This window comes from Martes martes (assembly GCF_963455335.1).
Source record: "Martes martes genome assembly, chromosome: 6".
NCBI classification, from domain to species: Eukaryota; Metazoa; Chordata; class Mammalia; order Carnivora; family Mustelidae; genus Martes; species Martes martes.
The window spans coordinates 98,324,096-98,468,274 of NC_137893.1; the positions used below are offsets into that span (position 1 = coordinate 98,324,096).

The window sequence follows — 144,179 nt, forward strand, 5'->3', positions numbered from 1 at the left end:
TCCCAAAGGCCCCACCTCAGGTACCATCACACTGGGTGTTAGGCTTCAACAAAGGAATCTGGCAGGGGTGAGGGCGGGGAGAGGGGGACACACACATTCAGACCATGGCCCTGTCCCCGCCTGACTCCCTTCCAGGACACCTGACCCAACGGTGAATGCCCTCAGGGATCTGGAAGGCTGTGGGGAGAGCACTTCTACTTAGATCAGAAGAAAAACTTCTGTCTCCAGATCGATGCCCTTTCTATGGTTCACTTTGAATCCTTTTATCCAAACTGTGTGCTCTCTCCCAATCTTTGCCTGCCTCTGCTTCTTCAGCAATCTCCCTGCAAATCCCACCACAGGTCCTGGGACATAGTCGGTGCTCATTTAGATCTGGGGCTAGAGAGGTTGCCAAGTTCCCTGACCCCATTTCATAAAAAGCCACATTTAAATCACGGATTATTTTCAGTATTGTGGTAAATTTAAGACGTGCTGTGAAAGACAATTTTGCTATTGAATATCATTTTGCGATGCCACTAAATTTAAATGTCCAATTCATCCACTTTTTAAAGAAATTTGAGTTCCCTTACCAAAAGGTATTATTAACTGAGCTTCAACCAAGGATAACTAAGTACAAATAATTTGTATTGAATAGATTGAAGGTCTGATACAAAAGTGATCAGCATGCACCTTCTTCCTCATTTACTTACCTGTGGGGTCTTTCATCCTTGAGAATAAGTGACTGTTACTGTACAGCTCATATTTTATCTCTGCATTTCACCCCAGCCAGCTGTGCTAAGCATCTCCCTCTCTCTTTTCAGTGCAGGAAATGGGAGTTCAGAAGAATGAGGTAACTTGCTTGCAATCCCACACGAAATGGCAAAGCCTGGGTTCTAACACGTCCGCTGTGCCCCTTCCCAACCCACACAGACCCCTTCTAGCACAGGCAAGAGTGCCTTCTGTGCTGGAAGCATGTGTCCTAGTGCACCCAGTTCTAAAATGAGGGTGGAATTGAGGGCGTAGCTTGGGGCCACCACAATTTCCGCTTCCCAATCCCTTAGGAAAGCTTAAGATTTGGATCCTGGCTGCTCTCTTGAATAAGGGCATTGCATGACTTCCAGCCTTGGTCTTTTCATCTGTCTTACCCAGTGTCCTGAGAGCAGAGGGCACCCATGGGCAGGCAGGAGGGGCTCCGACAATGCCTGGTCACATAATCTTACAAAGGACTGCTGCTGACTGGAGCACCGTGAGAGGTTACAAGGAGGGCATGAAGTTGTGGGACACTGGTTTGGATGATTTGCTCCAAATAGGTACCTGTTTCACTGGGAACCCTGTCAAGAGGAGGGCATACAATCGCTGGAAAGTGCTAGCTTGGCTGAAGCATTGTCACATTCGTCAGTCATGGGAAACCCACACCTATGGCTTGTTATTTGAACATAGAATGCCAGTCATAGTATGTGTTGACATAATCACTTAAGCATTTGTTTCCAAGCCAACATGGATTCCTGCCTGTGAGCCAGTCCTTCAGGTGTCCCAAGTTTTCAGACTTCAAATGCTAGTTTCTTTGGCCGGAAGGAATTTTCACAAGGGCAGAGGCCCCCTTTGAATTTGCCCGACAGACCCCCATGGGTTTCTAACAGATGAGTTCCAAGTCTCCTTACAAGCACTTTGGGTCCCTCCTCAGTGCTGCTGATAAGGGAGAGCAGGAGGAGGGTATGCGGGTTATCTAAGGGATAACCTTAGAAGGTGTAATTACTACGTCCTCCTGGGAACTCTCAGCCACATCCTACACATGTCATCAATGGGAACACCCAAATTCCACACTCTTCCCACTTCACCTTCTTTAAAAAAATAAGCACTTTCTCTTACACAGCCAACGGTTCCAACAGATGTGTCATTTCACCATTCTCAGCTATGGGCTCCTATACTTTCCTAGAGCTGCCATGCTGTCTCCCAGATGACCCTCAGTCTCCACCTTCTGAAATCTCGAAGGTCCGCAAAGGCTCGGAAGAACCCCCACCCTCATGGAGCTCTTCTCGGGCACCTCACTGGGAGAGTTCTCTCTCCATGGACTACTACAGTCGTTGGATACATCCACCTCATGGAACCCACCACAGAGCACCTATGAAATCACCCATGCCCGTGTTTGATCCCAATCTAACACAGGCCCCTTTAGGAACTGAAAAGCCTTATCTCATAGATCCCTGTGTACCAAGCACTCTCCCAGCGAGCCAGGTAACACTCTTCCGAGGTCTGGTCAACATAAGAACATGAATGGGCCACTGAAGGGGCAGTAAGCACCGTTCCCAAGAGTCCGGACCAACTGAGAAAGGGGACAACCCCCAACAACCATGGGATTGGTTCTCTGCCATCACTACATTGTCAGCTGCTGGGTTCTACTCTGCTTGTTCCTACAACGCCCACCATGGAGCCTGAGCCACCTGCCACAACCTTACACCAAAAGCCGGGTCCAGGTATCCTATGAAAACGGGAGCAAAAATTGGTCCTGGGGAACTTTCTCCCTTGGGGTGTCATCCCTATGCTGGAAAAGAGAGGAAGTGAAACTCATAAAAATGTCAAAGATGACAAAAAATGAGCTTTAAAATGGTGTCTTGAATGAGAATTAGTCACTGATGGTATACGTAAGGGCAACCACTATTTTGCTTCTATTTTCTCCAATAAGCACAGCATCTTCCAAATGAAGACGGCAGAAAAACACCTGCTCAGTACTTCAAGTCTACGACTGATGTGGAGATAGTGGGAACACCTGTTTCAAAGAGGATCACACAGTAGAGCTGCTGTCGGAACTCTGGAGAATCCCTGAACGACCGAGGACCAGATCCTGAGCACTGCCCCTACCTTCCCAAGGGAAAATAAAGCAGCTTCTAGAAACCCCGGCATGGTGACTTTAATGTAAAATGCTGGTAAAATCTGGAACGATAGAGGTGATCAACATTCTGACTGCTAACGATTGCTGGTTTCTTTCCAGCTCTTGATTCAACACAGTGTCACACCAAAGTAACCTCCTTTTCTGTTTTTCTTGATAGGATTACGACAGAGGTCAACCCAGGAAATAGCAAAACAATAGTTGAGAGTTTTAAGAGACCAGTGGGGTGGATTGCACAGAACACAATCTTGAAGGGAATAGCTTACACAGAGGGTTTACTCTGTGCTTGATGTGGCTCCAAGGGCATCTGCACTGTATTTGCCTAAAAGTTACACAGGTGGAAGTCCAACCAGGCAATCAGGCCCCAAGCTGTGCTTCTCACATTAGGCTACACCGCCGTTCCGTATGCATGGCCAGGCTGCTAAAAAGAGGGGAGATGTGAATCCTCCCCTTTCCATCCTGGTGGGCAAACCTGCCCTTTTGCTTCCTGTGAGAGAGAGAAAAGGGGACACATCTGGCCTTGCTCTGCCCTCTGATCCACTTACTTCTCTGAGGGGAGGACGACAACCTTCCGGTTGCCAAGATGGGGAGATACGAGTGTATTTTCTTGGCGTGACAACGTCATCAGGACAGAATACAACACTGCAAAGGAGCATGTAGTTTACGGTGGGCCCATGACTGGGCTGATACTCAAAATATTTTAATAACCAGTTCATTCCTAGACTAACAAATGCCACCAAGCACTGCTGTGGGAGGGCCAGCCCTGGTAAGTTTGCATCAGTAGGGTTATCGGCCAGGGTAATAAATCCTGCTGTGGTTTGAGCATCACCAATCCGGTCTTTCCATTAAGAGATGAACTATTTTGATTCTTACTTATCTGATTTCTGGGTCCTGTTTTTCTTTCTTTCTTTTTTTTTAGGTCTTCTTTTTAAAATGTGTTCTGGACTTAGAGGGGAAGGGCAAGGATAGGACTATCACCACCAAAACCCTAGCAGTCCTCTGTATTTTTCAGACAGTACCCAAAAACTAAATGCAGTTTCACATGACATTTTTAAGGTGGTAATGACAAATTAGAAGGCACTCAAAAGCTAAGTGAGATCCAGCCTATGCTGGGGACCGTGTGTTATGCAGGAAATGGAAGGACAGCAGCCATTCAGGTCATGACTCCATGCGTACATGGTTGGACCTGTATGTCAGACTGTGGCAGGCTGGGGGTTGGGGGGGGTGCAGAAAACGGTCTTTGGCAAAGAAAGTGGTAGAGTTTTGGGAATAATGTGGGCTCTCATGACTCTAGAGAAGGGGTGAGCAAATTATGGCTGCAGACCTTCTGTTCTGCGAGTAAAGCTTTACTGGAACGCAGCCATGACCATCCATACACATATGGTCTGTATCTGCTTTTGCATGCCACAATGGTATAGTCTAAAGTGGGGCAGAGACTGTATGGACTGCAAAGCCTAAAACACGTACTATCTGGCTCTTTACAGAAAAAATTTGCAGACCTCTGGTATAAACCTAGGAAAGGAAAATAACTAACAGCCAAAAGCGTCGGGAGGAAGGGGTAAAGAAAAGTGGAAGAAGCAGCATGTTTGGAAAGCTGGGACCTTTGGGGGACCAGAGAAACCACCACCACACCTCACTATGTGGGAATCCTTCCTCATGTGAGCTGAGCTACAGAATAACCTTTCCATCTGAATTATCTACATTTATTGGGGTGAGTTCCTAGAAGGTGAAGACTGGATTTTCCTCCAGTCTGTCCGAATCAGCAGCATATAAACCATGTAACATGCGAGCACAGGTAATCAAAAAAGTTTTAATGATTAATGTTTAGACATTATTTAACAGTGTGGGTATATCCAGATGAGCTAAAGCACACTTTGACAGCACACTACTGAATGTTATAGTTTCTGTATTGAAATATGTAAAGACATTTGCAAACTAGTACCTAGGAAGACATACATTTACAAATATACACATTCTAGATTTGATAAGGTAAATGTAAACAGATGCTGTGACTCCTTCCAAACAGAAAACCCACAAGACTAATAAGAGAACCAATCGGCTCCCTATATAATATGAATGTGCAAAATTAAAGCATGATAAACTGATATTTACATAAATACCAAACCAACAATTAGTTTATACATTGTCGATGACCTTCTAAGATGTGTCACGAGTGGTTCAATGACTGTTTTTTCTCCCCATGGAGAAGGTATTCAGAGACTAAATTTCAACACGTTAAAATGACACGCAAATAGTCCTTATCTGTTTGACCACTGCCTCAAGGGTGACAGACACAATTTTATGATAAGCAGTCTCATTTTTAAATAAGCAGTTCTACACAAATCTTTAGATTCTAAGCAGAAAAAGAAAATTACAGGTACTATTAGATTTACATGAAACAAATTATCTCTACCCAATTTCCCAGTTCTCTTACGTAGTAGCTATCTGTTTAATTTTACCTTAAAATTTTTTTAAGGTCCCCTTTTCCCCCTTTATTCATTTTTATAAGCTAGGCACATTTTAAAAGAAGTTTGTGTCAAGACAGACAGCAGTACAGAAACCAATCCAAATTTGGACCCTGGCAACCAGTTCCCCATTGCTCATCTATGGGATTCTGTCAAATGGTATTCTATGATCTCTTTTGAAAAGTACATACCCTCTCTCTCGCAAGTGGAAAGCAAAGTGGGCATTGTTTCCTGTATAAAAACACTTAGCACTTCAGAAATTTTAAATGTCCTACTCATCCTACATACTTTCTAAAATCTTGAAGACAAAGAATATATATTTAGGTTTCATCAAGGCTCCTTTAGAGCCCCCCCTTTTTTACATTATCAATAGTGGCACTCAAAATAAAAAAATAAGATCTGTTAAAAAGTTAAACTGACCTTCCACTAGATTTGAGCCTGCCTGATTTAAAGCCAATATTACAAAACTGAAGGTGCCGTTTCTGATTTCACATGTACAAGTCACTTGAAATTATGTGTCACACGCTAGTTTCATAAATTACGGTCTTTGATTTTTTCCTAAACAGAGCTATTAAAAAATGAATAAAAACTTGAAACATATCCTAATTTAAATTAATAAGCTTTGGGCCCTGCTTTTTAAATTTTAAGGCATGTTGTGTTTCTCTACTGTAACAACATTGTACAAATTTACAATCACATGCATGATCTACAGTAAAAAAAAAAAGTTTGGATTACAGTGTTTTTAAATTGTGAATCACAATTCAGCACCTATCATGTTATAACTAATAAGGCAACAGCAGTGTCGTATACTACAATAATACGCCCTCCACAGTCTAGCGCAGGGGTCGGTGAGAGCCCAGAAATGTTAAATCTTATGCCTACGTGTATAATCTGTATACATTTTCAAGGGGTTTTGAACGATGAAGGAGGTCCTACATGAATCACGCTGTTGTAGGCCGGACAAGTTACAGCAGCTGTTAACGAGCATCGGGCACAACTCATACTGTGCTTACAATCAGACGATGGGTTTTGGAGGTTTCTCAACTCTTCGGTTTCAATCCTTCCGTTGCTTCCTTGGCTTCACATTGTTTTCCAGGGAAGAAAAGCTGTTGGTGTGTCCGTTCACAGCAGCCACGGACCCATTCTGGTGGTCCTTCGGGTGCTCTTTCCTCCGCGAGGCCCCCTTCTTGTAAGTCTGAAATGAATCAGGGCCGTGTGACAGGGTGCTCTGCTGGGGGGGTGGGGGCGCCCTGCTTTCCTAACTCTAAGCCTAGATTCCTGTTAGGACCCAGTGCCACTGAGATGTAAGGTCTGTGCTCAAGCAACCCTGGGAATGTTTTCTGCCACTGGTTTCAATCACTCCTCCCTTTCTGAGGCGTCGCCTGAGGTAAGTTCACAGGGGTCTGGGCTGCAATGTAAGGGCTATTCTAGAAATGAAGTAGAAAATTCAAAGTACACTTCCCCTGGCCGTGCCCTCTCTGTATCTGGATGGTGTTACAGAGTATCGGGGTCACATGGCCACACTGTTTTCCCCCACTCTGTGGTACCTCTCCTATCACTCCCATCTCTCACCTTCAGGATTTGCTCGGGACTTTGGCAATGGCTTTGGCCTGTATGTACACAGCGCTACGCTGCCATAAGCAGTTAGAATAGTGATTTCAGTTTTGTCAGCTCCCAGCCTTCGTCCTCCCTCATGTGGATGAATGTCCCACGTGGGTACACCCCCCCATGGGGCAGCTCCCTGGAATGTGCCTCCACGCCCAGAGGGTGGGATGAAAGGTGTGAGGGGGGCACAAGCATGGCCACGTGGGACGCCCCCAAGGAGCTGCTCAACCCCCCTGGACCTTACTGTCTCCATATCCGTGGCCTCTGCCTGGCCTCCCGACCTTTGGTGCCTGCCTGGAACTGGATGCTACCCATGGGGGCAGGAACACATCTCACCCAAGGGTAACAGGGAGCCACAAAGTAATCCAGTGGAGACAATCTGCCCTAACTGGACCCTTCTGTGAGTAAAACTGACCTTCCATCATGCACCTGGGAATGAATGGAGCCTCCAAACCTGAGCAGTGGAGGTGTGAGGAAACAGGGACGAAAGGGCAGATATCTGTCTGCAGCTGAGGGCTGTGATGGCCATTTCTTTAGACATTTTATGTAGTCCCAGAGTTCAGGGTGACGGGGCTGCGGGACTGCTGATGGAACTCTCCCGTCACATGCCTGCAGTCGGCTGTGAGCAAAGCAACACAGAGCTTGCCGAACAGCGCGGCGTTCCCACGTGAATCCCCAGCTCCTCTGCCAAAGATCTAGAACTCTGGAGGTTTGGGACAGATACCAGCATCTCCTGTGTTGGCAGTAGTCCCCCCCCCAAAGGCAGGGGCTGCCCTGTCACTGTGACTGAACCAGAGCCTGCTGTCTGGCACGCAGGAGGGGTTCTACAGGTCATCCTCCTTAAATGAACAGAGGAGGGTCTTTGCCGAAAAGGCCACAAGTCCCAACTGCCACGGAAGAGCAAGACTTACCTGAATGTAGAAGTTTGTGAAGAGAGCAATCAGAGAGATCATGTATCCAATCTGGAAGTACAGCCACCCAAGGGGGAACGTACACGGCCAGATGACCCCGCAGCTGGTCTGGATGATTGTCAGCACAAACTGCAGCTGGCGGGAGAGAGGGGACACAGCTGAGCAGCACAGCCATGGCGCACCGACAAGGTGCCACGCCAGATGGGCTCTCCACCCAGCACGCCGAGTCCATGGAAAGACACTCACAGGCCTTTCTGGAGGTGAAGTCCCTTCATAGACACTAAGCGTACATTCATGCATAAATTTCTCCTAAATTATATATGTGCCTTTGTCATATACATTCTCCTCCCCTTCCTTCTACTTAAACCACCTTCTCTAAAATTTGGAGAATAGTTAACAATATTATATAGTATACATGGAAGTTGCTAAGAGTAGATAATAAAAGTTCTTGTCGCAAGAAAAAACCCCATAGCTATGCAGAGTGACTGTGGGTGTGAACTGGGTGTTACTGTCCCAATCATTTCATAATCCACACATATACCCTATCAGTATACTGTATACTCCCCACAACATTACAGGTCTTGTACAGCTCAATGAAGCTGGGGAACAAAGGAAAACCTAACCCCCCCACCCCCGCCCCACACACAAACTTTAGGGACCCTGTATAGAGAGATGCAAAGTAATTTTTGCTTGCTTTATATTTTTAAGGGAGAAAGGAAGGGTGTGTGGGCTGTATGTTTAAAGAGAACCGGTGATGTTGCTGTGGGATGTGCAATTCCTATTTCTCTGTTTTTTTATTTTTTATTTTTTTTTAAAGATTTTATTTATTTATTTGACAGATCACAAGTAGGCAGAGAGGCAGGCAGAGAGAGGGGGGGAAGCAGGCTCCCCGCCGAGCAGAGAGCCTGATGCGGGGCTCGACCCCAGAACCCCGGGATCATGACCCGAGCCGAAGGCAGAGGCTTTAACCCACTGAGCCACCCAGGTGCCCCTTTCTCTGTTTTTTTTTAAAGATTTATTTGAGAGAGTGTGTGAGCAGGGAGGGGGGCAGAGGAAGAGGGAGAGAGTCCTCAAGCAGACTCCCTGCTGAGGATGCAGCCCAGTGCAGGGCTGGAGCTCACTGCCCTGAGATCACCACCTGAGCTGAAACCAAGAGCCCGACACTTAACCGACTGCACCGCCCACGTGCCCCAACACTTCCTATTTCTTACCCATGTACCTTTTTGGTTTGAAGAAGGCTGATCAACAGATTTAAACTTCTACCAAGATATAATGCTAAGTCCAGATTTTTCTGATGAATAAATCTCTTTTTTTCTTTTTTGATGAATAAATCTTGAACGGGAAAGGTTGCAATGAGGTGTGGCTACTGGAGGGTGACTCTTCAAGAGGAATACCACCACCAGGGGGCAGGGTTCTACCCACTGGATTTCTGGCCCCCCCCCAGGGTTTCTCTACAGAACTTACTTCCCTCCCCGCTTTCTTCTCTTTTTTAAGGTAAGTACTCCAGGCTAAGGAATAACTAGGAGCGGTGCTTAAAATAAATCTAGGCAAACTGGGTGCAATCTTCTACCTCAAAGGGCAGAGCTTAATGGGAGACCAATGTCCCCAGTCTGTTCTTTTAAATTCTGCTTTTGCCAGGCCACGGCTGTGTGGTATAAATCGATCTCCACATCACTTCTCAAGCGTAACGAGAAGGTTAAGGAACAATTATCCTTCCTCACAGGTGGGTGAAAAAAATTAACAAGGACTAGAGAGCAGCTGGCAAAGAGGTGATAATGAAATGTCAAACACGCAAGTAGCTCAGACGATCTCAGATTTTTTTTCCCAGACTGTTATTTTTAAATATTGAAAAATCACAATTGACTTGGGAAGACTGGAATCAGCATGATTCTTTAGAAAAATATGTTGATAAGGCAAGGCTGGGGCTGAAACTTTACTGTTTACACCCCTCAGTCAGCTGGGTTGGGCCTATTGTCTCAGTGTCCTCATCCACAGAATGGGATGCTACTGGACTAGTCCATGTAAACCTGCTTACTTAGCATGAGTGCCAGACACTCAACGAATGTCAGTGTTTCACATCAGTAGTAACAGTAATTAATTCATGAAAGAATTCACAAAGGGAGAGAAACAGGTGTCGTTCATACCCTGACAACTCAGGGAAGCTTCAGAAAGGACAGTAGGACATAATCACCAAGTGCCAACAATGGCTGGGTGGGCCCTCGTGGTCAACGTCAGGAAGGAGGCTGTCATCTGAAGTACAGCAGGTGCCATCCTCGCCAACAGGTGCTTCGCTGCACGGGGGCTGAGCGGTCACCGGGCACTGATCTTACCAACACCCTCACTGCCTAATGGCTACAAGCACTCAGGACTCCTGGGTCCTCCGAAAACTCCCAGGAACACAGGACACAGTGGTCACTTTGGGTTCTGGATTATAATCAGGAAACACACCCAGGCAACACATGCTTTGTGCACAAATTAAGGACAAAGGACTGAACTTGAAGTCAGGAAATTAGATTCCTGTCCTCATTCTATAGCCCAACTAGCTGCGTGCCCACAGATATAGTTTCCGCATCAGCTGGAAGTAAGAACATTCTCTGCTCCACGGGCTGCAGGTAGTTATGTTGGATCAAAGAGAAAAGGTGGGGAAGGCATACATTAGATACTATTAAGTAAGAGTGAATAAAGGCAGGGAGAGCGGTCTGCCAGGCAGCGAGTCCTGGAGAGAGGCGCTGAGTGACTTACCAGCTGCCCCTGAGTGATGTATTTCTTCCACCAGAGGTACGGGCGCATGGAGGGCACGGACGACAGACCGTAGTACGAGTACATGAGGACATGGATGAAGCTGTTAAGGGTGGCGCCAAAATACGCTGAAAAACAGGGGGGATTGGGAAGGAGAATGCATCAGTGTTCTACACGGAACAAGATTCCTTTCAAATCTGGAAAACAGACGCGTTCAAATAGGGGCTGGTAAGCACCGCATGGAGCAGTGCTCAGAACTCCCTCTCCACTGGGGCAGGCCGACTGGGGTGCTTTTAAGGCCAGGCTCAGCTGGGGCTGCCAGGCATGCATGTTAACACAGGAGTCAGGAGACCACCTCACAGCTTTGTTGCCAGAACCCCAATCAACTCCCAGAGCGAGCTGGTTTTCTTCACGGGCCGGGCACTTCAGGCTGCTGTGCTGAAGGCCTGGGGAAGGCAGCTGATGGGCAGGACGTTCAGAGCTGGCCGGCTGACACGCCTGCTGGAGCTGGAAGAGGCCTTGGCCTCCTCATTACTCCCCAGGACTGCACTGCTGAGACCACATATTTTTTTCAACAATACAATCCAGAGTCCAGTTCCTTAGAGATAAAAGACTCCTCTTTTATCGAATACTTTTGATTTCCAGTAGAAGCACCAGTTCTTTTTTTAGCCTCTCTGTCCTCCTCGCCCACAGCGGGCAACCCAACAGAGCTCGCCAGCTTTCCCACACAGTCAGAGGTGTACATGGCTAGGGGCTCAGGGAGGGAGTCTCTACTTCTGGCTATCACATAACTGGCTGGGTGACCTTGGACAAGTCACATTCAGGTCCTAGTTGTTTCTCTTGGGCCCAGTGGGGCCAGTTAAAATCTGCCACCCTGAGAGTTCTTTGAAAATGTAAAGAGACACTGTTCCTATTAGGAAGTTAAATCAGATAATCCAGAGCCATGAAGTGTGACGGTGGGAAAAACACATGGGGGGGATGGCGCACTGGAAACCGAGTTCTACCAAACCTTCTACTATGTCAGTTTCCTCCCAAACCACAGGGAGCTGGGTTTGGCGAGTCACCTTTCTAGTTCTAAAATTCTATGACTGTGGGAATCTTGGTGGGCTGGTTAATTCAGGGCAGTGCCATCCTAGGGAAAAAACACAATGAACAGACCCAAAAGTTCTCAAATTCACCAGTGCTGGATGGCAGAAATTTTGATCAGGACACCTGTTAGAACTCCTAAGCTAAACCTAAAGGAGACAACTTAATCTCTGAAAATTATGAGAGACCTCAGACCATAAGCTTTCTAAAAACTACAGATATGTCTTTGGGAATTTACTTCAAATTTTGGTGCTTGCCATTGAAGATGCCTTGCTAACATGCTTCAGCGAACAAGGCAGGCTCCTTATATCAGCATTATGTGCAGACCTCCTCCTGTGCTCTTTAGCTAAAGCTTGTTTCATCATTAGTCTTGTTCCCTGGGACTGCCTCAGTGGTGTGGTTCCATCTTTCTGGCCTGCCCCTCTCAGCCAAACAACTTCCAAATTGTAAGAAACAATGGCTAGAAATAACCTGGAACAGCTGTCCTCTGTGACAGAGGACACTGTCCCTATTTCCCTGTACGCCCCAGGCTGGGAATTTGGTATTTCCCTCACCTTGCCAAGTCAGCCAGAAAAAGGTTTTGTCAGCTTACTGAGTGCACAGGCCACACAAACTATCATGAATGCAACTGGGACACAAAGTTCCCGTGTTTGACCTAGAAATCCACAGAAATAGCACCTTCACTAAAAGCCTTGGTTTCAATTCAGCCTCTATGCTCACACATGTTCCCAGTGCTGCCCCCCCCGCCCCGCCCCACCGTGTAAGACTTACAGTGGCCACAGGGGACCCAGTTCATCACAAACCACCAGATGTTCAGCATGGTGGCATGGTGGTAGACGTGCAGGACTGTGATCTGGTGGTTGTTCTTCCGTAAGATGAAGAAGAAGGTGTCCATGAATTCAATGAGCTTGGAGAAATAGTACCACCAGAGGACGCGGATAATCTAAGAGGAAGAGACCATCACGGTTTTTCTGGAATATCACCCCTGACGTGTTTTACTAACATTCCAGACTCCCAGGTTCTCCTGAAGCCTGAGCACCCCACTGGCTCCTAGAGTCCTTCAGAGGCTGGGAGCTCTGGTCATTCTGAGTGTCATTAACAGAATATGGGGGTAGGGGGGGTGGGGGGAAGCTGGGGGAGGTCTGGAATGATGACAGGGGAAATTTTAAAAGTGGCACGGACGTCTTTCAAGACTGACAAAATCCAGAGGATCAAAGTTCAAAAATCCCTGAAGTCTGTCTATTCCCTCCAGAAGGACCTACAAAACCATCAGCACAGAAAAACCTCCTCAGTGGCGCTGCTATTTCAGGGACTGGCATGGGAGCAGGGGGCCAGGATATGAGGAAAAGAAGAAAAGGAATCAGAACTTTCCGTGTCAGGTCCCTGCCCAGTTAAATATGCCACACAGTTTTAAGGAAATGAATGCCCATCGGAATTTAAAGCAGCAGCCTTTCATTTAAAAGGAAACACTGGGGACACCTGGGTGGCTCAGTCTTAAGCGTCTGCCTTCAGCTCAGGTCATGGTCCCAGGGTCCTAGGATGGAGCCCCACATTGGGCTCCCTGTTCAGTGGGGAGCCTGCTTCTCCCTCTGCCTGCTGCTTTCCTCCTCGTGCTCTCTCTACCAAAACAAACGAAACAACAACAACAAAACCCACTCAGAGTGGAAGTAAGAATCAAAAGACCACCCTCAGAGAGCACTTTCAGGAATGATTACAGCATTTAAGACATTATTCTTATGATCCCGTTTATATAAGTGCTGAAAAATGCATGTAGTTATTTGTCCCCCCCCAAAATGTAAATAACAAACTTTTTTTCAAGATTTTATTTTTAAGTAATCTCTACCCAACGTGGGGCTCAAACTCACAACCCCAAGATCAAGAGTCGCATGCTCCACCAACTGAGCCCGCCAGGTGCCTCTTCCTGGAAACCATTAACAGGGCTTACTTTTATTAAATGAAACTTTAGTTTTCCTCTTACACCGTTCATGTTCAAATTTTCATGTGGAAATAGGGTTTTTAAAAATGTCAAAAGGAATTACCTTGGGTGGTGAGGATATAAGCCATTTTGTCTTTGCGCAATTTATTAAAAAAAAAAAAACTATTTAAAACAGAGAGAGACCATACCTTCATATCTGCTTCTCCCGCACTGCGAGTGCCTTGGCAGAAGAAGTTGTAGCTGCCTTCCCATACTCCTGTCACTAACTAAAACGAAAAAAGGAAGAAGTCCATCACCAACAATATCAGAAATCAGAAAAGCCCTACTCACTTAAACTTCATTTGTTTTGGAATCTGTGACAATTGACCTTGGACTGGCTGATGCAACTTTGGTCTTTGATCCTCAGCAAAAATCACGATGATGGGCAGTGTGAATACCGGAGAGTCTCCGTTTCACAAGGGGTTGACCAGAAGTCACTCCAGGGTGCTGCCCTACTGAGCTGGCCCTCAATTCTCAATGCCCTGGGCTGTCCCAAGGCCCTGACCAAGCTGACAGCAGGCTCAGTCCCGCAAGCAGTCTCAGGGGAGATCACCCCTTCACAAATTCAGCCCTTCCCTAAACCAGCACTTCCCAAACGTTGAGAGTATTGTACCAGAATCTCCTCATGGGCATGAGGATCACTGGGGAGTGTTTCTGATCCAGTAGGCCTGGGGTGGGGTCTAAGAATTCATATTTCTAACAAGTTTCCAGGTGATCCTGATGCTCCTGATCTAGAGACCGCACTCCAAGAACCACTGCTGTCAAACCTAGGATAATTTAGCCAGCCTTGCCTTCATTACCTCCTCTTGCTGTGTCATCCACTGGATCCACAAAGCAGAAATCTGCAGTGTCACAGAAAGGACCCCAGAATCAGGGGGCATGCCAGCTCTAGGTTACAGACCTGTATCACCAGCTCTCTTTGGTTTCCTCATTTGTCTACAGTGAGGACACCTGGCCTAGATGAGACTTAAGGACCCACTGTGACAGTCCAGAGGGAAGGTTTAATTTGAACACCTGTGCATGTCCACACTATGTCCTAGACAAACACCTAGGAGGTGCTATTCCTTGTCCATGTAAACCGTAGCTTCCTGCTTTCTCCTAAAGCCTACAGTGATCTTGAGTTTTCCTGGTGACTTTCTCTCTGGGGGCCAATTGGCATACTATAGATGGGGAGAAATCTGAGGTGGCCTGCCTTGTGCCTGATCTCATTTGGTATCCCACATAAAAAGACTGACCCTGGGTCTCATAGTGTGTTCCCCAGTGCAGCTGCATTAACATCACACGGGAACTTCCAAGACATGGAAATTTTTTTTTCCTTTCAGCGTAACAGTATTCATTGTTTTTGCACCACACCCAGTGCTCCATGCAATCTGTGCCCTCCCTAATACCCACCACCTGGTTCCCCCAACCTCCCACCCCCCCACTTCAAAACCCTCAGGTTGTTTTTCAGAGTCCATAGTCTCTCATAGTTCACTTCCCCTTCCAATTTCCCTCAATTCCCTTCTCCTCTCCATCTACCCTTGTCCTCTATATTATTTGTTATGCTCCACAAATAAGTGAAACCATATGATAACTGACTCTCTGCTTGACTTATTTCACTCAGCATAATCTCTTCCAGTCCTGTCCATGTTGCTACAAAAGTTGGGTATTCATCCTTTCTGATGGAGGCATAATACTCCATAGTGTATATGGACCACATCTTCCCTATCCATTTGTCCATTGAAGGGCATCTTGGTTCTTTCCAGTTTGGCGACCGTGGCCATTGCTGCTATGAACATTGGGGTACAGATGGCCCTTCTTTTCACTACATCTGTATCTTTGGGGTAAATACCCAGTAGTACAATTGCAGGGTCATAGGGAAGCTCTATTTTTAATTTCCTGAGGAATCTCCACACTGTTCTCCAAAGTGGCTGTACCAACTTGCATTCCCACCAACAGTGTAAGAGAGTTCCCCTTTCTCCACATCCTCTCCAACACACGTTGTTTCCTGTCTTGCTAATTTTGGCCATTCTAACTGGTGTAAGGTGGTATCTCAATGTGGTTTTAATTTGAATCTAAGACATGGAAATTCTTGAGCTCACCCCAGAATCAAGTCTGGGGGTGGGGCACCTGGGTGGCTCAGTGGGTTAGGTCTCTCCTTCGGCTCAAGTCATGATCTCAGGCCCTGATCCTCAGGGGTAATGATCTCATGACCTCAGTGTCCTCTATCAGCAGAGAGCTGCTTCCCCCCTTCTCTCTGCCTACCTGTGATTTCTCTGTCAAATAAATACATAACATCTTTAAAAACAAAAACAAACTCTGGGAGTACACCATCAAGGTAGGGCCTCTCAGTCATGATCACAGAGCCTTTGAGAACTGAATACTGTGGTTTACGAAGTGTAGTTCCCAACCCAGCAGCGTCACAATCACCCAAGAATTCGTTAGAAACACAAAAATCTCAAGCCCTACCCTAGACCTTCTGAATCAGAAATTTCTGGGTGTGAAGCCTGGTGGCATGGCAACAGGCTGTTTTATAGGTGACTTTAATGCAGCTAAAGCTTGTGAACCACGGGCTGAAAGCTGTGGTTCCCACTCTAGTTACATAACAGAACCACCTGGGGAGCTTCTAAACCTGCTACTGCCTGGCCTCTCCCCAGATCATTAAACCAGACTCTTTAGGGGCCTTCACAAAGCTCTTAAGGTACTTCCAACCTGCAACTAGGAGTGGGAACCACAGGTTTCCTGCTGGGTAAGCAGCAAAGGGATTACAAGGGCCCGTAGACAGACGGTTAAACTTCTTCTACCCGATCTGACCTCAGAAATGCCACAGCGGGTGTGGCTGTTGTACTCTCACTGAAAGCCCTTCTCAGAAACTGCTTTTTCTTCTATTAACTTCCTTTCTGTGGTCTGCCTTCTGGCTTTGTCATCTTCTATATGTAAAAAAGTATTAAGTGTTAACATGGTTTTCAAGACCAAAGACCGGCACAGGGGTTTGGAGGCATCATTTTGTGATGAAGAGTTCTCCTTAGGAAGCAAAAGACCAGACCAGGGAGCCAGGATGAGTTAGGCTGCCATCCACCGAGGCCCAAGACCTGAGGTGAGCCTGCTAAGTTCCTCAGGCCCTGGGTGTTTTTAGGTAAAAAGATGAGGTTGGACTAAATGATCTCTAAAGGTTGTAATTTTCTACAATTTCTACATTAGGACTTTTAACAAACAGATCATAAACTATGCTGTACTTCACTATCTTCACTATCTTTGAAAGATCAACAACAAGAGGGTAATTTATCAGAAGGTACATCATCCTTTTGGACAACATTGTGCTCTCAAGTCACAGCAGGTTAAGCATCCCAAATGCAGACGTACCCCGAGTTCCAAGAATCGAAATAAAAAGCCTGAACCCAACGTGGGGTGATGGCATATGAGAACAACAAAGAAAACCTAAACCCAGGGAGCCTGCTTCCCCCTCTCTCTGCCTACTTGTGATCTCCTCTCTGCCTACTTGTGATCTCTTTCTCTCTCTGTTAAATAAATAAATAAAATATTTAAAAAAAAAAAAAAAGATGCTCAGAGACTGAGAGTTGAGCCTTCACAGCAAAGAACTACTCCAGGAGAAGGAAACGGAGCCTCAGAGGGAGGAATGGATTTCACAGATCAGGAGTGAGCACAGCAAGGAGCAAGCCCTGACTGCAAAGATGATGACAGTGCAGGACATTCAACAAACGCTGGGACGAAACGCAACGGAGACACACAGGAGAGGGGGATCAGCAAGCGAACTTCCAGCGTCCTGTGTAACTCAGGAGGGTGGAAATAAGAATTCACTGTAGACTTCATGAAGTTGAGGAGGCATGTTAAAAACTTATGGGCAACACTAAAATACAAAATTAGAATGAATATTCAATCGGTAAATGAAAAAATAAATACAAAAATTCAACAGAAAATAGGAAAGAAGGGAAAAAAGGACACGGAAAACACATATACACAGCAAAAAAGGTGATAGAAATTATTCCAAAATAATCACTACACTAAATGAAAATGGGTTACATTTCCCCACTAAAAGAAAAGAGACTATCAGATTCAGTCATTAAAGTCCTGGTGTATCTAGTTAAAAAAAAAACAAAAAACAACACACTTGCACAAGGAGACCAAGAGTCCTCCATACAACACTATCAATGGAAATCTGTACGTTCATGCAAAGAAAACTTCCTAAAATGGTATACTAAATTCTAACACTGAAATAATACAGAAATTAACTAAATTAAAGCTCTATGATTCAACATGGAGTCATCTCACAATTTAATACTAAAAGAAAGCTATCTGAAAGAGTATAAACAGTAAACCATTAACATAAATTTTAAAAATTTCCCAGAATATACACATGTACTGAAAGTATAAAAACATATTTAGAGAAGAAACATAGGAACTTCAGAAGAAAGTTATATCTGGGAAGGGGCTGTATTTCAGATGCATTTTTATAATATTTTCTTTTTTTAATTTAAATTCTATTAGCCAACATATAGTATATCATCAGTTTCAGAGGTAATGTTCAATAATTTATCAGTTGTGTATAACACTCAGGGCTTATCACATGCATTTTAATATATTTTTTAAGATTTTATTTGTTTATGGGAGAGAGAGAGAAAGTGTCGGCAGGGGGAGCAGACAGAGAGGGAGAAGCAGATTCCCCGCTGAACAGTGAGCCCAACGTGGGGGTTTAACTGAGCCACCCAGGTACCCCTAATATTTTCTTTTTTAAACAAATAATCCAAACCAAGAATAAAAGGTCAATATTTGTGAGGCACATAGATATCATTTATGTGACTATACTTTCCATATGTTGAAGAAGTTCTGAAATTACAATTTAAAGTAAGAAATACAAAGGGGAAGAAAGAGGAAGTTTTGGTTCTATGCCAATCCAGATCCATCTATCCAGCTATCAATCACTGTTTTAAAATTGCATTTTAAATGTTCTGGATGTCTGAAGTCTCTCACCCTATTCACAACCGACAGTTCTAACTGCAAGGGAACAAACACAAACAAGTACTCAAAAAAACAATCTTATTTGTATTCTCTGATTTGGTTAAATAAAGTAAAACCACGGTTCAGGCATTTGCTTTTTTTCTACCCCAGTACTCATGAAACATTTGGTGGAGCCACATTAATAGAGGGAAGAAACACTGAGATCACAGCCATCTTCCAAGCCAGTGATCGGTGTGTGAGGGACAGGATGCTGAGGCCACACCCAGCGGAACACCTGAGTGGAAAGCTATGTATCATGTTCCTTGAGAACAGTGGGAAGGCTAGAGAGGCTTAAATCACAGAATCACTGCTCCATAGAGCTCAAGTCCTGACTCCGTGTGTTCCTGGCTTCCCAGGGGAACTGCATAGAATCCTTAAGGAGATGGAGATTGTCAGAGGAGGCCTAGGTCTGAAAGAAGAGGGTGTTTCTTGGGGGTAGAGACCAGAAGAATGAAGGAAACTGGTGTTGGGGGGTTTGAGTGGAACTATAAATAACGTGCAGGCTGGAAGCTCAAAGGTTCTCCTCCTGAGGAAAGGGGCCAGCAGTTCTTACAGTTCAAAACCTAGTGTCCTATTCAATACTGACCCTGCTTCCCCTGCAGCTACTGCTGAGTCCCAGGATCGGTGCACAAGACTCAGGCCCATCAACAGGGATGCTCCCTTTTGGATTGGAACAAACCAAGCAATTTGATCCTCCCAGCTGAAGGGGCACAAGAGGCGAGAGGTAGGAGGAGAGCAGACACACCCAAATGGATAGGAGGAGAGCAGACACACCCATCAGGATATACCAGCTGCCTATATACCAGGATATACCAGCATGGGAGTGGGACTCCCATGTTTGACATGTTTAAAAAGGAGTAAGAAGTAGGGGCCAATGGAAATGAGTCCAGCTTGGACATATACTGCATCATGAGGAAAAGCCACATCTGGCATTGTACAGTTGGGCATTCTCAATCTGGAGCTCAGGGACATACAGGTAGCTTGGGGAAACATGGGGGGCTTTGATAAAGATGAAATATGCCCTCCATCTCAAAGGGTAGAAAAGGCACACAAGAATTTTACATTTGCTACAAAGGGCACAGATTTACAATGCTGAGAAACTAACACAAACTAAGCTGTTTCTCTTCTATTACCTGAAATTTTATTTGAGCCTTCACCACTGATTGTGATTTAATTTTTTTTCAAGATTGTATTTATTTATTTGACAGAGAGAGAGCATAAGCAGGGGGAGTGGCAGGCAGAGGGAGAAGCAGGCTTCCTTTTGAGCAAGGAGCCCAATAAGGGGCTCTATCCCAGGACCTGAAGGCAGACGCTTAACTGACCGAGCCACCCAGGTGCCCCTTGACTGTGATTCATTAACACCTCATTTAGAAAGTAAAAGCCAAACGGCCTGTCATAGAGTCCTGCATTTTTAATCTAAAACACATCACTGTTCAAATATACTTCTAATCAGGGATCTATGATCATTTTCCTGAAAATAAACACCAAGTTTTTTGGAGAAAACTGTATATAATCCAAGTCTCTTTTACTCTTTTACAATCAACCACATTAACTATGAACAAGTGTAGACTTTTTCTAGATTTTAAACTCTGTTTTCACAGTTTTCAAACTGTCATTTAGTTATTTTCCTGCTTCTGGTCATTTTAAACTCATAGTGACTCTCCCCCTTTCATTTCCTTGTTATCTCCCTTATTTTAAGATTTCTCTTTGTCTCCTTTAAGTGACAGCTACTTTTGTTTGTATTAGCCCAGAACTTTGCCAAGGCAGCTGTGAATTCACACGGAATAAAATAAACAGAACTATCAATGACTACATATTTATTTTTTAAATTCCTTACAGACCCAAATATGTAGATAAGCAGAAGGGTAAATAAAGCCTAATAATCAAGACTCTGCCAACTGTGTGACCACAGGCAAATGGTTCCTGGGACACTTCGCTGAACTATGGGGCCCAACTGGGATCTATGACCTCCTCAGTTTGTTCTGTCATAAAACTCCATGACTGCCCTCCTAGGTTTTAACAGCCAATGGAATATAAATCCTAGTTAAAAGAAAAAAAAAAACAGGAGCTAAGAGGAAATGAAAAACTTGACAAAGGATATGTTATAAAGGTATTACTGATGGGTTTATGTACATACAGGGAAAAAAGTCACACAAAAATCAAATGCAAATACCTATAACAAGGAGTAAAATGTGGGGCTTCTTTTCAACTCAGGAACACCTAATCTGGACATATTTTAGAAACTGGATTTAAATTAAGGAATTACTGCCTCCTTAGGATTACTGTTGTGCGTACTCTAAATCGTCAGTTAGGACTGTTTTCCTCCACTGTATTATTTCTTACGTCTCTTCATCCAGTGCTCAGATGGCTCAATGTCACGTCTAGTTCTCAGCAAGCTGTCAGAGGAAAATCTGTATTTCCTACCACAGTGCTTCTGGACCATCCAAATTCAGTCTTATGCACACAGCAGCAATTTATACAGCACTGTTCTTCCCCTCTTTACACCAAGAATGATCTGTTTGAGAGGTTAATTACGACGTTCTGGCTCTATCTCCAGGGCTTGAGAAACCCATAAGGCAGATCCTTAATTTCTAGAAGATTTAATAATCTTAAATATTTTTTCTCTGAACACCACTATGCATAACAATAAACTCTACAAAAGCTTTCTTAAGGAAATGGCTGTATCATCTATCAATTATGGGAAAGTAAACGATTCACTCTGAAAAACCTGACACTTTGCTGGAGTTTTGTCCCTTGAACACAGAGAGATGTGCACAGTGCTGGGCCCAGGAGTCATTCCTATGCACTGCCCCTGCCTCCAGTCCTGCAATATCCATCTTGGAGGCTAATTAAACTGCCTTCATTCTAGAACAGGACAGAAAAAAGTGAAAAAGGGGGTTGTAAGCATTTCACAGAGTATCAAGCATAACCATAATGACAGTAGCATCTACCATTCTATTCCTAAACTCTTTAGCCAGCTTATGAAACACACATAGGCAAACAAGGCCCAGACCTCCCACAGGTGCAATCAATACCTCTCACGACCAGAGTGTTCTGCACTGGTGTAACCACTCAGACGCACTCTCGCACACAACTGCATGCACACAGACAGGGAGGCAGGATGGAGAGGGCTGAGGCAATGGAGAATTCGTTCTTTCCTCTCAACACCAATTTTAAGATTCATTTTGATTTCCCCCCTCCTTCCCTTATCATCTTCTTTACTACTCCTTGGAGAATTAAAGCCACAATAAAAGGTTAAAAATCTAAATGGGAGAGCTTGCAAATGTTTGTATGTGGCTAAATTCTCCACCCAGAGACAGAACAATAGTTTGGGGTTGCGAGACATTCGTACTGTAAGGTAGAGTCCCTCCCCTAAAACTGTATACAAACTGTGCTTACCCTCGGAGGGCGGCTTTCCTCCCCCCTCATTAGCCTTAAAGCCTGTATTACACAACAATGAAAAACAGGGAGGACCTAAGTTTTGATTCCAGTTTCTTTCATTTTCATTTCAGCTAGAATGTTTGCCTCTGAGATCATCAAATAATAGTTTTCAACATCCCAGTTATATAAAAAAAGTAATTTGGCTCAAACTTACAGACCATTCAAATCTTAAACGCAGATCTCACCATACACTCCTCTTAGCTTTTAAAAACTGAATTTGTCAAATCTCAAAGCTATTTACAGTTATCAGATCAAGCGAGAGGCCAACTTACCAAAAAACATACCAAACACAACTGCTACCCACTTCCTTCCTCCCCCACCTCCAAACGAAAATCCTGTATTTATTAAATGCTTAATAATAAAATGTTCACAGATCTGTTTTTCACATTTTGTTCATTTTCCACCCTGTATTCCGCCTGCATAAATGTATTTCTGGAACTACTTCTGAATATAATATGAAGCATCACAAAACAATCAATAGCAAAGGCTTCTATTTTAGATATTCTAGAAGGCATATTTATAAAAACAACTCTGGCATTTTAGAAAAATCAATTTTAAAACATACTCAAAATGGATTAATGTATTTGGTCTCCTAGTCCCTCACCCCACCCGGCAATACAGCTGCCCCTCCTCATTTAGGAACACCATTCAGGACGGTGATCAGAGCACATTTAAGGGGGAGACCTACCTCACAGAACATATAGAGAGACAGCAATGTGAGGCCAAGGTTATAGACCACTAAAATTCTCCGGCAAGAGAACGGCTGCCTATTCTTCATGTATTTTGGTCCCAGCCATACAATTAGTAAGTATATGACAGAGCAGATAAAAGTAGGTATGTAATTGTCCAGAAGAAACCATCCTTTTACTCTGGTATCTGGAAAGTAATAAAAGAAAAATATTTAGTGATTAATAAGGCAGATATAAAAACAACTACAACTTTTTTCCCCAAACATCAAAAATCTTCTCTCCCCATAATTTTATAATAGTCATCTAATACTCAAGTTCCTAATGCCAACGAAGCAACTGGAAGAGGAAGCAGGAGTTTTCAATATTTGTCATACAAGGTGAACTTGTATGACAACATACATGTTCTGAGTAATGTGCATATCATACATGGTTTTTGCTAAGTAAAAAAAAAATACGTATTTCAAAGAATCTTAAGGAAAGCAAGGAGAAAGCTAAATTTGCCACTAACAGTATTTAGCGACCAGATCTGCTGACTGACGCACAAGATAACAGAACTCCAGAAATGATAGTCTTTTTGAACTCCAGAGTCCTCACCTGAAATGTCTGCCAGCCTGCCCAGCAGGCTGCCCAGGTGCAGACTTAGAGAAAATGGGCTATTCATCCAGCTTAACGACAGTCATAGTCGCCCCACTGAGAAAGGCAGCATCTACTATGAGTGCAATGGTCAACAGCAGAGGGGACAGTACTTTTTGAGAAAAATAAAAAGGGGTGAGGTAGCAAGGACCAGTGCAGTAACTATTTAGGGAACCAAAGGAGCAGCAGCAGCTTGAGAGAGAAGACCTACATTCATTCAAAGATGCTACAGGGGGAGGAGAGCTCTCCCCTCTTCCTTTCCCTGCAGGGATGAGGAAAATTAGTCCCACGTAGCTGTAGCTGCGGGAGCAATCTGACAGCCCTCTCTTTGGATGGGGGTAAACTCCCTGGCAGCCAACCCTCCCCTAGGTGTTAACCTGATCCCTGTAAGTCAACTTCAGCCTGTGACCGATGCCCAGGAAGCCATCTGTGCAGCACATTCCCCTCGGCATGCTGCTTTGATGAACCCCCCAAAACCTATCACTCCTCAGTCTTCTCTCCCCTCCAAGGTCACCTACTCTGGAGCTCAGAGGCGCATGTACGTTTTGCCTCCATCTTCAGAGAAGCAGCAGCTAGTAAGGACAGTCTCTGTCCCTGCTTTGACCTCCTGACTGGGCCATCCTGCTACCTTTCCCAATACTTTTTCTCTTGATCTTGCAGGAAAAGCAGCCATCCAGCTGGAGAACAGGTTGTCAGTCTCCTTTCTTGCAGACGTTCTAAATTCATCCAGTGTCTCTCTATAGTGCTCCTCCCATGGCTTTAGAGGGAGATGCCCTCCATCCTCCCCCTATTACTTAGGCTAAGGTGGTCCCAGTGGACTTAAGGAGGAGGTTCTTAATGCCTTGTGTTCTCAACTCTGGGCCCTGGCTATCAACTGTGAGAAAACAAGTTCCCATTTAGCAACTAACAATAGACTGCTACATATGTTTGTGTGCACACATAGATCACAAGCAGTAAATGCACACGCAGAAACCTCCTCCCATTTCCTTTCACTTAATGTTCTATTTTACACCTTGCTTTTTAAATTTCATAAGGCCATATGCCATATGTGCAACCTCTTTCTATACTGCCGAATACTTCCAGTACTTCCAGCCCCACTGTAGCTCTAGGCAGGGAGTCCCCAGGGCTCGAGCCAACCCTGGTAGTCTCTGCCACCCTGTGCTGACTTGTTCAGACACGGGCATGTGAAACAATTGTGGCCATGGAGCTCTGAGGAAATGGCAGTTGGGTGAAAGGTGCTGGGGAAGAGTTTCCTTATTCTCAAATTTATGCAAGCGATCACATGTTTTCCTTCTCTTAGCAGGTGCCACCTGTGGCTTCTGCAGCCATGAAAGGTAGAGGGACTTTTCTAGGTACACAACTGCTGATATACTGAGAATACAAAGTAGAAAATGACAAGAACAAGTGTCCTGGGTCCCTGAAATAACTCAGGAGTTGCTCAACCTTGGTCATGTTTATTATTGTTTCAGCTGTTTAAAATTGGATTCTTTTGACCCATAATGTTGAAATAAGACATCATCTCAACACAAGTAAATATACAAGATGATCTAACTTGTTTTTCTCATTTGGCTATACACTAATTGACTCAACCTGCTCCCTCCTGATGGGCACCTAGATTATTCCCAGTCTTGTCAAGCAATGCTGCAGAGAACATCCTTATTCTTATCTTCGCATATCTGATTAAGACAAATTCTAGGATGAAGGCTCAGGAGTCAAATAGCTGAGTCAAAGGGCATGTGCTTTTTTATTTCAATGGAAGACACAATTACCCTTCAGAGAGGTCATACCAGGTAGACTCTTTTCCCACATCATCACTGCTATCAAACACATTTCACTTCTACCATGCTAAGAGACTGAATTCCTTTCGCTGTTTTCTTTTGTACTTGAAAAAATCAGAAGTGAAACTGAATCTTTTCATCTATTTAAAAGCTTCTTGCAATTTTTTAAATGACTCTGTGAACCTAAAAAGTTCCTTCTTTATAGATACATCACGAGACATTACAGATGACATTCAAAGAGAGCAATATGGAGCTGATTTACTTCCTAAGAGGAAACAAATGATGAAGTACAAAAAAGTGAGGTCAGGTGTATATATTTACCCATTGATGTGACACAACATAAAAGGACATTAATAAGCCTTTAAAATTGTACAAAGGGACAAGTTTTAAACTACTCCAGCAGTGCACTTTGGAAACCAGTCTCAGCTGCAGACTTCCAAGAACTGAGGAAAACGTTCCACCAGTGATGGTGAAATCTGCAGCATTCCCGGGCTGCAAGCTTTCTAGCATAATCTGAACCCCCAGCTACAGTCAGCAGCTGTCTGCTCTGATAGCCAGGGACACTGTACCACTTCAGGACCATCATCACAGGACTTCTCTAAGCCCCTTGTTATCCAGGACAAAGCGTTAGTTTTATCATAGAAGATGCTAATGTTTTCTAGAACCTGTTCATGCAATATTTATAAGTATCCATAAGGGGAGGGGAGCAAAACCAAAACCACCTTACCTCGGGGGCCTAGCAATGCCTTGAAATAGGTACTACGTGATGCATCAAAATTTTCCATTTTAAAACCTATTAAGAAAAACAGACATTGATTAATCTCTACTCAAAATGCTTTTTATACAGTGCTTTTTCATAAAAGAACAAGAACAAATCCTTTTCAAAGAACATGCTACAGACAAGGTTATGCTGAAACTTTTTTTTAATTCCCAAAGTAACTTGTGTGCTGTGTCTAATTTGAAAACCAAAGGAAAGACAGAATCCCGTGAATTCACTTTATAAATGAAGTGCCAGTTTTCTGAACTTCTTTTCGCAGTTCCATAAAAATGCTTTCCGTGAAGCTGGAATCTCAGTGGGGAGAAGAGTGGAACTGGACTGAAAAAGGCGGCAGACGGGAGAAGATCCCATCTGGGCAGGAACCAGAGCTTGAGGTAAGACTGTAGCCAAGACAGGAAGAGCCATGCTGGAGAAAGGAAGGCCACAGTGAGGAGATGGAGTCCTCTGCTTGCTATCTTCATTAATTATTATTTAAAAATATTTCATGTCCATGGTAAAAAAAAAAAAAAAAATCTCATCACTTCCCTCCAACCACAATCCCAAAGCCCCACTGTCAGAAGGAACCTATGGTAACATTTCTTGGACATACCGCAAGACTTTTCTCTTCTGAGCACAAAAGGGGTCATGCCAATTTTTTTTTTACAGTTGTGGATTTCAATCCATTACTAGATGATTAGGTCAACTTAGCATTAGAAAGTAATTACAATAATATTAATCAGAGTGCTCTGCCTCTAGTGAGAATGAGTATTTTCATAAATCTTTAGTGTTATTGTATCACATAAGTATGTTGATATATGTTGTGATATAAAATATATTCTTACTGTGGAGGTTACAGTGAGCAAAGAGAAAACAATGTTATATTAAGGAGTAAATATTGCTTGCTTTCACTTAAAACATCTTGGAAATATAGTCTATCAGTAGTTACAGATTTACCTTCATTTCTAAGATTTTATAGCTCCCTGCATTTCCCATTTAAGATATACATTTACAGTACAGCTAAGTATCTTTTCAAATACAGACTATTTTCTATATTAAAGTTAGAAGGCATACATTTACTCTTCACAGAATTAACCACAAATATTTTACTTTCCAAGGGCAAAGGCAAAATTGGTTTTATTAACTAAAGTAAGCTGTTAATCATTTAATGATACTTCTCTTTCTTGGCTTACTGCACTGAAGTATGTGTGCTCTTTGGCTAATTTCATGGATAAACTTCCCTTCATCCATGGACTCTAGTAGTTACAACTGTGTCAATCCAGCTGTCAGTGAGACAGAGACCACCAAGAACACTTAGAAAGTAGTAGTTACCACGGTTCTCTTCTCACACCTGCCCCTCCCACCATGGGTTGGGGGTGGGGAGTGGGGTGCGCAGGAAAGGTACTAACTCCCTCAACCCATGGCTGGAAACCAGGAAGCCACCAACCTCCACACATCCAAGTTCCAACAATTATACACAACCACAGTACTAGGTCACTTCTGAAATCCTGCAAATTAAACAGCTTTTTAATATACTGTATTCCTAAGACCATTCTGGTTGATTCATTTTCCTGCCCAAAACTGAACCTCTTCAGGGGACAGAAATTCTAGAGAATCTTGAGAATTGGTTAAGCTTTACATTTCCTAAGCAGAATTCCTCTTAAAAAGGATGCCATCCATTTAAGGATGCTTTATTCAAAGTCTAGCAGCTGGAAAATAATTTAACTGTATCTAATTATTTTTTTTTCGTCATCTACTGAAAATCACCTAGAACAAACACCATGTTTTTGTGAAATTGAGATCATTCTAATAAAATTTAACTTTATCTGTGATGGATGGTGGACCATGTATATGGAGGTCACGAGGTCCCCTTCATCCCCAATCAAAAGCAAACAGGCACAAGGAGGAACAAGGTTATGAACACCTCGACTACTGCACTGAGTCACTGATGGACAAGCTGCCCACCAGGGACAAATCCACCTTCTTCCAAAACATTTTAAATCTAGATCCTGCTTTTACTTAATGAATGTATAGCTTACGAATGGATCATATTACACATATAAAAATCAGCTATTAAGCACAAAGGGGCTGAGAGCAGGTATACAGGATAACAGGCTGGCAGGTGATTAGGTGGGTAAGTGCTGGGCTCTTCATCATACCACTTTTTTTTTTTTCTCTTAAGATTTCATTTATTTTTGAGATAGAGTATATGCTCATGCATGAGCCAGGGGGGAGTGGCAGAGGGAGAGAGAGAAGCAGACTCCCTGATGAGTAGGGAGCCAGATGTGGGGCTCAATCCCAGAACCCCAGGACCCTGAGCATAACCGAAGGCAGATGCTTAACCAAATGAGCCACCCAGTGCCCCAAGACCACCTAGGTCTGAAATCCATTTTGTCCACTTACTAGCAATATGACTTTGGACATGTTATTTTACCTCTCTTCTGTAAAATGGTGGCAAATGTAAAGTAACTGCCTCAAAGGTCAAGAAGATCAAATGATTTAATACACATTAGATCCCTAGAGCAGTGCCAGGTATGCAGTAAGGCCTCAATAAAGGTTTCCTGCTGTAGATCCGCAACAGGTTCAACTCCATGAGGGATACTACCATCTATGGCTGCTCGTGCTTCTCAGCAGGGGCACTGCTGGCCTTCTGTCCCTGGTCCCTGTGTACTCAATGCCATCAGTGAGCCCCTAGTCAGCATGACAACCCACCTACAATGTCCCCTTCAAGGGGGACAGCAACTGAAGATGGGTGAGCTGATAGCACCACCTGAGAGAGGAGCTGTTAATAGGAGGCATTAATCAAGGAAAACAAGGCTGAAATGAATGTAGTGATTAGATTCAGAAATACCAAGCACCTACTGTGTACAGAGTGTTGCTGAGCAGGGACAGACACAAAGGAGCATACCTAGAAACCTAGAACAAACTCGACATTCACAGGGCAGAAGGAAGCCAGGGGCTATAAACTGAAAACAAAACCAAGCTCATCCAGCGAATGAGTGGGTGTTAGAACGGTGCATACTACAACAAGCTGTGTACTTAATACTAATAAGCTGTCGAGACACCATTCAAGTAACAGTAACATGGGATCTAGCATGAGGGAAAGACCTGACAAGGGAATCATTCTAAATTTTAACCAAGAGACCTTCCAGAGGGGCTGTAACCAGGTTTTTTTTTTTTTGTTTTTTTTTGTTTTTTTTTGTTTTTTTTTTTTTTTAATGTAAGGAGGATATAGAAAAGATGGAAACAAGTAGGGAAAAAAAAAAGTCAAACATGACAGGGAACAGACCTGTGGGAAGAGTTGGGAGGTAGAGAGAACATGAGTGGTCTTGGAAAAAATGAGGCCCAGGAACTGGTATAACGACCCATCATTGTTAAGAACAATGTCTAGGACAGCGTTCAGTTTGAGAATCTAGACTAACATCACAGCAACAGAAAAGCAGCTTGATTAAACATAAGGTAAAATTTCAGTCCAAGAATCTTGAAGCCAGCAGCAGGTTACCAGAAGAAACTGTGAAATTTAGTATTTGGAGATATTCAAGAATTCTGTGACAAGCCATCTGTCTGAGCAACCCCAGTCTAAACCCATCTTGAACAGAGGCCCTGAGGAAGCTGGCAGGCCCAGGAGCACTCCTGTGACTCTCTGAGATGGAACATCTCTACAAAAGCACACACAACATGTGATTTTCTCTGTAACAGCACATCTGTTCTAGACTGCATTTCTTCTTCACGTGAGAATTCCTGTCTTGGGTTGGCAGAACTTCTCACAATCAAACTTAGGAACACATGAAACAGCTAGCAAAACATTCTCCGCAAGAACATACGTGGCGAATAGTAAGAGAGGAGTGTGTTACTCCTGAAATATCCACGGGGAAGGGGGTGAAAGCACGGGCAGAGACGGTCCCTGGCACACAGGTCCTGACTCAGTGGAGTGCTGGTCTGTGAACCACAGGCCTGATTCTGGGCTGGACTCTGCCATGTGAAAGGTTCCCCCCAAACTTTCCCTCTATCACACCCACAGCTGGACGTGTACGGTAATCCTGTCAGACGCAGGTGTTTGTTTTTACCCAGGTTACCAAGAAACTGTCGTCAAAGGTTTACTTTCATTATTTACCCAGCATCAGCTCACGTTTCTGTCTGGCCAGCCACGTATCTGGCATCCGTCCGTACCATGTATCCACTTTTTCACTCCCACCGTGCACTTACCAAGCGCCCTCTACGTGCCAGGCACACAGGTCCTGAAGGACGCAGCAGGAACAAGACAAAACTCCACGCTGGTGGAGAAACACACACGTACAGAATCTGTTATGTAAAAGGACTATCAGCAAGAAAGTAATACAGCAGGGGTCGGGGGTGGGGTCATGGAACAGGATCCACTTTGGAAAATGTACAAGGGCGCCCTGTCCAGTACAAGGGCACTGGACAGCAGACACCTGAACAGACAGAACATCAAGGCAAAGAGCATTCCAGTTAGAGGGACAGGCGAATGCAGGGACCCCAACGCCAGCACGTGCATGGCATGTTCAAAGGCCACAGGCTAGGCTGGGGGAGAGGGGTAGCGGATGGCAGCAACGCGAGAGGTCTTCTGGCCCCCACTCCCTGCCTGGCACCCGGAGCTCGCTCGGTGGTGGGCCACAGAAAGCAACCACATGGCACAGCTTGCAGAGAGCACGTGGCCAAAAGGCTGGGAACAGAAGATGCCAAAGCTTAATTGCTCTCACTGCCACCGTCCCCTCATCCTCCTGGCTGTAGGCTGCTTGCCAGCACCATGCCCTTTTTCTTCTTCACCTCCCTTGCTGAGCCACAGGAACAGTACAAAAGGTCTCAGCAAATGAATTCTTCACAGCCAGGCAGGGCCGGCCCACCCTGCTGGGTGAATCGGGCACTTGCTGAGAGGTCTATGGGCCCAGCTCTACTCTTTTATACTTCTTTAACGGAACAGGAGAGGCAAACAGCCCTGGAAAAACCCTTGACTCTTTGCCTAGTGGTCTGCAATCATGAGAACGATATGACCCACTTTGCGCAAGACATTCAACTGTACTGCCAGGTCTGTGGGCGGCCGGACGGTTGCAGTCCCCCCTCTGCCAGGCTGCCCGTGGGCCAGAAACACCCCTTCTCAGTAATCCAAGTCACCCTACTGGCAGCTTGGGCAAGCTGGGCCAAGTGGGAACACAGCTGCTCCGTACAATTGTACTAGCAGGGACCAAGCCCAGGCACTGGGCCCATGGTAGAGGAGCTCGGGTCCTAAATGAAGCAAAAGAATAAGCTATTCTTTGATCTGGCTGGTTCTCCACAGAGACAGGAAAAGGGGGTGGTCAGCACCTCCCAGGAACCAGTTCACACTGACACCAGGCCAAGCATTGCCTCCCCAGCCTCCGTAACCCTAAATCTCTGATGCCCACTCAACCTACAGGGCTTCTCAGAGTTACAGGTCATGATGGGAAGCAACAGGATCTGTTGGGAAAAAAAATTCTGTGACAGTATTCAAAGTATTCATTAGTTCATTCACAGGCCACAGAGAAAAAATAATGACAATAAAAATGGGATAAGGGTAGAAATCAGAGGCAAGTAAATTAGAATAGACTGAGGGGCTCAGTCGGTTAAGCATGCCCCTCTGGATTTCAGCTCAGGTCATGATCTCAAGCCCTGTCCTGGGCTCCACACTGAGCGTGGAGTCTGCTTAAGAGTCTCTCTCTTCCTCTGCCCCTCCACCCCCCCTAAAAAAGAAAAAGAATAGATCTTCCTCTTTTATGCACATTTTTCAAAGGATACTCTTAGTTGCAAGCCACTTACCACTATCAAATTCTGGAGTGTTTGTGGTAACCATGCGACTATTATAATTGTGCCTCACTATAAGTATCTCACTAAGAAAATTAATTAACGGGGTCTGGTCACTCTCTTAAATTACCCTAGATTATAAGAGGGTGTGAGAGTTCAGCATACCCATATCCGAATCAAATATTTTTTTTTAAGATTTTATTTATTTGACAGAGAGAGATCACAAGTAGGCAGAGAGAGAGAGAGAGAGAGAGAGAGAGAGAGAGGAGGAGGAAGAAGGCTCCCTGCTGAGCAAAGAGCCCAATGCGGGACTTGATTCCAGGACTCTGGGATCATGACCTGAGCCAAAGGCAGAGGCTTAACCCACTGAGCCACCCAGGCGCCCGAATCAAATATTTTTTTAAGAGATTTATTCACTTGAGAGAGAGAGAGAGCGGGGGTGGGGCAGGGAAGGGCAGATGGAGAGCGAGAAGCAGACTCTCCACTGAGCAGGGAGCCCAATGATGTGGGACTCAATCCAGGACCTGAGATCATGACCTGAGCTGAAGGCAGACACTTAACTGACTGAGCCACCCAGGCACCCCGAATCAAATATTAATTCTGTGTCCTGGGGCAAGTTCCTGCCACACATACTAAGAATTACAGGACTGAGGAGTGCCTTAGGCCTGAACACAAGAGAAACATTGCAACCACCACAGAATGAAATGCAGAAACCTGGACACACTGATGTAAGCAGAACACAAAAGGGCAAAAACAGCATCCTCCGAAGACAGCCCTGCTCATGTGGAAAGTCCATCTGTCAGCTCCCTCCAGGAGGGGTATGACCAGGTGAATCATCTGTGTGAGGTTAAATAAGCATTACTGTGCTCTTTGATCTACTATCAAAGAGTTTGCTGGAGGCTTGTCTGAAAAAAGACACCACACTAAGCTTTAAGCAAATCAGTTGCACCCCCCGCTTTCCATTTGGCTCCCAAGAGGCACCACAAAATGTGAGAGAATGGTGGGGGATGGGGTGGTGGTGACAACAGAAGGGTGCTGGGGTTAATGAGAGATGGCATAGAAAGTTCTTCCACCGTAGCTCTCAAGACGAGTTTTCGGTCTCACTAAGAGTGCAAACGCTATCATCTTGGCTATTTGTATCTGCAGCAGGAGAAAGCTGGAAGGTTGTTCAGCAACTGAAAAGTATTAAGATCTTAGGGCAAATCTGTTTTAAAAGACATTTAAAAATTTACTATAGTAAAGAAAGTTAATTTCCTAAACTCACAGGTAAGTAGTAAAGATCTCTAGGGTCAAGTATTGGCTCTTCCTGCTGCTAAGGTGATGGCAGTAGGCAGCAGGCAGCAGGCAGCTTGCTGTGATAACTCCCTTTCCTGCAAAATCAGTCAAGTCAGACATGGCTTTTGGCTTACAGATGTGTTTACTGCAGACAATTAACTACTGTTTAGCATAACTTCCTCATCACATCTGGTTTTATTTATTCTTTGACTTGTCATAGTTCACGTAAAACTGAGTCAACTGAGCTGACGAGCTACAAGGGGGTCAGGATGAAATCTCCCTCTACTTTCTCTTCTCCTACCCACTCATCTCTTTAACAGTCAACTTGTGTTAGGCAGGCATGGGAACATTCTTCAAGCTGACTGCCAATAACACGAAAAATTAAACAGTGCTTTAATTTGGTAGTCACAACACTCTTTCCTGAATTTAAAAAGGTTTTTCTAGGTTGGAAAAAATCAGCTCCGCAATGAGAGGAGGAACATAAACCATACCTTGCTCAGAAATGTTAAAATATAAAATATAAAAACTGTCATAAAGACCATAAGGGGAAGAATATCTAAGTACTAGCAAGCCTTCAGATATGAAAGTAAACTGACAAGAGAATTCCTTTAGAATGCTCACATTTAAATAAATGACAAGTCTGGATTAAATCTTGGCTCAAGAGAAAGTATCTGCCATATCAATAGTGGTATTGTCACTCTGCCAATGCACAAATCTATGCTTATTCTTTTGTGTTAAAAGATTTTATGTATTTATTTGAGAGAGAGAGTGAGTGAGAGAGAGCATGAGAGGGGAGAAGGTCAGAGGGAGAAGCAGACTCCCCATGGAGCTGGGAGCCCAATGTGGGACTCAATCCCCGGACTCTGGGATCATGACCTTAGCCGAAGGCAGTTGCCCAACCCAATGAGCCACCCAGGCGCCCTATGCTTATTCTTTTTTCCTGTAGAATTTCCATACTTTCTAGCCTCCATTCTAAAGGCATAACAAACTCTGACACAATCATGTTGTTTACCATACATCACACATGTAGAGAGAGAACACAGTCCTACTTGGGGCTTTGGATAAATAACTGCAAAATTAGGGCACTAATATGCACTACAAAGGATGGCTTTGGGTTAGCTCCATGGTTAAAGAAAGCTGAACAGCTTCACTCTGGTGTAGTGTTCAATGTGTGGGGGGGTGGATTTTAAATGTTGCAATAATCAATTTTCCTTACTACAAAGATTAGATAGGTTAAAAGAGAAGTGCCCAATCTCCCACTCCTTGGGTGCCACCAGTTAATTAAGAAGTACTATTTTAACCACTGCTGGAGAAGAACAGTCTTCTAAACCAATGGAGTCAATCCTGTGGCTTTGTTTTTAAGTCAATCATCTGTGGGTCTTTCCTCTCTGCTCTCCCTTAGTCTTCACTTCCAACCCCTTCTCCCAGGCCCAGCTGAGATGATACAAAGACTCTCCGTTGGCCTCCTGTAGCTCTGTGGTCTTGACAATTCGTTTAGCACATATCAACTTCAACTTTGGTAGGACTTGGATATTTATTTTTTCAGGTATTATGGGAACACCCTCTGAACATCCTTAGGTAAAGCCCAAATCCCTCAAAGGGCAATTTGTTCTATGCATTCAACAATTATCTATTGGGGATACCATCAGTGAGGAGAGACACCTGCTATTATGAAACAAAAGAAGGGAAACAGCATCATGCAGTGATACACACGAGCCCACAAAGGGAGCTTCCTGAAACATGGACTAAGTCCTACTTACAGAAGGCATTCCCCAAAGAAGAGCTCTTCAGTGCTAGGGATTTAGAGCTCTAACAGAGTTGTTCTCCTCATAAGGTGTGAAAGAAACTATAACAAAATACCAAAATGATTAACAGTCCCCCCCAAAACAGTCATAGGGAATTTCTTCCCCACTTGAGAAAGATTATTCCTCTACTTTGGAAGGCAATACATAAATATACTCAATCTGAGAAATTCAGATGTAGATCATTTTTTCAGCAGTGGGAAGAGGGAGAGTAACATTACCTTCGAACTTTCTTCTAGGGCAATTCTTATTCACAGCTGAAGAACAGAACGTGCCAACCAATTCAAAGTTCTTCCCGCAGTTCTCAGGAGTAGGAGAAAGGGGCCCCACACACCATCTCCACATTTGGAGAGGGGTTCACAGAACAAAGTTACTCTGGTAGGACACCTGCATTATCACTTGTTCACAGAAAAAGAAGAACAGGTGAGGACTTCCACTCAGGTGAAGCACAATGTCGTGGGAAAAGACAAGGCTACTCTACACACAGAACTCTCCTTGCTGGGGGATGAAGGCCAGATTGCTGTGGACAGACTTGGAACTCTGTTCTCCCAGAGTTCTGCTGACAAGTAGTTAATCCCCACAAGGCTGCAGTGAGAAACAAGGCAAAAGATGAAGCCCTGGGTTTGGGTCATCCGCGTGACTGCTTTTATTCCTGTGCTCCCAATAAATCTTACAGAATGACTGCCTTTCTCTCTACTAGTCATCTGAAAGGTAGGTGACTCACTGAATTCCCAAATATTGAACAAGCACCTACGATGTGCCAAACAGCATACTGCCTCATTGGGAAATCAACAGATGCAGATACAGACACTACAGATCTACTACTGATGCAGACATGACCCCACCTTTTTGAGAGGTATGGCAGTATACAGTGTGCAAAGACACCTGTGAGTCCGTCACTTATGCGGAGCAGTGGTTAGGAGCACACACCCTGGAGCCATATAGCTTGGGTTCAGATCCCTGCTCCACCATACTAGCCATGGGACCTTGGGCAAGTGACTCACCCTTTTATGCCCTGGTTTTGTTATTTATAAAATAAATGTAATTACAGGGGCATCTGGCTGGCTCTGTCAGTACAGCATACGACTTAGATCTTGGGACTGAATTCGAGCCCCACGATGGGAGTAGAGGTTACTTAAAAAATAAAATTTTTAAAAAAGTAATTATAGTACATTCCTCCTATGATTAAATACATACCAAATACTCAGACTGGCAAGTGCATGGCACACATTATAGGTTGCAAACCTATTTGTGTTACTTGTACATATTTATTATCATCTTACAAAGACCTTTGCCATTACCAAATTCACATTCAATGGTTTTAAGAGTTTTGCTAAGCCATATAAGAGTTCCCTGGAAAGGCCGTGGGCAATGAAATGTGCCCATAACCACCACTCACAGCTCTGATATTCTCTATTTTGGATGAATCACATGTCATAATGATACTTGCAAATATGGAGATTTTTGAGTCTCTAGATTGATTCCTCTGGAATGTTAAGGGGGTGTTGCCATTGACTCCCCTGTGGACAGAAGAGAAAAATCAATGTTCAGACCTTCTTCAGCAGTGTGGAAGAAGGTCTGTCCCTGAGATACCTTTTTTGTACTTCTAGCAACTAGCACATGGAAGATGCCCAATGAATTTATTCATTTACTACAACTGGGAAAGTGGCTGAGTTGACAAAAGTCACAGGACTTGGGTGGAGACAGAATATGAGGCCAATCTCCTATCCAATGATTTACTGATCTTAGAACAGCCCATATAGGGGCACCTGGGTGGCTGAGACAGTTAAGTGTCTGACTGTTGGTTTCAGCTCAGGTCATGATTTCAAGGGTCTTGTGATCAAGCCTCACGGCAGGCTCCACACTCAGCGGGGAGTCTGCTGGAAGATTCTCTCCTTCTGTTCTTCCACCTACTCACGTGAGTGCTTTCTAAAATAAATAAATCTTTAAAAAAAAATAAAAACAAAAACAGAACAGCCCACGTAAACTTTCACAGAAGCTTCTTCATATGCTTATTAAAAGGACGGTGACAATATGTATCAATACTGTTTGAGTTCATATCTATGAGAATGAGATAATTAATTTTATTTTAAATAACATTGTCAAAAAATAAATAACATTATCAAGTTAAAAAACCAAAAACCAGTTGTATCCACCTAAGCTACTTAGTAACAGAGGTCTCAGGGGGCCTTCCCTGGAGGGGAAGATGATGGAAAAAGGAGCAGCAAAATCCTCCTTGCCTCCTTTTCACATGCCCATCACCACACTTCCACTCTATCTCAATCAGTGATAAAATTATAGGCTTATTGTTTAAATGATGTGATTATCAGTTACACTGTAATTATCTGTTCATTCGTTCACAATCCCAATTAAGCTCTAAGCTCTTCAAGGGCAAACCTCTGACGTTCCCATTGGTAGCTCCAGAGAGCCTGGATCGATGTCTGACAGGTGGCTGATTACTGGTTGAAACTATGAATGAATGACTCCAGGCCTTTCAGAGTTTCCTATCGAAGAGCACTCAAATTTGTCTGCATCAAGAATCACCTAGAAGCTATAAAAAACAGACACTGTGATCCCACCCCTAGAAACTTCCGGGACCCACTCCTAGAAATCTGATTCAACAGTCTAGAGGCTGAGAAATTAATCTTTTTGAAATGTTATTTAGATGAACAGCCTTCTCTGGGAACCACTGCCACATATGTGTATATATATATGTGATATTATACTATATACAATATATTTTATATATTCATATGTAAATATTAATTGTATACAATATATTACATTTTATATATTATGTATTATATTATAAACATGTATGTTATGTTATATATTTTTAATATATTCTTTTTTTTTTAAAGATTTTATTTATTTATTTGACAGACAGAGATCACAAGTAGGCAGAGAGGCAGGAAGAGAGAAAGGAGGAGGCAGGCTCCCAGCTGAGCAGAGAGCCTAATGTGGGGCTCGATCCCAGGACCCCGAGATCATGACCTGAGCTGAAAGCAGAGGCTCAACCCACTGAGCCACCCAGGCACCCCTATTTTTAATATATTCTATAAAATAATATATATTTATTATATATGTATTAACATATATGTAAATTAATAAATTGGGCTTTTGGATGCTAATAAATTCCCTGTAGTTCTTGAAGTTCTGTCACCGAGACAGTATCCATATACTGCATTAAACTGACAGAGTCTAGACAAGGGCTGTGGTCTCAAGGACAAACTATTTTTCTTTCTAACAAATTTTGTTACAATTCCCTGTTTGCTCTAACTCCACCAGCCAGGAAAAAAATAAAAAAAAAACCACATTTCCTTTCAACCCATCCCTCAAGCTGAATGAAATAAAACTCCACTAGGTTAGAGACCAGTTCTCCCACCTTTCAAACACTATGTTACATAGGACACATCACATATAAAGAACATGCATTAAAGGAGCCTAAATTCTATCCCCACTCTGGAATGTCTGTCAGTAAGAGAGAACCCTCATCTCTAGCACCACCTCCAGAGCCAGGTGGCAGTGGTAGTCAAGTCAGTAAAGCTCAGTGAGGGCAGGGAACGTCTCTCTTTTGCTCCCCGTATTCACCTACTGCGATTCTGGGCACACAGAAGGAATTTAGTAACTACTTGTTTCATCATCCTGAATGGGCAGCATGGAATGCCACTGACTGGCTGCCACCACCAGAAATCACGGCACGTACTTGGCCACAGCCAACTGTGTATATTCCTTGGAAGGGGACAAGGGGCAGAATGTGGACACTGGCTGAGATGTGGGTGCTGCCTTGGGCCTTTTTATCATCAGTCCTAAATGGAGCCTTTCCTGGTGACTCCATTGCCTGGATTAGATGGTCAAGGTTCCCGTCAGCGGCTCTGGTGTCATCAAAGGCAGCCTATAAGATGCCCACTGCCAAGCAATCCCGCTACTACACTGATCAGGGTTGTAGGTATGACCAAAATAGCAAAAGAGATGGTGTGTCACTTCTCAGATCAGGTCTGGAAAAACACTGTGACTTCCACCTTGGTCAGTCCCTGTGTTTCTGTCTGTTTTTCAGATCGTGAGCCCTGCAGAATGCCAGCTGCCAGGTTGTGGGCAGTTGTACGGGGGAGGCCAGCATGGCAAGAAATGGAGGCCCTCTGCCAACGACCTTGAGTGAGCCTGGCAGCTGCGGACAGCTGCAGCACCACTCCGGCTGCATCTAAGACCCTGAGCCCGAAGCCCTGGGCTAAGCTTCTGTGCGATTCCTGAACCTCAGAGACTGGAGGGACATAGGTGATTGCTGTCTGAAGCTGTAAATCTTACAGTAATTTGTTCCTCAGCAACGGAGGCAAGGCTTAGAAGCCAACAGGTCAGTGAGGCTGATAGCAGAGGTTCTTCGAAGTCAACACTCGTTCTCTTGCTGGCTTTCTGTCTGGTTAGGACACATGACCAAGGCACTAGTGGCAGCTTGGCCCTAAAGAATAAATGCTCCCTCTACCTTGACTAAACTGGAACTGGAAAGGCAATGAAAAGCGCTGTTTCTAAAGTACAAAATATGATTATGAAAACAATATGAACACTTCAATTACTAGAGTGAGGGGAAGCTAACATTTATTGATTTATTTATAACATTTATTGATTACTACAGATCCAGCTTTTCAAAGGCTCAAAAAGATTTATCCTCATTTTTAGATGAGGAAACCAAAGTTCAGAGAGTTCAGATAACTTGTTCAAACAACAAAAAGGGCCATTTACCTATTCTGCAGATTACAGACTTGGGGTGGCCAACTGTCCTGGTTTATTGGAACTCAAGGGTTTCCCAAGTTACAAAATATATGGGGTGAGGGAACAAACCAATCCCAGGAAAGCCTCAGGCACACTGAGAAGGGCTGGTTACTCTACTCTGTCCACATCTTGGGTGCTATGCAATTCACCACAGCTGACTTTTTTTTTAAATGTACATTTAAAGGCTATCATTTTGTCAGTTTATGTATTTCAAAATGCCACCTATGAAAATGAAAACCACAAACCTTTCTATATCTCACAGTACCCAAGACCATTTTTTTCCTGTAAAAAAATAAACTGCTGTTCTTATGATACAATATAGCATAGAAATTTTTCTACATAAGAGTTTCTGCAAACATTTGTTTCAAAATAGCACCTGAGGCCAGGAATGACAGGTAGGTACTCGCCCTGGGCCTCTGCAGGCCCTTGAGCCCACCAGCACAGCTCCAAGGGCTGCCAGCCAGATGGGATGGGCTCCTCCCAGGGTTGCACAGCAGGTCAAGTGCTCTGGCTGGGTGGAAGGCAGGTTCACAATTTCACAATTGCCGCCTCTGCTACAGAAACCCAGAGACAGCCAGCTTGCACCGCTGAGAAGTAGCATGCAAAGGGTTTTCATATGTTAGGAGGGCCACCCAGCAGTAAAGTTAGCATTACTCAAATAGCTCTGGCCCCATCTCTGAATAAGATCCACACTCACTAGGATGACTACAAACATACAGACAGACAATTACAAGCTGGCGAGGATACGGAGAAATTGGAACATGCAGACATTGCTGGTAGGACTGTCACCTGATATGTCTGCTGTAGAAAACATTAGGCAGGTCCTCAAAACGTGAAACACAGAGCCACCTTAACATCAGCAATTCTACCTCTAGGCAGATACCAAAGAAAAATGAAAATATATGTCCACATAAAAACCTGCACACAAATATTCACAATGCCATCATTTACAATAGCCAAAAAATGGACACATCCCAAAAGTCCATTGACTGATGAACAAAATATAGTACACATCCACACAACAGAATGTTCTTCAGTCATGAAAGGAAGGAAGTATTGATACACATGTGCTACAACATAAATGAACCTGGAAAACATTATGCTAAGCAAAAGAATCCAGAGACAAAAAAAAAAAAGGTCACATATTATATGACTCTATTTACATGAAATGTCCACAAGGGACGATCCATACAAAGAACACGAGTGGTTGTCTGGGGCTGGAGAAGGGTGGGAGTGGGAGTGTAAAGTGCTGACCTATACGGTGTTTTTGCGGTTAAAAAAAAAAACAACAAAAAAAACCAAACAAGCTTTGGGATTAGATGCACTTAAAATAAAAACTTTAAAAGAGCTTAAAAATTTAAAAAGCTTAAAAATTTTGCATACTCAAGCCCACTTCTAGAAATCCTTATACTAAGGAAATAAAAGCAGATGTGCATTACAGTTTACCTATAGGACTGTCATCAGTGATGTAACAGAAGAAAAACAAAGGGTGGGATGGTTTAAATATCCATCTAGAAGCACCAGCTAAATAAACTGTGGTACAAGCATACAATTAAATATTAAGCTACCATTAAAACAAAATTATTGGTTATTTATAGAAATGAAAACTTATGTTCACATAAAAACCTGCACCTGGTTCACAGTAGCTTTAGTCGTAATAGCCAAAAACTTGAAACAATCATGCCATGAAACATTACTCAGCAATAAAAAGGAGCACTCTATTGACAGACATTAAAATCTGGATGAAGTTCCAGAGAAGTACGCAAGGTGAAAAAGGCCAATCCATTTATATAGCATTTTGAAATGACAAACTTACAGAGGTGAAGAAGAGAGGAGTGGGTGCTTGGGGTCAGAGATGGTGTGAAGGCAGGAGGGAAGAGATGTGGCTAGGAAAGTCTGTAGCTTGACAGTAACAATGTAAGTATCCGGCTTGTGACACAGAACTACAGCTCTGCAGGGGAGACGGGAAAAAAGGTACTTGGGATCTCTTATTATTTTTTGTAACCGCTTAGGAATCCAGAATAATCTCTAAAAGTTTAATAAAAAGGAAAAGATCCACATTAGTCGGTTAAGCGTCTGTCTTCAGCTCAGGTCATGATCCCAAGGTCCTGGGATCAAGCCCCGCCCATGCAGTGTCCCCTGCTCAGAGGAGAGTCTGCTTCTCCCTCTACCCCTGCTCCTCCCCACCCCCCACACTCGTGCTTACTCTATCAAATGAAATCTTTTAAAAAATCCACAAAAGTGAGGAAAACAAATAAGCAAGACTAAGCATTTGATTAAAAAAAAAAAATTCAAATACCATCCCCTACACCCCCACCCAATCCAATGACACATGGCTGTGACTTTCTGTGTAACTGTAAAGGAAAGTTTGTTCTGGAAAGGAACTGTCTGAACTGTGACTCCATTCGTGAAAGCTTAACCCCTTGACCAAAGTGCTGGTATTTTAACTAAGTTTAATTTCCAGTCTAATGTAGCTTCTTGGTAAATGCTTATTTATATCCAGACTACTCAGGCTATGGGGAATACTGTTTTGATTAGTGTCAAGTTCTGATTCACTTCAATGAATCATTGAGCTCACATAGGCCAGTTTTCATAAAATAAGAAAACCACTAAGTATATTAAATAAACTCTTCCTTGGGGCACCTGGCTGGATCAGCTGGTATAAGTTCAAGTCCCACACTCAGTATAGTGCTTACTTAAAAACAACAACAACACAAAACCAACCAACACTAATAAAATCTCCCTAAATAAAATTTACAATGATTCAGAGGGATTCTGTCATGTTTGAGTGTTTCAGAGTTAGAATTATGAATGCCAAATTCCATTTTTCAGGTCTGCAGATAAGCAGGCATAGATAATTTGGATGAATCTGTAAATACACTATGCCTCTGTGGTTTTAAAGAAGTTCCTGCAGTCAGTCATTTCCTTGCCACTTTCCATTCTCATAAATGGAATGTAGGAAACTTCAGATAGCATTCGCTGAGAGCTGTCAGATTTTAGATGTTTGATATTAAGAAAAGCTTACTGCACTATGAAAAATAAAAACTGTGCTCTCCTCTATTTTTTGGATCATTTTCTCTTCAATCCACTGAGAAACAAGGCGGTTCAGAAGCACTTGTGTAATGCGGAAGAGTCCCCATCATCATGCTTCCGCAGTTCACTGGGGTGTGGGTTGTGCACCCGCCACATGTGAGCTGGGCAGTGGCTCTTCCTGCTGCAGACAGGAGGGAGCTGTTCAACTCCCACAGCTCTCAAGAGGACATGGGCACTCCAGAAAAGGCTGAGATGACTTCTCCTGTAAGCCTCTCTGGAAATTCTCCAGCAAGATTAGATCTCTTCCTAGCAATGCTTTTCTTCTTTTCACCGAGTGCTACTTTCAACAAATGTGCCACTGTGTTTAAAACCCCCTTGACGACCATTAAAGGTGAAATGCTGAGAATCAGGCCCTACAGTGATTACATTTTAGTGGAACTGCAAGTATTTTAGCAAGTCATATTAATGTAACTGAATATTCCAACTGGCTAATAAAAAGATTTTCCCTTCATTTTAATTCTCCCCAAGTACCAGTATTCAACTCCGAGCTGTCATAAAAGCCAGGTTGCTGTAACAAAATGAAAAAAGGGAAGCCAGTGATCAAATTACCATGAAGTCAATCAAGTGCCCACCTACAGCCAGAACAAGGGAGAAATGCTAACAAGTCCCAAAATGAAAATGAAGGACATAGTTAAGGAGGAAAAAAAAACAAAAAAACGTTTGTATACAGAACTTGTAAAAATCCTTTCCCGGAGAAGTCTATCAGGTGAAAATTTTAGGAAAAGAATTTAGGTTGCAAAATGGCTTGTATCATTGTTGAACAACACGCCTTTACAGAGCACCAAATGTGTTTATGGCCTTGTGGTCGCTGGTAGAGATAAGAGAACATGGACCTCTCCCTGAAGCTCCAAGATCTAGCTGTCATCCAGTCGAAATCCACATCTTTTAGTTCATTTCAAAATACAAATTTAGCACAAATCAACAACAGCTCAACATCTCTCCTCCCACCTCTGAAAGGCAAGAATGTTTAACTGGTGGTGGGGGAACATATATAAACTGATATATAATATCCCACCTTGGTCAGGAAAAGCCATCACATTTTCTCAATAGAAACGAAATGAAAACAACTATTTGAAGAAAATTAATGTGATTACAGAAGCAGTGACATGTTTAAAATGTACTATGTTTTTTTCCAGATTTTTTTCACAGACATGAACAATTAAATACATGCCACCAGGGAGGAGAAGGGAAGAGAGTGTGTCCTAGTCCAGGCTGCTAAAACAAAATACCACAGCCAGGTGGTTTAAATAACAGACATTTATTTTTCACAGTTCTGGAGGCTGAGCTGTCCAAAACAAGATGCCAGCAGACTAAGTTCCTGCGGAATGCACGCATCCTAGGTTGCCAACACCCATCTTCCAGCTGTATCCTCACAAGGTAGGGACAGAGGGCGCCTAGGTCTCCTCTCTTCTCAGAAGGGTACTAATCCCATAATGGGCATACTCATGACCTCATCTAGACCTCATTACATCCCTAAGGCCTCACCTCCAAATATCAATATACTGGGGTGGGGGGGCCACGTGTGTGTGGATTTGGTGGTGGGGGGCATACACAAACATTCAGTCTATAGCAAAGAGGCAATTTTCCATTTTAGACCTAACAGGAATGATTATATTACAGTGTCCAAAGACAACTGCTGCTTTTTAAAAACCTGGTCTCTTAGGTGAATTATTTTCATTCATTCAAGTTATCAAAACACATAATCTCTACTTGACAAAAGAGCTGTGTTCCAGATGTTAACTTATAAATGAATCTTCTGGTCTTTGGAAAATTCTATTTTCTATAGAAATAACGTTCTATTAGTAGTTATTAACCTTCTGCAGATCCCACACCAACTGTAAAAATCTGATTAAAGCAAAAGAGACCTTTTCTCTATCCACAAATGATAAAACTAACATTTAGAGTCTTCCAAATCCTAGGGATCCCAGTCCCCATATTAGGAACCCTATGTTTAAGTGGTTGATAGGTCACGTCACTTAGAAGATCACCAGATGGACCCTCTGCCACTTAACTCATCATGAGGTGGCCCCTATAGGACTACAGATTCTCAGTATTTCTAGGAGAAAATATAATCTGTGATATGTATAATCTGAGTTACAATCCTGTGCTCTGACATAGCACTGTAACATAGGATGCTTGGAAAGCTGCACACCTGTACAGACCTCAGTTTCCTGATCTATAAACATGTGCACAGTAATGCCTAATACTCCTGGGGTGGTGGTGAGGATTAAGTGAGGTTATCTACAACACCCGGCATGGTGCATGAGCACCTTCATTCCTGGCAGCAGCAAACATCCATCAAACATGTATTTAATGCATTGTGACAGAGAAATCCACGAGACAATAAACCTGCTTCCACAGAGGTCAGAGTCTAGCAAAGGGAGAGAGAAGTGATAAATAACTGTAATAAAGTGATAGAGCTGCCTTGACAAAAAGGATGTGCAAGGGAAATGGGAAGATAAAAAAAGAATAGTCAATTTTACATAGGGACAAATGGGTCAGGTGAGGCTTCAGTATCATGTTTGGGTTAAGGCTTGCCAGGGGAGGATGGGATTAAGGGGAGGGGAGAGCAAAGTGAAAGAAGATGCTAGAGAAGCAGGGAAGGGCTCTAGTGTTTATTTGAAACTGGGGAGGTGGAGTGAGAGCGGGGGGCTGTGCGGGAGCCTGGAAAGAAGGTGAGATGAAGGTCACGTCACTTAGAAGATCACTGCTGTAGCCCACATCAGAGGCGGAGGACATCGTCGGGCCAAGTTGGGGAGGGAATGCAGGGGCCAGAGAGAAGAGTTGTCCAGAGGTGGGCCATGTGAGGGAGAGGTAGGGGTCCAAGCTTCTGGCTTCCCACTCCGCACCCTGGATGGGGTACTGCCCAAGGAGTCAGGGAGCACAGGGACAAGCAGTCTGAGAAAAAGGAATAGGAAAATCTATGACCATCTAGAAATGTACTGGTCCAGTACTAATCTTATTAATCACAGATTGATAATACAGTTCCATACGTGCCTGCTGAGTTAGGAGGCTCCCCATCAAATCTGAATGCCCGGAGTGCAAATTACTGAAAATTCACTGAACTGACATGTTCTCTTATAAGGGAACCATTTGGAAGGTGAGCTGTGCACTGAGTTCATGATGTTAAGTGTTAAAGTTCAAGCTTATGCCAGGACTTGTTTTTTTTTTTTTTAGATTTTATTTATTTGACAGAAAGAGAGATCACAAGTAGGCAGAGAGAAAGGGGGAAGCAGGCTCCCTGCTGAGCAGAGAGCCCGATTCGGGGCTCTATCCCAGGACCCTGAGATCACGACCTGAGCCAAAGGCAGAGGCTTAACCCACTGAGCCACCCAGGCGCCCCTATGCTGGGACTTTTGTCACATATTTGTTTAGAGACATACACTCATGTCCTAAAAAAAACCAAAACAAAACAGACCAGCAATGCCCTAAGATGAATTATAACACACTTCTCGAGGCTGAATTATTTAGCAAACTGCTAGTTCCCTTTACTAAATGGTTTGCTAACGATTGCTCTAAGGGAGTTTCTCAAGTCACTTTCCCATCACATCAACATCCAAGAGAAGCTAACAACCATGGACAACCTAACCAGCCCACCATTTCAAATGATTTTTTTCTTATTTTCAAGTCAATTTCTTTGAAGACCATAATGATTATAACAATAGCAACTAACACTGAGTCCCTACTATGTGCCAGTAGTTTTTCTGCTATAAATTTACTAGGCTCGTCTCAATTCTATCATTCCTTCACACATCCCCTCTGTACAGAGGAGTTCACTGAGGCAGAGGGCAGTTGAATCACTTATCCAAGGTCAAACCAACAGCAGACAGAGGGACCCCAGAGCCTGCTCCTTTAAGGGCCATACTTACTCCCTCTCCGATGTTACAATAAAAATAAAAAAAGGATGTTTACTGCAGAAAAATCTGTCAAGTTTTTTTGTATCATTTTATTTATTATTATTTTTAAAGATTTTATTTGTTCATTTGACACAGAGATCATAAGTAGGCAGAGAGGCAGGCAGAGACATAGGGGGAAACAGGCTCCCCGCTGAGCAGAGAGCCCGACGAGGGGCTCGATCCCAGGACCCTGAGACCATGACTCGAGCCGAAGGCAGAGGCTTTTAACCCAGAGCCACCCAGGCGCCCCTTTTTTGTATCATTTTAAAGTGAAAACAAAAAGCAACAAGAATATGGCAGAATCCACGTTCCTCTTCTACCATTTACTAGCGGAGTGATGGTTAGACAAGTTGACCTCTGACAGCCTCACTCTCCTCACCTGGCAGATTCCCTTCAAATGGGACTAAAAATAATACCTTCAGATGAGATGGTTCATGTAGAGCATTTAGCATGGAGCTATGCTAATATTCCATAATAAACATACAAATATTTAAAATATGAATCTTTCTTTTTTCTATGCTTTAAAAAAGCACGTACTTGCAATCCTGCATTTTGACACTGTAGTAGTAATCATCTCCCTCAGAAATCTGAGTTCTCAAATATTTACATAAATGCTTTAATTATTCTCCCTATTATCAGTCATTTAATCTGTTTCTAATTTTTACTGTTCTTAAATAATACTGCAATGAACATTTTTGCACATAAAACTTTAGCTCTATGTTATTTCCTTGGGTGAGATTCCCAGAAAATGGCCATTTAGGTTGAAGGGTCAACATATATTGCAAAATTTCTTTCCAAACATTTTTACCTATCACATTCCCACCAGCATCATCTACAGAACAGCCTATATAACTGCATCCTGTTCAAGGACTAGGTAATCGATCTCAAGGAAAAAAGTCCAATATAAAATGCTCTTTATATATATAAAAAATATAAATCCTACCAAAATCCCAATGGCTGAATAAATACCCAATTATACACTGAAAATCTGGATAAATAAAGAGCCGTTTCCGGATAATGTTCAAAACAGAAAAGGAATAGTGAATACTGTGTATCCTCCACTGCTAAAGGATTAATTTGTGAACATAATAAGCTGATATGTGTTAAGAGGTCACTTATGTTAGGAATCTTTATTTCTTTCAGGTTATTAGTTAGTGGAATTGTCTGCATGCCACAAAAATTCCCCCTCAAACCAAGGAACTAAGTCTAGTTACCAATCCATAAAACCTCTCGGAGAAGCGTTCCATCTTACATAAACAATAGTGATCTTTGGGAACAAGTGTGGATTTTAAACAGCATAGTTAAAGCATTTGTTGTCTATTCTGTCTAGGGACCTGGACTTTTTTTTTTTTTTTAAACTGAATCTACTAACCCAACCACAAGGGAACCCCTGTAAAACAGTAAATTTGATTCTGGTAAGATAGGCTCATAAAATTAGCTTTAAAATAACTAAAAGTTTGGGGCGCCTGGATGGCTCAGTAGGTTAAAGCCTCTGCCTTCAGCTCAGGTCATGATCCCAGGGTCCTGGGATCAAGCCCCACATTGGGTTCTCTGCTTAGCGGGGAGCCTGCTTTCTCCTCTCTCTCTGCCTGCCTCTCTGCCTACTTGTGATCTCTACCTGTCAAATAAATAAATAAAATCTTAAAAAAAAAATAACTAAAAGTTTAAAAAATCCAAACCCAAAACCACCCCAAATATTCTATGTATTTAACAACTTGAAGAACAAAGACTTCCCAGTTGGTTTTTTTTTTTTTTAAACTGTGTACACCATTTTGCAGAAGATAGGCCACTTTTGCTAATCAGTAGCAGAGTCAGCCAAATTCAGTTTGTGTCATTATTAGTTTTGTCAATAAAGCATCATAAAACAGCCTGATTTTTCTAATCCCATGTAGAGGCACTGAGTGAGCAGTCAGAAAAATACTGACTGGCTTACAGAGAAATTTCATATGCATTTCACAGGACACAAATGAGAAATCCCAAAGAGTTCTCTTGCTGAACTTTTCATTCAATCACCACATCTAGAATAAGTAAGTGGCACAGGACCCAACGGCTTCAATTTAGAATGAATCAACTCCTACTTGGGTCACAAAAATCCTCATGATGACAAGTGGCACACTGTCCAAGAATTAAGTCACAAAGAAAGGAAAACTTGTTCAGCAAAATGTCAGGCAGGCACCAGGATAAGCTATCCAAGGTCTAACAGGATGAAATGGCATTAACTCCGTCCTCATTTGTTCCAGCATCAAACAAATCTTTCACCGTTATAGATTGTAATGCCTCACTAACGAGTTAAGAGGATTTCATTATGAAACCATAATATTCTTTCTTTAGAGAGTCCCTGGCTTCAGGACGGTAACATTATTAATAACAGAAAACATGACAATGGTAATCATAATTGTAACTAACACTAACACTCAGTGCTGCTAAGCAGGCTACCATGCACTTCACATGCACCATTTAATCTTCTCATTAGCCTTGTAAAGGGCTATTTTTCTCACTTTCCAGAAAAGAAAATGGAGGCTCACACAACAGTGTTCTTTGTGCACTGTCACTGAGTCTGTACCTGCTGTAGGGGCGTCAACCCCTGGCCCTCAGTTTCCACAACTCGAGCTCGTAACTGCCTCTCTTTGCAGCGACATTACACTAAGTTTAACTTAGCTAGGAAATTAAGCAAGTACATCAAAATAGCAACTCACAAGTACCTGTAACACACTGCTGGGTACTAAGTAATAATGTACTGTGGGGAACAATTTCTGCCCAAGGCAACCTAACACCAAGACAATGGTATACAACAGTGTCAGTGGGCAAATGGTTACAACTGATGGCAGTGCTTCTGTGACACCCATTTGATTTGGGTTCTCTCCCCCACATAAATGAATCATCATAAAAAGACTTTGGTATCCTGTAGACAGCATAAATAAGGTCCTATTAATCACAGGTAGCAGGCCTGCTTAGAAATGACATAAAAGCAAATAATAATGATATTGTGATTTCAGCCATGCTGGGACTAAAAAAATAAGTGAAGACTTCTGGTAAGGGTGTTCTGGAGGTTAACGTGATAGGGAATGAGAAACGTGTCCATCATGTTTAGTACTTGTCAGTTTCTAGAGCCAGGATGAATAATGAGCTTTTCCCATATCCCTTTAAAATATGGAAATGCAGGCATATGAAAAGATTATAGATATATCTTATCTCTAGATATTAATTACCTAAATTTGTTATTAAAATATACATTAAAAACATGGGTATGTACAGCTAAGAGATTTAAAAAAAAAAAAAAAAAAAGAAAGAGAGAAAACCAGGCCTATGGAAATGAGTTTGAAATAACTAGGCTTTGGCAAGACAAAAAGTTGAGGGATAAGCTATCATAAAAACAAAACAAAACATCAAAATTTATTCCCAAAGAAGATAAAAAAGAAGTAGTAACTTGAGGTTTGACATATGAAAGAGCTTCCAGAGACACACAAACACTAGAAAAAGCCTGCATAAAAAAAAAAAAAATCCCACCCCTCTGGGGGTACAAATTAACCCAAGGCCAAAGACTTTTTTCAGACACTGATAACCCTAGTCCACACAGACTGTGCTAACTAAGTCTCCCAACTTTGCCCCACCCTTCAGGCCTACTATCTAAGGTGAAAATCCCATCCCACCATTAAGTTCTTTCAGAAAGGTCAGTGTACAACTTCTTTCCCCAAATGCCATTTGTTTCCCACTCAACTTATGACTGACCAGCTTCTCACATGTTTAGATGTCCTACCCAAGCACAAAACAATTGATGGAAAGACACAGCAAAGTAGAGTCATTTGGGAATTATTCTTCAATCTGAAACGCACTTTCTAGGTTGCTACCCCTTACTGCGTCATAAGCCAAATATATGATATTTATATTCAAATGCTGTGCTTTTTTTCTTTTTAAAGTGCCTATATCTTATCTATTGTTCATAGAAATTTACAAAGATTATAAGCCATGTGTAGATACTTATGCATGTGAATTATTTCCAAGCACTCTCTTGGATGGAGTGGACCTTAAGAATCTGTAATTGTCTAATGTAACTGGAATCATATACACTTGGAAAGTTAACACCACAAAAGCACCAGGTTAGAGGAGAGCCAAAGGGGTGAGAGCTAGGGTGAGGAAGCAGAGATCTGGGGCTGGGCCATCAAGAGACTTCCCCAGTGCACTGGCTTGGCCTGACACAAGATTAGTAGGTGTGGGTAGGCCAAGGAATGAGGGAGGGGTATTCCAAATGCAAAGGCACGCAGAGAGAAGTGGGGTGACACACTCTGGGAAGAACCACGATACTGGGTGAGCCTGAGGAACGTCTCTGATTTTACCTCGACTACATCACGCAGCTGATCTACATCATAGCTGACCTGCAGGTGATAACACTACCTTCGCTAGAAAATCAAGTCAGCAAGGAGTTGAAGCACTGTCAAACATGTGAGAGCCCCACGAACACTTGTTAAATGGATTGCTTTTGAACAGGACACCGGGGAACCCTCACCCAAGTGGCATGTGACCAGCTTATTCAGGATTTTTCAAGGCGGAAGGCCCAGGAGGCAGAATGTGGATGGGTAGTTCACACTGAAGGCATAGCACAGGACAAGGCATGGAGGCATGAAGGACAGAATAGGAAGAAGGCTCAGTGCTTCAGTCACCTTCTCACCTGTTGATGCCATCCCCCACGTTCCTTGTCAACATCCTCTTCCCATCTGTACCAATTCCTGACAGCGGACTTCCAGGAGTCCACTCCTGTCCCCTCCCATCCATGCCCACACTGCGCCAGAGTATCGTTAAGCCACCAAACTTGATCAGGCCACTCCTGTCTGAAGCACCTCTACCGTGTCCCTTAATCTTAGATACAATCAACAATCCTTCACTTTGCTTAGTACCCTCTTTATGCACCAGCTTACAACTGCTTCTAGCTCAGCTTCTGCCCTTCCCTCCAGTGCTCTGCTCCCCAACCACATCCGTTTCCTTCCCCCTTCTCCACTGCAACCTTTACTCTGGCAGATCCTATGCATGGAAGTGCCCTCATCCACCTGTCCCACTTCCTGTTTCCCTTTATTTATGCTGCAACCTTCCTATAACAGATTGGACACTCTGGAGAAATATTCCCTGACTCCTCCCCCAAAGCCCAAGTCTAGGTTAGGACTTTCAGTTTACTCTCCAATCACAGCCCAAATACACATTAACACCTACTTAGTATGTAAGTCCTCGAGCGCTGGGCCTGGTCTGGTCCAGGTACCAGCAGCTCAGTGCATGGCACACAGGGGAACCCATGAGCTCTCTGTGGAACGGGTGGTACACTGGGTTGTGATGCTGGGGAGCAGACTGGGGACAAAACGGGGAAGACTATGAAAGCCAAGAAGTCCTTAAAACCTCATTCTGGAGACAGTCAGGAGGAGACTGCTGGGCCCTGCAGTGGCCTTGCTGTCAGCACCGCTCGACTCCATCACTAATCTCAGCACCAACCAGAATGGCTGACTCAGCCTCAAAGAAGAAAGAAACTCCAGGTCTGTCACCCTGCTTGCACCTGAGAGAGCAGCCCTCAGAGAGCAGCAGCGCTGCATCAGTCCCCAGCAGGCCACAGCTGCAGAGCCTTCCACCTCACCTGCCGCCTCAGAAACTTGGATCTGTGCACCTGCTCACTGCAGCAAGCGGTTCTGGGTGACCTCGACTTATGAACACAAGAGATCATCCCCACTTTAGATGGGCTCCTGTTTCCACATCTATTCTCTAACTTGGGACCCCAAATTCACCCTTGAAATAGGACACTCCTCTCTCCTCTTTCAAGGAAGTTCCTTCCCACCCACCCCTCCTCCCCACTTCCCCCATGGCAGTCATTTTGCTCCTGGTGATTACCACTACCAGATTCAGATCTCTGACCCCCCACCCTCCCAGCTCTGGCTCCTGAGAGTGCATCTTCCTGCTCGGAATGGACCTCACAGTCAGCCATTCCACCAATACTCTCGAGGTTGCGTCCACCTCTGCGAAGCCTTAATCCTATTGGAACTCCAACTGGAGCAACTGTTGATTTAGCTGAGATTCGGGATGTCAAGATGAATTGTCATTTTTTACCTGCTACCACCTGGATGAACCTTGAAAACATTATGTTAGAGGAAAGAGGCCAGATACAAAAGGTTACATATGTTGTATAATTCTACTTACACGAAATATGCAGAAGAGGCAAATACATCAAGATAGAACGATTAGTGGCTGCCTAGAGGCTGTGGGGTTAGGGAGAACAGAGTGACCACTAACGGGCCCAGGGTCTCCTTAGGGTGTAGGAACAATGTTTTGGAATTAGAGGCAAAAGGAGCACAACACTGTGGTTGAACTAAATACCAGTGAGTTGTCCACTTTAAAATGGGTAATATTATGTGACTTTCACTGCAAGAAAAGTTCATATACTTTAAAAAAAATCCTTTTCCCTTCAAATTCATAAAGAGTGGCTTTCCACCTTCCTACCTGCACTCTGGATCCTTTCCTGCCTCTTTGAAGAATTTATTAAACTCCCATTTCCTTTTACCTTCAATTTCCTCTGCCTATAAGATTTTTCTTTCTGCTGACAAATCTGTTCAAGCCTCCCCAACCTAAAAATCCTTCCCTTAACCTTGTTTTCCCCTTTAAACCTCACCTAGAAGCATCTCAAAATCTCATAAAAAGCAGCCAACATCAACAGTCTCCATTTCTTCAGTTCCAACATTCCCACTAGTTCCCTCCCCAAGGATAATGCAATCTACAGATAGTGAAACCTAACTGCTACAACACTTCTAAAACTGTCAAAATACACCAAAAAGCTCTTCTAAAAACGAATGGATGAGCCTGCAAAAAAACTGAGGTCAAGAATGAGCCATGCATGAGTCAATAAAAAGAAGCTGCCAGAAACCCGTGGAGCTGCACTGCCCAGTAAGAGGGACATGACCCCCCATGTGGCTATTTAAAAGTAAATTAATTAAAATTAAACTAAAAACCCAGTTCCTCAGTTGCATCAGTGATATTTCAAGTGCTGAGTAACTGTAACTGGCTACCAATGACTATTATAATGGACAGTGCAAAACACATCTCCTGGAAAAATCTTGGTATGTACAAATAGTGCAGTTCCGTATGTACCTGATGTACACATTCTAGAACCAGTGGTATGAAGATTTCTCAAAGAATCCCCTAGAGTAAAATCAAGAAGGGGTGCATGCAGTGCTCACTGAAACCCAACTACAGTTCTACGTGATCAGACATTACACAAAAAAGGCCAAAGGGACCTTTCTTTAACACATGAAATTATGAAAGTTAAATGGAGTAAACAGAACAAGATGGAGAAGTGGGACGGGATGCAGCAAATTTTTATTAAAGCAAAAGCATTGTCCAAAATCAGCAGTTAAAAAAAAAAAAGTCAGATAGGCAAACAGTATCAAATAGGTATGAACAAAAAAATAAATTAGCTATTTTAAAAACTATTCCAAAAAACAGTCAATTTAAAAGCCCAAATATTAATGTATAAATAGCAAACAGAATGGGATAAATAAAAAAATAAAATGAGCATCTAAAAAACTATTTATGCTATTGAGACCAATCTCTTAATTTAGTCCTTCCTGCTTTGGATTTTAAAAAACTGACAGCTGACAGTCTTCCAGGATCATTCACACAAGCAACCAGCATTGTTAGAAGGCATGGATTTACTTTTAAATATTATCCTAAGCAGGGTACCCCACCTATTTATTTGATAAAGTGACCCAAACCAGCCTACCTAATGATGCACTAATTTTTTTGTTTTGGAAAATATAGGTTACTTATATTATCATGTAATGGACTCATTATTATTTAGATGTGTTACCATTTAAATTGTTAATTAAAAATAATTTCTAACAGTAAATTTCAAGATATAACCCACATAAACAAAAGCTCTCTGAAGTTCTTAATAATTTTTAAAAGTGTAGGTCCTAAGACCAAAAACTTGAGAGTAGATGTATTAACAATTATGTATAGAATTTTTCCCTCTCTACAAGGTTTTATTGCTAAAAAGGTATTATAAGTTCAGCTTCCCAATTTAACAGTGACTATCCCAAATATACTTCAAAAAAAAAATCTATCTTTATATTTTAGTGGTAGTTAAAAACTGCACCCTCAAATACTTGAAGCTCATTTAAATGTAGTCATTTTGAAAGCAAGCTAACAATAATGAATGAAACTTATAATAAATATATTTTATAGTACCCCATGAGATAAGAGACTCTTAACTATAGGAAACAAACTAAGGGGAGGCGTGGGGGAGTACTGGGGAACCAGGTGATGGGCATTAAGGAGGGCACATGATGTAATGAGCACTCGGGTGTTATATAAAGCTGATCTGGAGCACCTGGGTGGCTCAGTGGGTTAAAGCCTCTGCCTTCAGCTCAGGTCATGATCCCAGGGTCCTGGGATGCATCGGGCTCTCTGCTCAGCAGGGAGTCTGCTTCCCTTCCTCTCTCTCTGCCTGCCTTTCTGCCTACTTGTGATCTCTGTCAAATAAATAAATAAAATCTTAAAAAATAAAATAAAGCTGATCAATCCCTGACCTCTATCTCTGAAACCAGTAATATACTATATGTTAATTAAATTTAAATTAAAAAATAAAATAAAGCCCCCCAGGAGATAATTAAGTTCTTATGGTTCCCCACCAGCTCATCAAGTTATATATAGTATGGTATGATGAGAAATTCAACACTGGTCAGACAGGATGAGCTGATTTTCAACATTACCAGGTGGGCATAAAAACTCTGGAAGTTTCTTTAGTCAAAGAATATTAACTCCCCCCTTTCCAAATGAGGCTACTCCCCGTGGACACTGTTACTCGCTCAAAACTGAAATTTAAAGTCATAAATAACGACAGCTGCAAGTTTCCTGTGGCCCAATCACCTTAGGCAGTTCTGCGGGGACAGTATGTCCACTCATCAACCATGACACAAAAGCTGAAGTACTTATATATTCTTTTTATAGAAAGAGAAAATGCTAGCTTAGAACGAAAGTCAAAAATTCACTTTCCTGACTTCAATTTGCCACAACAAAACACCTTTTAAAAAACCAGACTGCCCATTTGTCTGCTGTCACCTCTGTTGTCCAATTTTCACCAAGTCCTCGTTTGACTCATTCTGCAATTCAGTTCAAGCTAGCATTGTGCAGGTTTTTCAAAACTTCAAAATGTAGCCACCTCAGAAAGAAAGCCTCCTCACTCCCCCGCCGCCAGGCTGGAGCATGGCCTCTGTCTAATCCCAGCACCACTGGCTGGCCTGTGCGCTCACCTCCTTTCTTCCTCTAAATGAGGTGTCAGGTGCGGTATGGCCCTGACAGTGCACAGAAATAATAACTAGCAGAAGGAAAGCAGAGTCCCAGCTGAAGGAAGTTTAAAGCAGGTCAGCAGAGAGAGGCAGAGAATGCATATGAATAAAAGAGGGAGAAAAGTGCATGACCCTCCCTCCTCCTCCAAAATAAGAATCTAAGAGTGACATTTCACCTCTCCAAGCATGACTCCTTTCACTGTTTGAAGTGTATTTATTTGGAACAGACAGAGCCAATGAGAGAATAAATCTTGTGTGAAGCTTAACACTTACTTGCTCAAAGGTATATTACCTACTCCCATCTGTTAGGAAGAAACTCCATACTTTTCAGCCAAAGCTCAGGGCACTCACCTTTAAGTCAGAGCTACAGAGCAGGTATTTTTGTAGGTTTCTCTCTACGAAATCTTTCCTTTACTTGCTTTCTTAGTTTGGAAGATGTTACAGAGAAATGCCTATAAGCCAAGTAGACTATTTCACTAGCGGAAACAATTCAATTCAAACAAAAAGTTGACACGCTAATGGGCACCGAATGGGACCAACACTTTCTCCTTTCTCTCCTTTTTAACAGGGCTTCAAACCACTTTGCACTTGGTTTCTGCTTTCTTGGTGTTGGGGGGGGAGGGGGCGCTCTGTCTTATAAGGATACTGATTAAGGTAAATACAACCTACATTTTAGCCCACACAACTCTTAATCAAAGGGCAAAGGGAAGGGAGAACAGAAAGTTAAGTTGGTCAAGTCAGAATGAATGCAATTTCTTGTTTCAATCTTGTTTCCTTTTCTGAAACCTTTTCTTTTTTAGATTTTATCTATTTATTTGACAGAGTAAGCACAAGGAGGGGGAGCAACAGAGGCAGAAAGAGAAGCAGACTTCCCGCTGAGCAAGGAGCCCAACACAGGGCTCCATCTCAAGACCCTTCGATCATGATCTGAGCCGAAGGCAGACCCCAAATCGACTGAGCCACTGAGGCACTCCACATTTTCTTTTTTGAAGAATGAAATACAAGTAGCTCAATGAAATCAAAGTAATTTCATGGGTGGTTTACGGAAGTCATTATTTTATTAGTCATACCTCCTATCTTCACTGGCTTTAAAAAATTTAGATTATAGGGGCACCTGGGTGGCTCAGTGGGTTAAAGCCTCTGCCTTCGGCTCAGGTCATGATCTCAGGGTCCTGGGATTGAGCCCTCCATCGGGCTCTCTGCTCAGCGGGAAGCCTGTTTCCTCCTCTCTCTCTGCCTGCCTCTCTGCCTACTTGTGATTTCTCTGTCTGTCAAATAAATAAAATAAAATCTAAAAAAAAAAATTTAGATTATATATTCAGTACAGCATTCACTAAAACGTCTTCCTTTTTTTCTTTTAAGCTCCAATTACATGGTGCAAATGCCACCAAGTAAAGGACAGTGATCAAACAGATAACAGCATCAACAGACAGGGGGGAAAACAATGTGGTGCACAGAAAAAAAACATCTGTCATCTCAAAAAGTTCTACATAGTTGCCCTGAAATGGTTTCTCTCTCATTTCCCAGGAAATAGGCTGTAATTTCAATCACTATAACCAAGTTCATTATGAAGAACAAAAGAATGGCAACCAAGAACTTGCAGGATGTAACCATGTCTAAAATAGGGGTGTACATAGTTCAACAGCAAATTGATACAACAGCTGCTGTAATGACACAGGAAGAAACATTCAGGTCTCTTTTTCCACACAAGCCAAGCTTTGTTTAGGGCTCTATCCTACCTGACTCAGTAAGGGAGATCTGACAATTTCAGGACAGGGAAATAGGACCCTGAGTGACTAGCAAGGTGACATAGACCAATGTGAACCAGGTAGGCTTCTGGGAAGGTGGCCTGCAGCGCAGAAAAAAATATGCAAGAGAGGGTCACAGAAGTTTGTTAATTTTATTTTACTTAAATGTATTATTTATTTAGATTAACTTAATTGTATTTATTTAAAAAATTTAAGGGTATACAGAATCTGAATGGCAGCAGAAATAATTTTGGTAAAGCACTAGAAAAAAACAACTTAACTTTAAGGAATAGAACATAACTGGATTTTTTAAAAGGGTCACTGAGTCTCTACCCTGGGGAAATTTAAAGAAACAATATAGATTAAAATCATGACCAGTGATACCCAATCCTACATCCCAGTCCTGGACCTCAGGGGCCAGCTTACATCTGCTCTCTCTCCACCTACACACATGTGATGCTCCTGAACCCCAAACTCAGTAAGCCAGAAACTGAATTCATCATTCTTCTCTCTACAATCTTCTCTTCCTTCTGATTCCCATATTTCTGTTACTGGCTCTATAACTTTCCCTGGAGCCCAGCCCCGAAAATATACTCCATCCCTCGCCCGCCCTAAACACCTGGCCACCCAGGCTTCCAGTCCTATAGAAGTTCTGCGATTTCAGCTTCCCCTCCCTTTCTCTCCTCCCTCCCTCCCTCTCCAGTTTCACCCCATCAGTCTTTACCCCTCTACCACGCAGAACTTCCTCCTAGCCAATCCCTGCAACAAATGGATCTGTCACATTGATGAAAGCGCAGCTCTCCTTCACTAGGCAAACAAATACCGACCACTGTTTCAGTTTTCCATGGCTACTGTAACAACTGCCACAAACTAAAGAGCTTAAAAGAACACAAACTTCTCTTCTGTTTCAGGATATCAAAAGTCTCAAATGAGTCTCAGACTAAAATCAAAGATGGCAGCAGGGCTGTGCTCCTTTCTGGAGCCTCTTACAGGAGAATCCTCTTCCTGCTTGCATTTCTTGGTTCAAGGTCCCTTCATTAATCTTGAAAGCAAGCAACACTGGGCCAAGTCTCCTTGCACCACCACTGTTCTAGTCTTCTGCCTGCCTCTTCCACAATCCAGGATACCTGTGATTACCACCAAACTCACCTGGATGATCTGGGATAATCTGATAATCTCCTATTTTAGTTAGTTGATCAACAACCTCAATCCCATCTGCAACCATAATTCCCCTTTCCCAGTAACCTGGCATCTTCACACAGGTGCTGGGAAGTAGGGCACAGCCATCTTTGGGGTGCTGCTATTCTGCTGACCACAACCACTTGATACAAAGCACCCAGACAGGCAAAAGTTAAAAAAAAAAAATGCAGAATTTGCTGTCAAGAAAATCACACTAAATCCTTTGATACCAAGTGTTAATTGGCTCCCTAGTGCTTAAAGAATTAAGTCTAATCCACTTAGTCTTACATTAAAGGCTTCCATGATTTCAAAAACACTTCTGCAGCATTATCTTGTACTACTTTCTTCTAGTACCCTAGGACTGGACTCAAAAACTGCAGAACTCGGGAGCACCAAACACACCTGACATTGCCCAGTCTCATGTAATTTGCTCTATCCAGAGGCCCTCTCCATTCTCCTGTACAGATTATTCTCATCTCTTAAGACCCAGATCCAAAGCCACTCAGCTTCACCTTATCTCTGCCTTCTCAGAAGCCTACGATGCCCTGTTCTGCTTCAGTGGCAGATTCATCAGTGACAAAGGGGAACAAGTTTAGGCAGAGAAAATTTCGGATGCTGTTCCACAGCGAGCTGGGTGACCCTGGGCAAGCTATTTCAACCTGCAACCTTGTTTCAACATCTGTTAAGTGAAAAGGCAGACCAAATTATTTCTAAATCCTTTCCCAGTTTCTTTTTTTCTTTCTTTCTTTTTTTTTAAAGATTTATTTATTTATTTTAGCAGGAGCGAGAATGAGTGCGGGAAGGACAGAATCTTTTGAGCAGACTCCGGCTGAGCTTGGAGCCTGCCCCTCGGCTCGATCCCATGACTCATGAGATCACGACTTGAGCTGAAACCGAAAACCAGATGCTCAACCGACTGAGCCACTCAGGGGCCCCTCTTTCCCAGTTTGGAAGCTCCTATGAAACTGGTGGGACTTTTATCCACTTCTCTCCAAACCCAGAGCCACTCTTCTGGTCATCTTGAATGGATTAACGTACTCCCTCCCGATGCATCATCTCTGCCTTCAGTCCAGTATTGCTCCTCATCTCCCCAAAGCATCTTGCTGGGTTACTCACCTCCTCACAACCAGTTAAAGGCTTGCAGAAAACTGTCTCAGTATGGCCCCCAGGGCCCACATAATCAAAGTCTCTGTTTCTTCCTCTGGTTTTCCTGACTTACGTTTTCAGTTCCTCACATGTTCCTCCATCCCCTTGCCCCCTCTCTTCAGAGCATCTGTAGAATACTCTGCCTATTTCCTCCTTCCGTCAGACTGACTCCTGCTAACTCTCCAGGCAACCTTTCCTGATCCTCCCCATATGAATTAGGTGTCTTTCCTGTTTGTTCTCATGGCACGCTGCACTGAACTCACGTATATCCCATCACTGTAGGACTGATACCTATTCACTTGTCAGTATCTGCCCCCTCAGTCTAAATTCCACGTGGGCAGGAGGACTGTCAATCTCCTCTACCACCTGTGGCACAGACTGGGGATTATTGCCTAAATTCTGTTGAGAGTAGGAGGACTTTTGGCTGCGTATGGCCAGAATCCACTGAGATTTTTCCAGCTTCTCTTAATATAGCCACATGTTTAAGTTCTGACCAAGGGGACAGGCAAAATTATCCAGGGGCAGTTTCTGGGGACCTACCCAAGAGAAGGCATAGATGGCCCTTCTGCTCCTTCTTTCTCTCTTCAGCCTGCTGGCTGGAAGACAGGGATATTACATGCTAGGCCTGATGCACAGTGAGCTGGCAGAGAACCCATGGAAGGTTAAACAGCCCTGGACCACCTCTGCAACCTTTCATCAGAGGTATAAACTTCTACCTTATTTTGAGATCCCTCTGTTGGAGCCACTGTTATTTTGAAATCACTATCACTTAAGCCAAACCTTACTGTAAAAGACACGGCCATTTCCACAGTACCAATAATTATGCTGACTCAAGTACACATCTCACCTCTTTTACTGGATTATAATCTCTGCCAGTGCGTGTATGGTCACGTGTCACGGCAGGATCTATGCTCCTTAGCAGAGAGTAGCACACAAGAATCCTCAATGGTGAGAGACTGTGAACGATCAATGAATTAATGACCATGTGGCTACTGACGCAGACAGTCTCTGTCCAACCTATACTGTCTACTTCAACCTGGAATGAGTGTTGTGGCCAACCAAAATAAGGTTTAAAAAGTGTGTCAGCGTCCTTCACTATTTTAGCATGAAATAGCTGGATGTCAAGATACCAGAGTTGACTCTCTTCCTTCCCTGGGCATAGTGCCACAGGTGTGATCTATCACTGGCATATCCTACGTGAATGCTTTACAAGGTAATAAGCAAATAAGCAAGGTTCATTAAAATAATAGGACGTGTCACCTTTGCTCCTGGCTAAGTCGGATATTCGGCAATTATTATGGCCCGAGGGTTACTGCTGCTCTTTTCCCTCAGCCTGGAGTAGGAAATGGTAACCCTACAGGCAGAGAAGCCAGTCCTCCACAGTCCCCTGCTACATGGGCTCCTCATTCCTGAAATATTTTGCATTTTCAGGCTACCACTCATCTTCACACAGCCATTAGCACAGATTACTGAACTGATACGTGAAAGCAACATCTTTAAAGACACAATCACACAAATAATTGCCAGACAGCTACCACACGCCTGATGGTATATAAATCCTGAGGACACAGATAAATGTGCCAGACACTGAGCAAAAAGAAAAGTCATTCTTACATTAAGAATGAGGAAACTGAGGCACACAAAGGTTAGGTATCAGAACCAAGGTTATACAAGTAGGCAGGGATGGGAACATTTGATTCAGTCAAAAAGACCACAGGCTCTAGGGTGTGAGGATTTGACTCATGAAGAACAGAGCTTTTTCTGCTACTAAATTGGCTTTACTCTTGTGTGTGTCCGTTTGCTACGGAGCAACTGAGGAGGAGGCATTCGGACACAGCCTGTGCAGAGCAGAGATGGGAACAGACAGGCACATGAACAGAAATGAAGTCTGTGGTGTGTTCAGGGTGAGAGGTGTAGGCAATCAAGTGGCAGGAAATGGAGAGAGAGAAAATGAAGCTTTTAGGATGGAGTGAAAGGATCCTATTAATGCATCAGGACACTGCTGTGACAACAGCATATGGACCAGACCAGAGGGGAGACAGGAAGGAGACATGGAAAACTGTAGCTGTCCAGTTAGGATCCGAAGTGCTACAAGGGTTGGACGATGGGGGAGGGGGTCGCAGAGAGGGACAGAGAGGAGCCTGAAAGGACAATATTTGGTGGCTGACAGCTAGAGTGAGGGAAGGAAGGACATGGCTGATGAGAGAGAAGGACCCAAACACCAGTGCCAGCTCGAAGCTTGGGCAAACTGGCAGATGGTGGTGCCCCTGACCACGCTGGCCAACAGGACAGACATGTTTGTAGGGCATCCAGGTGAACCTCACTGAGGAGAAGTTGAATCTGGAGCTCAGAAGAGGTGGATTAGAAATAAATGAGACGGAAACTAGGTGGACAGTCAAACCTATGGCCACGTACGTCACCCACTGAGATTGGTCTTCCAACAACACTTAGCAATTACTCACCTAAATCTTGAATTTTGGGAAGTCCTTTAACATATGCCAGTCCCATTTCTCAAAATGATGATAAACTCAATCATGAAGCTCTGTACCAAGGCTCAGTGTGAGCCTATTCTAAACCTACCAGTCCTTGCCAAGTAAACAAAAAGGAGCTGCTCTGAAGAGGAAGCAAGCATAGTATTTATAGCATTCTCCTGGGGACATAGAAGTCCTGAGATACTGTGTTTAAGAGGCTCTTTGGAGAAGCTCTCATCTGTTTCACAGGGCAACCACTGTCTCCTCTATAAGTATGCTTCAAGAAAATCAATGGCCAAAGCCCATCGTTGACATCGAGATCTTTTGCATGCCTCTAATGGTTGTCTTAAAGACTAAGCTTAAAGAGTCCAAGAAATGCTTCATATTCCTAAACATCTAAGTCAGACTGCCAATTGAAAATAGCTGGGAGGGGTTCCTGGGTGGCTCAGTGGGTTAAAGCCTCTGCCTTTGGCTCAGGTCATGATCCCAGGGTCCTGGGATCGAGCCCGCATTGGGCTCTCTGCTCAGCAGGGAGCACCCTTTCTCTCTCTCACTCTCTCTCTTTCTCTCTGCCTACTTGTGATCTCTGCCTGTCAAATAAATAAATAAAATCTTAAAAAAAAATAGCTGGGAGACAAACATTTAAGGGACTTTTAAGCTTTTCTGCTATGGGCAGCTACTTATAATTCTTATCTGATTGCAGTCTCTTAACTGATGTGATTACTTGAATATTCAAAGTAAATTATAATGTTCTTCAAGCTAATTCATACCAATACACAAAGGCAACATCATTGCCTTGGTTGAAATTAAAAGAGGGTGGAAAAACATAATTAAGATAGGTTATGCAACCCCCAGAATTCTTGAAGGATTTAAATTCGAGCCTGTCTAACATAAATAACGCACGTGACATGAGAACACATTTCTTTGTTTAAACTGAATCCAAACACCCACATTTTATAAATGTTACTAGGGTATGGAGGCGAATAGGAGAGGGAGAGGCAGAGTTCAAATGTGTTTAAAACACATACACACACACACACACACACGCGTGCGCGCGCGTTTTGGGGCCCCTGGGTGGCTGGCTCAGTAGGTTAAGCATCTGCCTTTGACTCAGGTCATGATCTCAGGATCCCAAGATCCAGCCCTGTGTGAGTTCCCTGCTCAACGAAGAGTCTGCTTATCCCTCTCCTTCTGCCCCTCCCCGTTTGTGCTCACTCTCTCTCTCAAATTTAAAAAAAAAAAAGTTTGCTACAATGTGGCATTTTTAAAAGCAAACACAATCTGGTAATCATTTATTCGTCTCTTCTACAGAGTATGTCCAAAGCCAGTAGTTACCACCTGGTCACAGTCCACGTTAATATGTAGGCCACTCTGAATTTTGTGATTTCTTTTATTTTAGGAACATAACCATCATGTTGTTAGATCTACTGACCCACACCCAGAAAGAAAATCAAAAAGTTCTAAGAGACTCTAATAACCCCAAGAGAACTAAGGGTGGTGATAAACGTGTCTATCTTGAGCCTGAACAGGTGGCCTTTAACGGGGCCTGTGTCAGAATGACCTAGTAGATGTTTTCAAAATCCACATGACTTACACCTCCGTCCAAGGGAAATCAGACAAGCCGGAGACAGAGGCTCCCTAGAGGATCTGGGTGCCCTTCCCTCCCAGCCCACACCTCTCAGGTCTTATACACCTTGTAAATCAAACCAGCTGCAGCTGAGGCCAGGTAAGGAAACTGATGCTGGATGCCCATGGCCAGTCACACCAATCCAGCCTACTGGCAATTGAGCTTTTGAGCACAGATTTTTTTACACCAAAGATTCTAGAACTCTTCTGTGTCTGTGCTGCTGATTACACCAAAAAGGGAACGCTTAATTAAGTGCAGAATTGTGAAAAAAAGGACTCGAGAAGAAACAAAAGTTTACCCTTTCAAGGACTGATCATAAATGTTATTCTGTTAGCTTTCTTTGCCTAAACCTGTGTTTAGTTATTGTCAAAAGTTCTATATTCATTATACCATCAACCTCTCAGAATGTAATGATGAATAAGAAACAACTTTGTTTCCTCTAGTTCTATGTCTAGAGCTGCAAATGGAAAGATGGCTACCTAGTCTCCCAGGCTTACAGAGTAGGAGGGTGGCTGAGAGCTGTCTAGGGCCAGACTGCCTGGGTTTGAAACCTGGCTCCGCCAGCTACTGGCTGTGGAGCCTTGCACGAGTCACTTCACCTTTCTGTGACTTAATTTCTGCATCTGTAAAATTGGGGTACTTATCTTGTGGGGTTGAGGCCAAAATAAATTAATATAGGTGGAGCACTTTAGAAAAGCACCTAGTATGTGCTGTTGAACAGCTATACTCAGTACCCACAGAAAAGGCTCATTCTTTTTATAAGCAGCAACTGCTTATTGCCCAGCTGTAATTCATTCTTCTGAAGGACATTTACCCTATTGTATCTTGCCATCTTTTGTTATTATATACAATGCTTCAATGAACATCCTATACAAGAGAGAGATCTTTTTACCATGATCATCAAATTCGGCCCCCAACTTAACTTTCATGTTTACTACTGATGGTTTGAATACCCTTCCAAAGTAGGCAAAGATATTACCACCTCCCAGTTCCACCCAATCGTAAATGGTAGAGCTGGAACCCCATCCGGACATGTGGCTGCTAACTTGAAAGGCAGTGGCTTCAAATGACTTCCCACAACTTTGCTTACTTAAAAAAAGGCATACTAGATGCTCTTATAAAGGTACCTCAGATCCACAGTAAATATTTAGAAGTTCTATAAGAAGTAAAACTCAAATTTTCACAGAGGTACATAAGAGCTCACAAATATGGCAGATGGAGGTAACAACTTCTGTATATTATTTCCTCTGCCAAAAACTGAAGCAGAAGTACCCTGAACACCACCCCCTAGAGACATACACCACACTGCCAAATTCCCAGAGAGGTAATGAATAATTATCAAATTTGGTATCATGAGAACTGTTCTTTGGGGAAAGAGAAATTTGTAACAATTACTCTGTAGTAGCATTTGCTATTATGCCCAGACAAGAGGAGAACAGGTACTCTGTGGTTCCAGCATAACAGATACAATAAACACTTGAATGGCCAATTCTCCAGCATGACTTTAATTAGGTCTTTTTAGTATGGGCTTATAAAGATTATTCTGACAGGATGAAATTGTTGACAATGGGGACAGGAAAGGGCAAAGGTAGAACTTCATAGAGATGGAAACTGTAACCAGCGTGTGCTTGCAGAAGGGTGCTAACGTAGTAGGATTATACTTAGAAACTGCAGGTGTTTCAAGAAAATGGTTATTCTCCTAACGAGAGAAAGCATGACAGTATCAGCACAAAAACACTTTTTAAAAAGAAATGATATCCTAAATCTCTGTCAGCAAAGACATCAAACAAAAGTACAAATGTCTAATTTAAGAAAGAAGGTTACACATCACTGTACTTCAAACACAAATGGAACGGGGCTGGGGAGGAGGAAGGGTGGGAATTTAGTCTTTCTGAACACTAAGTACCAATACTTTATATACAGGGATCACACAAATATAAAAGGAAATCACATGAGTCAAAAAAAAAAAAAAATGTTCCTACTGAGGAAATATACCAGCAGGAGCCCAGTGGGAACCAAACAGTTTGCTAATGATAACATTTATGGGCTCAAAGGGGGATCGGGGATATGTGTGGGTGAGTGGGGTGGGGGGGGTTGTTGTATTATAAATACTCAAAATTAGGTCAGGTTACTTTCCTAAACAATTCACTTTGCTAGGCCAGAACATGTCCAGCAGTCAAGCTTAACCTCAAAGAGAAAACTGTAACTTGAATCACTGATTTTGCCGTCACCTTTCTAGGACCTAAATGATTTCAACTTCCATGCTCTGTCTCTAGTCAAGCAGAGACAAGTGATTTGCTCTTGGCAAAAGTAAAAATAAAAAAATTTAGTTCTTGGAAGTTACCTTAATCTCTTAAAGAAAAAGAGACCAATACCCAGAGCTGATTTTCTCTTGGTTGGTGGCAAGTTAGGATAGGAAGCCAGGTTCTATATAAAGGTGAGGCCCCCCTACTTAAACAACTATGCTTTCCCGTCTTCTCAAATTATTTCAGCTGTAATAAAGAACTATGCATACGCTTTACTATAATCCTGTATCACGAAGCATCACTGATTTTCGTATCTATTACACTAGCTGAAGTAGGTCAGCTGAGGGATGGAGCCCAGCAGCCTTGGTTCTCACTCCTGGCTCTGCCAGAATCAGCTGCATGAGTTTACCCAATACTGGCTGTTCCTACTCTCACCAATGATACTTCATTAAAAGTTGGGAAGCGTTCTGATTTCAGTAATATTAAAATGTGAAGTGCCTGCAGTGATTTTAAGAGGCCATGGGTTGTAAGTCGCATCTCTCCCAAGATATGCTGAAACATGAGCAACACTGAAAATGGATGAAATGTGGAAACCGCAGCTGGGAAGGGTGACAAAAAAAAGTGGCCAACAGAGATGGGTATGGGTGTGTGTGTGTGTGTGTGTGTGTGTGTGTGTGTGAAGCAGCTTGTCCAGATATGTATCTGGGCAGTCTGGATATTCCACTTGATTGCAAAGCTTCCTTTTTCTTCCTCTGTAACGCCACGTTTCTTCGACCAGTCTTATGAGTGCTCTTCATCTTGTCGGCCCTCAAATCCACTGGTCTCCATGTCTCATGTACTTATCCTAGAAATAATCTCGTACGATTAAGTAGCTCTCCCCAGCCTGTGCTCATGGCTGTGGTTCCACGTGGGGTTTTCTCACTGCCCTGGCCGCCTAACAGCCTCCCAACCCATCTCCAAGTCCTAGTCTCCGTCCAAGCCAATCCATTCTACACATTCTGATAAGAGTCATACTCCTGGAGCACCACAGTCATACTGTACTCCTAGTTCGAAAGCTTCAGTGCTACTCTGTAACCTCAGGAGAGCAGCCAGGCGAGGGGCTCAAGATGACCTGGGCTGGAAGGTTTAGTGACCCTGGCCAAGGGTCTAAACTTCGCTAAACCTCCAACTCTTCATCTGTAAAGCGGAGAAGGCTCACGGCACCAATTAACAGCAACTGGAATAAATCCATGTAATGCGTTCACTGCAGGGTTTGACACTAATAAGAGCTCAGTAATAAAGAGCCATTATTATCATCAACAACTTGCCTTTGTAACCTTTTCTTTCACTTCTGCAGTATCAGCTTCAGCCAACTGGGTTACTCGATTTTTGCCCAGTGATTCCACAGATGTTTGCTCTCCAAACTCCTTCTGTCCTGGAATGCCTGTCCTATCTCTTCAAAATCAGTAAGACTCCTTTATGAAATTTAAGGCTACATTCAAATTCTACCCACTTTAATCCAATCATCTCTTTAGGACTGACATCCTTGAAGGCCCTTCCAGTTCACAATGTGGCTGACTTCCCCTGTGTCCACACTGGTCCTCACTGAAGGTACGGTAGCAGCTCAACAGGTGAGGTGAGATTTAAATCCACTTCCTCAGTTCTGGGGTGGGCCCCTAGGTTACCAGATTTCCAGGCTTAAGTTAATTCCCTCAAAGCCAAGGACCCTATTTGGAAGGTGATGGAAAATGATGTTCCTACATGAGAATACGTTAATGAGGTCCAGATAGTTGCTGGCAGTCATCTTGCAAAATCAGCCTCTGGACATAACCATCATCTGAAAGGACTGCAGAGACACTGATAGAAACTTTTGCCCTCAGAATTTTCCAGGTCAGGAGGTTATTTAAGCCCATTTGAGTCAGGTCTTCTGTTTCCTGTATGTACTGAAAGCGTCCTAACCAATCTTATGGTGGTAAGCGTTGATATGTCTAACATAAATAGCTCTGCCACATAAAGCTTTCCCAGACATAGTTACACAAGACCTCCAGAAATCTGTGTTTGCCCCCTTTTTAGTGCAAGGCATAGATTTCATATGGGTATAAAAGGATTAACATGTACACCAATTCAGGAAGACCTTTGGAGTTAGAACTGTGTCATTCAGCTTTGTATATAACCTCTCCCAACACACACAAACTACATATAACTGACAAGTCAATGAATTAAAAAGACATCTAGGGGAAAAAAAAGGAAGGGAAGAGATTTTAGGTAGATCTGAAAGATGACAAACTCAATCTGAGGTTGGCTAGGTTAGATTCTTAAGTTACAGTGTAACAGAGTTACATAGATTAGACACAGCTGACTGAACAAATCCTAGCAGTACAAGGACAGAAGGAGTGGGTATGATACTGGAGACAAGGCTATGTGAATTTGGACAAGTCACTTGGCATCTCTAGGCCTTAGGTCTCAATTCTTTCAAAGAAGAGGTAGGGGACAGCACTTCTCAAACAGATGTTATAAGAACTACATATGGCAAACAACTATTAATCAGAAGGGGCTCCCATTGATACCTGAAACTGAATGCCCCTCAAAAAAGAAGACCTATTTATGGATAACTAGTGGAAAGATCATCCCATCAGTAACAGAAGAGTTAGCAGCACAGAAGAGGAATTCAACATCAGAATGTCCTAGGGGAGAGGATGTGGCCAAGTAAAAAAAGAAATAAAACTATCACTCACACTCTCTACTATCTCCTTGGACATCAAAGTTGCCTGAAAGGAAGGTAAACAGTTTTGCCTTGATTTATATAATTCATCTGGAAAATAGACACCCAAGGATTGAGACTCATCTCTAGCAGCAGGAGGGCAATCAATATTATGCTGAGAGCAAAAGAAAAGATAATGAAAAAAAAAAAAAAGGTCTCTAAGAGGTCAGGTGGAAAAAACGAGGCTCTGCTAGTTTCAGGCAATGAGATAACTTACCTCACTTCAAAAGTGACTTCATAAGGATACTGGAATTTGTATCTGTGAAAACCTAAAGTTTTGAATATTTTCCCAGTTACTTTAGATTCTTGAGGTTTATTCTTGGCCACATCCTCTAAATCTCACTTTCCCAGGAAGAAAAATAAGGAAGCATTTATTAAACCACTATTTGGTGGACCCCAAGCCAAACTTCCATTAGTAGCTCCTGAAATCTGTAAAAATTCTGCAACAGAAAAATACCCATTTATACATAAGAAAATTGGATCAAGGGGACGAGGATAGTGTTTGAAGTCATAAGACACTTTTCTTGAAAAATCTGACAGATTTTAATATGCTTTCTACTTTCACTTTTCAGCGAAGTTCCATATTCTGTAAAATTAGCCATCTGTAGCCATCAATAACATTTTCCTTTTTGTCTTCAGTTAGAAATGGAAAAGGAAATGCAAGAAAAGCTCCCGGCAATGAGAATTTATAATCTGGGGTAAGAAGCTAAAAGGGACGTGAGCTACATTTCTCCTTCAAGCGCGGAGCTTTCCAGGAGAATCCCAGGCTGCATTTGAAGCTGACTACAAAAGGAATTCACTCGTGTCCTAACCGAAGATATAAAGTTAAAGTGTACGTTCACAGCCATAGAATGCAAAACCGGCCATGTCGGTATCTGCAGATTCTGCACCAAATGCTGTTGACTGAGATGTGTAAGTAAAACAAGCGTAAACCAACAGGTTATCTACCAAGCAGTTAGAAGAACAAGTTACTAAATCTCACAAGCGACATTAGCTCTTCCGCACAACCCTAAAAAGCACTTCCTGCCACAGGTCCGTTACTAGAGAATTAAGGCTGCTCCCTCGCCACAATCCTACCCGCCCCCCGCCCCTCCAACCCCCACCGCTGGCACCTCTCGGCTCCCCAGCCCAGCTAATAAGTCAGGCACCGGCTTCTTCCATACGAGACCTCCCACGTACGGAAGAGTCGTATTCTTGGAGCACCAAAGTTGGCCTAATGCATTCTCCAAATGTGCAATCAAGAAACCGGGAGATGAGCTTAACTACAGTCGTGAGAAGGGGAAACCACCCTTAAAGTGCGAGAGAACGGAACGGTTGCAAGAGACAGTTTAAAAGAACAACTCTTGCTTCAGGCACGACTCCCCCCGCCCCACCACCACCCAGACGCGGGCGGGCGGGCAGACGCTGCACAGAGGAGCGAGTCTTGCAAGCGTGAAAACTGTAAAAGGGCACTTTCCCTTACAAGTCTCAAAAGCCACGACCTGGGGCTTCGCCAGCCCAGAGCCGCTGCTGCGCTGCGCTCCTCCTTCCCGGTCCTCTGCTCCCGCGCCGGGACTCCCCAAAGGGCGGCCCAGATCGCCCTCGAGTCCCCGCCCCCCCACCCTCCCTCTCCGCTTCCCCGCCGGCCTCATCCCTCCCCGAGTACCGCCGGCTACAGCTCTCTGGTTTTAATAAAACCCGAGTGGCCCTGAGCTAGCGGGCTTCCCTCCGGGAGGCAGAGGCGGGGAGAGGAAGGGGAAAAAAGGAAAGGCCGGGGGGGGGGGGTGTCCCCTCACTGCCGGCTCCGCGGGCTCCACGCGGGGCGAGGGAGGGCGCGCCCTGGCTCTCGGTGCCGAGCGGACCCGCGAGCCGGCAGAGGTTCTCCGAACTCAGCGAGGTTCCGTTCTGCCCCAACGAGAGCACTCGCTCTCCCGGCGGGCGCTTCCCTGGTCCTCTCATCTGCGAGTTCATCCCGACAGGGCGGGCGGACTCGAGCTCTGAGAGCCATCCTCCCGCCCGTGGTCTGGGTACAGCGTGGGTCCCCGCGGCGCCTGTCAGCGAGCAAACGTCCCCGCCGGCGGCTTCCCCTCGCCAAGCAGGTGAGCCTGCAGCACCGGGGAACTCCCGAGGCCCCCAGCCTCGCGCCGGCACCGCGCTCCCGCACCGGCCGTCCGTGCCCCGGGAGCCGGGCTGGGGCCCGCCGGGGCCGCCGGGCTTCTCCGCCACGCGGACGAAGCGCAGCGCCGCGCCGGCGGCCGCAACTGCCCTGGGTCCGGTCCTAACGGCGGGTCGCAGCCCTCGCGTCCCGGCCGCGCGCCGGCGCCGGTGTCATGGCCGAGCGGCGGCCCCAGGCGAAGTTTCCAGGAGCTGACGGCTTACCTCGTAGTCCGAGGGGCAGCCGCAGCTTTGCGAAGCGGCGCGGCGGCGGCAGGGGCGCCCGTGGCCAGCGGAGCCGAGGAGGATGTGAGAGGGAGGCTCCGGTAGCGAGGAACCGCCGCGATGGGAAGAGGAAGGCGCCGGGTATCTACAATCAGAACGTGGGCTGACCGTGACGTCACAATGACGCGGCCAGCCAATCGGCGCCCGAAGGCTGAATCAAGGGCTATGATGTCATGCGGCCCTGGAGCCAATAGCGAAACAATAGAACTTTCGTGAGCCGAGGCCCGGGTTGGTGCCCTCGGGTTCACGTGTCTCCGGGCAATGTTTCCCCCTTGTCTCCTAATAAGCCTGCGTGGAACGCAGAGCCTGCGCAATAGCAGCGGTGAAGTTCCTGATGCCCTGAACTCTGCATCGCTGAAAGCCAGGCAGGGCAAGGGTGTATGGCCGCGTTTGGACGACGGGAAGCCCACTCGCCTTTATGATTCTGAAAGGGATCCAGTTCCCCTTGGTTTTAGCTGAAAGGGTTAAATACCTACGCAGACCACCAGAGCGAAGATCTGCAGTTGAGCAAGACAAGGCAACAGCGAAAAGCACTCAAAATTGATGTTATAGTTAGCTCCCTTACTGTGATTTTTCTTAGTGACTCTCTTTCTCAGAGGTGACTAACAACTTCATTTCTACTCTAGAAATTATTCCAGAGGCTTTTAAAAGGAGGAAAGGTGGCCAAGTAAGTGATGCCTTTTCAGATAGACAAATGTAACCACTTAAGGCAGAGTGCTTTGTGCTCCAGGCACAAATAGATCCTCGCTGTTTTTTTGCAGGTGTTGGGTAACTTCAGGCCTTTGTCATCCCAGTAGTCCATCCTTGCCCCATATCAAGCCCCAGAAATTAAGCCTTTTTCCTTGCACCCTCTTACTACCCATGTCCATTGAGCCAGCATAGTCAACCATTTAATGTAAGCAAATTCTTTTACATAATTACAGTGTAGTGTTTATCATGCACCAGCTGTGTTCCAGGCACTGGGCCATTGCAGTAAGAATACAGGTGTACAAACTGTATACAAATTAGGTAATTTAAACATACACAGGGGTGCCTGGGTGGCTCAGTGGGTTAAAGCCTCTCCCTTCAGCTCAGGTCATGATCCTAGAGTCCTGGGATGGAGCCCTGCATGGGGCTCTCTGCTCGGCAAGGGAGCCTGCTCCCCGGCACTCCCGCCTGCCTCTCTGCCCACGTGTGATCTCTGTCTGTCAAATAAATAAATAAAATCTTTAAAAAATATAAACATACACAAATAATTGAGACTTTTAATAGTCAATTGTCATTCAACTCCACAAACACTGAATGGCTTCAGTTTGTCAAGTTCCATGCTAGCTGTTAGGAATAAAACACTTCAAGAAACCCCTCTGCCTGTAAGGTGATACAGTGAGGAAACAACCACCATGCAGTGGTAAATGCTGCAATGGAAACCGAGATACACAGATTAACTAAGATTTCTGATAAGGGGCATGTGAAAAGTAAGTGCTAGAAACATAGAAGAGTTTGGCGAAGATATTTTATTGATTCTTTACTCTTCTGTTAGCAACCCAAGGCTGGAATTGGTTCAGCTCTCTGTTACCCTATTCTGTTCTGTCTTTCCTGGTTTTAAAAGTTTCAAATTTAACTTGGTATTCAAAAAATATCAAGTTTTACAGTACACTCAATTGTTTTTATTGTGCTCACCTATCAGTAAAATGTTTTAAGCCTGTACTACCAAAATATTTGTGTTTATTTTTAATTATGGACTTACATAACTGTCAAATCATACATTAAATATTTTTTCTTAGGTTAAGGCAAAAGTAACTACAAAGTTCTAATATTTTATGCATGTTGTTTCCTGACTGTACCATCTGGCTCAATCCGTGGGACGCTTGTACCTCCACTTTAAAGATCACTGCTTTAGGTTGTAAACTCCATCGGGAGGGGAAATGTGTTGAATTTTGCTCACTGTTTACCCAAAGATCTTAGTACAGTCCCTGGTATATACTAAGAGCCTAGTAAATACATTTTGAATGAGTGAATGAATGAATTCTCACTCCCCACCTTCACCATCACCCCTCTGGTGTTTCCATGTTGTGTTCTAGATTTCCAAACTTCTGTCAGATAGTGTCCCAGGACTATTGATTCTTCTTAAACCTAAAGTAATAAAGTCATGTTCTCTTTCTTCCTCCAGCCAGACTAAGGGTTCTGAATACATGTATGATTTAGGGAGAATTCCCTTTCCCCCTGGCCTGAAGCTCATCTTACACCCGGCAGAGTAAACTACCATGACCACAGTATGAATTATGGTAGATTGCAGGACTATCACATTCATGGATAAAGCTTTAAGGAAAGCAGTAGACCTGAAATGACTCCCCAACTTAAACGTGTGTTGTTGTTGTTTTTTCCAAAATAAATCAAAAGAATGCCTAGGATTCAATGCCAGGGTTCAAGAAAAATATCTTAGTTACTGTCAGAATCAGATTCTTGGCCAGCCAGGTTCTAGACACTGTGCTGGAGTCATCCTAGTCCTTATAACCAACCTTTCAAGAGTAAACCCAGCTATGGTGCAGTAAAAACAAAAACAAAAGCAAAAAACCCTGTAACTCTTGCCTTTTTCTTTACAACATCCATAAAATAGTCCCTAAGAAGTGATTGTTGAGTTGTTTTCATTAAATAGTTAACTATTTTATTCCTTTTTATCTTCCTCCTCCTGTGTTTCTTTATTTTTAAATTCTGGTAACATTTTTTCCTTCTGCTCTTAATTTTCATCAATGGTCTGATATCTCCTCCAACCACACACTTCCAAGCATATTAGAAAGTTACTCCAATATTGCTCTTGAGAAAGAATTTAACATCTTGGGAAATATATTCCATTGTTATAGCATCTGTAGTTGAATTTAAAAAATACAATTGAGAGGTGCCTAGCTGGCTCAGTCAGTAGAGAATGCGACTTGATCTCAGAGCTGTGAGTTTGAGCCCCACGTTGGGTGTAGAGATTACCTAAAAATAAGATCTTTAAAGAAATACAATGGAAGGTTTCAGTAGAATGCAATTCTTACTAATGAGACTTGTTTCATTTCAGGATGAAATACTGTAAGTGCTCAGGAGGTATTTGCATAACGTAATGAAACCTGTCTTTTGAAATTAAATATAAGTCTATGTTTGCCTCTGGACATTTGAAAGTTGACTAAAATATAGGACAAGCATAAGCTAGTTTATGCTAAGGATATCACTATGAAGTCTCTACTGGTTCCTACTCCCCCCCCCCACTTCTATCATCTTACTTTTTTCTTATCTCCTAATTTGTATTTTCTGTTATCTTGTTGCCAGGGGTTCCCATTGGCCTGGCTTATCTTTGTTAGAGGCAGATAGATTAAAGGCAGTTTCCTTTCCTCTCCAGAATAAGGAGTCATTTCTCCACGCCCTTTATTACTCTACTGTGACTCCTCCTCCCTGCACTGGGGTTTATCTCTATTTCTGTCCCTGAGTGTTCACCCTGATGGATGTGAACTACTTGAAGGCACTGCCCATGCCTGGTCTGCCATGTTTTCCCAATGGCTGGTAGAACCTCTGGCGAAGAACAGATGCTCATAAGTATCTGTGGAATGAATGAACAATCTGAACTATTTCTGGATTCTCTATTTTTCTTCTCAACTTCCTTTTATACACTCTTTAGTACTCTATCCAGGAGCGATTGGACAATGAAAGGGGCCTGTGTCCTCAATCCTCTCTATATACATTTACTTCTTAGGCATTATTATCACCGTCTTTCATGACTTTGGGTTCTATTTATACTCTACTGACTCCCAAATGTATTTCTCCCAAGTGTATTTTCCCCTGAAGTCTAGACTTTTATATGTAACTGCCTATTAATGACTTCTCTTGGATGTCTAAAAGGCATCTCAATAATAAGATATAATGAAATAATAAGAAACTCTTGATTTTCCCTCAAATCCATGGATTTCCCCAGCTTTGTAAATGGCAACTCTAATTGTTCAGTTTCCCAAGCCAAACACCATAGAGTTATGTTTAGCTTCTGTCTTCCTCTGATGTCATACATGCATGCATCAGCTAAATTCTGTCTACTCGATCTTCAAAATATATCCAGAATCTTATTACTTTTCACCAACTTTACCACAACCACTGGTTTAAGTTACCATAAGCTGATGCCCAGAATTTTCCAATAGCCTGGACCTTTACTGCTTTTGCCTCCTACAGTCTATTCTCAACACAGCAGCCTGAGTGATCCTCTTAAAACCAAAGGCAGATAGTGTCACTTGTGTACTTAAACCATCAATCAACCTCTCATCTCAGTTCAGAGTAAAAATCGAAACTCTTACAATGGCTTATGAGGGTGCTTCTTGACTTGGCACCTGTGTCATTCCTCCGACCTTCTAAAGCTACTTTGTCTTCTATCCACAATTACCTCCCCAGCACTAGACTTGTCTCAGGGCCTTTATCCTTACTCTTCCACCATGCCAGAAATTTCTAAGGCTTACACTCTTGCTCCATTCTCATCTCTCTAAATATCATCTTCCTAGAGTGTTCTCCTTAAACTCCCTAAATTTGCAACATCTCCCTCCCTGTCTCCCATATTCTGGAACTTTTTTGCACTGCTTAATTTTTCTCCTTAGCACTGTCTGACATACTATCGATTTACTTTTAATATTAAAATTGAATTTAAATCTCAGTTCTCAACTTCTTCAAATCCTTAGCTATGTTAAAGAGAAGATTTTCAACCAGGACAGATTCTCAACGTGTCTTTTACTTTGTTGGTTATTTCATAACTTTCATAATTTGATTTTAAAAAATTCTATCACATAGTAAAGAGCTAAGGATTTTTGGGAGTAGACAAAAGCAAACAATAACCAAACTTCTAGCCCAAAAATCAAGTGCTACTGGCAAAGAGTAGCTATGTGGTGTCTATTGTTGTGGAATATGTTCCGGTTAAGCGGTGTGTTCTTTAAGTGCTCCTTATGATTTTGGTACCAGGGATAGAGTATAGAATATGCTTTGCCCTTATACTGTCATTCACAAAACAGGTTCTCCAAACTATGATTTAGTCATGCTGAAGATCATGTGATATTTTAGTTATAATTATTATAAAAGGCCTTGCTTTTGTGCCCTTGCAGTATCAGACATGCCCTTACATGTCAAAAACTGGTAGTATAATTTCTTTTTACAATCTCAAGTTCAATGTTTGCCAGGAGTGAGTGCATGCTGAGATTCACCTAAAAATCTACAAGAGTGTGTTGCAATTTAATTATTTTGCAAACTATTGCTCAGCATCTGGATGTGAAGCACATCTTTTTTTTTTTTTTTCCAAATTTAAGTGCATTCCCTAAGGTTGGTTTCACTAAGTCAATTTTCTTTCAGCTAAAGAGCATTACAGGATTTTCTTCTAATCTGAATGATTAAATGACACACTGCACTCTGTTGGATGTATCTCAATAAAATGAGCTCAGATATAAAACTGAAAATGCTGTCAGATACCCTAGAAGAATATAACTGAGGCAATTTTAGGCTATTTAAGCTCTAGAAATAAAAGGTACTGAAGTATGTCATTACTTTTGCATTTTGCTGATCAATAAGATTAACTTCTACACAGTCTTAAACTATATGTAATCTTTTCTTGATTTTTTTGTCTCCACCTCTCCCACCCTTTTTGCTTCCTTGAATGTGACCTAGAACAGAATGTTTCTTTCCTATCTCCTCATAATCAGAGTGCTCTGTGCAGCCCCCCCTTTTAAAAAAGATTTTATTTATTTGACGGATAGAGAGTGATCACAGGTAGTCAGAGAGGCAGACGGGGGTGGGGGGGGGTGAGCAGAGAGCCAGATGCGGGTCTCCATCCCAGAACCCTGAGACCATGACCTGAGCCGAAGACAGAGGCTTAACCCAGGCGCCCCAGGCCCTTTAAAAAAAAAATCACTTATAATATTAATATTATAATTATTTGCTTATGTCTATCTCTTCCCCAACTCAAGGCCAGAAAACGTGTCATGTATCATCTTTGTTCCTCTAGCTTTGTGGTATGCCAGATATTTAGTAGGCATAAAAGTTTACTGAACTAGACTCTCAATAGACCATTCACTTTCTTCATGATAAAGATAGCAAATAAGACATAGGAAGCTGTTTCATGATATGCAAAAAAGACTTTTAGAGTCCTAAATTCATTTCAACAGCTTAATGGGCTCTGATAGTATGATTGGAACTTTTTTTTTAATATTTTATTTATTTGTCAGAGAGAGAGAGAGAGAGATCCCAAGCAGGGGGAGCTGGAGGCAGAGAGAGGAGCAGGCTTTCCGCTGAGCAAGGAGCCTGATGCAGGACTCCATCCCAAGACCCTGGGATTGTGAGATGAGCTGAAGTCAGATAGTTAACCTACTGAGCCACATATGCGTCCTGTGACTGGCAACTTCTGAAAGTGCTCCTCATGATCTCTGGCACCTGTTCATCATGCCCAAAGGCTAGACCTAGTAACTTGCTCCTAACAGATGGAAAGAATATGGCAAAAATAATGGAATGACCTTCCAAGATTAGGTTAGGAAAGAACTGACTGCTATCTTACTGGCACTCTCTATTCAGTGTTTTGGATTGCATACTTTGAAGAAACAAAGGGGCCATGTTGGAGATGCTCACAAATCAAGAAATCTAGTATGCCTCTGGCCAATAGACAGCTAGGAACTGAGGACCTCAATATGACAGCTCACAAGGAACTGAATTGTGCCAATGACCACAGGAGTGAACTTGGAAGTGCTTCCTTCCTTATCAAGGCCTTAAGATGACTCGAGGTCCAGTCGATATCTTGATTGTAGACTGAGAAACCCTGAAACATAAAACCCAGCTAAGTGAACAATGCTCTAATTCTTCACCTATAGAAATGTTGGGAGAGGGGCACCTGGGTAGCTCAGTGGGTTAAGCCTCTGCCTTTGGCTCAGGTCATGATCTCAGGGTCCTGGGATTGAGCCCTGCATCGGGCTCTCTGCTCAGCAGGGAGCCTGCTTCCCCCTCTCTCTCTGCCTGCCTCTCTGCCTACTTGTGATCTCTGTCTGTCAAATAAATAAATAAAATCTTAAAAAAAAAAAAAAAGAAAGAAAGGGGAGAAAACAAGTCATTTGAAGACACTGTTTTGGGATCATTTGTTACAAAGCAATAGACAACTAATATAGATAAGTCAATAGTTTTACTTTTTTAAAAACAGAATCAAATAAATAAAGCTTATTTATTTGCTGGAACAATCAATGTATGCTTAGTGTTTTGATAACTATGTCAATATTTTAGTTATAAGAAGTTGCCTTTCCCAATGTGCTTCCAGGAAAACATTTACACACATGGGAGTAGGTTGACAAATTTCAAAAGGAGGAGGTGGAGATCAAGGCAGGCCACTTTGTAAACAAAGCAAGGTACTGCTCTGTGGAATGAGGGCTTACTGAGAAGGGACGTACATTCTCAGCCCAACACCAACAAACATTTTCTAACTCCGTGGGCCAGTCAAGTCCTTCAAATTTTCATTTCATTTATTGCTTTGAATTAAGGAATTGCAGGTTAGTTACTAGTAAAACACAAACAGAAAAACGGACACAAACATTATATAATAAGAATAACACACTGTACATTCACTTACTAATAGGTAGGCCCAGTTAGTTTATTGGATCAGTCAATTAAGCTCTGAAAGCGGTCATGATCCCAGGGTCCTGGGATCGAGCCCCCCATCGGGCTCTCTGCTCAGCAGGGAGCCTGCCCCCCCCAACCCCGCCTGCCTCTCCGCCTACTTGTGATCTCTCTCTGTCAAATAAATAAATAAAATCTTTTTAAAAAAAACTTTATTTATTTATTTGACAGACAGAGATCACAAGTAGGCAGAGAGGCAGGCAGAGAAAGAGAGGGAAGCAGGCTCCCTGCTGAGCAGAGAGCCCGATGTAGGGCTCGATCCCAGGACCCTGGGACCACGACCCGAGCCGAAGGCAGAGGCTTTAACCCACTGAGCCACCCAGGTGCCCCCAATAAATAAAATCTTTAAAAAAAAAAATTAAGCTCTGAAAGCATGAAAGCCTGAAAATTTTCTCGCTGTGGTCAAGAAAAATTCCCAAAGACGGGATAAATGGTGCCATGGTAGATGCACAGGACAAGCATAAAAATACAAAATTCATATTCAGGAAACACTCATGAATGCTCAGTTCACTTTTAAAATTATCCTGGGCACCGATTAGTGTATCTGGAAATCAGTGGATGCTAAGTATATATTTACGGAATATTCTTTGGGGACCTGGTATGTGCCAGGAATTGAGATAATAACACTACAATACTTAGTAAAGAGTATTTGCACTTAAGAAGTGTAAAAAAAAAAAAAAGTCCTATGAAGAGTCAGATGTAGCAGAGGATGAGAAAAGAGGATTGAAGCAGCAGGGCCTTTGCAAAGGCTAAACTCTCTCCTTAACACTGCTCACTTGCCCCTTTTCCAGGTTTCAATTTAGAAGTCACCTTTTCAGATTGGTCTTTCCTATTATCTTGGGTAAAATCAGTCTTTTCTCCTTGCATTTCCTCTTCCTCAGTCACTAGCAAATACTCAGTTCACAGCACTTTGCACAATCAGTAACTGTTTTGGTTGCTTATTTTTATTCCTATCTGCCTAATCAGCCTTTAAACTCCGGGATGTTAGGAAAGAATCTGCCTTGCCCACTGGGGTGTGTCAGGCATAAAGTAGGCACATAATAGATATCTGTTGAATGACCGAACGTGAAATATGAAGCTAAAAAAAGGGTACTGGTGTAGGAATGGAAAAAAGATGCGTGTCCACACAGGGATGTCCAGACGAGGATTCCAATCATAGCTCTCACTCCGAAGAGCAAGGCCCTCTTTGCACAAAACGCTCGGAGCACCCAGAAGGGATTCTCAGGAGGCGGGGATGCCCTTTGCCGGTGGCCTGGGGGCAAGCGCAGCTTCTTCCTTTCCCACCCCCCACTTTCCCTACCCTGGATCACAGCCCTCTAGAGCCCCGATCACTTCCGGGCCCCCACAAGCCCGCCCCTCCCGGGAACCAGAGCCCGCCCACCGGGCCCCCCTCCTCCACTCGCTGGGTGTGGGGACCGTTGGCGGGCCGCCGCACAGGGCGGTGCCGCCTCCGCCCAGCGCCCCTTGCAGCTCTCCCCCCACCCCCGCCCGGGGCGCCCTCCGCGTCCCCGCCCCGCTCCCCCGCCGCGGTCACCCCATTCATCCCGCGGCCGCACCCGCCAATCACCACGCACCAACAGCGCCGCATCTGGCGATGGGGCGGGGCCTCGTGAGGCGCGCGCTCGCTCCTTCCCCGCCCCGAGCTCGCGCCCAGGCCGGGTCATTCCCGGGCATTGACCGGCCTCGTCCCGGCGTTGACCGGGCAGACGACCGCGGGTGGGGGAAGCGCTGAGCCAGGGAGCAGACAGTTGTGCCTTCCGGACTGCGGAGTCCTGGAATCAGAGGATGGCCGGGGCCTTGGGGGAAGGATGGAAGGTGGCCTTGACTCCGGGGGTCCCCACCCCCCTCACATCCAGCCCCCCAGCATCCAGATGGGCGCGTATTACGTTCCCCGTCCCCAGACGCGAGACTGGGTGCAGCTGTGTGGGGTGGGCGCGAAGAGGGAGATGAGGAAGCAAGAAAATGTGTCTGTGAGCTGCTCAGCCCAAGTCTGGTGGTGGGGAAAAGCCTCTGGAGAGAAGCTTCAAATCGTTACTCATCTTTGGTCATTTTTTTTTTTTTTAATAATCGGTGGATTTGGGGCGCCTGGGTGACTCAGTGGGTTATTAAGCCTCTGCCTTGGGCTCGGGTCATGGTCTTGATCTCAGGGTCCTGGGGTAGAGCCCCACATCCGGCTCTCCGTTCAGTGGGGAGCCTGCCCCCGCCCAAACCTGCTTGTGATTCTGTCAAATAAATAAACAAATAAACAAATCTAAAAAAAATCATTAAAAAAAATAGTAATCCGTTAGTCTGGCTTGTGTAGACTTTGTTAACGTGTGTCCACTCCGGAGAGTGAAGTATAACAAAAGGCTGCCCCTGCTGAGGTTAAAATTATATTTACTTGTTGTATCCTCAAATTGTGATACTGAAAATATTTCTTTTGGAATATTTCATAAATGGGCTCTCCCAGTCTGATTTATCTTCCATTATGTCTTATTCACCAGGAAAGCTAACAGAATACCTAGTGGCTTTTCAATTGGTGGCAAAAGTCACTCCCTCACCCCCTCCGACACCCCCTCCCAGTCCCCCAAACACTTAAAGGCACAGAAAGCAGTTTGATTACTGCTGCTTGATATTTTCACTTCAAGTTTAATTCTCCTAGCCAGTCTGTAGGAATAGGTATTATCACTCTTTTCAGATGTCAGAACAGGCCCCAGATTAATCTGGCCAAGGTCACAGGTTTGTAAATTTAAAAGTTTGGGTCTTGTCCACATTTCTTTTCCCGAGATGACGAAATTTCAATCGACTTTAAGTGGAAGGTGGGAAGAAATCTAACTCTTTTGGAGTCCTTAGCTAAAGACAGTACACCTAGCCAAGTGCAAGCACCTCTTGGAGATGAGTTTCTGTTTCTTGAGAACTCTGTTAAGTGCATACTTTTCATGCCAGAACTTTGAAGGGTTCTGGAAGGAGAGTTCCTTGAAGTTCTGAAATGCCCAGTCACATGTGGGCTGATGCCTTTTGCAACCCTTGCTTTACCTGAAACAAATACCCTTTTCGTAATTAAGTATAGCCAGAAGGGATGCTGGAAGGCTCCCTGGGTCTTGCTCAGGGACTTCAGTCTTTGTGGCAAACAGAGTACAGAAAATTTGGATTAAAGACAGAGTTAATTAGGTCACAGAATGCTTTTTGCGGGCAGAAAGAAGCAAGCTATGATCAGACTTTTAACAAAATCTAATTTAACAGATTGGCTGAGTATATCTGCTCCATGCTCCATGCTGTGGGTACACAAAGATGAGTGAGAAGCTTTTTCTGCCTGCAGGAAAACATTCCTGTTGGATCAAGGGGCATTAGTGAGTTAGTGTATGGATAATAGTAAAGGAGGGCAGCACATAAAGTGACAATAGGTAAATACAAGGCAATAATTATGGTCGACCTCTCACCAAGAAGTAGGTCAAAATACAGAAGGAAAGGAAGACCCCTGTAGGCTCCATGCTGAAGAGTTAGGACTTTTCTTCACCAAGCAGCCAGAATGGCCTTAAAAAAAAAAAAAAAAAAAAAAAAAAAAAGCCAACCCAGTATCCCTCAACATCCTTTAACACCCCCTTGTACTTGGCCCCAAATCCCAAATCCTTCTTAAGATGTGAAGCCCTGCATGAAGCAGGTCTTGCCTACCTGCCATCCTCCCAGGGCACCATTGTTTTACTTGCACAGTACTCAATTCTTCTCTTTGTTTCTCAGAGATGAAACTTTTTCCCACCTCAGTCTGCCTGGTCACTTCACTACCCTGTCCCCTTTCTGTACCTCTTCCTAGCTCATCTGTTCTTTGAGTCGTTTCCTTTGAGAAGCTCCCCTTCTAAATAAAACTCACTGTTGCAACTCTCATCAGATCTTTTTTTTCCCCGTACATTTTTCAAAAATTTCTAAGATATTGTTATTTGTGTGCTTATCTCTTTGATATCTGCCTGCGCTGGCATTACACCATTTTTTCCTCAGTGGGCTTATAACAATGTATAAGATAGAGTTAATTCTGAAATTACTTGTTTTTATGTTTGCTGGCCCCACTTGTTTCAGGCTTCATGCGAACATGGTTTTGTTTCCTATCATATCCAGCAGTTAGCAATGGTTGGCACATGGTCAGTGCTCAATAAATATTTCTTGAATTAATGCTGAGACTCTGTCTACCTAGAATCCGTGTTGGGGAAGAGTGGGAGGCGGGCTGAGAAGGCAGGCTGGAGCAGGTGCAGGGGGCAGAGAGAAGCATTTCTTTTTTTTTTTTTTTCTATTTTTTTAAAAGATTTTATTTATTTATTTGACAGACAGAGATCCCAAGTAGGCAGAGAAAGAGGAGGAAGCAGGCTCCCTGCTGAGCAGAGAGCCCAATGCGGGGCTCAATCCCAGGACCCCCAAGCCGAAGGAAGAAGCTTTAGCCCACTGAGCCACTGAGCCACCCAGGTGCCCCCAGAGAGAAGCATTTCTATCTAGCCTGTCAGTTAGATCCTCACTGTTTAGTATGGAAGTCACTGGCCACAAGTGGGGATTGAGCATTTATGCAACATGACTGAGGAACTGAATTTAAATTCTATTTAATTTTGATTTATTTACATGTCCTAAAGTATATCTGGGACAACATGGCTATGTGATTCTACTTTTGTATAAATTTTATGAAATCCAAATACAGATGAATTTTGGTGAAAATTTATCGTCTCAACTGGATTTTGACCTCATACAAAAGATTATGAAAGATCTCGTTTTTCTCTAAAGATTGCATGTTGAAATGGTACTATTTTGGATATATTGGGTTAAGTAAAACATATTTTTAGAGTAGTTCTAGGTATATAGCCAAAGAATTGAAAGCAGGGACTCAAACGTGTACTTGTACACCAATGTTGATAGCAGCAAATACCGAAAAGATAGTCACACCCCAATGTCCATCAACAGATGAATTCATAAGCAAAATGGGATATATATTTGAATATTATTCAACCTTAAAAAGGAATGGTATTTTGATCCATGCTACAACATAGATGAACCTCGAAAGTGAAATAAATGAAATAAGCCAGTGGCAAAGGACAAACATTGTTTGAGTCCACTAATATGAGGTACATAGAATATGCAAATTGATAAGAGACAGAAAGAAGACTAAAGGTTACCTGGGGCCAGAGGAATTGGGGAGCTACTATTTAATGGGTATAGAATTCCTGTTTGGGTTAATGAAGATGTTCTGGAAATGGACAGTGATGACATTTGCACAGCACTGTGAATAGACTAAATGCCTCTGAATGTGAATTTTATGTACATTTCACCACATCAAAAATTAATTTCACTTATTCCTTTTTGCTTTTAAAAAATTTGGCTACTACTAAATTTGGCTGCTAATTTAAAAGCCACTTTTAAATTACAAAAGTGGCTTCCTCATCCATGTTCTGTCAGACAGCAGCGGGCTAGACAATGGAGGACCTTGGGAGAGGATGAATACACATCTATGTATTCATTCCTGGTGTCGCACTAGGAAGGCCGCTTGCAAGGAGGGCAAGAGGGTAGCACATTATGATGAATCCAAGAATTTAAGACTTGGCTGACTAGGTTGTGTATAAAAAGATGCATACAGAAAAGCCTGGATTGGGGGCGGGGTGGGGGGGGGACGCACACTAGGATTTCGTCCAGGAAGGGCTTTTTTTGTGGCTGAAGTGGGAACCTTCTAGAGATAGTTTTCTCTGCAGTAACAGGATAACTTGGCAGTCATCCCAGCATGAAGTTTCTTAATTGTTGTGGGATCAAATGAATACCACATGTGAAAGAGCTTTTTAATCTGAGGTGAGAGGTACAGGTGAGGTGAGATACAAGGGTTAGGCACAGGTAAGGTTAATCACTAGAGTGGGATTTCTTCAGTGTGTTCTTGATGGTATTTTCCACCTGCTCCGGCGTCTATAAAGAAGCACTGGCTTGGGAAGTTTTCTCTTAGTGCCACAGGATCTTTTGTATAAAACTGTGAGAAGGGTCATCCATCTTGACTCCCTCAGTCCCTTGACTCCATTCCTCCAAAACTGCACCATCACTATTTTCAGAATATTGCTCTTGGAGAATGATTATCTTCCCATGTTCGATATTGTCCTGTTATTCGTGAAGTTTCCAATCACCCAGAAGCCAGGTAAGTGTTGACCCCAACTCAGGAGTGCGTCCCGGGTTTCAAGGACAAGTTGTATAGGAGAAGGTGAGAGGACAATAATGGGAGACAAATTTGTTAAACTTGGTCTGCAGCTCAGGGAAGCCAGTGGGAGATAGAGGATCCAGAACTGCTTGAGGGCTGATCTTGTGGGTTCTCAGGAGTTTGAGCTACACTGGTCCCCTGGACCTTACTCCAGCATATCCTTAAAGCCCTCCCACAGTTTAGGAAACAGTCCAGTTCTGCCCCAGATTAAGAATGGCCATCACTGGGATCAGAAGGATGTGGACCGCTCCAGAATTAAAATTTCACCTGAGTTGGGCTGAAAATGGCTCTGACACTGGGACGATACTGGGGAGAAAGCCAAGTTCCCTGAAGAAAAATCCATATCCTCAGAATATGAGTTTAATACTCTATAAAACAATGCAGGGGCCTTCTCTACCCAAATGAAATCAGAAGCATGTAGCACTGCTAAAAAGCTTGCACCAAATAAGCTTTTTTTCCTCTCTGTATATTTTATATTTATTGCTGTTTTTAGGTTTAGTGCGCCTTCGTTCTTTTAAAAGATCCCTATAAGGCCTAGGATTATGTCCTGTTCTGACTTGTCTCGACTAATTGTGTACAGGATTGTTGCTGGTATGGGATGACGGAGCAGGCTTTTTGTTTGTTTGTTTGTTTAAGATTTTGTTTATTTGACAGAGAGAGACAGTGAGAGAGAAAACACAAGCAGGAGAGGAGGGGGAGGGAGAAGCAGACTCCCCACAGAGCAGGGAGCCCTATGCCGGGCTTGATCTCAGGATCCTGAGATCATGACCTGAGCCCAAGGCAGACACTTAACAACTGAGCCACCCAGGTGCCCCTGAAAGAGTAGGTTTTTAATATCCAAATTTCTACAGCCCAGCTCTGGTGTAAACAGTGCCTTTGGTGGAAGTTTACCCTTAGCCCTTACCCTTATGTTATGTTGGCAGGGTCATGGCTAAGAGTTTGCATTATGTTTGTAGATGTCACAAGTAATTGAGTTACTACCATTGTTTCTTTCTGTTAGTTCTGAGAACAAAGCTATTTCTGGGCTCCGAGGTTCATGGCTAGGTTTGCTCTCCACAAAGTAGGAATTAGAGGTAGTTATCTCAAAACAGAGAAGATGGACTTTGGCTTGAATCTTTTAAGTACAGTTGGTTTAACTCAACCTGGTAACGCTTCTGGCATCCACCACGCCCGCGTTAATGGGACAGAGGAGCATGACACAGTTTCCCAGGGAATTGAAGAGGCATGGGGGAAAGGTACTCATCTACTAAATGCTTAAATTATCCAAGATTAAGATTGGGCTCCAAACAGGAGACTACTAAAAAAAAAAAAAAATCACTATTTTATAAATTAGCAAACTTCTTGGGGTGCCTGAGTGGCTCAGTCATTTAGGTGTCTGTTGGTTTCAGCTCAGGTCACGATCTCAGGGTCGTGAGATTGAGCTCCATGTTGGGCTCATTCTGGGCGTGAAGGTTGCTTGAGGTTCTCTCTCTCCCTCTGCCCTCCCCCGCCTTCTTTAAAATTAGCAAACTTATTGATTCTTCTTGTCTGTAGTACCAGAGAATGCAGTTCAGCTACAGGCGCCAAGGGATTAAAAAGGATACCTAAACCTTTTAATCTAGTGACACTAACGAATGGTAAAGTCAAAGTTCTTTAATCTTTTGGGTGGTTCTGGGAGAGCCACAGTAGTTTTATATGTGTGTGACTATCATATCTGCACACTAAATTGTCAGGATGCCAACATTTCTGCATTCTCAATTTCTGGTAGTAGTTCTGTAGTTGTCGCTCTTTGTTTTTTATGATAAGTTAATGGCATGGTTCTGCATTGTCTCTTGTCCTCTTGTCTCCTGACAAATTAAGCTATTTTGCTAAAGTCCAGTAACTATTGACTCCACTAATTAGTAATGTTTATGGGAAGGGCAGAAACAACTGCTATCAGCTGTTTGTTTTTTTCTGAAGGATTCATAAAATCTCAAATCCACATATTGCTGGATTCTGAATGAACATAGCCTTTTTTTTTTTTAAAGGTTTTATTTATTTATTTGACAGAGAGAGATCACAAGTAGGCAGAGAGACAGGCAGAAGCAGGCTCTCCGCTGAGCAGAGAGCCCGATGTGGGGATCGATCCCAGGACCCTGAGATCATGACCTGAGCTGAAGGCAGAGGCTTATCCACTGAGCCACCCAGGTGCCCCTGAACATAGATTTTTACATCCTATAAGCAATTATCATGTTTTCCATATTGCTACATTATCTTTTTTAAGATTTTATTTATTTATTTGAGAGAGAGAGCATGAGTTGAGGGTGGGGCAGAGGCAGAGGCAGAGGGAGAGGGACAAGCAGACTCCTGGCTGAGCACAGAGCCTGCCCCAATGCAGGGCTTCATCCCAGGACCCTGAGGTCATCATCTGAGCCAAATCAAGAGTCGGTCACAACCAACTGAGCCACCCAGGTGCCCCTACGTTATCTTTTTAAAAATGTCTATTTAATAATTGCACCATAGGGCACCTGGGTGGCTTAGTGGGTTAAAGCCTCTGCCTTCGGCTCAGGTCATGATCCCAGGGTCCTGGGATCGAGCCCCACATCGGGCTCTCTGCTCAGCAGGGAGTCTGCTTCCCTTCCTCTCTCTCTGCCTGCCTCTTTGCCTACTTGAGATCTCTGTCAAATAAATAAATAAAATCTTTAAAAAAAAAATAATTGCACCATAGCCATTACTTGAGCCATTGGGGCTCAGTGCAAATTTCTAGGTGTTGGACCAAATCTACTGAATCCAAAAAACTGGGGGTGAGCTCAAGAATCTGTTACATGAATTCTGCTTTACTAGAGCTGGGTTAAAAGCCATGATTCTCCATTGTTGTAAATAATTTTGCAGTAAATGTCTCTGTGAACTTTTGTTTCCCTTCTTTGAATAACTTCCTTATTTTTTGGTATGTCATTTTTTTTTTTTCTAAATGCGATGAACCAAAAGTACTTATAACATTTAATCTATTTTCCTAACTTTCTTATTTTCTTTTCTCATACTAATCAACAAATATTTCCAACAATAATAGACTCAATTTTTACCTACATTTTAAATTCTACCCATGAGACAGGCAGTAGTTTAAATCTAGGGAAGTTACAAGGCAAAAGACAAAATCTTTCTACACTCTACTTGGTTGACTAGGTTAGGAAAGAAGGCAGCAGAGGTGCAAAGTGGGTTTGTAGCCACACATATGGGAATAGTATTAACTAATGGAAGGGAATGTTCTTCATACTTAGAGAGCAATTTCACATACCTTTTTAAAAAAAGGATTTTATTTATTTGAGAAACAGCACAAGGGGGGTGTGGTGAGGGGCAGAGGGAGAAGCAGACGACCCACTGAGCTGGGAGCCTGACACAGATCCTGACTGGAGCCCAAGGCAGACACTTAACCAGTTGAGCCACATAAGTGCCCCATAATTTCACATTCATTATCTGATTAGATTCTCTTAATCCTGTGAGGCAGGTATGATTCTTCACACAATATGGTTAAAAGGAAGCCAAGGCTTAAGGTTGTTAAGAAAATGCTCAAAGCGTGGGTAATTGTCTGAATGTGGAAGCCTTCCTGCCTGTTCTTTTCTATGCTGCCGCACATCATAGGATTTATTTACTGGGGGTACCCGTTTCTTATTTATTTATTTATTTACTTATTTATTTATTAACATACAATGTATTATTTGCCCCAGGGGTACAGGTCTGTGAATCATCAGGCTTGCACAATTCACAGCACTTACCATAGCACATACTCTCCCCAAGGTCCATCACACAGTCACCCTACCTCTCCCACCCCACCCCTCAGCAACCCTCAGTTTGTTTCCTGAAATTAAGAGTCTCTTCTGGTTTGTCTCCCTCCCTGGTCCCATCTTGTTTCATTTTCTCCCCTCCCTTCCCCCCATGACCCTCCACCCTGCCTCTCAAATTCCTCATATCAGGGAGATCATATGACAGTTGTCTTTCTCCGATTGACTTATTTCACTAAGCATGATACCCTCTAGTTCCATCCACGTCATTGCAAATGGCAAGATTTCATTTCTTTTGATGGCTGCATAGTATTCTATTATATATATATACCACATCTTGTTTATCCATTCATCTGTTGATGGACATCTAGGTTCTTTCCATAGTTTGGCTCTTGTGGACATTGCTGCTATAAACATTCGGGTGCACGTGCCCCTTCGGATCACTACGTTTGTATCTTTAGGGTAAATACCCATCAGTACAATTGCTGGGTCATAGGGTAGCTCTATTTTCAACTTTTTGAGGAACCTCCATGCTATTTTCCAGAGTGGCTGCACCAGCTTGCATTCCCACCAACAGTGTAGGAGGGAAGTACATGTTTCTTTTCTTTCTTTCTTTCTTTTTTTTTTTTTTAAGATTTTATTTATTTATTTGACAGATCACAAGTAGGTAGAGAGGCAGGCAGAGAGGGAGAGGAGGAAGCAGGCTCCCTGCCAAGCAGAGAGCCTGATGTGGGGCTCGATCCCAGGATCCCGGGATCATGACCCACCCAGGTGCCTCGAGGTACCCATTTCTTTCTTTTTTTTTTTTTTTTTAAAGATTTTATTTATTTATTTTATTTATTTATTTGACAGACAGAGATCACAAGTAGGCAGAGAGACAGGCAGAAGCAGGCTCCCCGCCAAGCAGAGAGCCCGATGCGGGGCTCAATCCCAGGACCCTGAGATCATGACCTGAGCAGAAGGCAGAGGCTTTAACCCACTGAGCCACCCAGGTGCCCCGAGGTACCCATTTCTTAATAGAATGTTGGGAGAAGTTTTCTTCTTTACCTCTACTTTTATTTCTGCTTTAAAAAATTAGAAAATTGAGGTGCCTGGGTGGCTCAGTGGGTTAAAGCCTCTGCCTTTGGCTCAGGTCATGATCCCTAGGGTCCTGGGATCGAGCCCTGTATCGGACTGCCTGCTTAGTGGGGAGCCTGCTTCCTTTCCTCTCTCTCTCTCTCTCCCTGCCTCTCTGCCTACTTGTGATCTCTGTCTGTTAAATAAATAAATAAAGTCTTTTTTTTTAAAAGATTTTATTTAATTTTTTGACAGACAGAGATCACAGGTAGGCAGAGAGGAGGCAGAGAGAGAGGAGGAAGCAGGCTCCCCACTGAGCAGAGAGCCTGATGTGGGTCTCGATCCCAGGATCCTAGGATCATGACCTGAGCTGAAGGCAGAGGCTTTAAACCACTGAGCCACCCAGGCGCCCCTAAATAAATAAAGTCTTAAAAAAAATTAGAAAATTGAAGCCCAGTCAGTTTAATGACGAAAGCAGGTGATAGCAAAGATTAGTTGCAAGATACTGCACCAGGTACTGCAGGGAGTACAAAGATGAGAGGCACAGCCCAGGCCTCCAGGGGCTTTCATCTGGGAAATATACAGAACATGTTTAAGATAAGAGGGGGCCAGGGACCATAGAAGGTTTAGCTGATTTCTTCCTTGACAGTTGAGGAAACAGAGGCCTAACTTCAAAGATTCCCCACTTGAGTTATTCCAAATTATCTCTCAACGCTGTCTGCTTTTGTGAACTTCAGGCTCCTCAAGAGTGGGACATGGTTTCCTGATTCCTATGTTGTCCCCAGGGTTCACACACTGCCAGTACTGAGCGGGCACCCATGAAATGGATCTTGACCCCAATTTCTCCTATATACAACATGCCTTGTGATGTTTCCCCCCATTTAACCGGTATTTATTTAGTTTCTGCTATGTGATAGGCACTGTTCTAATAACTTGGGAGATTAGGGAACAGAACAGACAAAAATCCCTGCTCTTGCAGAGTCAAAATGTACATTCATTGTTTTGTTCCCATGGAGTTTGCTTCCCGCATGGTATATAGGATAGGAGAGATGTTGAGCGTCTCGGCTTCCAGGTTTGGTTCCTCTGTGCTCTTACAGCTAAAGAAATGCATGATTTCTAATAGCCGAGGAAGTTCCAGGTATCCTCTTATAACTCTTTTTGTTAAACTTGGCCCCAACAAATCTGAATTTCATTGGAAACTTTAGGGAACTGTCTGCATGAAGACACAGAATGGCAAAGGGCCTGCTTGAGGGGTTGGTGGAACTGATTAGCTGGAAATTAGGCCTGGCTGAGATCAGAGCAGAGGGCCTTGGAGAGGCCATTTAGGTCTTGGGTAACTGAGAATGTTTTGAAGCTTTTGCAGAGGAAAAATAAACGCTTATCTGTATGAGGGAGGTTTCCCTGGTGGTGGTGAGAAGGGTTCACCAGAGAGGACTGAGACAAATTGGGAGGGTCCTCCACAGAGCCTGCTGGGAAATACTAGACCTGGAGCAGGACAGAAGAAATGAGAAGAGGGAAGAGAAGCCGTACAAGGAGAAACAATACAACTAGGTGGCTCATGGAGAGAATCATTGAGAGTGTTCGGTATCTGAGAGGATGCTAGTGACATTAACCATTACAAATGCAGGACAATGAACAGGCTTTTGGTTGCTAGATGTGAATGATATAATGAATGCAACTTTGGATATTTTGTACCAATTATGTAGGGCAGTATCCCTCATATGGTTGATGCCAAATTATTAGTTTTAATTCATCTCAACACCTATGAGTTCCTACCACTTGCTAAGTGTTAGAGGTCATACAAAGATGAGTAAGACAGGAAAAAAAAAGCTGAGTAAGACAAATCTTGCCTCAGATAGCTTTCAGCCTGATGACAGAAATATATAATAATAATAAAATAATAAAAAGAGGTATAAGAATCATCAAGACCCAAAGAAGAAAAAGATTATAGTCCTTTAGAGGCAAGCTGTGATGGTTAGTGTACTTTTTTTTTTTTTTAAGATTTTATTTATTTGTCAGAGAGAGTGAGCACAGGCAGACAGAGAGGCAGGCAGTGGCAGAGGGAGAAGCAGGCTCCCTGCTGAGCAAGGAGCCCGATGTGGGACTCGATCCCAGGACTCTGGGATCATGACCTGAGCTGAAGGCAGCCGCCCAACCAACTGAGCCACCCAGGCGTCCCTAGTGTACATTTTTTTAAGTTAAACATTTTTTAGCATGTTTCCAAGGACTGTGGTCGACTATGGCCATAGGATCTCCAGTTGCATGTGAGAGCAACCTGGGGCAGCTCTGACAGCACGGGTCTGGGTAACATCTACCTGCAGCTGCTAGAATGGCTCAAGGGGAAAAGGAAGGGCATTTCCCACCCCCTGTAAATGGCAAAAATATTCATTGAAATGATCAAGTTCAAAAGTATCTAACAAATTTTGACTCTGCGCACTCAAGTGTAGGGATTAGACTATAAAAATCTTGGTGAATTCCTTCCAGGGGGATGGCAGGAGCTGCTGTTGGCTCACCAGCCTCCTGGAGTTTCTCTGGTGAAATCTGAAACCAGCCTCTGTACTGGGAGGAGAGGGAGAGAGGAAGAAGAGGCCCCTCCAGGTTTCTAGGTGGCAGGTTTAACAAGCAAAGGGAACTTGCATACAAGGCTTATCTTGGACTGTGGCAAGATGAAAAACAACAATTTTTTTTAGCAACAAAAACCTGTTTTATTTTTTTTCCAATACAGATACAGAAGTTTGCATGTTTTGCAAATATTGCTTCAAAGTAACCTTTCTGTACACAGCACCTTCTGTTCTCATAGCTCCTAAACACAGATATGTATCCACAGTGCAATGTGGGCTCATCCAGTGTCCAACTTGCACAACACTCATCATTTAAAGAGGCAAAATGATTAGTCAAATCACAACTGTTTTTGTCAAGGCAATTTTTAAAAAAGATTTTATTTATTTATTTGACAGAGAGAGAGAAAGAGCACAAGTAGGCAGAGCAGCAGCAGAGGGAGAGGGAGAAGAAGGCTCTCCACTGACCAGGGAGCCTGATGCAGGGCTGGATCCCAGGTCTCCGGGATCAGGATGTGTGTGGAAGGCAGATGCTTAACTGACAGAGCCACCCAGGCACCCCATAAGGCAATTTTTTATAGGTGGATAGTTCTTCTCTAAAGGAAATTTAGGTAGTGTACCTATTTCTAAATGGTAACAGTAATCTTTGCAAATAACAACTTCCAGTGGCTCCACTTGGGGTTAATTCAGCTTGACCCAGAAATTGGAATGGAGCCTCTCTCAACATGACTTTAAATTAGACAGGCACACTGAGGTAATTAGAGCCAGGAGTCATTCCTCCTTCCCTAACGACAAAAGGCACAGTGAGTGAAATGGGATTATTTTCTTGATAAAATTTAAACAACAAACCCAACTAATGACGGCCACTTGGCACAATGAGGGTAATTCAGTTTCCGCTTCCATCTTTGGAAAATAAATGAGACTGAGTCCCTTAAAGTTGTAGTTTCCCCAGAAGTGATGCTCAAATGTATTTTCAGAAAAGAAAAATCAGTAATTTAATAATACCACAGTGCTCATACCTCACAGTTGTGGCTCACACCCACCGGCCAAATCTTAAAAGTTTATAAGGTGGCCTTGACCGGGTTCAGTCATGTACAGTGTCAGTGCTCTCAATAACCACATCCCTATCTCAAGGCTGTGTCCTTGGAGTTGCCTCTGGGAGCAGGAAAGGCAAGCACCTCACATCCCAAGGACAGGGGAGGTGGGGAAACCTCCGAGTATGTGGGTCCAGCTCACAGGTCAATAGGCGGATATAGATAAATGAGTGAAAACCCATGCCTATAAACAGCTAAGAAAAAGATGGGCAGAAATGATTTGGTAGATCTCAACTTACTGTAGTTTACACTGGCAGACTGGAGATGTACATACTTAGGCAGTTTTTCTGCTCCTGAACACTTTGACGGAAACACCACAGTTTAGGCTTTCTTTGGGCTGGTCAGTCCCAAGGCAGATTGGCTGATGAGGGAAGCCTTTTTAAACACTGCATCTAGGGTGTCTGGGTGGCCTGGTTGGTTAAGCGCCTGCCTTCAGCTCTGTTCATAATCTCAGGGTCCTGGGATCTGGCTCTAGGTCTGACTCCCTGCCCAATGGGCAGTCTGCTTCTCCCTCTCCCTCTGTACCTCTTTGCCTCCTCCCACTCCCCACCCCTCATGCTCAGGTGCTCTCTCTCTCTCAAAGAAATAAATAAAAAATCTTTAAAACAAAACAAAACAGGGGCACCTGGGTGGTTCAGTGGGTTAAAGCCTCTGCCTTGGTCCTGGCATCCAGCCCCACATAGGGCTCTCTGCTCAGCAGGGAGCCTGCTCCTCACACCTACCCACCCACCTCCACACTCTGCCTACTTGTGATCTCTGTCAAATAAAATCTTTAGGGGAAAAAAAAACCCAAAACAAAAACGAACAACAATAAAAAACAAGATTGCAATGGACATTGTAAGCAGCAGGACAAACCTCTTCTGAAACTCATAGGTTTTTTAGTACTATTTTTCTGAGTTTATTTGATAAAAACAAAGATGCATCTTCTTCCAAACTGTCCGGTAAGTTTTTCAGTAAGTGGTATGTGATAGCCAGGTTGTGTGGTAAACTGTTACTTTCTTCCACATACATAGGTGTCTCTGGAAGTTCATGCCTGGTGGAGCCTGATACAGATGCTATATTTTTAACTTTTCCTTAAAATATTCAACCTTGGGGCGCCTGGGTGGCTCAGTGGGTTAAGCCTCTACCTTCGGCTCAGGTCCTGGTCTCACAGTCCTGGGATCGAACCCTGCATCAGGCTCTCTGCTCAGCAGGGAGCCTGCTTCCTCCCTCCTCTCTCTCTGTGCTTGCCTCTCTGCCTACTTGTGACCTCTGTCTGTGAAATAAATGAATAAAATCTTAAAAAAAAAAAAAATTCAACCTTTGCCTCAGGGTAGACACACACACTCCAGCAAGTGTCAGGCATTACATCAGCTCCTGCTCTTTCTGACCAAGAATCCTTCAATCCGTGTACCTTCTCCTCCTCTCCTTGTCCTTTTTTTGTAGTTGACTCCTATCTTTGTAAAATAACCAGATGCTTCCTGCCTTCCAGCTTGGCAATATTTTTTCACATCTCTAGGATCAGAAGAATTAAGGGTCTTGTCCATGGTTCTCTTGGCTCTTTTTCTTTGTTGGAGATGATAAGCTGTTTTATTTTCAGCACCTTTGCTTTATTTAATAATTGTGAGGCTGCCTCCTAATGACCTGTTGTTCCATCAGTTGCAGACTGAGGTCAGGAGGTGTGATTCTGTGTCCTAATAGAGCTGCTAAGTCACTGATTCGAATTTGATCATTATTTGACCAGCAAGCAAGAGCACGTGTCCTCTCTTGCCTTTCCTGGTCTCAGAATGAGGAGAGTTATTGGAAACATGAGCCAAACCAGACTTCCCACAATCTCTCAGCCAAAACCTCTTCCCCATCCCTTGTTGGAGTAAGCTTTGGCTAAGAATCATGATAGGGTCTCTATAGCAGGGAGTGTTGAATTTAAATCTGCTTTTATTTGCTTTTTAATCTTTAAAAATTTATTTATTTTTGCTTTTAGATACGCACTGATTCCAGCTGTTTGGGTTGAACGTCAGTTTAGTTTAAAAAAAAAAAAAAGACTGACTTTCTGTATGTGTTTTGGTGTATAAAAGTGATATAGATTCATTGTAGAAAACTTGAATTATAGAATGCTAAAGTTTGAAGAAAATGACCCAAACTACCCATAACTCACTAGTGATGTTTTATTTCCTTCCTGTCATCTTTGTTTTCAAAAACACAATTTATACATATACACCTTAGCAAGAAATATATACATAAACATATGTTTAGTTTTTCATTCTAATTTTGCTTAGCAAGTTTTTTTGTGTTTTACATTTAAACAACCAATCCTTTGCACCCCAGTCACCTTTGGAGTTGTCTTTGTTACCCTCCTGTTACACATTTACTCAACATCTAGACCTTTGTGTCTGGTCAGCATCGGACCTTTGGCCACATTTCATTAATAAGGCAAATGCACAGGAGGAGGGAATCACACCACTTTTCCAGTTCTGATTAAGCATCCTACTGCATAAGCTTTCATTTTAATAGCTTAATGTATGATTTGATTACTCTTCTGAAGGATGGGTTGCGCCAGAAGCTGTGAATTTCATATGACTCTGACCTGACCAAAGTCTATCCCATTAAACATGGGCTTTAAAAATGACTTTCAGAGAATTTACCATCATTTCGTCAGATGCTCAGAATCCCCAGTTGCTGCAGTCCTATTTATCTAAACCCAACAGTCTCATGGTTGATGACTGGCTCCAGGTGGAGACTAGTGCATTCAGGGAGTGTGAAATTAAGGGAATCACCTACCATCTCCACATTTTTTTTTTCTTTTTTGAAACTTTGCCCTTGGCTGCTTTAGCAGAGCCCAGACCTAGAACTTCAGTTGTATGATTGCGCTTCTAGAAACCATAGGTAACTGATCATTGTGATTGGTTCTCATCAGGTTTAGGTGGAAAGAGGGAAATAACCTTTCTGAGCTTTATTGATGCCTGGAATTTTCTAAGCAAGGCAGGTTGATAAAGACCAATATCTGAAAATTCAGAAAAGACTCCGGTTTTGCCTTACTCCCTTGAGGAGCCTCCCGCTTGGTTGAAACTGGTTATAATGGTAGCTACCGCCATTGCCAAATCCATGCCCCATGTCCACTAAGCATTATGTACTTCCATAGTTAATTGAGACAAAAAAGCTTATGTTGTCAAAATTTCTTGTTTTAATCACTTTTGTTTCTCTGAGTAGCCTTGGCTCAAAAGTGCTTCATGTCCTGACAAAGAAAGATGCTATAACAGGGCATGCCGGTATCAATATTCTCTAATATGGTACCCAGTGCAAACTAGAAGAGGACGCAACACAGGCGTGTACATGTTGCTCATGACAACAGCAGACACTCTGGCCAATCTCAGAAATGGCTCTATAGCTGAAGGTGCAGAGAAATCCTCTTACCCTCAGAAACCAGATGTGTGAAGACACGATCAGTCCAAGCACTCAAGATCTGAGCTGGTCTTTCTCTGAGGCCTTGAATATCAATCAGATAACTGCTGGCCTGAGAAACCCTTGAATTGCAGGCAGCTGTTGTTTGCAGCACTCTTTGCAATGGCAAAAAGTTGGAAACAATCCAGTGAGATAAATTATAGAACAAGAGAACAAACAAGGGAATTCTACCCGGTTGCTGAAAAAAGAATGAGGCATCTCTTTATGTTCTGACACAGGAATGTATTTAAGTTTTTTTTTTTTTTAAATAAATGAAAAGAATAGATTACATAAAGGCAAACACATCATGATTCCATGAGGGGTGGTGAGGAGTAATACTATGAATGCCTATGCCTGCATATACAAGTTCTCTAACGGCACAGAAAAACCTGTTGACGGATAACAGATATGGGAGCGCTAAGGAAAGAAGTGGGGGCGGGTGAGGCAGAGATTTTTACTTTTTACCTTATGCACATCTGTACTACTTGAATTATTTTTAATACACACATTTTTAAAAATGAAAATTAAAAAGGAGTTGAAACATTGTATCTATAGTTAACAATATTGTATCACACACTTAAAAAATCAAGAGGGTAGATCTCCTGGGTTCCTACCACAATCAAATAAAGTATAAGTGAGACATGCTTGAGGTGGAAACTTAAAAATATCAAAAAAGCATAAGAAAAATGGAATTCACCCGTGAGTCTTTCAACTAGAGACAACCACTGTTAATATTTTGTGATATTCCTTCTGGTGTACTTTCTGTGGGCATATATACATAATTACATTTTGGATGAGAGCATATATCTGTAGAGTTTATTATGCCACATTTTTGAGCCTGTGTTTCTAGATTTAAATCTCTAAAACACCACTTATGATTATATAATGTTCTGTTTTGTGGCTCTGTTATAATTTCTTTCCCCATTCATCTCTTTCCTCACCAACATCTTAAGCTCTTCTCCTTAATACTTAAACAATCCCTTGTGCATGTTATTGGCAAAGCTCTGGGCTCTGAGCAACGGCAGTGTCTTGCCCTCAGCCTGGGGTGAGGATGGCCTTGGGGACCTCCTGGCAACATTTCAGGCACATGTTAGCATCCTCTAGAAAGAGCTACCTACCGTTTGCCATTTGCAAATTACCATTGCCCTTCACCACTCTCTGGCTCCTTACCCAGGTTTGAACTATTGTTGTTAATAGTAGCGTAATGGATAGTGTTTTTGGTTCCTAGAATTGTTGCCACCTGGCCATGCCCTATAAGCCTTTGTTTGTGGTCTGTCTCCCCACCTGGCCTCCACAGATGGCAAGGACTTGGTATGGTTTTGTTCTCTGCTATGCCCCCCTGTGCCTAGGTCAGTGTGGGGCACGTGGTAGGCTGTCAGTAAACATGAACATGCAGAAGGAGGCTCTTCATTGATCCTATTTCTCTTTTCTACTTAGGGTAATGACTAGGGCGCCTGGGTGGCTCAGTCGGTTGAGCATCTGCCTTTAGCTCAGGTCATGGTCCTAGTATCCTGGGATCTAGTACTGTATCAGGCTCCCTGCTCGGCGGGGAGTCTGCTTCTCCCTCTCCCTCTGCCTGCTCTTCTCCATGCTTGTGCTCTCTCTCTCTCTCTCTCTTTCTCTCTGTCTGTCTCAAATAAAAAAAATATTTTTAAAATGGGGGGAGTCGTTACTATTCAGGTCCTGAATATAAATATTGCCTAAGCAGCCTTTGTGAAGTCAGTATGCTGTACTTCTTAGAATCACCCAGTGTTACACCTAATCTACCTTTCATCTACATAAAAGGATAACATAGGTTCATCACAATAGTAAGGGCTGAAGAAGTGAAAGATGGAAGGAACAAAATGATTTAACTCCTCAAAAAATTTACAGTCTGGATGGAAGGAAGATGAAGATCTATGAGCAAATGGTAAACATTTGGTGGCAATAGATCGTTTTGTGTCAGATTGTACAAGTAACTCAATTTCTGCCTTCCAGGATTTCATAATCTGGTAAGAGACCATTTAAACAAAGGGTATATTTATAGGGGTAAATATGGGGGAAGCAATAAGAATGGCAGTAGAGAGACATTTTGGGGGAAAACTGGAAGGAAGAATTCCTTTTGCTTGGAGGAGTCCAGATGGGTTCCTGGCGGGAGGAAGGAGAGCTTGAGCTGATGTTATAGGCCATGTAAAGAGTGATGGGCAGAGGTGTGTGGGGAGGAAGGTCTCAGACAGCACACTATGCAAGGAAGGGCGCAGAGAAATGAAAATGCTCGGCATAACTGAAGAACGGCAACTCTCTCACACTTAGAAGACAGGAGGAGAGGGATCTAGGTGTTGAGGGCTGGCCTGAGAGGGAGGGAGTGATGGACTGTGAGATAGAAAATTGTCTTGGGCCAGATGCCTCTGTGCTGCGGGCTTGGACTTTATCAGTTAAGTAGTGCGGAGAGACACTGAGGGTTTCTCAGTAGAGATGTGACGAAATCAGATCTGTGTCTTAGATGATTGATAGGATCTCTGACACACTGGGTTGAGCGGAGAGGAGAGCTAGAAACAGTGGAATGAGGAAGAGACTTGCAGTTGATGGTTACAGTGTAACAGATCTGAGATCTGAGCCAGGGAAGCCCTGGAGATGGTTTCAGAGATACTTTGGGAGTAAATTGATTGGAAGGGGTGGGGTGACTTCCAAAAGCTGAGAGCCGTCCTGGTAGGAGTGTTTATTTATAGGTGACCTAAACATGGGCTCTGCTATCCAGACAGGAGAATCTCCAGATTTTCAGATTGTGGCCTTAGCCAACCAAACCAGGGGAGGAGCAAAAGAAAACTACACAACAAAACCATAACAAGAAACTCTGAAAAGTAGAAGGAAACAAAGTTTATCTCTACCAGCGTCCTGACCTCAAGTAACTGACTTCAAGTGACTCTGGTCCTTTGTGCTGTGAGACACAGCACAAAAGCTACAGGTTGAAATGCTCAGGGGGTCTGATTCAGCTTTTCCTCTTCCCTGCATCCCTGGCTTCTCAGAATATTCTCCCAAGGGTCGCTGCCTGAGGCTGGAACGCCTTTCCTGGTTTGCACACGGTCTCCCCTCTGCCTTGGTAGATCCTGTCCTTGGCCACGTTGGGAAAATGCCCATTGCAGCTCAGGAGGACGACTGTCACGGGATGCTCTGTGACTAAATCAAAAGCAGGTGTTCCCCTGAGTTACAGACTTTCTATCAAGCAGGATTAACTCCCAGTACTGCTTTGTTCCTTTAGGACCCTCACCCCTCCACTTTTGCTAAACTTGTCTGTCGCTCAAACAATATCCATGCCCATCACTGGTTTCCATCTCTGGCAGGACTGGGTCGGCTGTAACCTTTTGCTCTTTTTAATTTATTTTTTAAAGATTTATTTATTTGGGGGGCAGAGGACAAGGGTGGGAGAGAGAGTCTTAAGCAGACTCTGCACCGAGCACGGAGCCCAATGTGGGGCTCCATCTCACAACCCTGAAATCAGGACTTGAGCGGAAGCCAAGAGTCAGTTGTTTAACGGACTGCGCCATGCAGGTACCCCCGCTCTTTTTAAAACTATGTGTGTCCTCTCCTTGCTTTATCATAATGCATCCTTTCCAAAAAGCTTTCTTGATTCAGTTCTATTATTCTACTCCCAAATCTCTGCCACTCTTTGGTCTCTATACTATAGTAGCTGACTTTATATTTACTGTGCATGTGCTCCATCTGTTACTTGACTGGGAGCCCCTGTAGGCTCTACCCTGCTCACCTTGTTTTTGGTGACCGCTGAGTAGAATCAAAGACAGACATTAAAGTGGTAAGGGCAGATTTTAAACAGTAGTATATTATTGCAACAGGGATAAGAGTCCAGTGTGAACTGAACTCAACTTTGATCTGCACAGAGTTGGCTGGGCTTCTTAAAGAGAGAACAAAGGAATAGGGAGGAGGATGAGTGAGGGCTCTAGATATGGAAAGCAAAAACTTACAAAAAGCCAGAGGTGGCCGGTGGGAGTCCGTGTGAAACCCGTCTGGGTTTGCTAACAGGCACTTACTAAAGTCAAGCTCCTACCCTCCCACAGAAACTGAGAGTAGCCTGTTCTATCTTCAGGTGTTGGCTGGAACAAACAATAAATTCTTTTGGCAGCCTTGGATTGTCTCAGGCAGAAGCTTCAGGAGGGACTAGGGTCATCCAAGGGATTTGGCTTTGAGCTGTTGGAAACTATGTTAATGTTTGTTTACCTCTTTATAGGCCCAGGGTGGGGCCTAGTAAGGAAGAGGGCTCCGAGAAACCTCGTTAGAGTTTAGGTCCAGGAGAGAATCTTTGTCAATAGGTCAAGAAAATAAGGAACAAGTGAGAAAGTATCTACTCTGATCACAATAGGAAGTCTTGAAACCGGTAGAGGATATTATAAGGAAACAAGAGATAACTTTAATTACACTACCCCACAAAAAGATTGCTAAATTTGAATCACCAAAAAAACTAGGTTTATTGTCCATACTGTGTTCTGCTAAAATCCCAATAAATAAACTGTTTAGTTCATCTATCTCTGGTCTCCCAAAATAAATAAAAATTAATATTGTGAGCAGAGTTTTAGTTTAAATAACTTGCACATTGTTAGTTCCTGATGATACACAGAAACAATTGTGCAGCTAGGCTTGTTATTGAAGACCATGCTCCTTTAAAACTAAGGGAAAGTGACCTTTGCTTTCAAATATCTGGCTTGATCATTTAAAAGTAGTTAAGGGGCACCTGGGTGACTCAGTGGGTTAAACGTCTGACTTGGGCTCAGGTCATGATCTCAGGGTCCTGGGATCCAGCCCCAGGTTGGGCTTCCCACTCAGCAGGAAGACTGCTTCTCATTCTCCCTCTGCCACTCCCCCTGCTTGTGTTCTCTCTGTCTGTCTCTTTCTCAAACAAATAGAATCTCTTTTAAAAAAAAATAAATTTTCATTCCTTAGCCTTTATTATGCATATTTTGTAAATGTACAATGTTCCTTTTTATTTTATGCCTCTTTGTATTTGAAATTGGTAATTCGATTTATGTTCTCTGATATTCTGGTCTGCTATGGTTTATAGCTATTGATATAGTGACCCTTATTTTTCCACATGATGCTCCTGATAACTCTTTTCATCGTGGTCAAAAAGGAAAAATATAAAGGTGGGCATGTATAGGAATAGCTTTCAAATCTTTATGGACTCTTTACTGAAAGTGAGAGCATTAAAGAGCTAGAGTTGTTTGCAGGAAATATGTTGTTTTTTTGATGACATAGAATTTAGAGACCCTGCAATGCACAGTCTTAAGCATACAGTTAAACCAGTTTTAACAAATGCTTACACCCATAAAACTCACACCTCTACTGAGATAATCAAGGTATAGATATATTTCCATCAACCAGAAAGGTCCATCACACCCTTGACCAGTCAACACCAGCCACTTACAGAGGTAACCACTATTCTAACACATAAATTGGTCAGCTACAGAACTTCACGTACCTGGAATTACACATTTTGTACTCCTTTGTGTCTGACTTATTAAACTTGGTATAATGTTTTGGAGATTCATTCATGTAGTTAACAGTCTGTTGATTTTTACTATTGAATAGTACCCCATTATATGAATATATCACAGCTTGCTTATTCTATTGATGGATAGCTGGGCTATTTCCAGTTTTTGGCTATTAGGAATAAAGGTGCTCTGAACATTCTCATATAAGGCATTTTGTGGACATATGTCTTATTTTCTTTGGATAAACACTAGCATTAGCATTGCTGGGTCATAGGATTAGATGTATGTTTAAATATTTAAGAAACTTCCAAGCATTTCTCCAAAGTGGTTGTACCATTTTACCTTCTCACAAGCAATGGTAAAAATTCTGTTTGAGAAAACAAAAATTCTGTTGGTTTCACACTCTTGCTGATATGTGATGTTTCCATTCTTCAAAATTTTAATCATTTTAGTGAATTTGCAATGATATTAAGGTTAATTTACACTTCCCTAACAACCAATCCTCATGAGTGTTTATATATATATGATATATACAATATATATATACATATATAATCGTCTTTGTGTATTTATTAGATATTCATATGTCCTCTTTTTTGAAGTATCTGTTCAAGGCTTGTACCTGTTTAAAAATTGGGTTGTTGGGGTACCTGGTGGCTCAGCCAGTTAACTGTCTGCCCTCAGCTCAGGTCATGAACTTGGGGTCCTGGGATCCAGCCCAGGCATCAGGCTCCCTGCTCTGCAGGGAGTCTTCTTCTTCCTCTCCCTCTGCCTCCCCCTGCTTCCTGTTCACATTCTCTGTTTCTCAAACAAATAAATAAAACCTTTAAAAACTTGGGTTGTTCATCTTCTTATTAAGGCAGTATAGGGGTGCTTTACATATCCTAGTTAAAAGTCCTTTGTCAGATTTATTTATTGTGAATACTTGCTCCTAGTCTTTGGTGTGTCTATTCATTTCTTAACGGCACTTTTTTTTTTTTTTAAAGATTTTATTTATTTGCCAGAGAGAGAGAGAGAGAGAGAGAGAGTGAGAACAGGCAGACAGAGTGGCAGAGGGAGAAGCAGGCTCCCTGCGGAGCAAGGAGCCCGATGTGGGACTCGATCCTAGGACGCTGGGATCATGACCTGAGCCGAAGGCAGCCGCTTAACCAACTGAGCGTCCCACTTTTGTTTCTTTTTTAAAGATTTATTTATTTGAGACAGAGAGAGCAGTGGGGAGGGGCAGAGGGAGAATCTAAAGCAGACTCCACGCTGAGTGCAGAGCCCAATTCAGGGCTTGATCTCATGACCCTGAGATCACAACCTGAGCTGAAACCAAGAGTTGGATGCTTCACCAAATGTGCCACCTAGGTGACCCTTAATGACATCTTCTGATGAACAGCAGCTTTTGTTTTTTTTTTTTTATGGTTTAAAGAAATTTTTTAATGCAAGTATAGTTGACATACAACATTATATTAGTTTCAGGTGTACAATAGAATATTCAGTAACTCTATCCATTATGCTCTGCTCATACAAGTGTGTGATGACCCACTAGGAAGGGTCTAGGATGACCCAAGCCCCTCCTGAAGCTTCTGCCTGAGACAATCCAAGGCTGCCAAAAGAATTTATTGTTTGTTCCAGCCAACACCTGAAGATAGAACAGGCTACTGTCTCCCAGTTTCTGTGGGAGGGTAGGAGCTTGACTTTAGTTAAGTGCCAGTTAGCAAACCCAGGTTTCACACGGACAGTCACCAAACTATCAGTCACCAAACAATGCTATTACCACACCATCGATTATGTTCCCTAAACTTTCAACCTGTGAATTATTCATTAGAAAACCGGAAGCCTCTACTGCCCATGCGCCTTCACCCATTTTGCCCAACCCCCACTACCTTTCCTTCTGGCATCCATCCGTTTTTCTCTGTATCTATGGCTCTGTTCCTGTTTTATGTTTGTTCCTGAGTTTTGGTTTTTAGATTCCACATCCAAGTAGAATCATATGGTGTTTCTTCCTCTGGCTTATCTCAGTTAGAATAACAGCCTCTACATCCATCCATGTTGTTGCGCATGGCTATATGTCATTCTTTTTCATGGCTAATGTATATATTTATGTGTGTATGTGTATGTATATACACACACATTACTACTTCTTTATGCATTCGTCTATTGATAGGATGGATACTTGGGTTGCTTCCGTGTCTTGACTATTGTAAATAATGCTACAACAAACAAAGGAGTGCGTATATTTTTTTAAATAAGTGTTTCTTTTTTGGGGGGGTTAATACCCAATATTTGCATTACTGAATCATACTGTATCTTTATTTTTAAATTTTGAGGAACCTCCATACTATTTGCCATAGTGGCTGCACCAATTTGCATTCCCACCAACAGTGCACAAGGGTTCCTTTTCCTCCACATCCTCACCAATACTTATTATTTCTTGTCTTTTTGATTCTAGCCATTCTGACAGGTGTGAGGTGATATCTCATCATTTAAAAAAATATTTTCTTTATTTATTTGACAGAGAGAGGGAGAGAACATGAGCCATGGAAAGAGGCAGAGGGAGAAGCAGACTCCCTGCGGAGCAGGGAACCCTACTTGGGACTCAATCCAGGAACCCTGTGATCATGACCTGAGCTAAAGGCAGACACTTCACCGACAGAGCCACCCAGGTACCCCACTCATTATGGTTTTGATTTGCATTTCCCTGAAGTTTGGTGATGCTGAGCATCTTTTCATGTGTTTATTGGTCATCTACATGTGTTCTTTGGAAAAATGTCTATTGAGGTTCTCTGCCCATTGTTTAATCATATTATTCATTTTTTGGTGTTGGATTGTACAAGCACTTTATGTATCTTGGATATTAACCCTTTATTGGATATAGTATTTGCAAATATCTCCTATTCAGTAGGCTGCCTTTTTGTTTTGTTGGTGGTTTCCTTCAGTGTGCAAAAGCTTTTTATTTTGGTCTTATACTAACAGTTTATTTCTGCTTTTGTTTCCCTTGCCCAAGGAGACAATAACACCAATGTCAAAGTGATTACTGTCTATGTTTTGTTTTAGGACTTTTATGGTTTCAGGTCTCACGTTTAGGCTTTTTATCCATTTGGAGTTCATTTTTGTTTATGGTGTAAGAAAGTGATCCAGTTTCATTCTTTTGCATGTAGCTGTCCAGTCTTCCCAGCGCCATATATTGCAGAGACTGTCTTTGCAGTTCTACTGCAATATTCTATTGGAAAGAATATACTATCCTTGCCTCTTTTGTATTTTAGATTGATTGACCATATAAGTGTGGGTTTGTTTCTGATTTATTATGTTCCATTGATCTACGTGTCTATTTTTGTACTAGTGCCATATTGTTTTGATTACTATACCTTTGTAGTCTATCTTGAAAAAAATCTGGGATTGTGATACCTCCAACTTTGTTCTTTCTCAAGATTGCTTTTAACTATTTGGGGTTTTGTGGTCCCATACAAATTTTAGTATTATTTGTTCTAGTTCTGTGAAAAATGCTTGTTGGTATTTGATAAGGGTTGCACTGAGTCTATAGATTGCTTTGAATGGTATGAACATTTTAACAATCAGTATTAATTCTTCAGACCCATACTGTGTTTTTACATTTGTTTGTGTTGCCTTCAGTTTCTTTCTTCAGTGCCTTCTAGTTTTCAGAGTACAGTTCCTGTACTTGCTTGGTAAATTTTATTCCTGGATATTTATTGTTTTCGATGCAATTGTAAAATAGAATTGTTTTCTTAACTTCTCTTTCTGGTACTTTGTTATTAATGCATAAAAATGTAACAGATTTCTGTATAACAATGTTGTATCCTGCAATTTTATTAAATTCATTAATTACTTCTAATAGTTTTTTGGTGGAAATCTCAGGGTTTCTATGTATAGCATCATATCCTCTGCAAATAGTGACAATTTAACTTCTTCCTTACCAATTTATTTATTTTCCTTCTCTTATTGTTGCAGCTAGGATTTCCACTACTATGTTGAATAAAAGAGGTGAGGGTGGACATCTTTGTTTTTCCTAGAGGAAAAGATTTTCTTCTCTATTGCATGTGGTGTTAGCTGTGTGGTTTTCATATATAAACTTTATTATTTTGTGATATATTCCTTCTAAACTCACTTTGAGATTTGAGAGTTTTTATCATAAATCAATGTTGAATTTTGTTAAATGCTTTTTCTGTGCCTAGTGAGATAATATGATTTATTTAATTTGTTAATGTCATATATCATATTGATCTTATGAATATTGAATCAATCTCACATCCCTGGAATAAATCCCACTTGATTGTGGTGAATGATCCTTTTAATGTGTTGTTTAATGTGGTTTGCTAATATTTTATTGAGGATTTTTGCATCTATGTTCAATATAGCTGTGCCTTTCCTATTTCTGTTTATATTTTGTCTAATTCCTCCCTCACTCACTTTTCATCCTTCTCCCTTCTGTTGTCATTTATATTGTTCCTTTTTTTTTTTAAAGATTTTATTTATTTATTTGACAGACAGAGATCACAAGTAGGCATAGAGGCAGGCAGAGAGAGAGGGGGAAGCAGGCTTCCCGCTGAGCAGAGAGCCTGATGCGGGGCTTGATTCCAGGACGCTGGGATCATGACCTGAACCGAAGGCAGAGGCTTAATCCACTGAGCCACTTAGGCGCCCCTATATTGTTCCTTTAAATTTTTACCTATTTCTCTTAGTACACTATTTTCATTCTCTAATTTTCTTTTTTTTTTTTTAAGATTTTATTTATTTATTTCACAGACAGAGATCACAAGTAGGCAGAGAGGCAGGCGGGGTGGGGGAGCAGGCTCCCCGTGGAGCAGAGAGCCCGATGCGGGGCTTGATCCCAGGACCCCGGGATCATAACCTGAGCTGAAGGCAGAGGCTTTAACCCACTGAGCCACCCAGGCGCCCCTCATTCTCTAATTTTCATCCTCCAAATCATATTGCTTTCTCCCACAACAGACTGCAAGCTTTGTGAGGGAAATAACCATGTGTGTTTTATTCATGACCATGTTCCTAAACTGTAGTAAGAGCCTGACAAATGATTGATTCTTAGTAAATCTTGCCAAGTGAAGAAATAAAAGAAAAAACAAGATCTAATATATGCAATTCTCTCTTTGCTTTATTTCTTTAAAGTTTAAAACCTGCCTTATAAACTGTTATTTTATCTCCATTAGGTTGGGTCCAGAAACTATTTTGTTTGAACTTAAGCATACTGCAGTGTCTAGTGCACACTATGTGAAAGTGACTATATATGATTTTTTAAAAAATCGTGTAATATTTAGGAATGAGAAATTAAGCTTGTATGTATGGATAGTTTGAGGACGTACTTTTAGAAGTAGAACAAAGCAGAAAGATGTATAAGTATTTCTTAATTCTTTAATGGTAGCCATCCAAGATAGCATCTGTGATGGACCAGCTTCCTCTGCAAACAGAAGGTTCTGTCATCCAATCTTGTCCCTGATACATTTGGTCTCAGGAGGCATCCCTTTGTCAAACTATTTCTGGGGAAACTGGACAGGCAGATCACACTAGATTCTTCTTCCTTCCAGGGCACATCAATTTTGGTGCAAAGAAATCAGGTTAAAACAAATGTCAAGGAGAACATTAATGGGAGAAGAAAAGCTTTAAAATGCACATCAAAGACAACACATAGTCTTTTTACTCTCAGTCTACACTTTTTCTGGCTGAACTAAGTAATGCCATGGTTTTAACACCACTCAGTGTCTGTAACTCCCATCTCTCCAACCACTTTGTTTTCTCTGATACCTCAGATTCAACATGTCCAAACCAGAACTCACTATTTTGCTTCTCCCCTCACAAAAGTATAACTTTCCCTGCATTTTCATTTCCCTTCTATCACCAGAGGAAGATGCCACCAAGTCATCCATGATCTCTTCCTCTGCTCAGGTGCTAAAGCTCCATGAGTTGATCTCTCAAACTCCTCAGTCTTTTCTCCTCACCCCCTTTCTTGTTTCTCTTGCTTTGATTTAGGATTTCATTAATTTGGTTGCAATACTTTTTCCATTGGCATGCCTGCTTTGACCTACTCCATCTCACCTTTGTTCATTCATTCATAACAAAGATATTTGGTTCTTACTGCATGCCAAGAAGTAGGCCAGGCCTTTGAGACATTAAAACACTAAGACACAGCTGTGGATCTCAATGGGTCACAGTTCTTTGCACAAGGTAGGTATATGAACAAATGAGTGGAGAATCATTTGCTAATTGTAGTGATAGAAAAATGCCCAGGGTGTCATGACAGCATTGAGAAGGGCACAGAACCTAACTTGGGTGGTATGTGTGTATGCATATATATGTGTGTGTTCAGATTAGTGAAGACTTCCTATAAGGTGATGACTTGGTTGGGACGTAGAGGAGGAAGGTATGGGTAAGGTTGTGGAGTCTGGTCAGAGGACTGAAGGTTAGAGAGAATGGACATTCCATCCTGAGGAATAGTCTTAGCAAAAGTGCAGGAGCAAGAAAAAGGATGTGTGGACTTAGACATATTTTTAAATTGCTAGTACATAAAATGTCCAATTCGGGTGATGAGAGATGAGAACTACGTAAATATGCAAAGGCCAGATCATAGAAGACCTTCTATACCCAGTTAAGGAGCTTGGACTTAATTTAGAAAATGAAGGAGATCCATTGATGGTTCCATGCCTGGGAACAACATGGACATATTATCATTTTAGATAGATTATTCTGCTAAAGTGGGCAAGTGGATTTGAAGGGATACCTGCTGTAGTAGAAAACCTGAACTACGACACAGAGATAGACATGGAGCTAGGAGGTATATGGGCTATGTCATTGGCAGGACCCACCAGTTACCTAGATATCCAGTTTGAGGAAGAGGGATATTAAGCTTAACATGGGTTTCTAGATTAGGTATATGGAGGTACCATCATTAGAGCTAGAGCATATGAGATGAAGAGAAGGTTTGGTAGAAATGATAAATTCACTTTTTTAGATGAGTCTGAGGTGTTTATGGGATGTTCAGAACGCAGCTGGATAGAAATAAGTATCTGAAAAGGAAGGGACCAGCCCCAGATGTCCTGGTGAGAGGTCATCTATTGCCTGAATCCAGCTGTCCCTGTAAGGTGACCGTTGACAGGCAGGTACAGTCCTCAATGGATAGGTAAAACACAAAGGAGATATTGATTCCCTCCAAACACTTCTATGAGATTTAAACCTGGGAGCACGATCCTTCCTCTCCAGCTGACTCCTTCAAAAATGGCAGATCTGTTGGCTGGTTAAGAGTGAATTTTCAGGGTGCCTGGGTGTTTCAGTCTATAAAGTGTCAGAATCTTGGTTTCGGCTCGGGTCATGATCTTTCAGTCATGCGATTGAGCCCCACATCGGGCTCTGTGCTTGGTGGGGAGTCTGCTTTAGATTCTCTCTTTTTCCCTCCCACTCACTCTCTCTCTCTCAAATAAGTCAACAAAATCCAAAAAAAAAAAAAAAAAAAAGGAGTGAATTTTCATTAATGATCCTGGTACCATTGATCCCAGAAAGAGTGTGAGTTAATAATTTTAAAGACCTCTTTTCACATACCAAAACTGTTTCCGATTTTTTTTTTTTTTGTCCCTGACATACTTGTCTAATATAATTTATCCAGACTGTCTGGAGGATGAGTGGAGTGGCCCTAAAATGAAGACAGTTTTCCTTTTGGTTGAAAGAGGAGGTTGGGCTGGCAGAAGGAGGGCATGGTAAAGTTGGTACAAAAGACCATCAGGCAGGCTGCTGGTTCTTAGTTTATTTTATCTGGCCTTCATTTGAGGTTGCGGTGTTTCTTCAGTCTTTTCCTCATCTTCCCCAAGTCAGGTAAAAATACAGAGTGCTGTTCTTATAATTTCATTAAACATTCAGCATTACTGAGACTCTGCTATGTGCCCAGTACTGCTTGGAATATAAAAAGGATCATGACACAGCTCTTGTCCTTAAGAGACTCAGCCTGTAATGTTAGTTCTCAATGCTAGCTATACTGTAGAATTATCTGGAGCTTTAAAAACATGCCAGTGCCTCATCTCAGACCAACTAAGAGTCCCTAGCATAAGGTTTGACTATTAGAATTTTAAAAGAAATTTATTATGGAAAAAATAAAGGTAGAACTTTATCTACCAAGATAAAGATAGAATAGTATAATGATGCCTTTCCCCCCATATATATATTACCCAGATTCAACAATTATCAACAAATGGCCCATGTTACTTCCTCCATAACCTCTCCTACTCCTCATCACTATTTAATTATTCTGTAGAAAATCACCAAAAGTATATCATATCATCTTTGATTACTTAGATATGTATATCTAAAATTATATATAAAGCATAATATCTTTATCATAGCTAAAATAATAAACAAAATTCCTAATGTAACAAGTATCCAGTCAGTTTTCACATTTCCCTAATTGTCTCATATACAACTTTTTGAAGTAGGTCTGTTTTAATTAGGATCCATGCAATGTCCACATATTGCATTTGGTTAATGTACCTCCTACATTTATTTTAATCTAGAGGTTCATCTGCACTCTTTTTTTTCTTTGTAATTTTTTTTTAAAGAAAATGGGTCATTTGTTTTGTGGAGTATCCCACGTTTTGGGTTAAAAAATATACACACACATATATAAACATTTTAATATATGTATGTATTTATAAATACATATACATTTATATATATATAAAGCACATATATATACACATATATACACATATATGTACACACACACACACACACACACACACAATTTTTGTCATTTATACCTGAAAGCTGGGAGAAAAAGAAATCTCTGTGTACAAATGGCTTCACTTATGAGTTATATTAAACAGTTAAGGAAGATAAAATTCTGGTGATACATAAACTCTTTTGGAAAATTAAAGAGGAGGGAATATTTCCCAACTCATTGTACAAGACTATCAGATCTTGATAAAGACATCACAAGAAAACTACAGATCAATGTCCTTCATAAACATAAATGTAAAAATTCTAAACAAAATTTTAGTAAATCAAATCCAACAATATGCAATAAGGATGATACCTCATGATCCGTTGGAGTTTCCCAGAAAAACACGGTCATTTTTTCCCCTCTTTCAAACAATTGTTTATTTTTTAAAAAAGGTTTATTTACTTATTTATTTATGTATTTAGGGGTTGGGGGGGAAGAGAGACAGAGTGAGCATGAGCAGGGTGAGGGGCAAAGGGAGAGGGACAGAATCCCAAGCAGACACCTTGTTGAGTGCAGAGCCTGATGTGTGGCTCAGTTATATAGGACCCTGAGATCATTATCTGAGCCAAAATCAAGAGTCTGATGCTTAGCCAACTGAGCCACCCAGGTGCCCTGAAAAAATGTTTATTTTCTATTAAATTGTAATTAACATACACTGTTATTTTAGTTGCAAGTGTACAATACATTGATTTGCATCACAATACAGTTCTATGCATCACTGAGTGCTTGCCAGGATAAATGTAGTCACCATCTGTCATCATGCAATGTTATTACAATAATATTAGCTATATTCCCTATGCTGTACTTTTAATCTCTGTGACTTATTTAATATATAAACTGGAATTTTGTAATTCTTAATGCCCTTTATCTATTTTGCTCATTCCTCCCACCACTCTACCCTCTGACAACCACCAGTTTGTTCTTGGTATTTAAGAGTATGTTTCTGTTTGTTTATTTTGTTTTTTAGATTTCACATGAAAGTGAAATAATACGGTATTTGTTTATTGTCTTTCTTTGACTTATTTCACTTAGCATAATACACTCTAGTTCCATCCATGTCCTTGCAAATGGCAAGATTTCAATTTTTTCATGGCTGAGTAATATTCCATTATTTTATATCTATATAACTATATATCTCTATATATGGAACTATATAGGTGGTGTGTACATCTTCTTTACCCATTTATCAGTTGATGGACATTTAGGCTGTTTCCATGATTTGGCTATTGCTGATAATGCTGCTATAAACATTGGGGTGAATATGCCCCTTCAAATCAGTACTTTTGTATCTTTTGGGTAAATACTTAGTAGTGCAATTGCTTGGTAATAGGGTAGTTCTATTTTTTAACTTTCTGAGGAACCTACATATTGTTTTCAAGAGTGGCTATACCAGTTTGCATTACCACGGACAGTGTAAGAGGGTTCCCCTTTCTCTGCATCCTTGTCAACATCTATTGTTTCCTTAGTTGTTATTTTAGCCATTCTGAGAGATGTTATCTCATTTCGGTTTTGGTTTATATGTCCCTGATGAGTGATATCGGGCATCTTTTCATGTGTCTATTGGCTACCTGGATGTCTTCTTTGGAAAAATGTTTATTCATGCATTCTGCCCATTTCTTAACTGGATTATTTGTTTTTTGGGTCTTGAGTTTGGTAAATTCTTTACAGATTTTGGATACTAACCCTTTATCAGATATGTCATTTGCATATATCTTCTCCCATTCTGTAGGCTGCCTTTTGGTTTTGTTGATGCTTTCCTTCACTGTGCAGAAGTCTTTATCTTGATGAAGTCCCAATAGTTTACTTTTGCTTTGGTCCTCTTGTCTCTGGAGACCTGTTTAGGAAGCAGTTGCTGCCATTGAGGTCAAAGAGGTTGCTGCCTGTGTTCTCTAGGATTTTGAGGGTTTCCTGTCTGGGATTGAGATGTCTCCAGCTTTACTTTTCTTTTTTAAGATTGCTTAGGCTATTTGGGGTCTATTGTGGTACCATACAAATTTTAGGATTGTTTGTTCTAGTTCTATGAAAAATGCTGGCAGTATTTTGATAGGGATTGTATTAATTGTTAGATGTCTTTGGGTAGTATAGACATTTTAACAATATTTTTCCTTCCAATCCATGAGCGTGGAATGTTTTCCCATTTCTTTGTGTCCTCTCTAATTTCTTTCATAAGTGTTCTTTAGTTTTCAGAGTATAGATCTTTTACTTCCTTGGTTAGGTTTATTCTCAGTGTCTCATGGTTTCTGTTGCAGTTATAAATGTGAACAATTCCTTGATTTCTTTTTCTGCTGCTTCATTATTGGTGTTTAGAAATGCAACAAATTTCTGTACATTGATTTTGTATCCTGTCACCTGTTGAACTCCTGTATCAGTTCTAGCAGTTTTTTGGTGAAGTCTTTAAGGTTCTCTACCTAGAATATCAGGCTGTCTACGAATAGTGAAAGTTTGACTTTTTCCTTGCCAATTTGGATTCTTTTATTTCTTTTTGTTGTCTGATTCCTGAGGCTGGCACTTCTAGTACTATGTTGAATAAAAGTGGTAAGAGTGGACATCTGTGTTCCTGACCATAGAGGAAAAGCTTTCAGTTTTTCCCTATTGAGGGTGATACTAGTTGTGGGTCTTTCATAAATGGCCATTATGATGTTGAGGTATGTTTCCTCTCTCCGTACTTTGTTGAGGGTTTTTACCAGGAATGGATGTTGTACTTTGTCAAATGCTTTTTCTTCATCTATTGACAGGATCATATGGTTCTTGTTCTTTCTTTTATTAATGTGGCATATCACATGGATCAATTTGTGAATATTGAACCACACTTGCAACCCAGGAATAAATCCCACTTGATTGTGGTGAATAATTCTTTTAATGTATTGTTGGATTCAACTTGTTAGTATTTTGTTGAGAATTTTTACATCCATGTTCATCAGGGATATTGGCCTATAATTCTTTATTATTATTATTTTTTATTTTTAAAGATATTTAATATGGATGGTATAAAAAAGGATGTTCTGGAATTTTTAAGCATTCTTTTTCTTCTTCTTTTTTTATTAATTATTTTTATTAACATATAATGTATTAGTTGCCCCAGGGGTACAGGTCTGTGAATCATCAGGCTTACACAATTCACCACACTCACCATAGCACATACCCTCCCCAATGTCCATAACCCAACCACCCTCTCCATACCCCCCTCTCCCCAGCAACCCTCAGTTTGTTTTGTGAGATTTAGAGTCTCTTATGGTTTGTTTCCCTCCTGATCCCATCTTGTTTCATTTTTTTCCTTCTCTACCCCCAAATCCCCCATTCTGCCTCTCAAATTCTTATCAGGGAGATCATATGATAATTGTCTTTCTCTGATTGATTTATTTCGCTCAGCATAATACCCTCTAGTTCCATCCATGTCATTGCAAATGGCAAGATTTCATTTCTTTTGATGGCTGCATAGTATTCCATTGTATATATATATATACCGCCTCTTCTTTATCCATTCATTTGTTGATGGACATCTAGGTTCTTTCCATAGTTTGGCTCTTGTGGACATTGCTCCTATAAACATTCGGGTGCACGTGCCCCTTCGGATCACTATATTTGTATCTTTAGGATAAATACCCAGTAGTGTGATTGCTCAGTTGTAGGGTAGCTCTATTTTCAACGTTTTGAGGAAACTCCATGCTGTTTTCCAGAGTGGCTGTACCAGTTTGCATTCCCACCAACAGTGTAGGAGGGTTCTCCTTTTTCTGCATCCTTGCCAGCATCTGTCATTTCCTGAGTTGTTAATTTTAGCCATTCTGACTGGTGTGAGATGGTATCTCATTGTGGTTTTGATTTGTATTTCCCTGATGCCAAGTGACGTTGAGCATTTTTTCTTGTGTCTGCTGGCCATCTGGGTGTCTTCTTTGCAGAAGTGTCTGTTCATGTCCTCTGCCCATTTCTTGACTGGATTATTTGTTCTTTGGGTGTTGAGTTTGATAAGTTTTTTATAGATTTTGGATACTAGTCCTTTACCTGGTATATCATTTGCGAATATCTTCTCCCATTCTGTCAGTTGTCTTTTGGTTTTGTTGACTGTTTCCTTTACTCTGCAAAAGCTTTTGATCTTGATGAAGTCCCGATAGTTCATTTTTGCCCTTGCTTCCCTTGTCTTTGGCAATGTTTCTAGGAAGAAGTTGCTGTGGCTGAGGTCGAAGAGGTTGCTGCCTGTGTTCTCCTCAAGGATTTTGATGGATTCCTGTCTCACATTGAGGTCTTTCATCCATTTTGAGTCTATTTTTGTGTGTGGTGTAAGGAAATGGTCCAATTTCATTTTTCTGCACGTGGTTGTCCAATTTTCCCAACACCATTTGTTGAAAAGGCTGTTTTTTTTTCTATTGCACATTCTTTCCTGCTTTGTCAAAGATTAATTGACCATAGAGTTGAGGGTCTATTTATGGGCTTTCTATTCTGTTCCATTGATCTATATGTCTGTTTTTGTGCGAATATCATACTGTCTTGATGATTATGGCTTTGTAATAGAGCTTGAAGTCTGGAATTATGATGCCACCAACTTTGGCTTTCTTTTTCAACATTCCTCTGGCTATTTGGGGTCTTTTCTGGTTCCATATATTGGCCTATAATTCTTTTGAGTGGGGTCTTTGGTTTTGGAATCAAGGTAATGCTAGCTTTCTAGAATGAGTTTGGAAGTTTTCCTTCCATTTCTATTTTTTGAAACAGTTTGAGAAGAATAGGTATTAACTGTCCTTTAAATGTTTGGTAGAATTCCCCTGGGAAGTCCTCTGGCCCTGGACTTCTGTTTGTTGGGAGATTTTTGATTACTGATTCAATTTCTTTGCCGGTTGTGGGTCTGTTCAGGTTTCCTATTTCTTCCTATTTTAGTTTGGTAGTTTATATGTTTCTAGGAATTTATCCATTACTTCTAGATTTCCCAATTTGTTTGCATATAATTTTTGTAATATTCTCTTATAATTCTTTGTATTTCTATCAGTTACTTCCCCTTTTGTTTCTGATTTGACTTATTTGTGTCATCCTTTTTTTCTTAATGAATGTGGCTAAATTTTATCAATTTTGTTTATTTTCTCAAAGAACTAACTCTTGATTTCATTGATTTTTTTGGTCCCTATTTGATTTATCACTGCTCTGACCTTTGTTATTTTCTTCCTTTAAATAGCTAGGGCTTTGTTTGCTCTTCTTTTTCTAACTATTTTTAGATGTAAGGTTGTTTATTTGAGATTTTTTTATTTATTTAGGTAGGTCTCTATCTTTATAAACTTCCATCTTAGAACTGTTTTTACTGCATCCCAAAGATTTTGGACTGTTATATTTTCATTTCTTTTGTCCCCATGTATTTTTTTGATTTCCTATTTGGTTTCTTGGTTGACCCATTGGTTGTTTAGTAACAAGTTAGCCTCCACATTTTTCTCAGATTTTTTTCTTTTGATTTCTTGTTTCATATTTTTGTGGTCAGCAAGGATTCATCATATGATTATAATCTTCTTAAATTTATTGACTTACTTTGAGAGCCAACATATCTATCCTGGAGAATGTTCCATGTACACTTGCAGTATAAACACTTGAGAATGTGTTTATACTGCTGTGTTTGGATGGAACATTCTGTATCTGTTAGATCTGACTGGTCTAATGTGTCATTCAAAACCACTGTTTCCTTGTTGATTTTCTGTCTGAATGATCTTTCCATTGCTTTAAATGGAGTGTTAAAGTCACTTACTATTGTTGTATTACTGTCAGTTGCTCCCTCTATATCTGTTAATTTTTTCTGTGTGTACTTAGGTGTTCCTGCGTTGAGTGCATAGATATTTATAATTGTTATATCCTATTATTAGATTGATCCCTTTATCATTATGATTGCCCTTGTTTGTCTTTTATTGTAGTCTTTGTTTTAAAGTGTATTTTGACTAAGTATTGGTACTGCAGCTTTTTTCCTCACTTCCATCCCTTTCTTTTTAGTCTATATGTGTCTTTAAGTCTACAGGGAGTCTCTTGTATGCAGCATGTAGATGGGCTCTGTTTTTTCATCCATTCCATAACTCTTTATCTTTTGAATGGAATATTTAGTCAATTTACATTTAAAATAGTCATTGATATGCATGTACTTATTGACATTTGCTAGTTGTTGATGATTGCTTTTGTAGTTCTCTGTTCCTTTTTGCCTCTTTTGCTCTCTTTGTTTTAATGTCTTTCTTCAGTGTTATGTTTGGGTTTCTTTCTCTTTAGTTTTTGTGTATCTATTATAGGTTTTTTAAAAATGATTTGACTTATTTATTTGAGAGAGAGAGAGAGAGAGCACATGTGGACATGAGAGGCAGAGGGAGAGGGATTCCTTTTTGGGAATCTTTTTATCTCTCCTTCCATTATAAATGTTAACCTTGCTGAATTAAGTATTCTCAGTTGTAGGTTTTTACATTTCAGCACTTTGAATATATCATGCCACTTTCTCTGGTCTGCAAAATCTGACTGCTGAAAAATTAACTGATGGCCTTATGTATGTAACTGTTTTCTTTTACTGCTTTATAAAATTTTCTCCTTATCACTACTTTTTGCCATTTTAACTATTAAGTGTCTTTATGTGGGCCTTTTTGGGCTCATCTTCTTTGGAGCTCTGTGATTCCTGGATCTGAATGTCTATTTCCTTCCCCAGATTATGGAAGTTTTCAGCTTTTCTCTCTCTCTTTCCCTTTCTTTCTTTCTCTATTTCTTTTCATTTTCTTTCCTCTTTCTTTTTCCCCTTCCTTCCTTCCTTCTTTCCTCATGTGCACACATGCACACACAAGTGACAGGGACAGGAAAAGGAAGAGAGAGAGGGAAGAGGTATGGAACACAACATGGGGCTCAATCTCATGACCCTGAGATTATGACCTGAGCCAAAAATCAAGAGTTGGATGCTCAGTTGACTGAGTCACCCATGTGCTCCTTCAGCTCTCTGTTCCCTTTTCTCTGTCTTCTTCCTCTGGGATCCCTATAATGCAAATGCTATTATGTTTGATTATGTTGGTGATTTCTCTTAACCTATTCTCATTTTTATTATTCTTTTTTACTTTTTTCTGTTCAGCTTGGTTGCTTTCGATTAACTTGTCTTCCAGAAAATCTCTTCTTCTGCTAATCTCTTCTTCTTCTAATCTCTACTTCTGCTCATCTAATCTGTTCTTGATTCCCTCTAGTGTCTTTTTAATTTTAATTATTGAGTTCTTCATCTGTGATGGTTCTTTATATTTATTTCTGTTGAAGTTCTCAATGAGCTCATCATCTCTACACCACCATGTTCTCCAAACTCCTTACATTTTGAACTTTGCTGACTGCATCTATATGGTCCTTATCATATTGCTTTATTTCCTGTATTTTGAGAAAATCAGTAATTAGGTCTACTTCATATTCAGGTTGGAATTCTTAGCAAGGATATTTCTTAGGTGATAATGTATGTATTTCCTATTGTTTCACATCATTGGGGATTTCAAATCTGGTTGCCTTTCTCTGTGATCAGAGCATGTACCTTGGCAGGTAAGATAGAAAAAATTCATGATGCTAATGTCATAAAGAACTAAGTTTTCAGGAGACAAAAAATAGATTTGAACACAAAACAAGATAGGTATATAAAAGCTTTTTCTTTTTTTTTAAAAGATTTTTATTTATTCATTTGACAGAGAGAGAGAGAGAGAGATCACAAGTAGGCAGAGAGAGAGGGGAAGCAGACTCCCCATGGAGCAGAGAGCCCGTCATGAGACTCCATCCCAGGACCCTGAGACCACGACCCAAGCTGAAGGTAGAGGCCCAACCCACTGAGACACCCAGGTGCCCCTAAAACATTTTTAATCCTAAATTAGAATTGGAAAGGACAGAATAAAATTGTAATATATCCTCTCCTTTAAAAAAAAAAAAGACATAAAAAAAATACATGTCCTAACTCTGTTTACAAAAAAGGCCTATAAAAAATAACCAGCTTAGAAGCAATAAGCACCTGTAAGCCCATATTACCCTTTGTAAACATAATTTCTCACCAAAAAGGACCAAAACTTTTTTGGAGACATACATGGATTGAATCTGGGGCAGGAAATATAGTAAATGAGCCTGGAATTTTCTTGCCTTTCCTGAATGGTACCTTAAGATGTACAAAAAGTAGATGAAGAAAAGTTCTTTATGGAAAAATTCTAATAAATTAAAAAGGAATAAAAGAATTAGTTTATCACCATTTTGCAATTCCCCAATGGACTAATGGAAATAGTCAAAGTACAAAGTCAGGTTCTTTTGTTTCATTTTGCCTATTTTACTAGTTATTCTAGAAGGGAAGGAGTATAATTTTGGGATCCTCCTTGTGCCAATCTTTAGGGTGATCTGTGCCTTTTTCTAATACCCTTCCATCTCAGGTACGAAGTGGTCAGGCACAAAGTAAACACCCTTTCTTTCACCCTTTTTTTCTTCCTTCCTTCCTTTCTTTCTTTTGTGTGTGAGTGTTTTTTTAAAGGTTTATTTATTTGTTATTTAAGAGAGAGTTTCATGCGGGGGGGGGGGGAGGGTGGGGTGGAAGGAGGGGAAGGGACAGAGGGAGAGGGAGAACCCCAAGCAGACTCCAGGCTGAGCACAGAAACTAATGGGGGCTGGATCCCTGTACCCTGAGATCATGACCCAAGTGGAAACCAAGGTTTGGACGCCTAACCAACAGAGTCACCTAGGCACCCCAAGGTAAACATTCTTCAGTGATTATAGAAAGGTAATAGTATCAGGTGCTTGTGAACCTTCATTTCAGTGGAGTCGCTCCTTCCTCAGAAATTCTTGCCAGGTTATTACTAACAACAAAGGAATTCTATTCCAGGAGGTCTTTACCCCCTGACTCTTCTGTTGCTGAGGTTTCATGAGGTTTCAATTCCATATGCAATTAATGACTAACCATCCCCACAGCTGGCCATGCTACCTGAAGGAGGTTTGTCCTACCCCCTCATTGGACTTTGATTCCTGATGTGCTAATTATTTTCCAGAAATTTATAATGACTGGCCAGATGACCAGCTCACTGTATTAGTTGAGTGTAAAAATGGCCAAATAATCAAGTAGTGTGCATATCAGACCAGTTAGCACAGTACTCACTAGGAAAAACTTATAAGATTAGTCTCTCTTTGCCTACCCGTGGTGGATCTGAACCCCAGAGTCCCTTCCTGTGCCATGGGGCATTTAAGCTAAAAGACGGAGGAAACACTCACCCTTCCTCTGTCATCAGGACTGGATGCCATTGCAGTAAAGTGAGGCATCTCCTAGTTCCTGGTCTGATCCTGCCAAATCCGTTTTTCAGGTTAGAATCACCAGCCCTCCCACGGTGATCAGAGGGCTGAGGTGCAAGCCTTGTAGTTATACCTCTTTGAGGTGACTTTCTGGCGGCAGGATTTTCCACAGATGTGTTCAGGATTGAGTTCTAGCCCTGACCCTGGCATCATTAAGATGAGGCGGGGGGAGGGGAGTGATGCTGAGATTTAAGCCTCCTAAATTGATCATCTGAAGCACAGGGCCAAAAAGATTTCCAGGGAGATTCACAGGAGGCCCACTAGTTTTCTGGAAAACTAGCCTGCAAAGGTCCAGTCTTATGCATGTTAAACCTTTCTCTCTCAGCATTTGAGTTGTTTCCAAGCTTTTGCTATTGGAAATAGTGCAGCAATAATAGCCTTGTACTCACCTTCTTTTCAAAATTTACCATCACATCTTTGAAATTGAGTCTTGGAAGTAGGGATTGGGGGTCAGAAGCCACATGCAAATTTTCTAGAAAGTACTTATTCCCTTCTCAGCGGTTGTACTAGTTCATCAGAATTTTTAAAAAGTTCTCTTAGTGATTCTTATAGGCAGTATTGAGAAACACTGATCTAGAAGAGATTCCCCCAAATTTCTTATATCATTTGAACATTACTTGCGCCCTTCCATTTCTTGGTAAATCTCTAATTGGGCCCTCAGTTAAAAAAAAATCCCTGCAACGGGTTAGCACTACCATTATGGGCCCTTAAATCCTGGCTGAATGTCACAGTAATACCCTATATTCAGACCACAGTTTCACTAACATCTTTATGTTCGGTCCTCACACTATTTCAGTGACATAAAGGAAACTGATGTCATTATCTCCATGTTATAGTTTGGTGCCTAGAAGGAAGCTAGACATCTATATCATAGAGGACAGTCTGGGGTCCATGGGTGGACTTTGGAGGAGGACCTCTGAGCCCCTTAAATTATAGGTAGTATTAATGTGGGTAAATTGCAGTGGTAGTAATGGAGGGAGACTTGGCCCATAGTTTTCATCAGATTCTCAAAGGGATCTGTTGCCCCAACAGATGGCTAAGTGGAAAAAACGTGGGATTTGAAATCGGAAGAAAAATTCTCCTAGTATTTTCTGGCTGTATGATTGGATTGGAGGGAGGGCTGACTGCTGCCCACAGTTCAGCCGAGCTAGTTGAATTGACAAGGCCGATCTGTCTTACCCATGCAGGGGACTCTTACTTTACTTAAGGGTAGGGAAGAGTAGGATCTAAAGGCGGGGTGACCAAGATAGAAAACAACTTAGGCACTCACTTCTTATTCTTCATGGTGTTTAAACATTTTGGATTTGAATGATTTGGGTGGGAAGTATTCTTGTATTCCACCACTCCCTGTTGTTTCCAAAGGTCAAGAGTCAGCCCATCTTATGTGAGTTTCCCCCACAGTTCCCTCTTCCTGGGGAACCTCCTTTCTCAGATCCTCTTACGACTAACTCTCTCATTACTGAGGTCTCAGCTTCTGAAAGGCTTTCCCTGGTCCATCTGGATCAGCAGCATTCAAAGGACGTACGATGGGAGTCACAAATATGAGTCACACATGTAATTTTACATTACATTAAAAACAAGTAAAAAGAACCAAGTGAAATTAATTTTAATAATATATTTTATTTCATCCAGTATGTTTAAAATATCATGTCAACTTGTAATAAATATACAAATTATGATTGGGATAGTTTACATTCTTTTTTTTTGCAGTAAGTCTTTAAGATCCAGGGTATATTTTATACATATGACATACCTCAATGTAGAGAAGTCATATTACAAATGCTTAAAAGACACGTGTAGGCTAGAAGCTATCTTAGGCAAAGTGCCTCCCACCTCCACTCAAGAGGACTGTTTTATTGGTTTCATAGTATTTCTTATATTCGAAAATTATCTTACTCATTTGTACTGTATAAGCTTGTTATTTTCCTCTTTGACTATGACCTCCATGAAGGCAAGGATTTTATACATTCACTACTGTATTCCTCGTCATCAATCCTCGATAAATACTTCTTAAATGGATAAAGGAGTAAATGCTTATTTGTTAAAGAGATAAATGAATGAATCAGTGATTGAAATAAAATGGATGAAACTGCCTGGTTTCTAAAGGCATTTGAAGACATGACCCCTGCCTTAGCCAATCACTTGACTTTTCTCAGGCTCTATAAAGTAGGGGTAATTTTATCAACTTCATAGGGTTGTCAGAATTAAATAATAGTGTGAAATTGTTTCATATACCGTAAAGTCCTCTGTAAAGGGCGGTTGTTAAGTGACTTGCCTAAGTGTATATGATTAGTAATTGTGTGTAAGAATGTGTGAGAGCAGGACTTTGAAATCCCAGAGTCCTGGCTCTGCCATTTACTTCTCATGTGACCTGGGCATATTGCTTACCTTTCATGACCTACTGAAACAGAATCTTTAGGGAAGGGGCCTGGCAAACTGGATTTTTAGCAAACACCCCAAATGATTCTTATTATCAAACAAGTTTGGGGAACACTAGTTATGACATGACTGCTTTATCAGGGTTATCCGTGATTCTCATTAAGATATAGGTATCCTGCTAAGCCTTTGGATCCTGTTCAGTGTTTTTGAATGCATAGCTTTGGTGGTGAGCAGCCATGAGAAAGCTGATAAAAACTAAAGAGGCAGTATCACTCTGGTGGTCAGTGGAATGAGAGATATCACTGCCAACTCTTTCTCTCTCACCTGAAGGCTGATGTCAGCTCTGGCATCCATTACCTGATCATGGTGTATTTTTCAGACCAGAAACCAAAATCAAGACCAAAGACCTTGGGAAGGAGCAGCAGTTTCTCTCTCTCTTGTAGAAGTGTTAGTTATCAAAAAGAGGGACCCTTGTGGTGGCCACCAAGAAGACACTCGCCATCTGATGACAGGCCCCCCAGTAGAAATCAAGATCCAAAGTAATAGCCTTGTGAGTTGTGCTAGTCCTTTTGGGTTAGAGTGTAGAAATATCAAGACAGCCTGCAAATGGGTGTTAGGCAGCTATGATACATATAATATTTTTACTCTCTAAGATGAATTTTAAAAACATTTATTGCCCTCTTCTAATGTCTTTTGAATATTCCTTAATATTTAGTAAATATTTATTATTTAAAAGTGTTCCCATGTCTCACCTAAAACATATAATCCTCAACTTATAATACCACCTTTTTATCTTTTTATTTATCCAGTTGGTGAATATCTAAAAGTCAACATACTGCATTGGCAAGGATACAGGAATTAGATACTCTCATAGATTGTTGATGGGAATATAAATTGTTACAAAACCTTTACTGCCTTGTGGGGGAGTGTGCAATTCAACAATAGACTTAAAATTTCATCTCCTTGGATCAAATAATTCTATTTCTACCCCATGTATGTGAATATACATGCACAATATCATATGTGCAAACATACAATTGATTGTTGTTTAGCCTGAAAACATAAATTCTGATATATGCTACAACATGGACGTATTTTGTCTCAGTGAAATAAGCCACCAGCAGCTTATAAATAAAAGGCTAAATGAAATAACCCAGATACAACAGGACAAATATTATATGCTCCCACTTATATGAGGTACCTAGACTAGTTAAATAGATAAAGACAGAAAGCAGAATAGTGGTTACTGGGGCCTGGTGGGGAGCAACAAATGGGGAGTTACTGTTTAATGGGTACAGAGTTTCAGTTTGGGATGATGAAACCATCTGGAGATGGTTGGTGGTAATGGTTGCACAATAATGCCAATGTACTTAATGACATTGAAGTGCATCCTTAAAATGTAAATTTGGTATTTATGTCTTATCGTAATAAAAATATATGTGCAAGTGATTCGTTATAATATAGTATTGATAACAGTATTGTTGACAACAAGATTGGAAACAACCTAAATATCTGTGAGCAGAGGAATCCTACATAAAACTCCTGAGTATATTCATACAATGCAATACTAGGCAATCATTAAAAATTAACGTTAATACATTGACATGTATACAGATTAGTGTTTACTTTCCTCTCCAAATTCACTGTTTGCCTTCTTTGTCCTGTTTGTTCCCTGGAAGGCTACTGTTTCTACAATGAATCGACTGGGCTCCCTTGCCCTCTGGCTTCCATTGGTAAGGTCAGGAGGCAACACCAAGAGGAGTTAGTTCCTTGGATAGACTCTCTCCTGTAGGCCTCAGGTTGGCAGTGGCAGAGTCTGTCTCCTATTGGACAGAGTTCTGGCAATATTGCTTCCTATCCAAGCCTAGGTAGAGGTAGCTCTGGGGAACTTCACTGTGCTGTGTTGTATGTGGAGATATTTTACTAAAGTCTGGGCTTAGTATTGACATATAATCAGTGATACTGATATGTTGTTAGTTCCCTGGAATACTGTACAGGGAGAGGTCCAAAGGATTAGGGAGAGAAAAATGTTTCCATTAATTATTTATGTGCAAACTGCTATGTCTCCCTAGAAGGTCTGGAGGAGACTCATTTCCTAAGACATTAGAAAGTATATTATTAGTGAAAGGAGCACCAGCAGTTTTGGAAAGTCCTGGGGCAGCTGTTCTCTCTGGGTTGGAAGTGAGGGTAGGAGATGCTGCAATGGAGTTTCAATGGGAATAATGAAATCCTGGAATAGTAGAGGGCAAGTGGCAACAAGGGGCAAGGAGTACGTTATTATAATAAGCCATGGGGGTTTCTGAGTGGAAATTAGAGATTTTGATCTGTAGGGATCTGTGATGGTGGCTAATTGATCACAGAGTCCTTAGGAATGAAATAGATGGGCAGACTTCTAAGGTTTCTTGAACTAGTAGCTTGACCTGAAAAGCAGAAAAAAAAATTCTAGGGAAGGTGGGCAGAAATCTGACCTGGTGTCCTGTTTGGTTTCCAGATCTAAGATAGTAAAGGCTTGGAGCCCATTGATGGAAGAGGTAAGACCTTTTGAGGAAGGATTCTGCAGTGTGGCCACAAACCTTCCTTGGAGAACCTGTGTTGAATTAACAGGGTGACTATACAATAGAAAAACTTTATAGCCAGACCCCCCTGGAGTTACCAAATACTGGTTCTAATATAATGCTAATTTCTGGAGACCCCCAAATGCCACTGTAGGTTCCTCTTTTGAGAAAGGACTTACAGAATTTGGGTAATAGATGAAGTCTTGTTCCAAGCCTGTTGCAAAGTGGATCCTGGACCCATCTGTGCTCATTTCCCTTGTCCCAGATAGTAGTGATAACAGATACACTCTGCAAATTGATGAACCCTCATACTGGCTCCCTGACCAATTAAGTGGCATTAGGTAGCAAGAGATCAAATAGAATCCCTTGGTACTGACCTCATCTGAACTCCAACCCAAGGTAGTAAACAAAAAGCAACACCACATTTCTGGGGGAATTATAGACATTAATGACTCTCTCAAAGACAACACAGAATGGGTAATTCCTAACATATGTCCATTTAACTCACCTGTTGGACAATGCAAAAACCAGAGCAACTTGGAGAATGTAGATGGTTTCAAATTTATTTGGGAGTAGTGCCAAGCTCAACTAAGGATCTGGATATAGTATCTTAACTGGCACAAATTAGCACTGCTCCTCATTACTCTTTACTAGTATTCTCTTGTTGATTTATCATAGATTTTTTTGTTCATTGCTATCAGCAAAGATAACAAAAGCTGTTTGCCTTCACCAAACAGGGATATTAGTATCTTTATTGTTTTACTTAAGGGCTAAGTCAATAGTTAATTCTGTTTCTGTCACAACATAGGCTAGAGGGAATAGGATCATCTGGATATCTCACAGAATGTCACATTGTTCTGTATTAATAAAGTTATATTAACTGGACCCGGTGAGTGAGAAGTAGCCAGGACCCTATTTTGCCACCGTAGAAAACATGCATGCCAGAGGATGGGAAATAAACCTAGCAAGGAGCTTGGCCACAATGGGGGATGTTTCTTTGGAAATCCAGGGGACTTGGGCATGTTTGGATAGCCCCCCTAAAATGAGACAGAAGTTTCTTCACTTTGTGTCTTGTACCATGAAGCAAGAGGCACAATACTTGGTGGGTCTTTTCTGATTCTGGAAGCAACACATACTTTGGGCTTGTTACTCTGATCCACATGCTGGGTCAATTGTAGGTGATACCCAATGAAAAGACTCCATCAAGTCAAGGCAGTGATACAAAATGCTCTGTCACTTATGTCTTACAACCCAGAAGACCCAGTGGCCTCTATGATAGACAGAAATGCTCTGTGGAGCCCCTGGTAAGACCCAGTAAAAGAATTGCAACCCAGACTCCTAGGATTTCAGAATAATGTCATGTTCACCTCTTCTGACAACTATTCCATCTTTGAAAAGCAACTCTTGGATTATTACTGGGTCCTGGTAATGACTGAATGAATGTCTGATTACAGCATACTAATCAACTCTGTCCCAAAGGACCCGTGATCAACTGGATGTTATTGGACCCACAAAATCATAAAATTAGACATATGTGGCAGCATTCCAGTGTTAAATGGGAATGGAATATCCAAGACCAAGCTGAGGAAGTCTGGCAGCTCAGATCAGGCAGCTCAGACTCCTGTGATGTCTGTGGCCAATGTGTTGCTATATCTCATTCAACTTACACTACAGGCCATGGGGGGATTCCCTATAAACAGTTAGAGGTGGAAAAGGCACAGGCCTGCTTTACTTATGGATCTATTACTTATGGTATGCTGGTACCAGCAAAGGCAGATGGCCACTGCTTCTCAGCCTTACTTAGAGATGGCCCAGAGAGTGTGGTGAAGGGAAGTTTTCACAGTGGGTAGAACAGCAGATAGATTGGTTGTCCACATCTGGTTGTCCACTTTGCATGAAAGGAGAGATAGCCTGATGTATGGATCAATCCTAATTTATAGGCAGTAACTAATACACTGATCTGCTTATGGTGGAGAGAACAAGACTGGAAAGTTAAGGACAAAGAAATGTGGTGGGGGGTGAAATATGTAGATTGAATGGCCACAGAATATGAAAATATTTTTGACCCATGTGAACGTTCAACAAAGGTCATGCATTGCAGTTTTTCAGTAATTTGAAAACAAGATGACCAGTCAGCCTCTCTCAACAAACTTCTTTGCTTTCTTAATAGAACATAGTACAATATGTCCTTGGCAGCAAGGATTTAGCCTCACCTACGTGATCTGGTTGTCAACACAGTTTTTTTTTCAACTTATATTTAGTGCAATTTTATTTTATTTTATGTATTTTATTTTTTTTTATAGATTTTGTTTATTTATTTGACAGACAGAGATCACAAGTAGGCAAAGAGGCAGGCAGAGAGAGAGGAGGAACAGGCTCCCCACCGAGCAGAGAGCCTGATGTGGGGCTCGATCCCAGGACCCTGGGATCATGACCTGAACCGAAGGCAGAGGCTTTAACCCACTGAGCCACCCAGGCGTCCCGCAATTTTATTTTTTTAATATGTTAAGTTAGCCACTGTATAGTACATCATTAGTTTTTGATGTCGTGTTCAATGATTCACTAGTTGCATATGACACCCAGTGCTCACTGTCTGAATGTTCAACCTACCAATAGCAGAGACCAGGGGTGACCTCCTAATGTGGCACCATTCCCTGGAGGGATCAGCCAGACACCTCGTGGAGGTTGACTACATGAGATCCCTTTTATCATGAAGGGGGGCAGTAATTTGTTCTTAAAAGATAAATACACATTCAACTTTGCTTTCCCTTCTCACAATGCTGTTTCCAGAATTTGTTGACTGGAAGAAGGTTTTTATCTTTTAGCCTGGTATTCCATTTGGCATTGACCCTGACCAGAGTCACATTTTATGGCAAAGATATTGCAACAAAGGACTCATGTTCTCACAATTTATTGGTCTTGCCACATGCCCTATCACCCAGAAGCAGCTAGCTTGAAAAAATGGTGGGAAGATCTTCTGAAAGCTAAAGTACTTTTCCAGAGAATGCAGTATATGCCTTCACATAGGGACCACTCTGTGGTTGTATCGGCCTTATAGTCAGGATCCAGGGGTCCAACAATCAAAGGCAGAGGTGGGAATGGCTTCTCATTATTCTTTATGCCTCACTTCCAGAAGTTTCCTTTTCTATCCCCATAACCTTGAATACAGTGATTTAGAGACCCAGGTTACCAAAGGAGGATTGCTTTTCCAGATAAGACAGTCAGACAATCTTGTTAAATTGGAAACTGAGACTTATTCTTTGGCCATTTTTGGCTCCACCCCACCCGACTTTTTTTGGATAAATAGTTCACTGAATGAACCACAGACTGTTTTTTTTTTTTTGTAATTCTTTTTTTTTAAATTTTTTATTTTAATAAACATACAATGTATTTTTATCCCCAGGGGTACAGGTCTGTGAATCGCCAGGTTTACACATTTCACAGCACTCATCATAGCACATACGCTCCCCAATGTCCATTTCCCCACCACCCTCTCCCGTCCCCCCTCCCCCCAGCAACCCTCAGTCTGTTTCTTGAGATTGAGTCTTTTATGGTTTGTCTCCCTCCCAAGCCCATCTTTTCATTTTTTCTTTTCCTACTCCCCCAACCCCCCCCCCCGCCTTGCATCTCCACTTCCTCATATCAAAGAGATCATATGATAGTTGTCTTTCTCCGATTGACTTATTTCGCTAAGCATGATACCGTCTAGTTCCATCCACATCGTTGCAAATGGCAAGATTTCATGTCTTTTGATGGCTGCATAGTATTCCATTGTGTATATACCACATCTTCTTTATCCATTCATCTGTTGATGGACATCTAGGCTCTTTCCAGAGTTTGGCTATTGTGGACATTGCTGCTATAAACATTTGGGTGCACGTGCCCCTTCGGAGTACCACGTTTGTATCTTTAAGATATATACCCAGTAGTGCAATTGCTGGGTCATAGGGTAGCTCTATTTTCAGTTTTTTGAGGAACCTCCACACTGTTTTCCAGAGTGGCTGCACCAGCTTGCATTCCCACCAGCAGTGTAGGAGGGTTTCCCTCTCTCCGCATCCTCGCCTGCATTTTAGCCATTCTGACTGGTGTGAGGTGGTATCTCATTGTGATTTTGATTTGTATTTCCCTGATGCCGAGTGATGTGGAGCATTTTTCCATGTGTCTGTTGGCCATCTGGATGTCTTCTTTGCAGAAATGTCTGTTCATGTCCTCTGCCCATTTCTTGACTGGATTATTTGTTCTTTGGGTATTGAGTTTGATAAGCTCTTTATAGATTTTGGATACTAGCCCTTTATCTGATATGTTGTTTGTAAATATCTTCTCCCATTCTGTCAGTTGTCTTTTGGTTTTGTTAACTGTTTCCTTTGCTGTGCAAAAGCTTTTGATCTTGATGAAATCCCAGTAGTTCATTTTTGCCCTTGCTTCCGTCGTCTTTGGCGATGTTCCTAGGAAGAAGTTGCTGCGGTTGAGGTCAAAGAGGTTGCTGCCTGCATTCTCCTCAAGGATTTTGATAGATTCCTTTCTCACATTGAGGTCCTTCATCCATTTTGGGTCTATTTTCGTGTGTAGTGTAAGGAAATAGTCCAATTTCATTTTTCTGCATGTGGCTGTCCAATTTTCCCAGCACCATTTGTTGAAGAGGCTGTCTTTTTTCCATTGGATATTTTTTCCTGCTTTGTCGAAGATTAGTTGACCATAGAGTTGAGGGTCTATTTCTGGGCTCTCTATTCTGTTCCATTGGTCTATATGTCTGTTTTTGTGCCAGTACCATACTGTCTTGATGATGACAGCTTTGTAATAGAGCTTGAAGTCTGGAATTGTGATGCCCCCGACTTTGGCTTTCTTTTTCAATATTCCTTTGGCTATTCGAGGTCTTTTCTGGTTCCATATAAATTTTAGGATTATTTGTTCTATTTCTTTAAAAAAATGGATGGGATTTTGATAGGGATTGCATTAAATGTGTAGATTGCTTTAGGTAGAATAGACATTTTCACAATATTTGTTCTTCCAATCCATGAGCATGGAATATTTTTCCATTTCTTTGTGTCTTCCTCAATTTCTTTCATGAGTACTTTATAGTTTTCTGAGTATAGATTCTTTGCCTCTTTGTTTACATTTATTCCTAGGTATCTTATGGTTTTGGGTGCGATTGTAAATGGGACTGACTCCTCAATTTCCCTTTCTTCTGTCTTGTTGTTAGTGTAAAGAAAAGCGACTGATTTCTGTGCATTGACTTTATGTCCTGACACTTTACTGAATTCCTGTATAAGTTCTAGCAGTTTTGGAGTGGAGCCTTTTGGGTTTTCCACATATAGTATCATATCATCTGCAAAGAGTGAGAGTTTGACTTCTTCTTTGCCGATTTGGATGCCTTTAATTTCTTTTTGTTGTCTGATTGCTGAGGCTAGGACTTCTAGTACTATGTTGAACAGCAGTGGTGATAACGGACATCCCTACCATATTCCTGACCTTAGCGGAAAAGCTTTCAGTTTTTCTCCATTGAGAATGATATTTGCGGTGGGTTTTTCATAGATGGCTTTGATAATATTGAGGTATGTGCCCTCTATCCTTACACTTTGAAGAGTTTTAATCAGGAAGGGATGCTGCACTTTGTCAAACGCTTTTTCAGAATCTATTGAGAGTATCATATGGTTCTTGTTCTTTCTTTTATTAATGTATTGTATCACATTGATGGATTTGCGGATGTTGAACCAACCTTGCAGCCCTGGAATAAATCCCACTTGGTCGTGGTGAATAATCCTTTTAATGTACTGTTGGATCCTATTGGCCAGTATTTTGGTGAGAATTTTCGCATCTGTGTTCATCAAAGATATTGGTCTGTAATTCTCTTTTTTGATGGGATCCTTGTCTAGTTTTGGGATCAAGGTGATGCTGGCCTCATAGAATGAGTTTGGAAGTTTTCCTTCCATTTCTATTTTTTGGAACAGTTTCAGGAGAATAGGAATTAATTCTTCTTTAAATGTTTGGTAGAATTCCCCTGGGAAGCCATCTGGCCCTGGGCTTTTGTTTGTTTGGAGATTTTTGATGACTGTTTCAATCTCCTTACTGGTTATAGGTCTGTTCAGGTTTTCTATTTCTTCCTGGTTCAATTGTGGTAGTTTCTATGTCTCTAGAAATGTATCCATTTCTTCCAGGTTGTCAAATTTGTTGGCGTAGAGTTGCTCGTAGTATGTTCTTATAATTGTTTGTGTTTCTTTGGTGTTGGTTGTGATTTCTCCTCTTTCATTCATGATTTTATTTTTTTGCGTCCTTTCTCTTTTCTTTTTGATAAGTCTGGCCAGGGGCTTATCAATCTTATTAATTCTTTCAAAGAACCAGCTCCTAGTTTTGTTGATTTGTTCTATTGTTTTTTTAGTTTCTATTTCATTGATTTCTGCTCTGATCTTTATGATTTCTCTTCTCCTGCTGGGTTTAGGCTTTCTTTGTTGTTCTTTCTCCAGCTCCTTTAGGTGTAGGGTTAGGTTGTGTATTTGACACCTTTCTTGTTTCTTGAGAAAGGCTTGTACCGCTATATATTTTCCTCTCAGGACTGCCTTTGTTGTGTCCCACAGATTTTGAACCGTTGTGTTTTCATTATCATTTGTTTCCATGAATTTTTTCAATTCTTCTTTAATTTCCTGGTTGACCCATTCATTTTTTAGAAGGATGCTGTTTAGTCTCCATGTATTTGCATTCTTTCCAAATTTCCTCTTGTGATTGAGTTCTACCTTCAGAGCATTGTGGTCTGAAAATATGCAGGGAATGATCTCAATCTTTTGATACCGGTTGAGACCTGATTTATGACCCAGGATGTGGTCTATTCTGGAGAATATTCCATGTGCACTAGAGAAGAATGTATATTTAGTTGCTTTGGGATGGAATGTTCTGAATATATCTGTGATGTCCATCTGGTCCAGTGTGTCATTTAAGGCCTTTATTTCCTTGCTGATCTTTTGCTTAGATGATCAGTCCATTTCAGTGAGGGGAGTGTTAAAGTCCCCTGCTATTATTGTATTACTGTCGATGTATTTCTTTGATTTTGTTATTAGTTGGTTTATATAGTTGGCTGCTCCCATGTTAGGGACATAGATATTTAAAATTGTTAGATCTTCTTGTTGGACAGACCCTTTGAGTATGATATAGTGTCCTTCCTCATCTCTTATTATAGTCTTTGGCTTAAAATCTAATTGATCTGATATAAGGATTGCCACCTCAGCTTTCTTCTGATGTCCATTAGCATGGTACATTGTTTTCCACCCCCTCACTTTAAATCTGGAGGTGTCTTCGGGTCTAAAATGAGTTTCTTGTAGGCAGCATATTGATGGGTTTTGTTTTTTTTATCAATTCTGATACCCTGTGTCTTTTGATTGGGGCATTGAGCCCATTAACATTCAGGGTAACTATTGAGAGATATGAATTTAATGCCATTGTATTGACTCTAAGGTGACTGTTACTGTATATTGTCTCTGTTTCTTTCTGATCTACTCCTTTTAGGGTCTCTCTTTGCTTAGAGGACCCCTTTCAATATTTCCTGTAGAGCTGGTTTGGTGTTTGCAAATTCTTTCAGCTTTTGTTTGTCCTGGAAGCTCTTTATCTCTCCTTCTATTTTCAATGATAGCCTAGCCATATATAGTATTCTTGGCTGCATGTTTTTCTCGTTTAGTGCTCTGAATATATCATGCCAGTTCTTTCTGGCCTGCCAGGTCTCTGTGGATAGGTCTGCTGCCAATCTAATGTTTTTACCCTTGTATGTTACAGACTTCTTTTCCCGGGCTGCTTTCAGGATTTTCTCTTTGTCACTAAGACTTGTAAATTTTACTATCAGGTGACGAGGTGTGAACCTATTTTTATTGAGTTTGAGGGGCGTTCTTAGCATTTCCTGGATTTTGATGTTTGTTCCCTTTGCCATATTAGGGAAATTCTCTCCAATCATTGTCTCCAATATACCTTCTGCTCCCCTCTCTCTTTCTTCTTCTTCTGGAATCCCAATTATTCTAATGTTGTGTCGTCTTATGGTGTCACTTATCTCTCGAATTCTCTCCTCGTGGTCCAGTATTTGTTTGTCTCTCTTTTGCTCAGCTTCTTTATTCTCTGTCATTTCGTCTTCTATGTCACTAATTCTTTCTTCTGCCTCATTTATCCTAGCAGTGAGAGCTTCCATTTTTGATTGCACCTCATTAATAGCTTTTTTGATTTCAACTTGGTTAGATTTTAGTTCTTTTATTTCTCCAGAAAGGGCTTTTATCTCTCCAGAGAGGGTTTCTCTAATATCTTCTATGCCTTTTTCGAGCCCGGCTAGAGCCTTGAGAATTGTCATTCTGAACTCTAGATCTGTTATGTTACGAATGTCTGTATTGATTAGGTTTCCAGCCTACGGTACGGCCTCTTGTTCTTTTTTTTGAGGTGAGTTTTTCCGCCTTGTCATTTTGTCCAGGTAGGATTTGCTTTCTCCTGCTGTGGAATTCCGCTGTTCTTGGTGACTGAAGTTGGTTTTGGATGGGTTTCTTGTTGATCTTCTGGGAGAGGGGCCTGTTGTAGTGATTCTCAAGTGTCTTTGCCGCAGGCGGAATTGCACCGCCCTTGCCAGGGGCGGGGCTAAGTAATCCGCTCGGGTTTGCTTTCGGGAGCTTTTGTTCCCTGAGCACTTTCCGTAGAGTTCCGGAGGACGGGAATGAAGATGGCGGCCTCCCATTCTCTGGCCCGGAGGAGCCGAGAGCTTGGGGTTCTGCTCCTCAGTGTGCTCTCAGAGCAAAGCGCCCAACCGCCTGCCTCCCTGGCCTGCGGTTGCACCTTGAGGAAAGCAGTCAATTGCTGGAGCTGGAGAAAAGCGCCGGGTCGCTTCCGTCTCTGCAGCCTCCAGCCGCGCTCCGAGCCCACCCAGCCTGCGACAGGCACAAAGTAACCCCGGGCTTAGAGCTCACTGCTCAGCTTTGTCCCTGTAGCCGGCTTCCCCACTCTAATACCTGCGAGCTCTGTGGCACTCAGACACCCCCAGTCCTTCTGTGACCCCGCGGGACCTGGGGTTATGCTGACCCCGCCTGGGTTTCCCCCCAGTTTAGCCTCTGGAGCGATGTCTCCCAGTGGAGCCGACTTTTAAAAAGTCCCGATTTTGTGCTCTGTTGCTCCGCCGCTTGCCGGGAGCCGGCCCCTCCCCCCGGGGTCTATCTTCCGGTCGCTTTGGATTCACTTCTCCGCAGGTCCTACCTTTCAGAAAGTGATTGATTTTCTGTTTCTAGAATTGTTGCTCTTCTTCTCTTCGATTTCCCATTGGATTTGTAGGTGTTCACAATGGTTAGATAAGCTGTCTAGCTGATCTCCTGCTACCCGATGTCGTCTCAGCCTGCTACTTCTCCGCCATCTTGACTCCTCCCCTCACAGACTGTTTTTTACAAATAGAAAACAAAATACTATATAACAGTTTTATCCTTTGCAGGAATAATTACTGTAATTTTCAAAACATCAGATGAATAGGTTGGATCAATGGTTACAAGAGTAATTTTCAACCAATACAAATTTTCATTCGAGGTCTAGGATTGATTTTTATATAATATTGCTCACTTAAATTCTCTCTACCTATTTATTACCAAAATCGGGGCTCTTGGAAGTTGAGCCTGACTTTGTCTTGTTTTCAAAGAGACCTATAAAAAGGTGACTCTACTGGCTGGAGTGACAAATCTCAATTAATAATGAGAAAATGGGTCACTGCTACACAGTGGATGCAAGGTAGATTATATCTGAAACCCAGGAGATTCACTTCAGCAATCAATCAAGATAAAACCTCCAAGAACTAAAATACTTCAGGAATGAGGTTGAGACTATATCTTAATCTGTTTGAGCTCATCATCACTAGCCATCAGGGAGATTCAAATCAAAACCACATTGAGATAAAACCTTACACCAGTTAGAATGGCCAAAATCAACAAGACAGTAAACAACAAGTGTTGGACAGGATGTGGAGAAAGGGAAACCGTCTTCCACTGTTGGTGGGAATGTAAGTTGGTGCAGCCACTTTGGAAAACAGTGTGGATATTCCTTAAGAAATTAAAAATAGAGCTACCCTATGACCCTGCAATTGCACTACTGGGTATTTACCCCAAAGATACAGATGTAGTGAAAAGAAGGGCCATCTGTACCCCAGTGTTCATAGCAACAATGGCCACAGTTGCCAAACTGTGGAAAGAGCCAAGATGCCCTTCAATGGACAAATGGATAAAGAAGATGCAAACCAACTCCACACGTAAGAAGGGAAATAATCAAGATTAGAGCAGAGATCAATGAGGTAGAAACCAGAGATACAGTAGAACCTATCAATGAAACTAGAAGCTGGTTTTTTGAAAGAATCAATAAGATCGATAAACCATTGGCCACACTAATCCAAAAGAAAAGAGAGAAAGCCCAAATTAATAAAATTATGAATGAAAAGGGAGAGACCACAACTAACACCAAGGAAGTAGAAACAATCATCAGAAGTTATTATCAATAGTTATATGCCAGTGAGCTAAACAACCTAGATGAAATGGATGCATTCCTGGAAAACTATAAACTCCCAAAATTGAACCAGGAAGAAATTGACAACCTGAATAGACTGATATCTAGTAACGAGATTGAAGCAGTGATCAAAAACTTCCCAAAAAACAAGAGCCCAGGACCCGACGGATTCTCTGCGGAATTCTATCAAACTTTCAAAGAAGAAATAACACCTATTCTCCTGAAGCTGTTTCAAAAAATTGAAGCAGAAGGAAAAATTCCAGACTCTTTTTATGAAGCCAGCATTACCCTGATCCCCAAACCAGGCAAAGACCCTACCAAAAAGGAGAATTTCAGACCAATATCACTGATGAATATGGATGCTAAGATTCTCAACAGGATCCTAGCAAACAGGATCCAACAGCACATTAAAAAGATTATCCACCATGACCAGGTGGGATTCATCCCTGGGTTACAAGGATGGTTCAACATTTGCAAATCAATCAATGTGATAGAACAAATCAATAAGAGAGAAGAACCACATGATCCTCTCAATTGATGCAGAAAAAGCTTTTGACAAAATCCAGCATCCGTTCCTGATTAAAACGCTTCAAAGTATAAGGATAGAGGGAACATTCCTGAACTTCATCAAATCTATCTATGAAAGACCCACAGCAAATATCATCCTCAATGGGATAAAGCTTGCAGCCTTCCCATTGAGATCAGGAACACGACAAGGATGCCCACTGTCACCACTCTTGTTCAACATTGTATTAGAAGTCCTAGCAACAGCAATCAGACAACAAAGAGAAATAAAAGGTATCCAAATTGGCAAGGAAGAAGTCAAACTCTCTCTCTTCGCAGATGACATGATTCTTTATATGGAAAACCCGAAAGACTCCACCCCCAAACTACTAGAACTCATACAGCAATTCAGTAATGTGGCAGGATACAAAGTCAATGTCCAGAAATCAGTGGCTTTCTTATACACTAATAATGAAAATACAGAAAGGCAAATTAGAGAATCAATTCCATTTACTACAGCACCAAGAACCATAAGATACCTCGGAATAAACCTGACCAAAGAGGTTAAAGATCTGTACTCGAGGAACTACAGAACACTCATGAAAGAAATTGAAGAAGACACAAAAAGATGGAAGACCATTCCATGCTCTTGGATCGGAAGAATAAACATCGTTAAAATGTCTATACTGCCCAGAGCAATCTATACTTTTAATGCCATTCCAATCAAAATTCCACCAGTATTTCTCAAAGAGCTGGAGCAAATAATCCTAAAATTTGTATGGAATCAGAAGAGACCCCGAATTGCTAAGGAAATGTTGAAAAACAAAAATAAAACTGGCTGCATCACGTTACCTGATTTCAAGCTTTACTACAAAGCTGTGATCACCAAGACAGCATGGTATTGGCATAAGAACAGATACATGGACCAGTGGAACAGAGTAGAGAGCCCAGATATGGACCCTCAACTCTATGGTCAAATAATCTTTGACAAAACAGGAAAAAATATCCAGTGGAAAAAAGGCAGTCTCTTCAATAAATAGTGCTGGGAAAATTGGACAGCTATATGTAGAAGAATGAAACTCGACCATTCTCTTACACCGTACGCAAAGATAAACTTGAAATGGATAAAAGACCTCAACGTGAGACAGGAATCCATCAGAATCCTCAAGGAGAACATACGCAGTAACCTCTTTGATATCAGCCACAGCAACTTCTTTCAAGATATGTCTCCAAAGGCGAAGGAAACAAAAGCGAAAGTGAACTCTTGGGACTTCATCAAGATCAAAAGCTTCTGCACAGCAAAAGAAACAGTCAACAAAACAAAGAGGCAACCCACGGAATGGAAGATATTTGCAAATGACAGTACAGACAAAAGGTTGATATCCAGGATCTATAAAGAACTCCTCAAACTCAACACACACAAAACAGACAATCATATTAAAAAATGGGCAGAAGATATGAACAGACACTTCTCCAATGAAGACATACAAATGGCTACCAGACACATGAAAAAATATTCATCATCACTAGCCATCAGGGAGATTCAAATCAAAACCACATTGAGATACCACCTTACACCAGTTAGAATGGCCAAAATTAGCAAGACAGGAAACAACGTGTGTTGGAGAGGATGTGGAGAAAGGGGAACCCTCTTACACTGTTGGTGGGAATGCAAACTGGTGCAGCCACTTTGGAGAACAGTGTGGAGATTCCTCAGGAAATTAAAAATAGAGCTTCCCTATGACCCTGCAATTGCACTACTGGGTATTTACTCCAAAGATACAGAGGTAGTGAAAAGAAGGGCCATCTGAACCCCAATGTTTATAGCAGCAATGGCCACGGTTGCCAAACTGTGGAAAGAACCAAGATGCCCTTCAAAGGATGAATGGATAAGGAAGATGTGGTCCATATACACTATGGAGTATTATGCCTCCATCAGAAAGGACAAATACCCAACTTTTGTAGCAACATGGACAGGACTGGAAGAGATTATGCTGAGTGAAATAAGTCAAACAGAGAGAGTCAAGTATCATATGGTTTCACTTATTGGTGGAGCATAACAAATAATATAGAGGACAAGGGTAGATGGAGAGGAGAAGGGAATTGAGGGAAATTGGAAGGGGAGGTGAACCATGAGAGACTATGGACTCTGAAAAACAACCTGAGGGTTTTGAAGGGGCGGGGGGTGGGAGGTTGGGGGAACCAGGTGGTGGGTATTAGGGAGGGCACAGATTGCATGGAGCACTGGGTGTGGTGAAAAAACAATGAATACTGTTACGCTGAAAATAAATAAAAAATTTAATTAAAAAAAAAAAAGAAGATGTGGTCCATATATGGAGTATGATGCCTCCATCAGGAAGGATGAATACCCAACTTTTGTATCAACATGGATGGGACTGGAAGAGATTATGCTCAATGAAATAAGTGAAGCAGAGAGAGTCAATTTTCATATGGTTTTGCTTATTTGTGGAGCATAAGGAATAACATGGAGGACATGGGGAGATGGATAGGAAAAGGGAGTTGGGGGAAATTGGAGGGAGAGATGAACCATGAGAGATTGTGGACTCTGAGGAACTAACTGAGGGTTTTGGAAGGGAGAGGGGTGGGAGGGTGGGTAAGCCTGGTGGTGGGTATTATGGAGGGCACGTGCTATATGGAGCACTGGGTGTGGTGCATAAATAATGAATTCTGGAACACTGAAAATAAATTAAAAATAAATAAATAAAAATTAAAAAAAAACACAAAATACCATAAACTAGGTGGCTTATAAGCAACAAACATTGATGTCTCATAGTTCTGGAGGCCAGCAGATCTGGTGTCTGGTAAGAGCCCACTTCCTGATTCATACATGGTGTCTGCTTTAAGTGTCCTTACATTGTGGAAGGGATGAGAAATCTCCCTCCAGGGCTTCCTTTGTTTGGGTACTGATTCCATATGTGAGGGCATGGCCCCTTATGACCTAATCACTAAAGAATTCTACCTCTTAATAATAACACCTTGGAAGTTACAATTTCAACATAAGAATTTTGTGGGGATAGGGGAGAGAAACACAAACATTTAGTCCAAAACACCCTTTGGGATAAAGAAACCCACTCACTTGAAGTCCTGGTAGAAGGTCAGGGGAATGAGTAGTAGAAGAAAGAAGCTATGATTCTCAAATTATGCTTTTAACTGGTTAGAAACAATAGAAGGAATGTAACAGCTGTGTTTTGCATTGTCTCCCCCACTAATTTTTAATTATATTTTAAGTAAAATTCAACTCCTGTAACATAAAATTCACTATTTTAAAGTGTACAATTCAATAATTTTTAGTGTATTCATTTTTTGTGCAACTATCACCACTAATTCCAGAACATTTTGGTTATCTCATAATAGAAATCCCGTACTTATTTGTAATTTCCCCTTAGCCTTCCTTTCTCCCACCCACTGGCAATCACTAATCTTTTTGTCTCTACAAAGTTGCCTATTCTGGACATTTCATATACTTTGACTCATACAATATGTGGCTTTTGTATCTGCCTTACTTTACTTAGAATAATGTTTTCAAGGTTCATCCATATTATAACATGTATCAGTACTTCATTCCTTTTTGTGGCTGAATATTCCATTGTATGGATATATCACATTTTGTTTATTAGTTCATCAGTTGATGGAAATTAGGATTGTTTCCACCTTTTGGCTATTATGAATGATGCTGCTGTGAACATTCATGTATATATTTTTGTGTGGATATATGTCTTCTTTTGCTTATATATCTAGGAGAGAAATAGCTGGGATATAGTAACTCTGTGTTTAAATTTTTGATGAACTTCCAAACTGTATTCCACAGTGCTGTGCAATTTTACATTTCTACCAGCAATGTATGAGGGTTCAATTTCCTCCACATACTTTTCAGTATTTGTTGTTGTTGTTGTTGTTGTTTTATCATAGCTAACTCAGTGCCATCTCAGTGGGACTTAGATTTGCTTTTCTCTAGTGACTAATGATGTTGAGCATAATTTTATGTACTTATTGACCATTTGTATACCTTCTTGGAGAACTGTTTATTCAAACCCTTTGCCCACTCTTCAATGGAGTTAATTGTCTTTTTACTGTTGCATCACTAGAGCTCTTTATGTATGCTAGATAGACCCTTATCAGATACATGATTTGCAAATTTTGCCTTCGATTCTATGTGTTGTCTTTCCACTTGCTTGGTGTCATTTGATCCATGAAAATTTTGATGAAGTTCAATTTATCTATTTTTTTCTTTTGTTGCTTATGCTTTTGGTATACAAGTCACAGAGATTTATGCCAATGTTTCCTTTCAAGAGTTTTATAGTTTCAGCTCTTATGTTTAGGTCTTTGTTCCATTTTGAGTTAGTTTTCACCTATGGGGTGATGTAAGAATCCAAATTCATTTTTTTTCATGTGGATATCTAGTTGTCCCAGGACTGTAACTTGAAAAGGCAATTCTTCCCCTATCAAAGGTCTTGGCACCTTTGTTGAAAATCAGTTGAATATAAATGTATGGATTTTTTGGGGGCCCTCAGTGTATTCCATTCCATATATCAATCCTTGTGCTAGTAGCACAGTGTCTTGATTATTGTTGCTTTGTAGTAAGTTCTACAATCAGGAAATGTGAGCCTTTCAACTTTGCTCTTCATTCTGTGTGTGTGTGTGTGAGCATGTGTGGGTGTTTTCCCTCCTTGGGGTCCTTTTCATTTCCTTATGAATTTTAGGATCAGTGTGTCCATTTCCACAACAAAGACAACTGAACTTTTGATAGGGATTTCACTGAATTTGTAGAACAGGCTGATAATTTAAGTGAAGAGCAAGGTAGCAACTAAAGTTTAATGATTTTGAAATATGACTGAATGATATTCCCCTATGATGGTATGGTAGCTGGTGGGACTTATGTTCCCTGTTTTGAGGACACATTTCTCATCTAGACAAAGGACAAAGTAGGTGCTGAGAAGTAATATGAGTGGACAATGCAGGATATTTTCTTTAGATAAACTTTCTACCTTTTTCTGTATTGCTCTGGGCTCTAGGAGCCTGACATTTATGCATTGTATCAGCCAGACTCTCTTGCTCTCTGGCTTTTGGTTGGATTCAGCCAAAGGGAATTGAAGAATTGAAGAATGGGAAGAAAGAGGTTAGAACATTCCTTGGGCTTCCTCCCTGCTAAGGTACATGTTAGCAGTGGCTATGTTTTCTTCTGTTGGGTGACCCTGTCATACAGCAACAGATTTTTCTGCGTTCTGATAATCAGTCTACTTACATTTTCAGGCCTGAGGGTACTAGTGGCTTCTCTTCCCTTATTGGCTTCTCCTAACCCTGCAAAAATCATCATAAATAGTCCTGGTATTTTTGTAAATAGTCTTGCTATTTTTCTCTTGATCACCTGTTTATAGTGTGTCATCTAGTTCTTCCCATCCCTGACAATACATAATGGAAAGAGCTACAAGATATATTAAGTCAAAGAAGCAAAATACAGAGCTATGTAATAATTTATTTATTCATTTTTGTAAAAGTAGGGGTAGGGAGAATGTATCTATATATTTTCTTAGATACTGTACAGCTGACCCTTGAACAACAGAGGTTTGAACTGTATAGGTCTATTTATATGTGGATTTTGTTGGAAAAATACAGTATAGTGCTGTAAATAAATTTTCTCTTAGTATTTAAAAAAATTTATTCAGAAAGAGAGTGAGAGAGTGCATGCCTGTGATCAGGTGGGAATGGCAGAGGGAGAGGGAGATAGAATGTGAAGCAGACTCAGTGTTGAGTGTGGAGCGTCACTTGGGGCTTGATCCCATGACCCTGAGGTCATGAACTGAGCCAAATCAAGAGTTGGATGCTCAACTGACTGAACCACCCAGGTGTCCCCTTATGATTTTCTCAATTACACTTTTTCTCTAGCTTACTTTATTGTAAGAATATAGTATATAATACGTATAACATACAGAATATGTGTTAACTGTTTATGTTATTGGTAAGGCTCTAGTCAAGAGTAGATTATTTGTAGTCAAATTTTTGGAAAGTCAGAAAAGTTATATATAGATTTTCAGTTTTATGGGGGAGGGGACCTAACGCCCAGGATGTTCAAGGGTGAGGTGCACTAGTTAGGAATTAGGTTTAGCTTCAAGAGATAATTCCCCAAAAGAACAATGACTTAAACAAAAACAAAAACAAAAGGATTCTTCTCTCTGTAAATGTCTGGGTGAAGGTATTCCATACCTGAGATGACTCTGTTGCATGGCATACCCAGGGAGCCAGTTTCCTCCTAGCTCACAAGCCCCTTATCTTTAGGAAATGGCCTTTTCCGTAGTCCATCGATTCATGCACTTTCCAGGCAGAAAAATGGAGAATGAGAAGAAGCAGCAGCAAAGGGCCTACACAAAGGAAGTTTCCTGGAAACTGCCACATAGCCCTTCTTTTTCTACCCCTTCTAGTCACACCTAGCTATAAAGGAGCCTGGGAAATATGGTTTTTATTCCTGGTAGCCATATGCCCAAGTTCAAATTTCAATGCTATTTAAGAAGAGGAGAATTGATTTTGGAAGTATTTAGTAGTCTTTGTCACATATGTGTATTTAAAGTAACTCAGGAAGAATATCAAGAAACTAAAAGTTGTGATTCCTAGGGAGAGGATTGGCAAGTGAGAATAGGGCCAATGAAGGATGACAGTGGCGGGAAGAGTTTTCATTATGTATCTTGTTACATATTCTGATTTGTGAAACATGTATATGTCTTTTCTACTTACAAACTCAAATAGATTAACTAAAATTTCCTCTCTAAAGGAATTTTAGATAAGTAAATAAAAGAAGAGTAATTAAAAAATAAAAAATGTTTTAGCCAGTGTCAACTTTGGTGAGAATAAAGAAATCACAGAGTCCAGTGGACAAATGACCCCAGCAATAAAATGATCTACTTGAAAGTGGATGCATTAGTTTTCTTTTGCTGTGTAACAAATAAAATAAATTTAACAGCTCAAAATCAAAAATTTATTACTTCACCATTTCTGTGTGTCAGAAGTCTGACATGTTTTTACTGGGTTTTCTGTTCAGGGTCTCATAAGTCTGCAGTCAAGATATTGGATGGCTCTATCATCATCAGGAGGTTCAACTAGGGAAATATTCACTTCAGGTTTATTTAGATTTATTTCCTTAGTTGTTAGCTCGCAGGTCCTAGCCAAATGTCTTCTTCCATCTCTACAACATACCTTTGTCAAATATTGCTCATGCTGCTTTGTCCATTTGGCCAGAGAAAACTCTCTGCTCTTTGATGGCTCATGTGATGAGGTTAGGCACACCCAAATAATTTTTCTTTCTTAAAGGTTACTGTGCTAATGTAGACCAATGAAATAGAATAGTGAGCCCAGAAATAAATCCTCATATATGTGGTCACACGATTTTCCCTAAGACCACTCAATAGGAAAAAGACAGTATCTCCAATAAATGGTGTTAGGAAAAATGTATCCCCACATACAAAAGGATGAAATTGTACCCATATCTTCCGCATATACAAAAATTAACTCAAGATGGATTAAGGTCTATTTTTCTTTTTTTAAAATTTTATTTTTTAATTTCTTTTCAGTGTTACAGAATTAATTGTTTATGCATCACACCCGGTGTTCCATGCAATACGTGCCCTCCTTAATACCCACCACCAAGCTCTCC

General features: G+C 41.9%; 1 protein-coding gene across 2 annotated transcripts; it reads right to left on the bottom strand.

Moving 5' to 3' along the window:
- Positions 1-4,656: 4,656 nt before the first annotated feature.
- Positions 4,657-71,489, bottom strand: ELOVL5 (ELOVL fatty acid elongase 5). Of its 2 annotated transcripts, XM_080805839.1 has the most exons (9): positions 71,378-71,461; positions 30,144-30,211; positions 25,911-25,976; positions 22,772-22,959; positions 13,797-13,874; positions 12,444-12,615; positions 10,590-10,714; positions 7,848-7,982; positions 4,657-6,526 (listed from the first exon to the last, which is right to left on the bottom strand). In XM_080805839.1, the coding sequence occupies exons 3-9, from the start codon at positions 25,966-25,968 to the stop codon at positions 6,386-6,388; spliced, it is 897 nt and encodes a 298-aa protein (XP_080661965.1). In that variant the 5' UTR covers positions 25,969-25,976; positions 30,144-30,211; positions 71,378-71,461; the 3' UTR covers positions 4,657-6,385. The 2 variants fall into 2 exon arrangements, with proteins under 2 accessions (XP_080661965.1, XP_080661966.1); XM_080805840.1 differs by lacking the exon at positions 30,144-30,211 and having other exon boundaries at positions 71,378-71,489.
- Positions 71,490-144,179: the final 72,690 nt, after the last annotated feature.

Bases quoted from the DNA above. Each gene is read 5' to 3' on its own strand.
- ELOVL5 (XM_080805840.1), bottom strand. From the start codon at position 25,968: ATGGAAAATTTTGATGCATCACGTAGTACCTATTTCAAGGCATTGCTA. The intron at 22,960-25,910 runs GTAAGGTGGTTT...ATTACTTTCCAG, and splicing joins GGCATTGCTAGGCCCCCGAG to ATACCAGAGTAAAAGGATGG. The intron at 13,875-22,771 runs GTAGGTCTCCCC...TTTTCGTTTTAG, and splicing joins CTCTCTATATGTTCTGTGAG to TTAGTGACAGGAGTATGGGA.